The following is a 144179-nucleotide window of genomic DNA, read 5'->3' as shown; positions in this document are numbered from 1 at the left end:
AAACAGACGTCTAAACACAGAACCGTGAGATAATAATGATAACATAATAAATTAAAAATTCTTGTCTTAAACACAGCCTAAGATTTTGCCTACCTAGAGATTAATGTTTTATATAGGCAGACAACACAAAAATAATCGGTATTGTACTGCAACAATACAATGTGCACAGCAATGCTGCAACATGGAAACAACGTAATGACACAATAAAATGATTTCAGTATCACATCAAACTGGAGAACTTTATGGTGTTAGGACAGTTTGACGAACAGTGATTCCCACAGGCTCACGTCACCTACCTCACCATCAAGTGGCCGCTTTTATAAGTTGCTGCTGTTGTTAAGTAGGTTAGAATTTATTCCTGTATACTAATGACCACTTTTCTTCTCCAAAAACATTAGTCTAAATCATGACAGTTAAGGAATAATATTAAGTAAAAGGCATGTTTGATGATGCTTGCAGTTAGATTTGCTAGTTTGACAATTTTGCCTGGAGGCAAAATCGGAGGAGAAGCTCATTCTCTGATATGTTATCTTATACTGCTTATGTCAGATTTCTGTTGAATTTTGTGAGGCATCTAAGTGCTCATGTAAAACAACAGGACACCCATATTCAAATGTTCACAGTTCTTTGTAATTTTTGGTTTTAAGGCTACAGCCACAACACCACACAGCATATACAGTACAGGCCAAAAGTTTGGACACACCTTCTCATTCAATGCGTTTTCTTTATTTTCATGACTATTTACACTGTAGATTCTCACTGAAGGAATCAAAACTATGAATGAACACATGTGGAGTTATGTACTTAACAAAAAAAGGTGAAATAACTGAAAACATGTTTTATATTCTAGTTTCTTCAAAATAGTCACCCTTTGCTCTGATTACTGCTTTGCACACTCTTGGCATTCTCTCGATGAGCTTCAAGAGGTAGTCACCTGAAATGGTTTTCACTTCACAGGTGTGCTTTATCAGGGTTAATTAGTGGAATTTCTTGCTTTATCAATGGGGTTGGGACCATCAGTTGTGTTGTGCAGAAGTCAGGTTACTACACAGCCGACAGCCCTATTGGACAACTGTTAAAATTCATATTATGGCAAGAACCAATCAGCTAACTAAAGAAAAACGAGTGGCCATGATTACTTTAAGAAATGAAGGTCAGTCAGTCCGGAAAATTGCAAAAACTTTAATTGTGTCCCCAAGTGGAGTCGCAAAAACCATCAAGCACTACAGCGAAACTGGCACACATGAGGACCGACCCAGGAAAGGAAGACCAAGAGTCACCTCTGCTTCTGAGGAGTCACCAGCCTCAGAAATGGCAAGTTAACAGCAGCTCAGATCAGAGACCAGATAAATGCCACACAGAGTTCTAGCAGCAGACCCATCTCTAGAACAACTGTTAAGAGGAGACTGCGCCAATCAGGCCTTCATGGTCAAATAGCTGCTAGGAAACCACTGCTAAGGAGAGGCAACAAGCAGAAGAGATTTGTTTGAGCTAAGAAACACAAGGAATGGACATTAGACCAGTGGAAATCTGTGCTTTGGTCTGATGAGTCCAAATTTGAGATCTTTGGTTCCAACCGCCGTGTCTTGTGAGATGCAGAAAAGGTGAACGGATGGATTCCACATGCCTGGTTCCCACTGTGAAGCATGGAGGAGGAGGTGTGATGGTGTGGGGGTGTTTTGCTGGTGACACTGTTGGGGATTTATTCAAAATTGAAGGCACACTGAACCAGCATGGCTACCACAGCATCCTGCAGCGACATGCCATCCCATCCAGTTTGCGTTTAGTTGGACCATCATTTATTTTTCAACAGGACAATGAGCCCAAACACACCTCCAGGCTGTGTAAGGGCTATTTGACCAAGAAGGAGAGTGATGGAGTGCTGCGCCAGATGACCTGGCCTCCACAGTCACCGGACCTGAACCCAATCCAGATGGTTTGGGGTGAGCTGGACTGCAGAGTGAAGGCAAAGGGGCCAACAAGTGCTAAACACCTCTGGGAACTCCTTCAAGACTGTTGGAAAGGGTGGCTATTTTGAAGAAACTAGAATATAAAACATGTTTTCAGTTATTTCACCTTTTTTTGTTAAGTACATAACTCCACATGTGTTTTTTCCTTCAGTTAGAATCTACAATGTAAATAGTCATGAAAATAAAGAAAACGCATTGAATGAGAAGGTGTGTCCAAACTTTTGGCCTGCACTGTATGTACTGTTCTCATGCAAATAACCATAACTGACATTTTATTCTGTTCTAACCAGTAGACCAGGAAAAATATGGTAATGGCTGCTTCATTCAGATTCGGTGGAGGAAGCATACCAGTGTAAAAACCACATTCCCTTTTCGTAATGTATAAGAAGCTAAGATAGCATAACCCTGTATGTCTACATTATTTACACTCACACATTATTGACTCATTAGTGTCATTACTGTGAAACCATACAACCAACATGTTGTGGTACATTTCAGCATCTGTGTGCAATCCTCCATTGTATCTCAATAATGGTACCAGACATGGTAGAGAGGAAATTTGTGATGCAAATATATCTGCAGATTGGCACAAACAGCTGTGGGCAGGAATGTTGTCTATGTGCATTAGCCATAGCTCCATAATGAAGATGATGTAATAGCATGACATTGTAGAGGATACAGGAGGTACTATATAAGTCCCAGTGAGGGGCACGCGTTGGTAGCAATGGCTCAAATTACTTCAGATTATGCTTCTCCATCAGCACAAGGCTGGGCCATGACTCGTCTGCGTCTATCCTCCTTCAAGGTGAGGACATTTTGGCAAGCCCTCACTTCTTTATGGGGAAGGTTTAGGGTTTAGGAACTGGATTAGAATTAGTCTTAGGTTACACTAAGGGTTAATTGGGCATATAGTGGTGAGGGTTAAGGTTAGGGTTAGGGAGTAGGGAATAAATGGAACATCCTTGCAAGTATACAGCCAGACAAACGTGGGTGAATTAAGGCACACTGTCAACAGAGAAAAAGATTGGACAAAGCCAAGCCCCACCCACCATACTCAGCTGTCAGTCATGCCGGCAGCTGAGCACTTGATGAAGCAGCCGTTGCATAACCAGATGATCCTGCGGTGACATCTCGCTTTTGGCCTCAGCGACCACAGCAGCAGCAGCTTCTGAAGGGAAAATCAAATCAATGAGGCATTGACTCTGTCAGCGCGCGATGGAAACCTAATTAAAGGCCCTCCAGGCACAGCTGGTCATTTTATGCAGCCAAGCACCCGGGCTCTTAAATCAAGCCAGTATTATATGTTATTGCTTTACTCCCTGCTGCTATGGGAGGGCGCTTTGTGGGGCTAAGCTGAGGGGGATAGTGTCAAAACTCAATATGGTAGACTCTCGTGGGTATGCACCCATTGTTTACCAGCTGGAGTGAGGGGTGCAACACTGGAACCAAGGTTTGTTTGGCAATGCATGTCTAACTGTAAAATAGATTTTTGACATAAAGCAATGCAGCTTACATGGTGTATTGATTCTCATCTAAAAGTGAGTCTAGCCTGAACTGCTTTGCCTATTCAACATGTAACATTTTAAAGAGCAGAACCAGTGTTTGCAGGACTGCAATACAAAAAGCACATCACAGCAGATGATTTCCTTGCATCAGCATAAATATGTGCTTGATACATGTGACAGTGTGCAGTAATACATGATGTTGCCCCCTTGCATGGTAAGAGCAAAATAACATTACAGCAGCAGCAGGATGTTGATTAGTCACCCATGCATGCACATGGAAGTACACTTGCGCATACACGCATTATGTATCTCTCTCTCAAACACTCACACACCGCATACACACACACACACACACACAATTACCCGCTCCCCATACATTATTAGGTGGCACCTAATTCATTGAACCTGTTGCCCTGCTATAGTGATTCCACATTAGATTATGCAGACAGGGGGAAAAGGTTTATTTACAGTTTGACATCTATGTGAAATACTGAAGGCCTATGATTTAGCACGGTTACCTCTGTACATTAAGTGCAACACAAGGTAGGCACTATGAGAAAGACTAACCATAAACAAACATCTCTTCTCTGTGGCTGATATTGATGGGGCTAGAGGGCACTGGTTTGGGTTGGCACTGCTAGCATAGGAGAAGGGGTGGAGGTGGGGGGACTGACCAATTGCCTGGCAAGATGTGCCATGGGACATTGTCCCGACGGGAGGCGATCAATGCTCACATCCTGTGAACCCTGCATGCAACAACACGGGATAGCACTCACCGCCACACAGACAGCCACATCGCACACAGAGATAGACAGAACACACAGAAACAGTGACAGAGGGAGGGAGAGGGATGGGGATTGGCTTTTGGGACTGGCACAAAGGGACTGCAACCTCCAAACATCTCCATGGGGTAGTCAAACAAAGCTGGTGACTTTCTGGGATGCTTTGTCACTGTAAACATGCTTAACTGCATCAGGAGGCAAAGAGAAAACCTGCACTACTGATATGTAAGTGTTGTGTTTCAGATCTGTAAGCTGCTAAAATGGCTAATTTATTGGACTGAGTTAGTTGTTGTTACATCATGTGCTTAAAAGCACGACAATGGAAAAAAAACACCTGAAATAACTCTATAATAGCGGCTAATCTAAAATAGCTATCTCAGATGATGTGCATAGTAATGGTAAATATTGAATTTCAGTTATTGTATACAACTACCTACTATACTTTGTTCTGAAAAGACAGCAATACCTTTTTTATTCAAAGGTGGTGCTCCTCCAACAGCAGAAATGACATGTGCATGTGTGATTGCAAGCCTTTGTCTATTACAAAGCACTCTGCTGTCTGATTTTATGTTCCTATCAGGTGAATGCTTACAACTTAGCAAATTATGTGTTGTGGATATGAGTGGAATAAAAGCAGAAGTAATAAGTGTATTCATGTGTTTTGCCTATGTTTTACACAGCCTGAGGACATGTGGCAGTGAAGCGGTGAGCAGCAGACCATGGGTGACTGGAACCTGCTGGGCAGCATCCTAGAAGAGGTCCACATTCATTCCACCATTGTGGGCAAAATCTGGCTTACCATACTCTTCATCTTCCGCATGCTGATCCTGGGAGCGGCTGCCGAGGATGTATGGGAGGACGAGCAGGCAGAGTTCGTCTGCAACACTGACCAGCCGGGCTGCAAGGCAGTCTGCTATGACCGTGCCTTCCCTATCTCCCTTATTCGCTTCTGGGTCTTGCAGATCATCTTTGTATCTGCACCCTCACTGGTCTACATGGGCCATGCCCTCTACCGCATCCGAACCCTCGAGAAGGAGCGCCACAGGAGACGGGCCCATCTGAAAGAGGAACTGGGCGAGGCCGAGGTTACGCTGGATGACCATAAGCGCATAGAGAGAGAGCTGAAGAGGCTGGATGAGCAGAAGAAGGTGAAAAAGGCTCCACTGAGAGGCTCTCTACTGAGAACCTACATCATTCATATCCTCATACGCTCAGTGGTGGAGGTATGCTTCATCCTGGGCCAGTATATCCTCTATGGCATCCGACTGGAGCCACTCTTTAAATGTGAGAGGCTACCTTGTCCCAATAGTGTTGACTGTTACATCTCCAGGCCCACAGAGAAGACCATCTTCATGGTCTTCATGATTGTCATTGCTGGTGTCTCACTTTTCCTCAACATTCTGGAAATATCCCACCTGGGCATCAGGAAAATCAAACAGACAATATATGGGGAAAAGTATATAGATGATGACAGTTTGATTTATAAGCCCAAGAGGAGGCCATCCTTACAACATCTTTGTGTGATGAGCAATGTGTCACCTCACAATGGGCCATTGACTCAAACCATCTTCAAGATTATTCCAGAGGCAGAAATGAAACCTCCTCAACACAATGTTGGGCTCAAAGCCAGCCAGGAGGTGCCAAGGCACAACAGCTTGGCTTATCAAAATCAGACTGACTGCATGTACCCCCAACCTAGGATGCCCCCACAGCCATCCAGGAATGGCCAGAGCTGTGCCACTGAAGTCCCCCAAACCCATGAAGATTCACTCACCCACACAACAGTGACAGACCATCACCATCCAGCCTGGGGCTCAGCTCTGTCCAATGTGGAAGAAGGTGCAATGAGCCAGGCTCATTATGAGGATGGCCATCAAGGAGAACACACTCAGCCTTGCCATATGGAAGCCCTGGTGCCAAGTAGCATAATGAGGCCTAGCATTGTCCGGGACCTGGAGGAGGAGGAGCGAAGGGACTCAATGGGGAGTGAATTCCTGTTTTCCAATCCCAGAAAGACCAGCTTCATGATCAGGCCACCATCTGAGACCATGTCCATCATCAGTGGCTCTACAAGCCAATCCGTACACACCTCAGAAGAGTCCGATGAGCTGGGCTCACTGCAGGGAGACATGCCGATGATGCCACCTGCTGGGGGTCGAAGAATGTCAATGGCAAGTAAAGATGTTTGTTTTCATTTGTCAGATCTGCATTTAGAACTTGTGCTGGACCTCAATCATAGACATGTGAGGCAAGGAAAGGTGTGTCTTGACAGTCAACTGTCACCTGCCTCCTATCTGGGCCTACAAGCCAAATATGCCTCAGTGTTTTGGTGCTGGCCAAATCATTCCACAATGTAGAGAAGTGAAAAAAGAAACTGTAGTTAGCTTCAACTCAAACAGGCCATAGAAACGATAAGGAAAAAGGGGGAGATGTAAAACAAATCAAGAAAGAAAACACAGCAGATAAAGCATGGGAGGGAAGGGAGAGAGAGAGAGTGAGGGAGACGATCTCTGCTGATCTGGACAACACCCAACAGGGACAAGTTGGCAGCTTTAACGGTGCCCTGTCCATTCAATGTTCTCAGTGGGAGAAATTAGGAGATATCACATTGCTGATGGAGTTGTTTTAGATAATATCCCATGGTTTTGACTCAAAGCCAAGCAAAAGAATGGCAATTTGAAAACCAAATAAGGGAAACACTGAGTAGAAAGCTATATGTAAGAGGTAATTTGCTGCAATACCTTGAGAAAACAGTTAGTAACAAAAATCACTTGATATTGCACAAACTAATATTACAGATAAAAGGAAATGAGATTAGACAGATATTAGAAACCACCTCTCTAAAACATCTTCAATTACAGGACATTCAGTCCTGCAATTTTAGAGGTTCTCTATTCATTGTCATTTATTTACTAATGGTTCATTAAGTCAAAAAAGATCATTTGTTGTGTTACCTCACCAACAAATGCATTATACACAAACCCATAATAACATGGATACAATCTCCATAATGGCTAGTGCTACAAAAAATATTTAAACCATTATATAATAATTTAACAATTCCATAGTCATAAATGAGAAAGCCAACAATTTCTTTGAATCAAAGAAATGAAAAGTGTGAAAACAGATGCTATACAGATACTGTGCATGTATTCTCACAACAGTAAAATAATCTAAGTTCAAGCTTTTGTTCTGTTTTTTTTTTTTTTTCTTTTTTTTTTTTCCTCAGAGTATGTTCCTGGATATATCTTCTATCATGAAAAAGTGAAGAGGCTAACATCATGGCCAAGTGCTCTCTACGGCCAAGCTGGGTTTGAAACAGAGGAGAAACTGTATCATTGATCCAGCCGCAAACATTGATCCACTGGCCAAGTCACTTGGGGCCAAAACCAGCCACGAAGAGAGACTTACTGCCAGACCCCGACATGTTTTGGATTCCAAGCACCTTAAAACGCCCATGACGTTACAAAAAAAAGTTGAATTGAAAAGAAATAAACAAAATAATAAAGGGAACCACTGAGATTTTATGTGGGTACAACTGATCCCTTATTGAAAACGTGGACATTTTTCTGTGTGTACACTGAATGTGAAAGATTGAGCAGAATCAAGAATCAAGCATGGATTGTGAAGTGAAATCCTTAAAGGATCTTTACGCTTCAATAACATGGACTTTGGTAACCTTAAAAATATGAAACGTTTTTCTAAGTCAAAGACTTGTATAGTAACTGTGTATTTGTAGTAATTTATATGCAGAGTCATTTCGTGAAATTGTATTATTTATATTATATTCAAATTAAATGTTTCTTAACAAAATAGCAACTGTTCTGTCGCCAGATATGTAATCAAACCCACCCACTCACAAGAGAACTGTCTCATGCTTTTTGCTTTATTTCTGAACAGAAATTGCCTAGACAAAATGTTGTTTTTCTTTCAAAACTTTTGCATATCAAATAAACAAAGCACGACATGTTGCACAATATTTACAGAAAAAAATACAAGTAATTTGAACTTTCAAAGATAAAAAACAAAAATAAAAAATGCTGAATCTGCATAACAGTCGTGTTGCAGGTACTCAAAAAAGGACACGTAAAAAATGGCTCACCAAAATCTACAAATACAATGATATAACCACTGTAAAAAGTTAGAAACAACACCACGTAAACTGTCTATACGTCTGTCATACAGTCCTTACCCATATGAAGAGGTATGCTGAATTGTCCAGGTAGATAAGTGTTAAGAGTCCACTGTGTTCAACTGAGGCCTGACAAACCTCGGCAATCATGACCTGGGATTCAACCAAAGCTGCACTGGATTTCACCTGCTGGACACCAGAAGCGGCTGCCATTCACTCAAACTGGAAATAGAAACTGGAATTCAATAACTGGAACGAGTGGTTCCTCCAGTCTTCCACTATTTCAGTAGTAAATGAAGGCATTTGATTCCAAAATGGGATACATTCATTTTGGGAAGAAAAGAAAAATGCCCAAATTTAAACAATAGATGGAACTGCTGAATTCATCCAAAGGAGCTGCCTTAATTAATTCTGTGTTCCACAGCTGGTGAAAAGTAAGAAATTCCATCTTCCTAATAGGACATATGAAATGTTAAAGGGATACTTCATCCATTTTGAAAAATGTGATATTATTGCACTTCCCCCCTTGCTGTTATGTAGGACAGCAGTGGTGCTACTCAATCAGTATTAGACACTCAAAGAGGATTTAACATCAAGTTTCACTTGCTGGAACTAAAGTGAGCACATAATTACAAGGTGCACATGGACAATAGTTTTGCTTGAACTTCACTAAAAGTGGTTACTTTTAAGAATGTTAGCTAGGGGGATGTCCACCTCAATCCAGCACACAGTAACAATGAGAGGAAGATAGCACCACTACTGTCCTACAGAACAGCAGGGGGAGAAGTGAAATAATATGTGTATATATATATATACATACACACACACACATATATGTAGTTTTGTTTGGCCCTCCTTTGTACATGATCACATCACAACCCACTGCTGTAAACACTACAGAATGCTCAAAATACATGTGATTTTCAGCAGTGTATGATTTTAACTGTACCGAAAACATCTAAAACTTGAGATAAACAGTTAAATATAAATTTGAAATGCTGCACTTACAGTTCTTAAATAACTAACTAGCAGCAAATATAACTGATATAACACCTGTTATATGGGGAACAATATTTTGAGTATTATATTTATTTATATGTTTCAATTTTGAGCATTGAGCTTTATGAGTTTGATCACTGGAATGCACAGGGATTTGTGAATTTTTGACTTTCCCAAATCTCTGGTACAGAGCTCAGGTAAAGTGTGTCTTCCAATTAATATTCTAAAAGAGGTAACCTGCACACTACCAGACATCAAAAGACAAAATTCCTTCATAGTATTTATTAACCTATGTTCTGCTTCAGAAAAAGTGCACAAGTGCAAAAAGCGCAAACACCAGCAGAGAAATGTTTCATCATTTCATCCTTATCAAGGCCTTGAAACCTTTTGTACACTTTTTTGTGAAGCGGAGCATGGACGACATGAATACCATGAAAGAGTTTTGTTTATCTTTTTGATGTTTATTATTGCAGGGTCTCTCCTTACTCTAGCTCTACATTTAAAATGTATGTGTGACTTAATATTATCTTTTATAAGAAGTAATCCTGAGGGCATTTCTCAAAATGTGAATATCTCATTTTGGAATGAATTCTTCAAGTGAAACAGTTTTTATCAGTTTCACCATTGATCAGGAAAGGACGCTTGGTGAATAGTGAAATAACGACACTGATCTGAAACGGTACTGCTGTCTCTCCTTCTCCAGAATGAAGCTTGATTTCAGACGGACACAGCACATTGTCAGAAGGGGCCGCCTCCGTTTTGTGGAGTCTCTGTCGAGCTTTTTGCTGTTTGGACGCTGCAGTGTAGTTTTGATTGAATAGTTTGGCCTCTGAAACCTCTAAGGCAAGAATTGTAGCTGCACATGTCAGATGCTTATATTTGTCACAAATTAACCTACACTTTTTAATTTATGTTACAAAAAGAACTTCATCAGCTTTTCTATTCAACTTAATTCTCAGGTATTAATAGCTTTACAAAACAAAAAGAACAGGTAACACATAAAATTGTAAACATATTCACACCCTTTAAGTTTAAATCTTCACATAACTTATCGTAAGCATTTTTGTGACTCATAACATAATCAAAGATCTAATCTTTTATCAAATTGCCAATAATAATAATAATAATATATAAAAAAAATACAACCATTAACAAACACATAAATGATGCTAAGAGAGGATAGTGGCCTAAATTTTACATCTATGCACCTTCCCCTAAATCCCACCAACCCCCACAAGAGTTAAAATAAATAAATTAACATGTTCACATTAATGAGTTGACGTCTATTCAAATCAGCTGATCAGTGTTCTTCAGTGTTACTCTGAGCATTCAGTACATTCGGTGGAGATTTGTCATTGGTATACGATACTGTGATAAGAATCAGGGTTTGAATGAGCTCACTGAAATGGAATGGATTTTTCTCAAAATTCGAACTAATTTTCGGTCTCTTACCCAACTTCCACAACAGCAAGTGCAATGAACTTGTGGCCACTGCAACTTATTTAATTTGCTGTGCTGTGGCCTCCCTTAACACTGGGTGAGATGACAGACAAAGAAGCCAAAACGCTGCCAAGATTACAATGCCCTTCACTGAAATTCATAGTGCATCAAAGTGGGTAGCAACACAGCAGATGGCAACACTCACCCCTGCCACGTGCCACACCATCGACTTTTCAACAGCAGATGAATTTGGCATCTCCCTCAATCAATAATGCACCAATGTGAGTTTGTTTAGAACAGTGAACTTCTGATCATACCCCATTAGCTATACTGAACTGCAAGTGAAAATCTAAAAACCCACTGTTTGCTTTCACAAATTTACATATGATGTATGAAATTGCAATTTTAGGTGTCTTACACCTACATACTGAATACTTTTAGTAGGGCTATTTGGCTTATATACAATACAACAACGGTGGAGCAAAATACATAGTTAAGTACGAACACTAAATTCTTACTATGTAAAAGACAATAAATAATTGGATCAAAAAAAGAGCACTTTTGATTTAAGTTACTGTTTAAGTAGTTTTGACACCATTTCTTAGGACCTTATTGTCTTGAGATTTAAGTGCCAATGTCAATGCATTTGCTTATATTCAACACCTTACCTCGCCTCCTGGAGGTGCTGGGCAGTGCCACAATGTTTAAATCTTAATTCTTCTCTAATTACACAATATTCATTGGCGTATCCCTCTTTCTCTTAGCACAGATGTGAAAAAGGCAGTAGAGGAATGTGTTGAAATGACCGTCTGAAAAGTGAAGCTTGACAAAGGAAACTTTGCATAATGAGAGCCCATTTGACCATTTCTTCTAATGTACAATTTTACAAATACATACCTTTGGTAACATTTTACTTTCAAGTCCTGTGTCCCTCAACAATTACTGGATTACTTGAAATGTCCATTATCTAATATGACAAAGGGATTTGATACTGTATACAGTATGTATTAAACTATGTATGGAGTCCAAAGGTCAACTAATCATCTACTACGGATCAAAAGTGTTTACTAAGTACTTATAAAGGAACGACAGGACTGTAAAGTAAAGTGCATGTACATGTTAACAGGGATATTACTGAACATTCTGAGGAATTCCTGAGTTTATCCTCCCATGATGCGCCACAGAGGGAGGGAAGCAGAGAAGAGAAAGAGACAGGAAGAGACAGAGAAAGAGAAATAGAAAAAGAGAGAAAAAGCTGCCAGTGCTATTGTTATTGTTACCAGTCCAAAAATACCTTTTGAACAGTATTGCTGATAAGACAACTCTTGTGTCATCCATTACAAAAAACGACTACAAATTGACTTTAAATATCAAGGTAAAGACAAATATGGGAGACAAAACAACTTTTTGTTTCTTTACCACCAGCCTCTAATTACAGTCATTTCTCTTTTGCTCCTCCGTTGTGCATTTTTCACTCATTTCCTGACAGAAATCCACCGTTACAGTGGGGCTACATACATCCACACTGGATCCATGCTCCAAGGGGCACTCTGGGTTCTCCTGCCCCACACTGGACACCTCTATCCCCTGTTGCCTGTCTTCCTGTCTCCCCTGTCCAGACACCACATCAGAGGGACACGGCGCCTCGCTTTGCAGTGTAACGGGTGACCCTGGCCGGGCTGAGCCCTCTTCAGAGGAAGGTGATGGAGGGTTGGAGGTGAGGTCGATGCTGGTGGAGACGAGACCCAGCTGGCTGCCCTGCACCTCCCTGCAAACCTCCTGGGAGAGGAAGGACAGGTTCTGCCACAGCTCACCCATACAAATCTTTAGCTGGTTGCGCTCACTCAGCAACTTCTCCTTTTCGCACACCTAGAACAGAGAAAATCATCAGACTACTGCAGTGGAAACACACTGAGTAGGCACTTTGTTGGATATACAGACAGGTGACAAAGGAAAAACCAACAAGATGTCTTAGTAAGACGTTGGGCCACGAGCCGCCAGGACAGCTTCAACACACATTCTTTCAAAAGATCCTGCACATAGAGAGGGATATTATTGTAGGACTGCAGTTAATTAATTAATTAATCATTAAAAAGACAAATGCATATTTGAGGAGAATTGAATGGCAACTGGTCTACAGAGATGTGGAAATAAAAGTTGTCATCAGAGCAGCCATCCTGTGTGGCATCCACCAAGAGAACACTACATGCCTTAATGCTGGACCCCAACAGAGAGGGGGTCCCCTGGCTCTGTTATGCTGTGGGGTGCATTTTCCACTTGGAAGGCTCACTGCAAATCAGTTAGGTTACTGAGAGTGATCACCTTTATCCTCTGATGAAACATTTCTATTTTGATGTGAATGGTCTCTTCCTGGATGACAATGCCTCAGACTACAGTAGGGCTCACTGAACAGTTAGATGTAGTGGTTTTGTTAGGCCTGGGCATCTGGGACCAGAGCCCCAGATGTTTTAATGCCAGGCCCAAGTGTTGCTTTTGTTTGGAAAAAAGTAGCATTCTAATGTAGAAGAGTAAAACTTCTTACTCTTCTTACTCTAAGACGTTGGTGCTTTGGTGAGAGGGGGATGTAATAAAGCAGTACACAAAAGAGCATTTTGTGTGTGACCGCTGACATAATGAAAAACACCAAATGAGGGAATATCTTTTGGAAGAATAGTGTTCCATCTGTCCAGTAGAGTTTAAGAGAATCTATGCCAAGGCACACTGAAGATGTTCTGGTAGCTCATGGTGGTCAAATACCTTACTAAACCACTGTGTGTTGCTTTTATCTTTACTTTGTCGCCTGTCTATACCTACCCATTTAACGCAAACAGCTCACTTTGCCAGACAATGAAGCACATAGCAGTGTCAGAGTGACTGTAACTGTGCTTTCACACTGCGAGCAACATGGCCAGCTACTTTGGACATTCACTACTTTCCTATAGCGCTAGAAGACCAGGGAAACTCAATCAACAAACTTGCCGGCTGAGAACATTTGACCACAGCTGAACTTTTCATGGTCAATGGTTATCTGAGAAGTGAGATTTTCTCACTTTATTGTGTCTCTACTGATGTGATTTCATTCCATGACCAATAGCTCTCCCTGGCAAATGCAAAATGAAAAGTTGATTATAGCCATTTAAAGGCTCACAGTCCTTTCAGCTTCTATTTCAAAGACCACGAGAAAAAGCATGTCAAAAACAGTTGTCAGAGTCAGCAGTAAATTTTTCAAATTTATGAATAAAGCTACCTGATAAATAACACTTGCTACCTGGTGAACTCATCAGAACAATGAACTGTTATGAAAGATCAAAATACAGTTACCCAGCAACCAATTTTCTAGCAATTAATGAAGCCATAAGATTCCGGGAGTCAAAGGGTATTCAGTAATCTATTGACCTCTGGCGACAAGTAGGAATTGCACCATTGACAGAACATAAGTCCCTTCATACAAGTCTCTAGTACAGTGGGCTTTGAAACCCAGAAATCACAGAAGATGAATAAGTCATTACTGAGTCATTGGTACTGATTAATATTCCTACCAATCCCTGAAGATAAACAATGTGCTACTATTTTATGCTATGGGATTGTAAAACCTTAACTATTTCCACTTTTATTTTAAATAGTGGTGCACCTTGGTTGTCTGGTATTACTTAAAAAACAATAAAATGTTCCACTCAAAATCATTCACTGCATTTGTAAACAAAACAGGACTGTCTGACAACAGATTGTTCCCTTTCAACATTACTGCTACAACATTACTGCTACAAGTAAGCATATTGCCTTCAACCCTAGTCTGTACACCAAAACACAGAGTTGTGGCTTGACAAGGGTCAACTCAGTCAAAAAGCTGGAAATATTGTGTCTGATCCTGTTCAACCCCTCTTTAAAGAGTTCATCAAACTGCCCTCAGGAAATGCTATTGAGCTGCTGCAGTAGCCAAGAACATTTACAAAGCTCTTTCATACTGAATGCAATAACTCGTCAACTGCAAAACAACATTCACACTGGCAGCATGTCCGCTACTGCTGTCTGTACTCTGGATGTTGTGTTTTTTTATGATTTGTCAGTATACTGTGGTTTACTGTGATGTGTTTTTAACCAACTTGTGAAAATTTCCACATCCATGGACAATTAGAGATTATCTTATCTAATGTTATCTAATCTTATTGTATCTTATCATATCATATCTTATCGTATCTTATCTTAATATATCTTATCTTAACTAAGTGTATCTTGTTAGTCCAAGCCCAAGGAGGCTCTTAGCTCTGGGCTAAGTGAGTGTTCCCACTCACACATTCTAAAGTGGGCTAGCACCAACCTTAGCTTTGGGCCAGCTGACCCAAAGCCTCACCAACTCTTTTATCCTTACCCCCCAAATTATCCAAAACATGGCAACTGTAGCCAGTATGAATCAGGGCCAGTAAGAATGATGTAATTTGGCTGGATGTATGTAGAATGTAAACAGTGATCATGTGTAACATTTTGTGGAGCGGATGTTAGCCTAGGGCTTTGGGTCACGAGTGTGAATCATTAGCCCAGGCAAACAAAAATGTTTGTGTCATCATATTATATGTAAGCCCTGGGCTATCCTTAGCCTCAGGGCTTGAAGAGTAAGTATGTCATCATAGAGAACAAGAAGTGGTGACTTCACCTGCCAACCAAGACCAGGCACCCTACTTTTCATCATTAGAGGTCAGCCTCATACAGATTTCAGTATGAGTTTAGTCGCTCTGCAGAGTGAAAATACAGTAAAAGTCTGGTCTACAGTCTAACCAAAGACTACAGAATACTATATATATTATCAGTGATTTCACTAATTTGTTCCTCCTTTCTAGCTGAAGGACTTCTCATCAGTGAAATGAACTGTTGTAGTGGTTGGTGTGTGTGAGTGTATGTAGTTGTTAATGTGGTCGTACCAGTTTGCGGATCTCAGATTCCAGGTTCTGGATGCAGTCAAGCTTCCTCTTCCGGCAGCGCTGGGCGGCGATGCGGTTTTTGCTGCGGCGGCGGATGTCATGGATGAACTCCAGCTGCTCTGAGGTCAGCTTATGCATCTTGATTAGGATCTGGAAGTCGTTGCGTGGCAGGTTGGTGATTTGGTCCACAGGGAAGGGAAGCTTGACCTGGGGGACCACCAGATTTTACTTCAGTTTAAGATAATAATTGTTCATTTCATTGTACTTTGTACATCAAGCAAATTCCTTTGACTTTATTCTAATTTTGATTATGTAGTGTCAAGTGGTAACAGAGCAGAATAAACCAAAAACAAACCATAACGACAAAAATTAAACAAAAGATGGTAGTCTTATAGTAAAAATCTCTACAAACTGAAATTGAATCAACATTGCATCAGATTAATCACTTGCAATTATAAAAAGAACAAACAATATTTAGTAACATGGCAGGCCATTTTAACATGCAATTGTTAAAATTACTAAAGATTAGCCACTGGGACTAGGGCCACAAGGACTATTCACTAATTTGGCTATTACTGATCATTTTTCTGTTTACAAGAAGCTATTTAGTATACTAGTACTTAGTTTATTTTAACTGTTTCAATTTGTAGTAGTTAAAACATTCCAAGATATCTTGAAGTGTCTATTGCCATAGATCAGTGGTTCTCAACTGGTGCATCACTGTCCAAAAGTGGCCTGTAGGGTGATGCTAAGTGGACTTTGGACATGTGGATCCACATATATAATATAAAACATTACTAATTATTATTTAAAGGAAAGTAAAGGAAAACTATAACAATACATTACAATGAAATATTTGAAATATTGTGAGGTGTAGATGATGGGCTGATTTGGCATCTATGTAATTATATTTTTATACATTGTTGTAGTACTCAACTCTAGGTCTATTGCATTACAAAACCAATAAAGATATTGTTGAAAAAATAAAATAAAATAAAATATTTAAAACATATGAAATTTATACAGCGTTTGAATGTGTATTCTCTTTGTTTAGATGAAAGTCTGCACTTTCTGTGCAGCCAAATAAATTCTTTCTTGAAAAACATTTAAGAGAATTTCATTTAGCTTTCAGGCAGTTAACCAGACATTAAAGAATTGTGGATTAGTGCATTTCTCATTTTGCAAAATCAAATCAAATTCCTCTTAAACTGGACCGTGCATGGACTAAATGATGAAGAACAAATGTAGATCCTTAGGCTAAACCAGTTGAGAATCACTGCTGTAGATATGTAATGAATTATTTAAAAAATAACTAATGACTATTTTTAGTTACTTGTAAAATTACATTAGCAACTGGAGTAATAGTGACTAGTCGTTCAAAAAACAAACAAAAAACAACAAAAACAAAAACAAACAAACAAAAATATGAGTGAATGAATTTTTGGTGACTCGTGTGTTTTAAACTGTAGTTAAAATAGCTTGCCATCATTCCACAATAATCACAGGTTGTCTGCTGGAGGGCAATGTGATATAGCATCCAGTAGGTGTCGCTACACAGCAGCTTTTCAACCCGAGCAGCTTTGACACAAAGAAGCAACAGAGAGACCTCTTTGTTTCAGATACAGTAGCACAGCACAATGAGGCTGGGAGTCGACTCGTTTAGCAGGCTAATTGCAGTGCTGAAGGTGTGAAGTTTCTCAGCCATTTCAATAAACCACAAAATCAACCACATCAACAAAATTCCCTAAATTGTTTTTTTTTTTTTTTGTTGTTGTTGTTTTTTTTTTTTCCTGGTCATTTGCAAGCAACTTTCTTCCTTTATAATGTTTGAGTATATTTCGCGGTACTTTTTATGATTATTATTTTATAGTATTTACACTATGTACTAAGGTGTCTGATGTTTCTCAACCATTTCAATAAATTGCCTTCATATTCACTATTTATTATGCTACTTATTTATTAATTTATTGTTTGTGCATTTGTTGTATGTATTTATTTGTGTATATATTTGTTTGCTTATTGAGTTGTGTATTTATCTCGTATTAACAAATTCATTCATAAATTCATTCGTTTGACTGTTGAACTGTAGCTGTAACCCAACTGGAACAGCTAATAGCCACAGGGGTGTGCACTCATTTCTATAAGCTCTGTTGTCTATTCTGTGCTCAGAACACACAGGCCATTGCTGTACATGGCATGCCACAGCAGTCCATGCGGCTATCTTCACAGCAGTGGCAGCACTCAGCACAGAGCGGTCAGTGTACAACGATGAGATCACTGACTTCTCTGAACGACAACAGAGGAACGGGAAAGGAGAGGAGGTGGTGGTGGTGATCTGTTTAGGTCCTCTCTCTCCACTATAGACATCTATATATAGCTCCATGACTCCCACTAGTCACATAATAAGGTTGGAATGACGGAGTGAGCCTTGGACAGTCATAAATCTGCTGCCCAATCTCTCTCTCTCTTTCTCTCCCTCTCTCTCTCCCTCTAGTGTGCTGGTTTCCATTTTTAACAGTGTAGGTCATGTTTGCCTGTTGTTGGCTGTGGAGCAGCAGAGCGTGGTAGTGCTGGTGCAGTTGAAAAGCTACCTTCAAGACTTCAACTTAGACTACCCAGAAAAAGTCGTTCATATATTTACAAAATCACTAAGAGGTATGAGATCCTCATGAAATTTGTTGCATAACTTGAAATAAAATGCAAGGAATACTGACTGTGTTTCTCATGGCGACACTCACAAGTGCCTCCCACAGTCCAAACCAAATAATCCCCTCTGCCTTCATCACAGTGGTAACTCCTTGAAACCCAGAAGCCTGTAGGCAAATTTTATTTCACCCTCTCAACAAAATTCACATTTAAATATAATTTTTATTTATTTAATTGATTGAATTGAATATGCAGTTTCAGTATCATAAATAGTTTTCTCATGCAGGTTTATCTTTTCTTGTCTTTTTTACATGTTTCGGTTGTCTCAGTAGCTTTACGCCAAAGTCATGATAAATTTCTTGTTTTTGTATATTTGGGTAATTTTGTGACAATTTTATGGTATTTTTTATGGTAACTCTTTTTTAAAGTTCAAATTTAAATACATAATGTTTTTCAAAGAAATCAAGTGAATTTGCTCAGGTTTCAAAGGTTAACAGTGTTACTCAGTCTGAACCTAAACACACATTTTATTTTCATTTTTTCACAGAGAAAGTAGAAGTGACTTGTGTAACTGACAGGAATGACTAAAAAAACAATGATTAATAAATGAAAGCAGGTAAAAATAAATAATAATGGCAGGGTGATTCAGTGGACAGCGAGATGTTTGAGGGTCTGTTCTGGCCTGGTAAGTTTGAACATTCCACCTTGAATGTTGAATCTTTGAATACCAATAAGCAGCTAAGGAAAACAAATGACAAAAGCATTGTTGCCATGGTTAAATGAAATTATAAAAAAGTTCTAAAATGCTAAAATCATTATCCAAAGTTTGATTTAGCTTAAGAACCACCAATCTCAAAATGTAGTTAAACTACTTGTGATGTGGTGGGCCTGGTGGACTGGCCTGATTGGAGGGGCCAGAACGGGGGGGTAGGATGGGGGGGGTGCAGCAGATGGTAGAGGGGACGTGGACAGGACACCTTCCACCTGGCTACAGGGCACCCAAGGGTGCGTGTGTCCGCTCTATGGGTGAGACAACTGGGTCAAGGCAAAGAACTGGGACAGACCACACACAAACACATGCACACACACACACACACACACGCACACACACGCACGCACGCACACACACACACACACACACACACACACACACCAGACGAATATACAGTGTGGACTGGTACACATGCACATAAGGACTAAATGGTTTATGCACACAATTAACAGAGCTGTGTTATGACCGTGTGCTGGTGTGTCTCAGCCTGGAGTTTTTTTTCAGAGGGGCTTCACTGAGCTGCCTTTTCTATTTAACATTCATCATCTATCATGAAAACAACTGGCTAAGTAGCAGGACATTTATTTTAAGTTCTGTGGTTTCTTGATAAGGTAAATCGTGCCATTTTCCAAAATAAGACTGTCTGATCTAGGTTTTGTTGAAAGTGGATTTCATTCCTTGGTGAGAATGCAAAAGAGCAGGCCTTGCTAAATGCATGGTAGCACTAATATTTATTAAGCAGTTATACTGAGCCATTAGATTTTATTTTATTTTCATTGCTACATTTTCAGATGGCTTTTCAAAACTTCAAGAGCCATCTGCCACTTTAAAGCCACTTCAAAACTTGGTTACCATCAGCTGTAGCCAAATGCCATTCTTAGCTGTCTTGGCTTTGGAGTAATGGAAGACTTTTTTGCCAACACAAACAGTGTGTAAGTAGCGGTAAGATGGTGTTCATTTTTCTGTTTCAAGTTTTCTACCAAGTCTTGGTAGGGTCCCCAAGTTTGGTTATGGAAACAAAAAACATCATATCCCCACACTGGAGAAACTGAGATCATCAACATTATTATTACTTTTTTAAACCAGATGATTTGTGAAGCTCATGTTGCCACAAACCAAGTTCCAGCTTAGGGTATAACAATTTTTACACAAATTTGAGGTATTCACAAAGAAATCACATCAGACTGTAGCAAACACCAGCAACAAAACAAACAACACACGGAACATTTAGAAAAGTGACATGCCGACACAACAAAAATAGCTTTTACTGGGACAAGGGCCTGTCTTACGTGTTAAAAATGCATAAAATTCCCATTTTGCAGAATTACAAGAATGGATAGCAAGCACAGTCTACTTTTAGAGTGCACAAATCCCACTTTATTAAGAAAAAAAACTGACATGTTTCAACTCAGTGTCTTGGTAAAGGTTTTCATGTATAACGTGATTTAAGAACAAGATTGTGGTTACTATCCACTCGTGGGAGCTGCTGTTTTTGTACAAAGAAGGAATGTTTATGGATAGCAGATGGAACATATTGTGTACTCATGCAGTGTAGGTGGATGTATGAACATACAACATTTACAAATTTACAGTTTCATAAGAAACATACTGAGTCTGTTGTTCCCACCCTTTGAAGATGGGTTCCCAAGGTACATGGCTAGGGGTGTTAATAATAGCGGATAATAATAATAATAATAGCAGAACGCCTAATAATGTATTCACTTCCGCAACACATCCCACTACTTACTCATTAACACTGACTCATCCACAGGCCAGAAACCACAACAACTCAAATTCAGTGCAGTTAATATCCTGTGTGTGTGTGTGTGTGTGTGTGTGTGTGTGTGTGTGTGTGTAAATGCAAGCTCCAGATATGGAATGTGCTTAGGCATCACCATAGCAACCATGTAGCTCTCTTGACTACACAGTGTGTGTGTGTGTGTGTGTGTGTGTGTGTGTGTGATTTTTCCAAGGAAACAAAACTAATAATAGTTTCACCTTTAAATCACAGACAGAATGTAATTTTATAAATGGTACTCATTCATACATTCAGTTCACAATCTGTTACTTAGGCACCTACTCACATGAAAAAATTATCTTAAAAGTATGGGTTATAAGGCTTATATGTGGACAGCTATTGCTTAGAAATTTGTTATGTCTCTTAGGAAAAAATTCATTGGAAAAAAAGAGGCCTGGCACTGCCATGTCTTCAAACCATATTCTTCACACTGAGCAATGCATCCTTTGACCACTGGCTGGATTGTAAATTAAGAAACAAAGCATCATCATCTATCCCAATCCAATTATTTCACAATAAGTTGGGCAAGAGGCTCTCAAAAAGTAAAGCTTTTTAAAAGTTTTATAAAATTTATTTTTTGAAAATTTCAACTTATCTTCAGGTAGGAATGGTATCAATAACTTTGTCATTCATAAGCACCAATGACAAAGAAAAGGCTTGGATGTCATTAGAAAAAATATTTCTATAGAAAGTGCAAAAACATAACGGAATCATGGAATCATGAGTATTTGAATACTAGCCACATTTATCACTGTTGGACATAGTTAACTCCATTTTCTAGGTATTTAACCGTTGGGTCACTGGGCCATTAGTCATAGGCTATTTAGGTTTTACAATAAAATATAACACAGATATTAGACATATTAGACATATTACACAGGCTAATCCTGATTATAGCCTAAAGTCACAAAGCCCAGGTCTATGGCAGACTTGGTCTAAAAGTAGAAATGTAAAGATGACCTGTGGCTAAGTTCACTATGGTGCACTCTGATACCAGGAACATAGGTAAACATAGGTAATAGTATAATAAAGTACCATACTGACCTCAGGACCAGAGACTCTGGAGACCCCGCTCTCACTGTCCCCCTCTGAGAAAGAGCCTGATTCATCACTGGAGTTGGCACCATTGGCACCAAATCCCCGTTCACACTTGATCTTGCTGCAACCCTGAGAGAAGATAGCCTCTCCACCACTGGGGTTCCTCTGCTCTCCTACCCCGGCCAGGCAGCGGGCTAGTCCAGAGATGGAGCCCGAGCACGGTGATGAGGAGAAGTCAAACTGGGGCAGGCTGGAAGGAGAACTGCCGCTGCCTGCATCCTCAACATAGGAGAATGAGGAGCAGGAGCTGGAAGTCCTGGTTCGGGGCTCCACAGAGGGAGGAGGGGAACGGGCTGATATCTTGACAGGGCAGCTGGTGGTGGGGCGTGATCGGCCAGAGGAAGCAGTTTCCATCTTTAACAAAGTTGAGACAGAAGAGGAAAGAGGACTAGGAGAAACATTCTGGCCAGAGGGAAGGGAGAACCCTTGAGGGGGCTCTGGTGAGTCCTTTTCTACAATTTTCCGATCCATATAGGAGTGAGACAATGTTCCTTGTCGTTCTCCAGCTGCTGAAGAAAAGATGACACTGCGTCGGTCTAACTCTACCTCCTGTTTAGAAATGCCATCAGAGGATGTGGCTTTGGATTCTGGCCCATCCATGGGCCTGCCAAGGCCAGTTAGTGTTGCTGGTAATACTTCTGCCATGCCAGTTTTGAGGTCCCCTTGGCAGTAGCCCTGAGATCCCCCTCTGTCCCTCTCTCTTTCTCTGACCAGTTCCCTGTAGTGGTTGAGGGACAGTCTGTTGGTAAGTAGCTGCTGGATGGTAGTGCTGGGCACTCCACTCAGATCCAAGCCACCTCTCTGGAGGTAGGAGCGCAGGCAGGAGGAAGGTGAGCCTCGGCTAGGGGAGTGTTCAGCTGCTACTGGGACCCCTTCTACTTCCAGCTCCATCTCCAAGACCTCCTCAGCACACAACTCAGGGTTGCAGCCATCTCTGCCATCCCCTTCCTCCTCAAACCCCAAGGGCTCCTCCTTGATTCTGGAAGGGGTAAGAAGAGTTTGGGGAGCAGCACTGCTATCTGGGAGAAGTAGGCTTGGGGGGCTGATTGAGGTATGGTTGGCTGAAATTACATCATCATTGCCATGATGGTTTTCACCATTGTGCTTGTTGTTGCAGGCCTGATACTGATACTTCCTGTATTTGGGGCAACGGGGAAGGTCAGCAGGAGGTGGTGCAGTGCTGGCTACATGATTAATCTGATGTCTGGTCTCTGCAGAACCATCCAATGATATTTCCCTAGGCATCTCAGATAAGACCTCATCCTCAACAGTGATGTCATCGTTGTATGCCACCTTGCCATTGCTGGCGTGTTGGCTATCATTCTGCAGCTGGGCCTGAAGGAAACGAAAGCAGGAGTCCTCCAGGTTGTGAACGCCCAGGAAGTCAGCACACAGGATGACTTCATGGATGTTCTCCTGGCTCAACACCAGCTTGGCTGTGTAAGCGAACTGCAGCAGAGGGGCAAAACCTTTAGCCGTTACCTGTGGAAGAAAGTAGAGAACAATATGTCACCAAGTATGAGTGAGATGAACAAATGCATTTATGATACAAAGGCTGGTTCATCTGTATTGGCCTAACTCCATCCATTTTTTTTTTTTTTTTAATTTTTTTTTTTTTTTCGCTGCTTATCCAGGTCAGGACAGTGGTGTCAGGGCACAAACAGAACAGCCCAAACATATCTATCTAGTAACTTCTCTCAATTTCTCCTGAGGAATCCTAATACACTTTCAATTATACTGGGAAATAGGCGCCTCCAAGGTCACTAGTTTCAAAAAATTAACACATAACACAATTGCAAACAGCTTGTTTCAAGAATAGTCTTAAAACAGGCTGATTAGCATTGGAAACAAGTGAAACTTTCTCACCTGAATGACACTTAGTTTAACATAAGTAACTCCCAACTCAGAGGTGGCAAACCACCGTTTAACTACAGAGCATGATAGCATCAGAGTTTGCTTCACACTGTAAACTATCCCAATGCATGCTGTAGGTCACAGCTTGATGAAATAAACAGGAGCACATCATCTGCAAAATGCAGATACACATCCATATAAAGTCACCATACTGGACACTCTCCTAACACCAACTGCACTTTGAAACTCTGCACTCTGGCTACAGAGGGACTGAATGGTCCGCAACAGTGACCCTCGCACCCTATATTCCTGCAGCATCAGGTGTCCTGTGGGGGACAGAACACCTTAGGGGACACGGTCATAAGCCTAACCAAAGTCCACCAAACACATCCAGAATGGATGGGCAAACTCAAGACACCTCTAGTATCTATTCTAGGGTAAAGAGTCTTTACAGGACAGGACAGGTTGCTTCTCCTGAATCTAAGGTTACAGATCTAATGAAATGACTAAAAAGTTGATCATCAACTGCTGGCCGAAGGAACTGTGGTACTAAGTACACATGTGAACCACAGTACCTTATGTTTGAACAAGGTGTTCATTACGGACAATCTGTGCTTGGCACAGAAGTCTACTAACAAGGACCACTCAGATTCAGATCGGGTAGGCCTCCAAATCACCCCTCTCTAAGTTTACACATCACTGCCAATATGAGAACTGAAGTCTTTTAGTAGAGCATCACCAGATAGCATCTGCTCCAGGACATTTTCAAGTGTCTCTAGGAAGGCTGGGTACTCTGAACTGCTGAATTTGAATTAATTGTCACCTATATAATGCATTCTCTATTCACTGAAGATATTTTTAAACTCATGCATTCACTAAAGCACTTAAAAATAATAATAATATAGTTTACAGATGCAGAACAGTAATGTGATTTACAGTGGCTTGGGTAGTGAAAACATGTTGCATATTAAAGCCAAACTATCAGTGGAAGTCCAGGTGAATATCCCTGTTTAAGATGTGAGATGAAAATGGATGAGTGAAGCTGAATTTTATCCCTCTTGCAACAAATGGGTCATTTTCATAGTCAATCATTTTGCCACCTTTATTCTCTCTCTCCTCTATCTTCCCACCATATCTGCATCTTCTGTCTTTGCCTTTTGCTCATTTCCATCTTCTATCCCACCTAACACCCCTCCTCCCGTCTTCTTTCTTCTTGTAGCTTGCATGGCTGGTTTGTGTGTTCATACAGTATGTGTGTCTGTGGAATGGGTTGAATGTTTAGAGTGCTGAGTGGTGTGCATGTGTGTTGCTGTGTTTGTACCTTGTGTGTGTGCATATGTGCACATAAAAGTGTCTGTGTGTAAGTCTATTTTCAGCTAGCATCAGCAGCTGCCTCCTGCGCAGGAGTATCTTTCTGTGCACAGATAGAAGTCAGGCAAAGCTCTTCTATCACTTCCCACTCCTACCAACCTTTTTAATGAGAACCAGCAGAGAAAGATAGAGTGATGGCCGAGAGAGTAGAGCAGAATCAGGAAAGCGAGTATGTTTGGTCATTAAAAAACACTTTTGAATCAAGCCCAAAATATTGTGAACTAATGAGAAAATGCCAGAACTGCAATTGAAAATAAGACCTTAATATCAGTACAGTTCAGCTGAAATTACAAGTTTCAGGTAGCCTACTGCTCAATAAATGAGATGTAGAAATTGGCAAATGTGTAGAAAGTCATTCAATGTGTCCTGATTTTAATTATTCAGACATGGTGGATATAAGTATTTCTTCAAGGCAGATGCGTGGAATATTTCCATTATTTTCAGGAGAGTTAAAAAATTAAAATCCAACTACCGACTAATTATTAAAATGATCATTGTTGAACGTAATCAACATAAGTCTAGATACAGAGAGTGGAGTAATAATTTAGCTTTATAAGCAACAGCACTGGTGTGCATGTACAGTTTGAGGCCCTGAAGACTTTACTGCAAGGATTGCAAATTCTATCGCAAATATGGTCCTGATTTTTCTTACACCATTAACAGGAAACAAGCTTTCCTCCATATCTGCTGCACTGACACTGATATGGTTGAAAAAGATCAATCTACACCTATGCTTTCATGGCAATTTAGTAGAGCAGTACAGGACTGTGGGTCTCCCCTTGGAGAAAAAGAAAAAAAAAGACAGAAAAAAGGCCCCCAGCTTGTTTCAATTTCTGGATGTCAGTGGGATTATGTAGCTGCAATCTGATGCTATAGACATTCAAAAATATAGGTAAGCTAGCCTAATATTGCTGTCTGGCATACTTTCAAACTGCACACAAATACATAATAAGGGTTGACCTCAAAGGCATTTATTAGGCTGTCTGACTCTAGTTACATAGAAAAAACTAATATGACACTGAATGATCGTTCTAACCAAATAGCAGATATTTAGACTATTTTACACCACGGTATGCTGTTGATAGCCCACCTCTCACTTTGAATACCTCTGCTAAAGAGAACATCATCATATAATAAACTCACTGATAACATGAAAAGGAATACAGTGAAACCCTAATTTTAAAAGATTGGCATTTTCAAAACTTCTTGGATTAGCAAAATGAAACGGCAATGTTCTAAAATCCTAAAAATAAACTGTCGGTAAGAAGCACCAAAACATGCCACCATTTTTTCCCCATAGTCAATGGTGCTTCTTTGACATGTCAAACAAAGGTAGCAGTTTTGTGTGGGAGCCAAAACGTGGGGAATCAAGAAGAACATAATCTGTGCCAACTATATCATAAAGCCCAGATGGAGCTACAGTAAATTAAGAGGAGAGTGAGGTTGGGAGAACGAGTGAAGGGATTGCAGAAAATAAAGCCATGCTTTACAGTCATTAGGGTATGGAAGTGGATTCATAAAGTGGTGGAGGCGTTGCAAATGATTACTGTATAAGGTAGAGTCAAAGAGACATATTAATCAATATGACAGATCTAGGGCATTATATGGTAATGCCAGCCACTGGGATCAGGAGCTGTTGGCTGATCTGTTCCAGTGGCGGATGGAAATGGCACAAACTAAAAGAAGGCAACAGCGTTAATATTCATGCCCAACGTGCTTTCAGGAATCCTGCAAACAGTTGATAAACAAGTCATTTTCTGTGACAACCCCGTTCTCTCCCTCCATGCACCTTTCCTTTCCTTCCTCAGGGAAAGTCAAGTGAGCGTCACACTCCTCTCCAGCATTGCCCTGTTTCACATTCATCCAGCTCCACACAATCTCACTGGGAACAGCCCAGTACAACCACCGTCTCCTAGAGCTGGAGAGAGGAGCTCCCCTGGAGCAGCTGGATGCTTTGCTGAAGAAAAGCATCAAACTGCTCATAGCTTGTTGAGAAAGGAGAATGCTACCAGGGCTGAACAATGTGTTAAAAAATACTGCAAGTAATTTTATAGATATTGCAATTGCGATATGATTCACTATTTTAGTAGGAATAATCCATTTTGCATTATAATTTTCATTTTCCCAAAAAAGCCATTAAAGTGATGATAGTGTGATTTTTGCGGCGGTCTGTACCAAACTAATGTGTTTTCTTGCATCTGGAAAATGCAATTTGTAGGCCATAATACTTTATTTACAACAATGTTTTGTCACACACTTTACCTTCATCAAAAAAAAAAAAAAAAAAAAAAAAAATGCAGCTCCTGCAATCTGGATATTGCACTTGGCCATATTGCAGTTTCGATAACATCTTGATTAATTGTTCAGCCCCAAATGTTACTCATTCATGTACGCATTGATTCATTCATTTCTCTACTACCAGTTTTCCTACAGTCCCGTGGATCTGACTCTGTGACCTTTTAGTCACAAGCCCTTGACATACTCTCTGTTACTAATTCAGACATTCAGTTTACAAACACACAAACAAGAGAGGAGACTGTCGGCAACATCCACCCTGCTCAATTCTCCTTCAGCAAGAGAGTGACTCTTTGCTAGCTGCAGGGCTGTTCCTCTATAGCTGACACTGACCTCTGACCCCTTTCTGGAGCAAGCCAAGAAAAAATAACTCCTCCCTACAAGGCTGAACAGAGGATCTCAACTTATTCATGTAGAAACTCTTTCATTTCAATTACAATTTGGCTTTTAGCATTTGGTGACTTGTCTGGTTGAAATTGCAGCTGAAATGAGCTGTTGATTACAACTTACACAATTACAACTGGATTGTTTGCAAATAAATAAAGCATTAACAACTTGAAGTAGCTGATATTTGCCAACATTATGGAGAAAGATCAATATTCAAATATTCATTCTAGGGATGCACCGATCCGACTTTTTCATTTCTGATGCCAATACCGACACTGGGGCCTTACATATCAGTCAATACCAGATACCTATCTGATATCATTGTTGATTTAAGAAGCTACAAACCTCAACCTCAGCGGCGGCTCCCTTTAATCTGTTCAGCTGCTGGAATTCCTCGTGCTCCTTCGCGTGGTGTTTCTGGAGGTGCTTGATTAAATTTGTGGTATTATATCTGGCAGTGCTACCACCACCCCTGGCAACATTCATTTTACGTATTGCAAACTGCCCTTGAGCTAGTTGGCGTGCTAAGGGTGAAATACTTCCATATCGCACACCCTTTCGTTCGCTCCATGTTGCTTGTACTCAACTCAATCAACTCTCGCGGCATGCTGCACACGTGCTGCACACATGCCATATGACATATCCCGTGTCGCAAAGATTTAAAGGAGAAGGATCCAGGTAAAATGTTGATATCGACACCGATATCTGATGCAAATATCGGATTAGTGCATCCCTAATTCATTCTCTAGCTTATTACTGCACATGAATTGATCAATCACAGCACTCTGGAGTCTGACTGTTGCCATGGACAGTTACTTCAAACTGCTTTGATTTATCACTGCACACACAAGATCTGCTCCATTTACTACTAATCCATAAAGCTAGCCAACACCTGTTGGGATGTTATCACATGGATAACGCATGGAAAACCAGAAGTAAACAACAAGGACAGCAAGGTAAAATAGAACGTGTAGTAGGCTAGTTGAAGTGCATTTATGCGTCTAGCTATCCAGGTCAATGTTATGGACGCAAATAGAATCTATGGACTATTTGTTTCAAAATTAATATTTTGTGTAGAGTAGTAGTCAGAGTGTAATAAAACCATTGGTCATTAACACTAAAAATGTGTGTATTCAAATGTTTATTATTAACCAGCAGCTAGATTACCACACTGCTGTTTCAAGCTTTGGGGTTAGCTAAGGGGTACAATTAACTTAGGTATAATAACTTATAATTTGTTCTATTATTTACTTGTGTGTGTGTGTGTGTGTGTGAGTTCTGCCCTGTCACCTTGTCTGGCAGGCTGATGATGGGCTCTGGCTCGCCTGGTGACCCAGTATGACCCAGCAGGGCTTGCAGAAAGTAGCGGCTGCTGGCGGCGAGGACGGCCCGGTGGGCGCGCACCTCCCGACCCTCCACCAATACTGTCACGTCACACAGGATGCCCCGCTGCCGCTGCTCCTCCAGGGTCAACAGCACGTTGGCACAGTGCACTTTGGATTCGTACACGTACACGGGCGCTGCCGCCTCGCTGGCCCGCTCCTCACCTGCAGACATCCCTCCCTCTAGCACCCTGTGTGGAGGACAGGAAGGGCATCGTGTTAGGCTTATTAGCTCGCATGAGAACACACAGGCCTTCTATCTGTTGTTCAAGTGCCTCCGTATAGCAGGGAGGCAAATATACTGTAAGATTTTCACAAGGTCCTTGTTACCTAAAAAGGAAAATTCCTTGAATTTCCACACGTAAATTTTGCATTATATGACATAATTTTACATTTTGTCTTGTGTTATGTTTAAATTGCTTTACAGGAGCAAATTCCTTGTGAGTGCAAACATACTTGAGGCAGTAAAGTAATTATGATTCAAGAAAAAAAAAAACTCTAAGACAAAAAAACAAAGTAAGATAAGGTGTGTTGTTTGTAAGATTGGGGTAATTTATACAGTAATCCCTCATCTGAGAAATGACTTTGATGATCAATATTAGGTTGCTTTTAAGGAGCTAAATGTATGTGGGTTACAGTTTTTCCTCTCAGTGAAAGGAGACCCAGCATTTAGGAAGTTTCAAATGTGGCTGTCAGCAGAATTTGACAGGAAGCCCACAGGTTCTTTACAGGTTCTTTCAAGTTAATTTGCACTGCGTCTTCCTATACCTTTAGTGGTGTGTGGATAACTATGATAGATGGAAGGATACATGTGTTCAGCAGTTACACTTCCACCATCTGACTTTTCCTGAAACAAATCAACCTTGTGTTTACATGTGTGTTGTCTAAAAATATACTTGAAGCTCTCATTGTCACTGAATGCTGGATACTGCCTGTATACTCCAAATGCTAAACGTTAGCCTCCTGTCATTAAAGTGGACTTCCCCCCAGCTACAATTCTTAAAAATAACCACCTTAATCTACTCACATTATTAAATAAAGTCCAAGTTTGATGAAATGCTGCAGAATTTTTTTTTTTTTTTTTTTTTTTACAGTTGAAAGATATATGCAACATGCGATAGGGAGGAAAAGAAGAATAGTTTAATGTTGCTACATCAAAGAATAAAACAAATGATAGCAAACTCAAGCAATCTACTTTCATCTCTGTTGTGGCTGCTGAGTGCAGAACATGCTGGATCTGTCCAGATGTTGATAACTGTAAAAATACAGGTTTAAACAGTAAATTGAACATAACTATTATCCATGTTCACTTGGTAGTCATATGTGCATCTTATTTTTTTTCATAATATTAGCTGGGGGGAAGTCCAGCTCAATGGCAGGAGGCTAACAGTTAGCATCTGGAGCATCCAGCCAGTATCCAGTACTCAGTAACAATGAGAGGAAGAGAGCACCACTACTGTCCTACAGAACAGCTGGGGGGAAGGGAAACAAATTTTGGTAACACTTTACAATAAGAGTACAACAATTAACGTTAGTTAATGCCGTAATAAACATTAAGTAACAGGTAATAAACATTAAGTAACAGTTAACTAACCGTTGCAATCATATATTAATGCTGTTCATGCTAAGGTATTAATTTATATGTTATTTAAGGGTTATTGTAGATATTATTAACATTACTAAATGCCATAATAATCATTAACTAACAGTTAATTAACCATAATGACCTTAACTAACGTTAACTAATGTTAATTGTTGTACTCTTATTGTAGTGTTACCCACTACAATAAGAGTACAACCCAAATTTCATATCAAATTTTCAAAATAGGTGAACTATCCCTTTAAATTCAATTCCAGACAGCACTGAGCAAATGTCTTGAATTTGCTTAGGGACAGGTCTGCAGACAGACTGTTTGTTCATAGTAGCTAATGGACATTTGAATGTAAAGCTATAGTCTCTTAGGCAAGGAATCTAAAGAAAGCCCAGCAGTCTTGCACACTGATTCCAGGCTGCTCCATCCAGAGGCTTTTCATTGTGTTTCGTTTCAATGCTGTAGCACATAAAGCCCCAACACAGACAGCTGAGCATGCAGTCTGTCTCATCAGCCCTGGGCTCTGTATATGTGTGTGTGTGAGTGTGCATGTGTGCGTGCATGTTCACCAGGCGTAGAGGGGGCTGATTTCTGCTGATTCATGGCTTTTGAATAGGCAGAGCCCAGCACTGGGGGTTTGCTGCAGTAGTAAGCTGGCTTTTATCCCTCTAGCCCATGGGCCAATCATCCCAGCATTGTAAATCATGTCCTGCTTCCCCTCAGGAGCACTTAAGACTGAGACCCAACTCCAAACACTTCTTCATGGTATTCACAAATTATTCACTACCACTATGTGATTCTGTTCATATTTTTTGTGCTTCTCCGGTTACTACAAGTGAAAACAGAAACGAAGGGTTCACAAAAAGACCATGGGCCAGACCAGAGTTTGGTACCACTTAAGGTAATGAAGTGTAGTTGAAATTTTTGAAAGGGCATATGTCTTTAGATGATATTTTGGTATGATAACCTCTGGTAAGTGGTAGCTTTTTAAGAGTTTTCTGCTTATGAAGTTAACCACCCATGCTGTTTTAGAATTCATTTCTATTGTGTCAAGTCATCAACTGCAATCTTGAATGAGATGAATTTATTCTTATGTTTATATATTTTTTCTTTGTTTATTTAACAAGTTGAGTGGATTAACATGTCATTTTTAAGAATGATAGCTCGGGGGAAGTCCACCTCAAAAGCAGGAGGCTCACAGTTGGCATTTGGAGCATCCAGCCAATATCCAGCACTCAGTAACAATGAGAGGAAGATGGCATTACTTGTGTTCTACATAACAGAATGGGGGAAAGTGAAATAATATATTTTTTTTCAAAATGGGTGGACTATCCCTTTCAAAATCACTAAGGGTGGGCAAGATATTCCTACTTTAAACTGCATTGTAAGCAGAAACCAATTCACTGATTACAGTTAACTGGCCAGTCTTTTAATCTGGTAGCACAGTTACTGGGTTTAAATGAGCAGAGATGTGTGGTATATGGGTAGCTGCCTCGTCAATAACGCATTTTCTAGACTATATTATTGTATTAAAAATGCTGAAATTGTATTGGAAGTTAAAAAAACAAAACAAAACACAATACCCATCTTTAAATCAGCCATGCTTTTGACACTTGGAGTGATGCCGCTCATTGTTTTGCTCTTTTACCCCTCGACCAACACTAGGTGAATGTCTCAGAAATAGTTGGGGGCCGTTGCCAGTGGTTTCATCATCTTGTCTGCTGCGTGCTTATGGGGGGTGGGGGATGACATGTTTCACCAGTAGACTAGACTGACAGGCAGCTTACTGACATATCCATAATCTACAAACTGTAAAATTACCACCCGGGAAAGCAGAAGAGCGGGAAAGGAGAAACCAAATTATCCTGATTTTGGTCAGAAGATGCATGCATTATATCTGGGTCAGAATAACTTGTTTATCTCATGCTCTCTCATACACAAGATGCCTGGCTTACTCCCACATTAAACTGGTCACTGTGGCAGTGTGTGCTTTTACCATCAAATTCACACTCCAAGTTCATTCAATTCAACAAATGTCTGAAATGTCGGACACAGTTTTACACTTACATTTTAACCAACACTTCCTCTCAGGGCAATTTTACAATGAGTGACCAGTTTGATGACCCAACTGTTAGATACCACCATTTTTTTTTTTTTCAAACTTTATCAATCTAAGGAAAGCTGATGCATAGCTTCATACTCATGTTCCACACATTCCAGTTCAACCTTCTGCTCTTGGCACTGGAGCAAGTTAAGGTTCAGTGCCTTGCTGAAGGGCACAAAGGCAAAAAAAAAAAAAAAAAATCCTTTAAAATTACTCACTAGAAATAGCCTCATAAGATTAAATGGATAGTTTGCCCATTTTGGAAAAAAATGATATTATTTCACTTCCTCCCACTTTGTGTCCTGACATTGAAGTGGACTTCCCCCCTCAGCTAACTTTATGAAAAATAACTGCAAAATAATATCCAAATTTTCAAAATGGGTGAACTAACCCCCTGAAGTTTTGCATGTTTCCTGTATTTCTGTCTGTCAAATAGGATGTTGCTACTTGTCCCCTTACAGAGTGAGCACTGGGTGATTTTCGGGGTTGACTTTTGAAGTTACCACTGGTCCTGTGGAACTGTTTTTGATAGCTGCACCAGGAAAGCAATACAAAGTGCCTCTAAAGTGAAGTAATTAAGAAGACTTTGATCAGAATCAATCATGATTGAAAAAGTTGGGAGTTAGGCTGCATAATGTTACACAGCATGACAAGGAGTGCTGCCTTCCACCCTGCACAACGCCTGGTCTCAAAATCAGCTTCAACAGGCAAAACCAAAGTTGAACAGAGCAGCAAGCGTTTCCTCACGTCCAAGTGCCACTGCCAGGAATCCCCACAATGCAGCTCTCCGTGGCCGCTCAGCACTTTCTCTTTGTCAGCTAGTTGTTCTGTTAGCCTACATTCAACCCAGCGGCAGCATCAATCAAATACACACATCTAAGGCCACTGAAACCCTTGAGACGACCAGAGACAACGAGCCCAGGTGGCCATGGGCACACCCGCTGCGTGCACATTCACATGTGCTCACACACACACACACACACACACACACACACACATACACACACACACACAAACACACACACATACACAGAGTGCAGCCCAGCAGGCCGAGTAGCTGCATCCAGGAGTAAATTATTCATCACAGGAGCAGCAGAGCCTGAGACCAGTAAGGGATCTTCCCTCCGAGCTGCTGCTACACACAGATATTAATTAACAAACACTAATAATTCACTACTCCCCTCTCAGTGTGTGTATGTGTGTGTGTGTATGGTCCTGACTACTGCTATGCCCTACTTCCCTCCACCCCTCAGCCTTCTCACTTGCCCTGATTATGTCTTATTTTCAATGCATGTTGTCTGTGGGGTATAGGGGGTAGTGTGTGTGCATGTGTGTGTGGGCCTACATATATGCAAATGTTATGTATGTATTTGTGAGAGAAATAGTGGTGGGTTTACACAAACCATCTGAGAAAAACATTTATTTACTAATCTTTCTCCTTAAATCAAATGTTGCCCATCTTTAGGCCCATTTCTTTATGAAGAAAACAGATACTAAAAAAATGTTCTACAAATATTGCTAATCCTCCAGTCAAACAGAACACGCAAGATAATTGCTGAGTGTAATGCAAATTTCATGGAAGGAGGAACAGAGAGATGGATGCCACTTTGTTCCAGGCTTCATCAGCTGAGATGTTCAGACACAGTCCTGATACAGTAAAATGACAAGCAATCAGCCACTAGCAGGACTCTAGCCAGGTGCCTGTAAATTTCTCCAGCTTCTAAAAGCGAGCTTTCCTAAAGGTGGTACTAGTGCTGCTGCTGCCAAGCCAGGCACTAAAAGATTCAATTGGAATACAGTAGAATAAAAAAATAAAATGTTGATGCATTTTCAACTAAAGGGATAGTTCACTCATTTAAAAAAAGGATTTACAAAAATGATATTTCACTTTCACTGAGTTTGTTTTCTTTACTGAATACATGCACATATGTTAGAGGGCAAAATTAAACTTTCTCCAGAGTACTAAAAAGATAGCTGCTGATTAATATCATAGCTGGCTTCTTCTTTTCCTGCACCTCCCTCTAACATACAGTACGTTTCACGAACCTTTCAGGCACTTGTCAGCCACTGTAACTAAAGACCAACACAGAGCTTAGACCACATAAAAAAATTGTTCTACTGTTGATAATTTTTACACCATTTTGGGCAGCTACACATAATCAAACTCAAACTGTGTTTATTTAACAGTTTGAGTGGATTAAGGCTGTTATTTCTAAGAATGTTAGCTGGGGGGAAGTCCACCTCAATGGCAGGAGGCTAACAGTTAGCATTTGGAGCATCCAGCCAGTATCCAGCACTCAGTAACATTGAGAAGAAGATAGTACCACTACTGTCCTACAGAACAGCTGGGGCGGAAGTGAAATAATATCAAATTTTTCAAAATGCGCAGACCATCCCTTTAATTTACAGTGTCATCAAGACACACACAAAAAAACACTAATCTAATATTGTGGGCACAATAGAAAGAGCAAACCAAAACCACTAATTAGGATGATGAGAACTATAGAAAGCTATCACCAAAACCCTTATTTACAATGTCTGCATAATAGAAAGATGTCACTCAAAATCATGCATCATTATGGCTAAGCTGTCACCCTGAAGCTTTCTCCTGCTTGTTTATTGCAACATCAGTTCTTGCTGATGTTGCAATAGTTGCTTATTGCTTACAACTGATCACACTTGCACAAAGCAACATTTCACCTTGTCTTCTGTCTGAATGCACAGAAACTTCCTTGGACATGGTTCACAGCTTAAACGCAGCTAGTGACAGCGCTCAGTCTTGGGTGCATTACCACGGTCCTCCCTTGGGAGTTCCTGAGGTCCGGAAATATGCCCATGACATCAGCATCTCCCGCTCGACAATAAGCCTTTGTTGAGAGAGCGGCTCTGGGGAAGCTCTCGCTTCCACTGCGGTCATTGAGATCCTGATAAATGTCCTCTGAGGTCATTGCTAACGGTGTTTGTTCAACCCCCAGCCTCCTTCAACCCTGTATAAGTCATCTTGGCATTGTCAAGTGAAATTGGATTTAGTGCAAATGAGACCCCTCCATCCCTCAGGCATGTAGCCAGCTCTCCAGACAGAGTAATCGTATGTCGGGGGGTCACCGGAGATGTGTGTGAAGGGCAAGTGGCTCGGTATAGGAGTGTATACTGCTGGGTGAAGAATTATGACGAGCAAATGGACTGTTAGAGGTTGGAAGATGTAGCATGGCTCTTTAGGAATTAATGGACATTATGGTGGACAGACATTTATGGGGTGGTTTGAGTGGAGAGGAACAAGGGAGATTTCTGTGTGTGTGAGAGAGAGAGTGAGTGACTGTGCGTGCGTGCGTGCGTGCGTGTGTGTGTGTGTGTGTGACAGCGGATTAAGTTACAATCTATAGATGCAGAATAGCTGACATAGGTACTCTGCCTTGCATGCCTTCTCACTCTCCATCAATACCTGTGTTCACCTTTCATCCACACACACACACACACACACACACACACACACACACAGTGTTGAAGACTCCATTTGGGTAGAGAAACGCTAAAGCAGAGCACTTGCCACTCGAATCTGATTCCATCACACTTTTGTAACCCTGAGAAAGGCATTTTCAGCACCGGAATATTCAGTGGAAGCTGAGTGAAATATTGTTGTTTTTTTGTGATAGTAACTGTGTTATTATTTTATTGTGGTCATATTGTAGTTATTTCTTATTCATACAGTTTTAATTAAAATACAGTTAACAAATTTAAGTGTTTTAGTTTTCAATTTAGTCAATGCTGTTTTCATTCAATTTTAGCCATTTTTGTGTTGTTATTTCAGGGCATGTTCTGTTTTCCTTACTGATGCTCTATAGGGCTCTATAGGGCAAGTGCATCGAGGGTGTGTCTCAGTCCACTTTTGCAGCGGAAGAAAGGGAGGTCCTGTCAGGCACATGATTCAAAAGGATTGTACTTAGTCTCTTAATTAATCATGGGTGTGTTTTGGGTGTAACATGCAATGAACCAATTGGAGGAGTAAGCTTCCATAAGGAAGGAAAGGGCATATCCGAGGTATCATAGCTTCACATAAACAGCTTAATCTGAGGGGGAAAAAAATGAACAAGGGTGTAGAGAGTGGTCGGGTTAGTCCATACAGGTAAAGGTAGCCACTGCCACAGGGACTACAGGGTTTCCCAACTGCCTCCTGCGGGCCAGTTTAGCTAATCTGACAGCAAGCTCAGTCTTACTTGGCAACCCTTGTTGGCAGGTAGCAGCGGCTCTGAGTATTTTTGGACACTCAAGGGCACTAAGCAAACAAGTAGATGGAGCTCCTGTGAATCATGTCTTCCCACAGAGCTTCAACACAGAGCCCAGGGTGACTCACAGACACACACACACATACACTGAAGAGACTAAAATGAGTAGACAGGCTGCTGGATTACAACACAGCAGACCAGACTAAAAACAAAACAAAACAAAACAAACAAACAAACAAACAAACAAACAAAACCATTTGATGTGTGTGCACTGTCAATGCTTGTTGCATTCATTCATGGTCAAACACAAAGGCCTACAGGCTAATGGATGCAACTGCTGGGACTGTTATGCTGAAAATACAGCAGAATGACTCACTCAAAGATGGATGGGCAATATTGTGTTAACTGGTTTAAAGGGATACTTCACCCACAATGCATAATTTTTGTATCAAGCGCTCACTGTGTCTTGCCTTCAGTCCTCAAAGAAAAATGCTTTACTTGCAAGCTGGCACAGTTGTATTCCAAAAATGCTGGCCATCTCTGATCTTGTGGAAAAAACTGGGGGCATAATTTTCCAAAAATGCTACCAAAAGTTTGGTGTGCGAAACTCAGACTTGTCATGCAGTATAATCTGCATCTCTGATATTCAGTGGTATGCTCAGTACTCCCAAAACATACATATTTTCGCTCAAATCTTGCTGGAAAGACCATTTCTACAAAATCCTCTCATGGATGGACACATCCAAGCTGCTTCACTGGAGTCTGAAGGCAGCACACAGGACAGTTCATACCACAAAAATTATGCATACTGCATGCTACGTTCATTTCAGGCAGCAAATTGTACTTGGCTTTTGGGGGTAATTAAGCCTCTCCAATATAAACTGACTCCTTATTTAAATGTCAATTCAGGTACAGACATTTTCATAATATTGCCTTGGTAGAGACAAAATAGGTTGTTTATTTTTGCGTTCCAATTCTGTGAATGACATTTTCATTCTATTTCTCTGCAGTCTGCTGAACCTGAGCTATATTTGAGAATATTCAAAGAAGAATAGAAAGAATATCTAAAGAGAGCCTTTAAATTCTGGCAGCTTCTGGCAGCTAAATTGTGACGGATTTCTCTTGAGAGCAGCTGCACTGTAGAGTAACAGTGGTGACCGCTGTCATAAAAAAGAGAACTCCACTACTGGGTGTTACTCAGAGCCAGTCAACTGTACATGCTATAAACAACCACTCTTTCCACTTCCCTATCCACATGAAAATAATAAGCTTAAATTACCCATCAGCAAATCCAATCAAATGATGACTGTCAGTAATCACTGCCATGTTTCAGCACTTAAAAACTGGGAGAGAGAGTAAAATTCTGTGTTGACATACAGTGCGAGGCCAAATGTGTCACATCAAAACAGTGCAACAAATGAATAATTATTGAGAGTGTGCAAAAGCTTTCGGTTGCAAAATGACTCATAAAGGCAGAAATGTTCAGCCGAGGATTATTTCATCTCCTTCACGAGGCAACACAGTGTAGGCGTGAAAATGAAAGTACACGTGGGCTGCTCCACGCCTCCAAAGTTTCCATAGAGGAAAACTGACATAATTAACATCGGCCTTATGAAATACAGTGAATTCTTCCAATGTTTTAGCTGTTTTGTACTGTGGGAAACCCAAACAAAAAACATATTGTTAATGAAATTAAACATCAATGAATTGATACCAGTGAAACATGCAACATGGAGGTGCAAAACAGCAAAAAAAAAAAAAAAAAAAAAAACGCGCTTTGGTGACTCAGATGTTGACCACATCCCTTGAGTGACTCATGGCTGTCCTGAATACAGGTTTCCCAGATTCCTCTCAGTTTATAAAGGTCGCAGTGGCATCCTATCCCTCTCCTCACATCTCCACTCTCCTCGCAGGGAGCACCACGATGACATCACTGACCTTATTAACCTAGCAACTATTGAGGAGCCTGTCCCCAACACTGCTCAGGTGTTTAGGTTGATGGGTTTGATTTCACCTGTCCTGACAGTTACAGAAGGTGGGAAGGAGGATTTTCACTCCCCAGGGAGTTACTCCTGGTCACCAGTGTTTCCTGACACCTCTGTCACCTCCTTTCAGCTGGGAGGCTGGGCTGACATCACTGAGCCCTGGGGCTCTGGGAAACGCAAACTGGATCAGGTTTGTTGGGTTTCAGGGAAAGCGGAGGTTTTACAGTGTGAGCGCTGAGCTCAGGTTGGGAATGCTGTAAGAATTCAAATTTGTTAAACTGGGAAGCGGGCCAAACCAAAGAGAAACAGGGAAATGGTATCAAAATATTAAAGACAGATGCCTCTGGCTTCTAATAAAACCCCTCAGTGTTTACAGCTGGGTATAAATTTGAATTACAAAGTTGTTCTTTGTCTAACACAAGTTTTTGATACTTTTTTTTTTTTTAATCAAAGGTTCTACAGTTACAATTGTTTTTGTTTTTTTTTTCCCCAATGCTTGTTCACATATTAAAAAACCTTGCATTTCCTATACCAAACAACAAATACAACTGAGTTAAATGCATTTAAGTAATCCAGAGGAAAGAAAAGACAAAAAAAGCCATGGATAAGTACATAGAAGAAAGCCACAGACGCTGTATGGCTGAACCAGTTGGCTACAGCTGACTCTGTTCCATTTTGTTAAATAGCAGAAAGTCTATTCCACAGGCATCTAACATATTTATAACAGGCTGCCATACTTTCATAGCCTGTCATAATATCATGCAGAATATACATCACTTTCTCTAAGGGCAGTATTTTCAATACTTCTAACATCACAGGCACAGCCTTTGATATTTAAGAAGTTTTCCTTACACTGAAAAATTCCATTAAACTTTGCATTGTTGATGTTTTCTCTGTCCTCTATACCGTAACTTAATAAAGAGAAGGAGTGATAGCTCAAAATTATGACCAATATCAACTAGCCTATTTCATCTTCCACATTTCTCCAAATTCTCTGTATCATCAGGCATTTCCAGAACATTTGTACATATACCTTTGTACCTATATTACACTTTGGAAACTGTGGCAAGTTTAGACCAGTTTTACGCCTTGAAAGAGGTGTCCAGTGCAATCTATGTAATAGCCTATTTTTAATTGTGTCTCTCTGTCAATATTGCAACTAATAGCAATTAAAGGAATTCAGTTACAACAGGTGTCAGGAAATCATTCTAAAATGTCATTACACCATGAAAAGGAAAAAAAAATAATGGGAAATATATATCCTGCAGATAGAATCTGGCCTTTTGTCTCCCTTTCTCTCACACATGGATCAAATGTGCATCAGTTATACAATGCCCTCATAAATAGGCTGCCAATTACTGTCATTACTCACTACCCTGTGACTAGATGCCCAGAGAGGCACATATCAGTCTCTGTACAGTTTGGTAAGTGCTAATTGGACATGATGAGGCTAATTAGCAGGAGCCCCAAAGACCCTCAACAGCAACCAGTTGGTGTCAAATAAGAATGACTAGATAACACACTGCTTGATGAAATTAACACATCTGCTCTAAGAAATAACTGAAGTTTCCCCTTTAAAAATCAAGCTTGATAATGTGGTGGAAAAGACAACACATAAGCAGTTCTAGTGTATCAAACAAAACCATGGAACAAACAGCCACATACATAAATTATTTGTACAAATACATTTCCAACCCTACATTAAAAAAGTGTTTTTTCTTTGTTCAGATTCTATATCATTCTATAATAGTACAAGAGCAGACAACCTGAGAAAGGCAAAGATAATGTTGCAAAATGCAGCAAGCTTGGAGAGTTTCAACCAAACAAGGAACGAGGCTCATTGTTTTGTGGCATTACTGAGCTAAATCAAGAATTCAATTTCAATTGAACACCTGAAATAAATTCAAAAACCACTGCTCTGTCACAGTGAGCGGAGAGTCTACATGCATCGGCAAAGTTTTGTTGTAAAAAGAGAAATTCTGTCTTAAAAACCTCCAGTGGTTCTTTTCACATTAGGAGATTTAAAGTGTGCCGCATCATTGCGAAGCATGACAAAGTGCTTGTTTACCACCTCTAGTGCTGTAATCCTTCACAGAGGTCTTCAGAGCACACAAACCCTAATCCCATCACATCAAAGCCAGAGCCATGTCTTCTCTCAGCAGCAGACATGGAGATGAATGTGAGGGCATGGTAATCTGTTAAGACAGGTGGAACCTCCACAATATCAAAAAGCCTCAGCAGCTTCATCTGTACTGTTATATCAGCCAAAAACCAGCTTCCACAGCCACGCTCAGGACAAGGGAACACCTACGAATATGGGAATATCAAGTATCTAATAAGGAGTATGGCCACTCTTTGCCTTCAGAGGAACTTCAGTCCCTCTTGTCCTGCTGTCATACTGCGTCCTGAATAGTGTGTCCTGGATATCACAGCTTTCTTGAAGAAGGCAAGGCTCCCGCTCTTTGAAGGAGCAAATCTACTTAGAGTTTGACTTTGTCCGCTAGTCATGAAACCAGCCATCTATATGGGGGCATTACCATCTTGGAACATGGGAACATAATGAGTGTTTTGACCCTAGGGTGCTCTTGGTCTTGTAAAATGAACTCATATTCCTTGGCTGTTAAACCACCATGCACATCAGTCAGACCTAAAGACGACGGTGCTATATTGTTAGATCCACCACCACACTGGCAACAGACATTGCAGGAAGTGATATATGACCAAATGTCTTATTATTTTCATTTGTATCCACTGATTTGTTCTTATTTTGTTGGTACCCATTGATTTGTAGAATTCAACAGTGTTTTCTAATTTTTGCTTTTCTTGGTGGAGAAAATTTTACGTGTGGTTGAGAGCACTCTCATTTTTTTCAATTTCAGAGTATTTTATAATTCTATTTAGAGTGATTATAAGGATTATATTATTACAATAATAATATTTGAATGTAGGTGTTTGAGTTCACTGAAATAGCAGCACAAAAGCCTACAGACTGTGAGAGATATTAAAAAAATGTTAATAAATTTTAATAAATTACATCTCTGTCGGTGTTGGGGCTTCAGAAACTGTCCTTTCCTGTAGTTGTTAGTTGTTGATATAGATTAATTTCAGCAACTAAGTTAGCAGAAGAGGGTTTTTTTTTTATGGCTAACGTTTGATGAATCTGCACTTGACTTCTCTATTTTTTTTCTCTAAACAGAAAAAAATAAGAGAATATATAAGATAAATGAAAAAATAATATCCGTGCATGTAACCTGAAGGCTCTTTTTGACTTTTTCCAAACATAAACCTTCCTGGATAGGGTCAAAAAACACATCCGACCAGACCAGATTAGTTTTCTCTTTTAGCGCCTAGTGTTTGTATACTGTAATATACAAATAACTGCAATTAGTATGTTATTCACATACTAAAAAAAACAAGTTCTGGTACCTGTTTCTTGAGGAAATCGATTTTCTTTGTTCTTGTTATTTTCCTATTTGAATTGGAAAATTAGATGTGGGCAGGTAGCATCTGCAGGAAATGTCCACATAGTAACTTTAGACCAGGAAGAAACAATGTGATAGTGCACAAATAACTAATTAAACAGGAGGGGAAATGGGTACTGGGACCTGTTTTTTAAACTATCATAATCTAGTTTTTTTGTGTTCATCTATAAAAGTGATATTTTGGGAGCTATTTTGCTACTGAAGTGAATGGAAAGATAGAAATCCAGTACTGTGGATTAGCAGCCCAGGGGAGCACTGAGCAACAAATGAAGACATCACACCCAGGGAACTATATGACACCAAAGGTACATTTTACTTTAATGATGCACCTACTGAACTGACACTGTAACTGTAATCGAATTCAAAGTTGAAGGACATGCAGTGATTTTGAATGTTTGTCTCATTTCCATTTTAGATTACAATGTACCATTTTGAAAATCATTCAGGGTACTCTTGGGGTAAGATTTTACAACATTTAATCAAAATCCCTCCATTTTTAAATCTGATTTTTTGGTTGAAACAGCCACCTTATAATGTTTTGCTTCTGCAGCTAACAAAGTCATCACCATTCATAAACCATGAAAGTGATAAATGGCTGTGGAAAGCAAAAATTTCCTTAGGCACTACTGGAGATCATTTTACTCCGCCCAAATTTTCTAGTCATCAAAACACAACAGTGCTGCTGCTTTTAGGGAAACTAATGTGGACGACTTTATCACAGTGATAGAATACTGGTGTGAAGAAAGTTTGATGTCTCTGAAAGTTCATTTCCATATTGTAGTGGAATGAATGGAAATCAATGGCTGGAGAAAAAGTAGTAAAAATGACATAGTTCTAAAATATGACATATATATGATACGTTTTGTAGATCTTGCAATCAACAAGCAGAATCAGTGGTTAAATTAAGTGGTTTTGTTATACCCTGTATATGTGCACAACATGCTTGTTAATACATTATTACAACAATGACTTTCTATGGCAATTCATTTACGTATTCTTTTTTGGAATAACATTATATTGTGCATTGTCTATAATGCCACTGAAATTTCTCTTATCGCTATTCTGTAATCGATCACTAAGTGCATGAGTCTGATGCATGTACAATAACGTGACGAAAGCCCAGCTGTAGATTGTTCCCCAGCAAAGCCAACAGCTGCTCCTCAGTTGTGTGTTCACAGAGCCATGGCCACTGTTTATTTTTGTTCACTTGATTGGGTCCTTTTCCCACTTGATAAGCCCTCAAAGCACATGATGTCACATCACTGGGGCCCCTCCTCAACTGTCCAACTCGTCTCCTCCTCCTTTTCCTGGTCCTCTGCTCTCTCCTGGCACTGACCTCGACAACCTGGACCAGTGAAAAACAATTCATACATCTCGAGTGGCCGCATTGCCAGGCCAGACGCTTTATCTACACGTCAACAGATATGGGGGTGAAGTAACATGGAGGGATTCATCTTCCAGCATTAGGATGCAGATGGGATCAACCTCGGCCCCCAACCCTTCCCCCTCCCCAGGTTCACTGGGTTCACTTGGTGAATGGGTGACAGTGTTGAGCACAGAGCTGAACACATTCCAAGAATAGCCCTCATTCCCTAGAGCTGACCTTCTGACCGGCTTCCTTCCTGCCGCTCTGCTAGGAGGATCCCCTGTCGATTAAGGCTGCGGCTTATCAATGAACTTAGCATTGTTTTACATGTGATCTGACAAGTGATTTATTAAGAATAAAAACAGTTCTTTGTTCAACTTGTTTGCACTGTTCTTCCAGGAGCTTAATCTTTAAGAGTGTCTGCACCTTTAAATAGTTCAGTTTCTCTTCAATTTTGAGGCGGCAATGAGGTCTCCATCTTTGGCAAGCATGTGACTGCTGTGGTGATTAGCCTATACTAACTAGTTACTTAAGACATCAGGTGTTAGAACAGCAAATATAAGTTATTACCTGGCTGCACTGTTAAATTAGCACAAAACAGGTATTCCATGATTTTCATCTATTTACCAATTTTTATACTGATTTTGTGTACTTGTACTTGTCTGTTTATTCTTATACATTTGTCTATTTGATTCAATTGTGACTTTCATTGGGTCTCACTATGATTTGGTGTGCCTTGTAATTTTTCTTATTTGTGAAACATAGTATTATCATGAATATTATTATTATTATTATTGTTGTTGTTATCATTATTATTATAATTATAATTATTATTATCATTGTGATTATTAGTATTACTTTTTGTCTGGCAAAGGGACTTTTTCACTCCGCCAAATTTCAAGTCATCAAACCACAACGATGCTGCTGCTTTTCTGAAAACTAATGTGGACAACTTTATTATGGTGATGGAATATTGGTGTGAAGAAAGTTTACTGGATAACAGGACGGGAAAATGATATTGATTTTCCAAAATAGGACTTTGGTAAAAATGACCTCAAATGGGAAGTTTATACATTGTGTAGATATTATGCTAAATATGCAAAAATCACCAGGCCTATGATGTGCTGCAGCTCCTTCATCATTATTCACACAGGGAAAATGAGCTAGTCATGAAGGAGCCCATGTATCTGTCATGCTTCTCAGAGCAGGAGGCCAGCTTCCCTCAGCACACCTCTTCATTTAGGTCATTCTCATTCCGAATCAATACTCTCCTCCAGAAATCCCTGATAAACTCCAATTGGAGATGCAGTGCACTCTGAGGTAGGCACAGCCGTAATAAACAACAGATTTAGCTTTAGCTTAGCCCACCCTCCCATGGAATGTGTGGATTAAGAGCCCCCACTCCCCTCCGAAACAACAAAGACCACAGTGGGCCATCATTTCACCATCTGCCCCCCCTGTCAGCACCAATCACCGCCAGCCATGCCAGATGGGTTGCCAGATCTGTGGCAAGGTTATCCACCAGACAAACCCAGCAAAAATGCCAACAGACACCACCGTGGGCAATAATATTTTGGTTGTAAATGGGTGGTTTCTGCTACATGGTGAAAAGACTTGAGTATGTTATTTTGCTTGTTGACCTGTATGAATTTTTGGAAAATTGTGTTTGACAGACTGTGCGAATGTTTTAATTCACTATCATCATCATTTGAGAGTCCACACCAAGGATGAAGTAATTGTATTCTGGCCAGCTTGTCACTTCAGCATGAATTTTCAATCTGTCTCCCAGTCCAAACAATACTTGTAAAATCTGCTACGAGCCACAAATAAAAGATGGCAGCCTGGCGCCTGATGAAGTGCTTTCATGTCAGGAACAGCATCTCTTGCACTGGGATTAGAAGACACTTTTCCGCCATGACACATTTGCTGTCGGTGACACATTTCATTGTTGCAAGGTGCAAACAGATGGATCCATGAAATATTGAATGAACAATAGGATGAAAAAGGCCACTGTGCTTTCCTTACAGCAAGACGTTGATTTCCAACCCTTGAAAGTTTTTGGAAATGTGTTTGCATGTTCATACACTGTCACAATAAGAAAATATCCGCAAAGGAAGGCCTGGTCCAGATTTGTGTAAAAGCACAAGAACTGGTCTACTCGTACAGTTTGGTTTTCAGAATTGGAGCTGCTGTAAGAGTGGTACTGAATGGTATAAACAGGGAGCTCCTGTGTATCTGGTGAACTGACCAAGATACTCATCACCACTGAAGCTTTGAACAGTTTATGTTTCAAACCACAAAACGGGTATTGTACTTTTTAGTCAGCTGAGAACTAAGCCCTTTTACTTCTTAAGACAATCAGGCCTACAGGAAAAGAACAATTTTCTTATTTTGCACTGCTTTGTACAATCTACTTATATACTGAAGGTGTAGACCTAATTTTTTCAATCCAGTGGCTGGGAACAAAATGTCTGCCATAAATTCTGAGTGTGGCAAGTCCACTTCTGAAAATGTTCACCGTATCAGCATGTTCATTCATTTATTCGGATCCCTATTAGCTGCTCCCAAGCAACTGTTCTTCCTGGACCATGTATGGTAGTTTTACACTGATTCAAGCTGTTTGGCTTGGACGAGTGGTGCTCTGGCCTTGTCATAACACTAAAGGTTTTAGATATCGTCTAGGATTTTGGATACTGTAATATCGGGACATGAGTGTTGTCTTTTACTGGCTTTAATAGGCTGCATTATAGTAAAGGGATGCAAGCACTAATATTTATCCCTTTACTATCATCACAATATCAATATTGAGGTATTCAGTCAAAGATATTGTATATTTTATTTTGTTCATATAGCCCAGCCCTACAAGAAAAAAGCCCTGTTCACACATACATGTTACATGAAATGAATATACAGTTAGTCACTACAATCACTGGTGCCGATGAGTCAACCGTTTCAGGTCAAGAATTTACCATTCATCACATTTGCACTGAAAATGCTTTCCTTTATAGATTGGACTAGAGCCTCCATTTTTGTATCAGGAATGAGAAAGCAATTATGCAAGAAAAAGAAAAAAATGTACCAAAAAACATCATAGTGGAAATTACTGAGACTTCAGTTCACAAAGGATTAGCCTTATCAGGGGATTTCTGTCTTCACCAAAATATAGGAGGTAATTTGTGCTGGAATTGTCATTTTACAAATTAGACGCGTAAAACTCACATGGGATTAAAATCACAGACGATTATAAATCACTCAACGTCCCCTGGTAATATTAGTCCTGCATGAATAGGGTTGAAGACAAGAGTTGGAGAACGGGATGCAAATCCCTGTTTTACACCAAACCATCCTCCATGGCAATGACAGACAGACTGTCAGAATAAATAAAGGTGAGGCAGAAGGTGAGACAAACGGAGGGAGGGAGCGCTGAGAGAGAAACCGTACAAAGTAGAGAAGATGCATGAATAAAATGGAGGGTGTGGAAGGTAGACAGAGGAGAGAGAGAGAGAGAGAGAGAGAGAGAGAGAGAGAGAGAGAGAGAGAGAGAGAGATCCATCAGACATTCACTGTTCGGTTTCCTCTGTCTGCCCTGGAGCGCTGCTCTGCCTCCTGGGACAGTCTGTCCTCATCACCTTCACACACACGCACACACAGCTTCACACACAAAGATTGCCCTTGCTCAGTCGCTCACACCTGCACATATGTACACACAAACAGCCATGGTTACACACGCATATTCAAACACACACGCACACTCAACACTCTCTCCTGTAGAGTGTGAATTATGTATGGGCTTTACATACTAGAAAGGGTGTGTTTCAAACAGCCTCTCAGACACGCAGGAGAGAATAACCTAGCAGGGAGAAAATAAGTGGCTTCTGTGGTAAAACCAGACTGTCCCTGCCTTTTTCTGTAAAATGCACACACTAGTATTAGCTCAGCATCATACAGAAATATTGACTGTTGATTCTTTTGATCCTTTTACTTTTCAAAAAGCATGGAGGATGGCGATGCACAACAGCAGCATCAGACTGATCCAGTGTCAGCCTGATATGTTGCCCCTAGATTACTGGCTCTTTCCCAGTAGTGTCATTTCCGTCTTTTTGTACGAGTGTCATTATATGTGGACTAATACTGAGCACCCCACATTTGCTTGTTTTAGGTTCATTGACAATCATGTTTCAAAATGATACACATACCACCATCAGTGTTTCTGCACTACACTTCCTAAAAATGACCTAGCAATCAACCAGTGTGTCCAGTGCGGTGACATCTTTTTCCTCTGATTTTCTCTTGACAGAGTTTGAGTTTCTGTAGGTGGCGCTCTTGGTCTGTTCAGCCATGGTGGTAATCACTGATGATGCTAACTGCCACATTGCTCCTCTGTTTCTATTCCAAACAAACTATACGCTTAAAACTCATCACTTCTTCTGTGTGAGAAAGCGCTATCAGACATCAGGTGTTGAGAACAGCAACTGTAAAAGCTTGCATCAACGGGGTTGAGACTAGATCTGTATATTAGCTGTAAATCCAGCGGCAATGTAAATGTTTTTTTTTGTTTCCCTCTGTTGACACTACTGCTCTATCCCCGATCAGGTCTCTGGTTTAATCCATTCCCATCAGCAGGGCTAAATGTGGACAATTCCAAAGTATTTGGAGTGGATGTTAAAGGACCATCCCAGTGTTTCTGCATGTTTAGCCTAATATCTACAAACCTTTAATCCAGCCATTGATTTCAAATCATTACACTACGATATGAAATGAACTTTCAGAGACTTCAAACTTTCAGTATTCCATCACTGTAATAAAGTCTTCCACATTAGTTTTCCTAAAAGCAGCAGCACTGTTGTGTTTTGACTTGAAATTCGGTCAATATTATGAATAGCAACAACTTTGTTAGCCACAGAAGCAGAACATTATAAGGTGGGTGTTCCAAAAAAAAAAAAAAAAAAAAATCAAATTTGATTAAATGTTGTGAAATCTTAATTTGCAAAATGGTTTGTTGCAGTGTAAAATGTGGCCACACATTCAGAATCACAAGCCTTGCAGAAATGTCTCAGAAGAGGAAATCACCAAGACAAATCCAGTGTCTCTGGTTATTTTTTTTTTCTAAGGCAAAGACAGAGAGCAAAGTTACAGAAAGGCCTGCTGACAGAGATGTTTCATAAATCATGAACTCTGTCCTGTGCTTGCTCTTGACATGCCTTCACTGTGCTCCCATGTCTGCCCGCTGGCATGCATTTGTGTGTATGTATGGGATGTGTTTACCCAGGTTGCCATCTGGCTCTCACACACAGTAGTAAGCAGTGGTGGCAGGGCAACTGACAAGGCGAGGAACATCCTGAAATACCACTATGAATGGGATATGACTCATATTCTCTCTCTCTCTCTCTCTCTCTCTCTCTCTCTCTCCCTCTCTCTGTCTTTCTCTCTCCCTCTGACACACACACACACACACACAGACAGACAAACACACACATATATAAGCTATATATGTACATAGTATGAGTAGGCATATAAGGAGGAACACATGCATGCACGTCTGTACAAAGGCATATGAATGCACACACACAAACATGCATATGGGAGTGTAGGCTATGTGTATAGACAGAAGTAACAGTGACACATACACACTATACACATCTCCCCAAGGAGTATGTTCTCACATGATGGAGCAAAGATAAAAACAGACTGGGGGTACAATCAGTACTAGTTTGCCTGCCTTTAACAGAAAAACAGCAGTATCACCAAGAGTAGTAAGTTATCCAGCAGCTAAGAGGCCATGACCGCTGCTGCATCATTTTCCCACTGGATGACGCCCTCTGGTCATCCCATCTGCTTTTTACACCACTGTTTGGGTTTGCATGTCGATTAAGCATTACAGGTAGTCTTGCAAGGCCAGCTGATCTCACAAGATCAAATTAGTTTGATTTGTGAAACCGGTTTGGCCACTCTTTTAGCGTTTAGCATGCAAAAAACAAATGGTCGGACCAATCAGCACCTTTGGCGAACTACAGGTGTGGTTTAGGTGATAATGACACAGGAAGCTACAGTCAGTAAACATGCTGGTACATGGAATCATGTACCAGCATGCTAACAAGCTAGCAGTTTGTTTACCAATACACTGCTCATTTTCATTTTAACAGTTGCTGCAGTGTTCTGCTGCATTGTGTTCATCTGATTGGACAGTTAGCTAATGACTGACAGATAGCTGATACAATCACCTGCTATGTATTTTTTGTAAATGCTCATTGCTGCGGCTCCTTTGCCGAACAGTTTGAATCTGACAGAGCCCCGACTGTGTTTTGTGTAGTGAACAACAACATAAATATGATTGTGCCAAGCTAAGCTAAAGGCACCTTTGAGATACACAATTGACAATGAGAAACAAGGCCTTTTTATAAGGATTTAAAGAAATTTAGTTTAACAGGTTTTTAGGTAGTTGGCATGTTAGGCCAGCAAGGCTGTTAAGGATATTTGACATTTCTGCCGGTGGGTGGCACTAAAGTAATGGGATCATCAAAACCAAGAGGAATCCTTCTTTGGAGAGCATGGATGCATTCACCAAATACAGGAATTCCCTAAATTCATTTAGTAATAACCTGTGTGAAAAATTTTAGATTTTGGCTTGAAGAAAGGTGACAGTGACACCAAAACTGATAAGGTTCACGAATGTGCTCTGCAAATTACATGGCAATTTCAGCGTGGCGGTCTGTCCATGTTGATTGGACAGACAGACAGACAGACTGACGTGGCTACCCTTGGGACATGAAAACAGCAACTTTTTATTACAATGTGCCTCTTTCATGAACCATGTGTTTGCACAGATTTGTGCTTAAACCTTTTGTGCTGAATGAACAATGAACAAAAATTCATTTTTACATTTATTCCTACTTTGTGAAGAAATTCATGTGTCACAGAACATGTGTCTCAGTCATCAAAAAATAATAGAAAATAACCATAAATAATTATTAGAAAATAAACATATGTATTTAATGCTGCACTAAGTGATGTGTGATCACTAGAGGGTGTTTGAGAGCTCAAACTCTGTAAACAAACAGTTAGTGCTGCCTCCAGGCTCACAATAGATCATTTTTACAAAACTGAAAGTTAAGACAAAAAAATGCATTTTGGGGATGTAAATGAGGGATACATCTCATACAAGTCTCACACAGCTCCTGTTGGATTACTTGGATTGTTTTGTCTCTGAGCTCCAATTTGAAAATGTGCTGAAGGTACAGACTCTCAGCTTCAATGTAAGCTTCTTTGAATGAAATTTTTATGTGGCTGCGGTGCCAACTGCAGCCACAGAGGCACTCACTCTGATCTGCAAGTTGGATACATTTATCTGCAGAATGTGAGGTTTCAGAGACGTTTGGACATTCAAGCTGAAGCAGTGAGAGGTTGTAGGAGGAGGAGGACAGAGGCAGTGATGTTGAATGGTACATGTCCTGTTTCCCTGACGCATTCAAATCCAGAGGGACACATTAAACTTACTACTGATGCCTTGATTCTCTCCCTCACTGAACAGATTGGATGATTCAGTGACGGAGGCTGATTCAAAACAGAGTAACTCAGCCGGCAAGGCCACGGCCGCCGGCTGCCATTGAATTTAAGAACTCCCCACAGCACAACTGGCCATTGTGAAGTTAACCAACAAGTGTTTTCAATCAAGGACCCAGAAGGACATGCAACTTGAGTTGGCAAGTAAAGGGAGTCCTTTTTTTAAAGGCAAATGAATGTGTAAAAGAAGTTACATGATTCCCAAAATGGATTATCTGTGCATAACATCCAAGTCTGTGTGAGTGAGAGGCAGCAGTTCTGCTGGGACTGAACTGAAAGGTAAGCTAACTGAATCACCAGTCTCCTTCACTGAACCAGTCCTGGCCAGTGAATGTGAGAATGAAGGCTTTTTACACTGAGGCTCCGCTTAGTGTCTTTAGTTCGGCTGTTTGCTAACTGACTGACTTGGTGTTCAGGAGCAACGCAGCTCTCATACAGGACCGCTGAACAAACTAGTGATCGAATCGGTGACCGAATCACTTTGGTGAATGGACCAAAATGAACTGAATCATGCAAGTGAATAATTATTCCCCCTGTGGTGAAAGCAGAAATCAATGACACTTTATCATCAATAAATCATCATCAGAAATATAAATAAGTCACAATAGATTAAAATTGTCCTGTTCTCACTTCTAGCTGGAAAACAGAGTGTACTGGAATTTCCATTTTAGAATGTGACATTAGAATGAGAATGCTGGTGGCCTACAATCACCCAACCTAACGTATGCTAAAGGGATAGCATCTCACCTACTACCGGTGAACAAAGTGAATATTAAACTGTCAGCACAGAGCACTGGAGACAACAATGTACCAGGGACACTTGGATGATTTGGGTATCAAAGGGCTAACTTGACCAGTGAGGCAAAAACCTCCCAAAAACTCCTTGTATTCTTTTCAGGCACTTAAGCTGGTTCCTATTTGTTCAAGCACTGCATATTACATACTGTGGCGGTGAGAAACTAAGAGTGAAAACCTGTTCTTTTCACTGACTGAACGCCTCCATGCAGACCACAGAAAACACATTTCACACTTCTCACAGGATGCAAACCACCAACCTTCCTTCCATTCAGGTCTGCTTGTCAGACACACACACAGCAACACAGAAATGGCCTACGCGAGAATGCACCCACGCAAAACACAATACATGCATCTGCACGTTCTCCCTCTAACCCACACACCATCATTTCATTTCACCCATTTAAAACAATCAAATATAATCAATATAAATAAATGCCTATTCAACAACAGATCAGAACTGGAAAGTACTACAACTATATCTGTGTACAGAATTGACCAATAAATTTACTTCCATGACTCCCATGACTGAAATTAGTGGGCGATATAAACTCAACAAACCACCCATCAAATTACTATAAGGACTGTCACAGCAGATAAAACAGAGAAGTTTTCATTCATACTGTACTTACATGGATCTATCTATTGTTATCAGTCTTACAATGATGAACACTAGGAATGTCAGTGTTTTTCTGTTCCTCATTCCTTAATATCTCTACTTAAAAGTAATTGAAATTTTTGGTTATTGGATTAAACTGTTTTGATGTCATACCTGAACACTGACAAATTGTGGCGAGACAGAAGACAATGATAAAATAATCCCTCAGACATTTCCTGCATTCTGACAGTTTCTACTGAAATAAACTGCAGTGAAATTTTGAGGACTCCCTGGAAGGCCCTCAAGGACGCCTGAGGGTCCCCAGACCTCACTTTGAAAGCCGGTTGCCCTAGACAAGCACCCTGACATCAGTAATGTTTACACTAAATCAGCAAAAATAGTTCAACACTCTTTGCTGAAGATAGGAGTGTGCGGCAGGGGAGAGATGGTAAATATTTCATTGGCCTCAGTCACCTCTCATCTCCCCCATTTAACTCAGCTGTATTTAAACCCTGACAGACACAGAGAGAGAGAGAGAGAGAGTGCTCATCTCATTACAACCCAGTGCTGGAAATGTTCTGCTGTGTTGCTGTTTCTCCATCAGCAGAGGAGAGGGCAGCCTTACAGGAAAACCTGGTGGATGAGAGCACAACAAAGCCCTGCCCGCCTCACAAGGCACTTCCACAATGGCTTGAACCAGTCCTCCAAATATGCCAAATCACACAACTTGCTCTAATTTGTTAAAAATACAAAGTCAAATTCAAATCCGTAATTAATTTTGATAATGATAGCACCGTTAAATACAAAAGTTGATCTGAATGTGTCAACACAGGTGCTACTTTCTCTTCCGCATACTGGATAAAAAACATAAAAAAAAAAAAAAATGATAAGCCAGTAGGGATTCGGGTTCTGGAAATGGGATCCAGTGGCACAGCTAATATTGACAGATGAATGCTGCTGTGGAAAGTGATTTCTGTGCTAATTTCGTCTTCTTGGAAACCACGTTTTGTTATTAATATAGGTATTCATTATCAATAGTTAATTCAACGCATTCTTGCGTTATTGTGAGGTCCGGTAGTTTTGGACTGGCCCGACTGCGCGGTGGCCGAGGGCGGGAATAAGGGGCCGTGGAGGCTGGATCCTTTGTCCCCGTGCGGAGCCTTCCTCCCCCAGCATGACAGCGGCTGGAGCCCGACGGTGGCAGCCTTTTTTTTATTACGTTCAAAGCGCATCGTCTCTCGGCGTTTGCAGCGAAGCCTGCTCGTATGTCTTGAGGAATTTATCGTCGTGTTATATGCACTTCATTAATGACAAGTTGACTCACGTCTAGCCGGACAACTTCCTTGTACAATCAATGGACGGGTTGTGGTTTTGACATAAGAGCAAAAACACGCGGGGTCTCCCTTCACTGCAAAGCAACAACACTACTTCCAAGAGGCTGCACTTTCATTGTCAAGAAATGCTTTTACAACGTCGCTTACCCGTTAGAAACGCCGGTGACAGAAATACACCCCATACAAAAAAGACAAAAGGAATGATTTATTTTCTTCTCCTGGCGTCAAATTAAAGACACGTTTTCGAAGTGAAAACACATTTTGGCTTAACAGCGAACACGCCGCTGACCAAAACATTATTCCTCCAAACCGGCCTGACAACCACGTTATGCAAAGCCCGCAGACACATGCGAGTGAAACACAATTAGAGCATCGTTGTGACTTCACCTAAATGAACGCCTCGCCAGGAGGGATAAACACACAAACAAGCGAGGGAAGCCAGGGAGAAGACGCAGGCTGACAACGGAGCGGGGCTCGTGTATTCAAGCAGAGTAAGGCTCGACCGTTGCTCATTATCCTTTCAACGCTTCGGACCGACCTACCCGTTTTTCCTGCTCGTCCGCGGTCAATTCCTCACAAACAGGGTCGAGTCCACATGGTGCTTTTCCCCGGCAGCCCCTCCGAGAGCTGGAACAGCAGCTTTCACTGGAGCGTAAGCATCAGTCAGTTGTGTGGCAGACAGGACTTGTCTCTGTTAGGATGAAACGCCTTTTCTCCTCCAGGAGCTGCATTGTTGACATTGGCTTCCTGACGTCATGCTGGCCCTCATTCACAACAACGGCCAAGCCCCCGTGCCTGTACGCTGGCGCCGGAGCGGAGGCGTACGCGGCCTTGGTGAATAGGACGTGAGGGACGCTGTGGTTCCAGAGCGAGCACGCTTACCGACTGCCGTCAGCCTCTGGCTCACTTCACATAGGTTTCCTTTATCCTCTGTAGCGCCACAGAAACATTTCTGTTCTGTTCGTTAAGGTTAACCCCTTGGAAACTGAGCCAATTCAATTCATTTCTTTCAAAAAAGATGGAAAAAAGGCGATTAGCTAATAAGAAAGGACAAAAAGGCCCGAACACTAGTTAAAAAGCTGAAAAACTGCCAAAAATACAAAACAAAACATAAAATTAATGGGAATTGCTGGAAATTTTCAGAAAATCAATTAAATATGATGATGATGATGATAATAATAATAATGATGATAAAAAATAAAACTATTTAAACTATCTACAATTACTCCTTTGATCAGTGATATTCTGGAAAATAATTACTCATACTTAATTTTGTACCGTGACAATTTTTAGTGTTTTAATTTCTAGTAAAGTTAATCCTTTCAAATAATAATAATAATAATAATAATAATAATAATAATAATAATAATAATAATGAATGGTTTTTTTTTTTTGTGGAAGACAAATTAACAAGAAGTACCTTTAGATCAGAAAGAAACTACTCAACGTTACAAGAAAATGACAAAAAAGCGACCCCCTCCCTCCAAAAAAAAAAAAAAAAAAAAAAAAACGGAATGAAAAAAATATGAAAAATAAAAAGAAAGGGTACACTTTGTTCAGCAGGTTAAGTAAACCCTTAAACTAAACAAAGCCCTACTGTTCATGGGGTCCTGGGTTTCAAAGGGTTAAAGTGTGCCTCTAATACTGAATTAATAGTCACGTTATTGTACTTTATGGTAAATTGATTTCTTATGGTACCACGGTAATATTCTTATAATATTCCTTCAGGCCTTTGATAGAGTGTCGGTGGTGACCTTGTACTTAATGGTAGATTATTTCCCATGGCACTGGAATATTACTTCATCTATCTCTGTGGTAATCAGTAGTGCCATTATAGTGACCCTATTGTACTTTATGGTTTAATTTATTTATTAACTATTACTCCAATGATAGTCTTCTTTATGTGCTATTTGTATCACATCCCTGTAGGATTATATATATAAGGAATGAATGTTATAGGGACAAGACTGTAGATGCAGCACACCTAAAATTGACTGTTCCAGTCACACTTTTCAAAATCCTTGCAATGTCATCTTTTACACCTACGTAGCAAATGTTCCCCCCACTGACAGAATAGTCTGAAGCACAGGGTTTTATTTTTCCACCGCTGAAGAATAAAACATCTCATCCTTTGACAAATCCAGGAGCGATAGAATTGTGGGGATTATCTGACAGAAATACACTGAACACACTGTATAAGCTCAGTGTGACAGTTTTCTGTTGTGTTACAATGAAGGAGAGTGGGCTTTAGGATCTGGTTGCTATAGCCATGTGAGAAAAGAAGAAATGAGGCATTTAATTAGAGGATAATCACTCCAAACTGTCACACAAAGACATAAATATGAGCACGTAGACAATGTGAAAGTGTGAATGGAGAGAGCACTGAAATAGACAAACATGACAACAGGGACTGTATTGCTAATCGCTGTTTGGTTAACATATGCTGTACATGGAGGTTACAGCAAAGCCAGGCCACTGTTAGTCAGGCACAATATGGTTTCTAATATGGAGTGTAATCCTGAGGGAGCTGGCAGAGCTATTACATTTTATCAGGTTGCCACAGACAGGCACTTCTTGGGCCTCATTTTGAGCGTCTGGATTCAGATCAGCCCACATTCTCAATGTCAAGATGTTATAAATAGCCATAACTGATTTGAGCGGCTCCTCTGGCAGCTAAGATCAGCTCAGCGGGGGGATGTGATGTTCTTAGGGATGTATCCGTGAGCACTGTGATAGGGTTATCCAAAATGGGAAAAGAAAAGACAAGCTGCTGGATTGTTACAAAGACTCACTCTGTACTAATAGCAAGACTTCTGGTCCGGCATCACTGATCTGACATATAAATATATCATTATAATTCTTATAAACCCAGTTTTCGTCTAGTTTTTAAACATATGTTTTCGTTCATTTTCTGGTAACCTTTTCCCCCTACTAATTTTCAGATAACGTTTTGTTGATTTTCTGGTTTGTTTTCCCCTTCCTCTAATTTTCTTGTAATTTTTGTTTGCTTATTTTTCATTAATTTTCGGGTCTTTTTTTTTTTTTTTTTTACTAAATTGTTCATCACCTTTTTCCCCCATGTTTTTGAAAGAAATCAGTCAATCATCATTTTAGCCAGTTTCATTACTTGAGCCACCAACACTACTTGGTTACGGTTAAGGAATGGTTAGGTTTAGGCATAAAAACCACCTGGTTAAGTTAACGTAACGTAACATATGTTAACGTTTACAACAAACACACATTCACTTTGGACTCAAACTCAGATCACCTGGGTGAAGAGTTGGTTGTTTGGCCTGTCTGCCACCGCTCATGCCTCCTCGCTTGAGCTTCAGACTAAGAGATTCCAAATGTTCTTGTGATCAGTGGCGTGCACGTGGTGGTGTCATATCTGTAATTACAGAATTCAAATAGGCAAGTACACCCCCACCCCCGCCCCTGCTGTGTATTTGGTCACAGCAGAGTTGCAATTCATGAGGTTTTTTTGCGCCTGTATTTTCACATAGCCCTAGACCTAGGGGAGAGTGGGGTAATTTGTGCCAAGGGGCAAGTAGTGCCACCCCTGTTATCTAGAAAACCATAGAAGAAGTTGGTCATGTGACCACATATTTTTGAAGAGGCATCCAATTCACTCATCCTGCAAAGAAGGGAGACACATGGTTTGAGAGGTAAGCACATTTCAGTTCAAAAAACATTTTTTTGCCCTCCAAAGTAAAATTTCTATGATCAAGGTTTTTTGATTGCTGTGTTTGAACAATTATAGAAAACTTTGAAAACAGTTCACACAGGTTTTAGTACTTTAGTAAGCTACACCATGAGTCTATACAGTTAGCATGATGTTAGCTCAAAACAGCTGGGGGATGCATTCTTTTCAAAATGGTGGGCTTGGGGTAATTTGTGCCAAAGGGCCTGGGGTAAGTTGTGCCAGTGGCCCAACTTGTGATTATATACTATATATTACTTTATTGTATTTTATTGTTATTGTACATTGTCTCTAAAAGTATTCAGATTCAGATGAAGATGATTTGCAGGTGCTCATTTTGGAATTTTTATTTTGTTCTGGGTATGTGTTCATGTGGCGCTAGGCCTTGTTATAGAAAAGTGGCCAGTGATCTTGTTAAAATAATAAATAAATGCTAAATAAATAATTTTGTATTGAATTTGTTTTGCTTTTATATAGCATTATCATTTGTGAGATTAAAATGATCTGTTTTACTTCAATTATCAATGGCACAATTTACCCCAGTGTATTGTCTCTAATGGCACAATTTACCCCGCACCGGGGGCAAGTTGTGCCACAAAACCACTTTTTTAAATAAGCTATATTTCTCAAACAGTTTATATAAGATCCAAAGTGATTGTTCCCAGGGATGCACAACATCCTAAATTATATGTGCATATTTTAGTTGGAGGCATTACTGTAATCCCCTCGCTTTAAAGGCACTTTAAGTAAAAATTGGCACTATTTACCCCACTCTCCCCTATAGGTCGGAGCGCCACTGTTATTCTATCTAGCTTGATTTTGCTTTCAAAAGGCACCAGATTGATGGATTTAAATGTACAATTTTCAGAAATGTTCTCCCGGGGGAGCATGCCCCCGGATCCCCGTAGGGAGAGTGCCCTTTTTTTAATTTTCGCCCCTGCCCTTCAAAAATCTAAGACTAAAGAAAACAAACTGTGGATGAGATGAAATCACCAAGTCGATCATGAATTCTTACTTCAACAATGTGTGCAAGAGGAGTATGGGTCAAACTGCGCAAAGTGTTCAGGAAACTGACATAATATTATGTTAATATTTAACGTAACATTTTAGTACAAGTGGACTAACGCCTACATGGAGACATCATGACCTCAGTCTTAGGAGGCCTTTTCCAAAGATGAGTCACAAAACTGATCAGAGCTGTGAACATCCCTTTAAAGGAATTCACTGACGTTCTGGCAAACAGCTCAACTAAATGTTATATGATAAAGAACTACTAGTAGTTTCACCTTTATGAGTCTATTATTTATTACTCACTGCAGTGTATATGCAAACATGCTTCATAATGTGGCAAATGCAGTCGGAATTGAACATAATCCAGTAAGGAAATGAGCCCAGTATAGGCCAAGCTGCTGGCAGTTATGGTTGTTTTAGCACTGAAATGTGTTAGCTTTCAAAATCACCCCCTTTCTGTCCAAATGGGTTGATTTCATTTTATTACAAGGAAGCAGCATTTATATTTATACAAATCTGGATATTTGGCCTATGGTTAGAACATCAAAATCCATGATCTCTGTTGCCTTGCTTACAGATATTATACTGATGATGATGATGTTTATTAAAGCATTTGTAAAGAAATCAAAAATGATTGTCATACCAATTTAACTGTTTTATATTCATCTTAAAGTAGGCATAGTGTGAACAGCTGGAAGTGAAGCAATATAAAAAAATAAATAAATAAATTAAAAAAAAAAAAAAAAAAAAAAAAAAAAAAGATAAAAATGATATCATGGCCAATCCCATTCACATTTTCTTATGAAACTACAGAATTTATGGCATTTTCTTTCTTGGTGTCCAGTTTTGTATGAATTAAATATTACTGAATGTAAACAATCTAAATACCTTTTAACTATGTTTCACTTTGACACAGCTATAAAATAAAACATGGTGAAAAATTTAGACCTCTAAAAAGTTTATTTTTAGCAATGTCAATACATTTTAAAGGGATACTTCATCCATTTTGTCCTTCAACATGTGTACATGTGCTCCAAAAAAAAAAAAAAAAAGATAATATAATTAAACAATCTACGTGGCTGCTGCTCCTCTGGGGTGAAGTGATGCAGGAAGTGCAGAAGTTACTGGATCTTTATAAATGTTGATAACAAGAAGAATACAGTTTTAAACAGGAATTTGAGCCAAACTGTCATCTGTGTGTACTTGGTAATTGTATATTCGTATAATCGTGTATTTTAGTTTCTGAAAGAGACACTTTTAAGTGCTGTTAAACCTTTTTTGAGTGGGTTAAGGTGGTTATTTTTCAGAATATTAGCTGGGGGGAAGTCCAGCTCAATGGCAGGAGGCTAACAGTTAGCATTTGGAGCATCCAGCCCTCAGTAAAAATGAGAGCAAGATAGCACCACTACTGTCCTACAGAACAGCTAGGAGGAAGTAAAATAATATCAAACTTTCTGAAGTTGGTGAACTAGCCCTTTAAGCTCTTAAATTTATCTAAATTAAGAGTTTTTCTTGGCCAGTGGATACCCAGCAAAGAAGTCAGCATGTGTCCTCAACACTGACAGAACAGAAATGGAAATCTAGACTTGAGTTTAGCACACCGTGATAACGAAAAAAAAGAAAAGAAAACAATATGTTGACAAAGGAAGCGCAGATAATAAGCGAAGCCACGCAGGCTGTGCTGAAACCCTGCCATCCACTCCACTGATTTCCTCAATCCTCCTCTTTGTGTCTGCCCTCCCTCCTCTAAAGGGCAGCTTAACAGCGACACAGTGCTGAGTGACAGACAGGTGGTGGTGTTTATGTGGTGGCATCACTTGAGTGCAGTGGTGGGCGGGCAGATGAGTTCAAATTCAGTGCAAACCAAGCATTCACGCAGTTTGTGTGTGTGTGTTAAATCAAATTAGCACAGAGCATATCAAGCCGCTGTGGAAAAAGACAGTCACATTCATAAGATCTCATGAAAACAACTGTATTGCTATGGAAACTGCAGACTTGCGCGTAAGTGAATATAATCCTGTGCTTAAAAGCTGACAAACACCTCCAGAAGAGATGAATGGAACAATAATAACTTGCTGCAGCTGACGACAGCTGTTTTCAGGAGAAAGCGCTTCACTGAAACATCTCACTTGTTCTTTTGTTCCCCTGTTTGCCGATAAATTAAAGTAATACTCTCGTCTCATCCTCACGTAAATTTGTCCTGCTAAATGGCTTGTTTTAGGACCGAGGATTAACTGAGCATGAAATTAGAAAGGTTAATAATATATATTTCTGTTAAAATCCAGATGCTAATTTGCAATTATTTGGAATAGCTGTCTGTACCCATCTGCACCACTGCTGCCTCTCTGGCTTCTTAAATACTTTCTATTTCTGACATTTACTTTTTCCATGGACAAGAAGAAGATTTGGGCTGCTGCCAAGTGTGATTTACACCAATAGTTTTCTGCCCTCTATGGTCTATGCCGCTGTTTCTCAAATGGGGGTATGTGGAGGAACTCCAGGGGGTACATGAGATTTAAAAAATATATATATTTTAAAAAACAGCATCCATGCAAGGTTCCTTAGAAATCATTATTTAGGCTAATAAATACTCATTAAAATATGAATGGAAGTTCATAAACAGAATTTTATATTCAGCATTCAATTTCATCATCCCGAAAAAACCCCACCAAAAATGCTTTGCGCTGGTTAGGGGGTACATGGCTGAAAAAAATATTTCACAGGGGGTACATCACTGAAAAAAGTTTGAGAACCACTGGTCTACGCCATATCTTTCAATATGAAAAATATCACAGCAACAATTATCAAAATATGCAATATGATGGGAAATAGGAAAACCGCAGCAAATACGCTGTCACATGTATATCGGGACATGCTTTTCCAAATCATTTTCCAAACTTTTCCAGTGTTCAGTTCTATTGATTTCATTTTCAAATGGCTGGTGCTACCATGGCTCAGTATACTGGCAAAGTTGGTTAAAAGGCACTTAAAACAAAACTGAACTTTGGTAGAGTGTTGGGTTGTATACTTACTTGGGTAATGCATGAGTCTTCTTATGAGTTATAAAAAACAGTACTGGTAGCTTTTTTATTATTATTATTATTATTATTATTTTAAGAAAATTAAAAGGCTTTTTTCTTGTTATTTGCCTATTTAAATTGGAAAGTAAATCAGGCAGGTAGCATCTCTTCTTTAACATGGTAACCTTGCCACCAGGAATAAACAAGCTGATTGTACAATCACAAATAATTGTATTTACATGAAAAAAAATGGGTACCTGGACTTGTTTTTTTTTATATTGCCATAATCTGCTTTGTTCCTTAGTTTATATGCTAAAAGTGTGTGTTTTGGGACCTTTTTTCCTGCACTAGAGAAGTGAATGGAGATATGTAAAAGTGGCGCTGTGTATTAGCAGCCAACCGTTTTTCAATAAACCATTTTGATTTTTTATGTTCACCGAGGAACAGTTTCAACACCTGTAAAGGGCCCCTTTAACTCTGGAATTAGTTGGATGACCCCTTTAACTGCATATGCACAGAATTTGCTGGAATGCCAGGAATGACGGTGAGCTCACCAGACATGGCCCAGACAAGCCGGTCATACGAGTGGGAGGTTTAGCTGTCATCCTGCAGACAAAGGTCTCTCTCTGTGGGACAGGGTGGGCTGCAGAGCCTTGTCATCACTGGGCTGCAGCTCTGCTCGACAGGACAAACCTGCAAGAGCAGCATCAACAGCAGCAAGCCACGCCGTCCACGCCAGGAGCTCCGTGCATGCCGGGAGGAGTTGTTTCAGCTGTGCACACAAGGCCTTGGTGTAAGGATTATGAAATCAGGGTATCTGTAGGTTATCAGAAAGCCAGATTATGATTCTTCAATGCAAGTAATAGAAATAAATTTAGGAACAAAATTAGCTAAATAAAGCTGTCAGAACCAGCCAATATCTGATTAAACATTTGCAATGAACAGCAACTATAAAAAAGCAGGATAAAAAAAAATGAGAAAAACAAAAATATAAAATATTAAAAAAAAGGTCTCTGACTTAAGAATGAAGTCCAACTATTAAAGCAATATTGAATTGTGTTAAAGTGTTGGGTTGTGTAGTTCCCTGTGCATTGTTATGAGTCCACATGATGATGAAATATGCTCATTACTTGTTCTGTGTTCCCCTGGGCTGCTAATCCACAATACTGAACTACTTTACACATCAAAACAGCTCCCAATACATCACTTTAAGCACAAACTTTTTGCACACAACCCATTTTTTGAGCAAATTAAATGGTTCTCTTGTTGTTATTTTCCTATTTGAACTGGAAAGTAGATTTGGCAGGTAATATCTGCAGCTAATTTACACACAGCAGCTCTGGTCCAGGAGGAAATGACCTGGTAATACCACACAAAACAAACCAGTGCTCTTACAAGGCTAATTCACCCAATTTGAAAACAATGTAGGACAGTAGTGGCTCTATCTTCCTCTCATTGTTACTGAGTGCTGGATACTGGCTGGATGCTCCAAATGCTAACTGTTAGCCTCCTGCCATTGAGGTGGACTTCCCCACGACTAATATTCTGAAAAATAACCACCTTCATATCAATTTTTTCAAAACTGGTGAACTATCCCCTCAAACATTTTTCCACTCATTGTGCTTTGTTAGTGAACAGCAGGGTTTTCTGATTTAGACATTTTGGTGATATGGTGACAGTCGTCTCAGCAGAACAAGCTCCTGGAGCTACTCAGAACCTCACCAGCATTAAAATCTCTTTGGCTGTGGATGATCAATGAACATCAGGTCTTCTTAAACTTTACAGTGGAAGAAACAGCACTCAAGACTTACAAATGAATTACCAGAACAAGCATTAAAAAAAAAAAAAAAAAAAAAAATCATAAGAGATGTAACTGCTGTCTGTTTTTATTTAAACCTCACAGAAAAATTTCTGTGATTTTTCATCATGGGCCGCAGTCAAAATAACTGAATTCTGAAAAATTAACAGATGAAAATAGTAATCATTTCAATGAACCATACATGAGAAATCCTAAGGCAACTGGTGAACAAAAACAGAGAATCAACAGTCCCATACCAGACAATCCCCACTGTGAAAGTAGAACAAAGTTTTTTTTTCCCCCGTTGAAAAATAAAGGTGCAAACACGATATTATGAACAATGTACATTGTATCTGCTGCATTTTCACAGCCCAATATTAAGTGCAGTGAATGGTGTTAATTGAGGACATGTTATGCATGTTATGACATTTCTATGTTAAAGGTAGCAACAAAATAAAATAAAAGTCCCATAAGCTTATGATTTCATGGGCCTTACCCTTTCAAACAAACACTTGCATCTATGCTTTTCTTTTTGGCAGAAAGGCAACATGTCTCTCAAGGAAATCTCCTTTGGTGAAACTCATCTCAGTAAAATGCATTCATCTTTTTAAACGATTAAGCCTATAATAATGTTTGTGCCTTTTTTTCTTTTTCATAAAACAATAAAATGCATGATTAAAACTGAAGGATATAAAAATAATTTGCAAGTCACAATTACACGTACACCTCTCTGCCTCTTTAAAAAGGTCAAGTCATTTTAACAACTGTTCAGACTAATCCCATCCACAAGACACAACAGCAGGGCTTCAGGATACGATGAGTAACAAAAACCAACAGAGTGCAGCACTGACCTCCATCACAGACTAGCCCAGGAGAAGTCGCTTTGGTCCTGATAGTGTGCAATCTAATCACAATCCAGATTACAGTCCTGCTTCACTAATGTGCAACATTAGTTGAATTTCATATGTAATTTTATGAATGTTCGATACTGGCTTCCTATATCCTGCAAACAGTAATCGTATGTATGTCACTGCCTCCAGAGGGTGTATATAACTGTGGATACGTCGACATACATCAGTACAGTTCAAAGAAAAGAATCAGTCTGACTGGCATCAGTAGACTGCAACAGTCAGAGTCAAACAGCTGAAAACATTCAACAGCACCAAACAGTCCAAAGTGTCTTAAGTAGATCCCAGTCCACCTGGGTCTGTGGATGTGGAATTATTTCACCTGTTGAGCAGACAACAGCTGAGACCCATCTGAATTGGACATCTTTCCACAGTAATTTTGATGTCAATCATTTACTTGACTGCAATTTTAGATGCTGAAATTTCTGCCCAAATCAAAACTGTTAAATTGTAACCAGTGCCAAAGCATGCAACACGAACAGACACTTCCTGTTGGTACTGAGTAATTTAGCTGCTGTTCCTCAGTTGAACTTGTGAATCATATAACCACATAGTCCGTCTGGCAGCGGATCAGTCCATCGGCTGTGAAGACCAGCCAGGGCTGGGCAACTGGATTAATACATTGGGGACTGGCAATGTGTGTGACAATCACTGCCTCACTGCAGGATGTCCACTTTGTCCCAGTGCTGGTGTCCTAGCTGTGGTGCTGGTGCTGACTCATGATGAGGCCCAGGTTGCTCCTGAGGTCTTGGCAGTAGGTGGACAGGCTGCTGTTGTCCTCCAGCAGCTTGCTGTGCTCCTGGACGAGCCGGGACGACATCTGTTGCTCCCTCTGGTCCTGCTCCAGCTCACACATTAGGTCCTTCCTGAACACACAGGCAGGGAGAAAAGTCTTGGTTACCCCCAGAGCATCATCAAGCCCACTGGTTTCATTTACACTAACGGGAAATTGACAAAGGCCATTGCGTCTCCTTAAAGAGATAGCTTACCCTTTTTGAAAAATTGGATATTATTTAATTTCCCACCCAGCTGTTCTATAGGACAGTAGTGGTGCTAGCCCTTTAACCCAGATCCTATAACCCCTCCAAAGTGATACAATTTGAAATCTAGAGGAATTACTAATAATTAAAATCAAACACCATCCTCTACTGTAATGTTTTTCAAATGTTATTTGTTCTAGATGATTAAAGCTGCACCAGATAATAATTCTATGCAACAATCTAGGCCTTTTATCAGTCTACATCACAAAGTGTGGCCACAGTAATTGAGATACGATAGATTCTCATTATTTGACCAAATTAATACTGCACCAAGATAAAATAAAATCCAAATTTCAAAAGGAAGAAAGGAGATAGTTTAGATTTGGGATCAAATCAGGTGATGAGGTGTGCTGAAGAGATATCATGATGCATCTTCTACTGGTTACTGGAAGGCCAGATTACATTTTAAACCTGCTTGAAAGAACATAGACCTCGGTTTTTCTTGGTTATTTTCCCCCTCAGCAGAGATCTATGACACCGGCGTGAAATAACTCCAGCTATCTGTTCCCTTTGGTTTCAATCAGGGAAGCTGATACACCATTGATGATGCAGCCAGCCATTTCAGTGCAGCTGAAGAACTGATTAAGATTTGACAAGACTGAAGGCTTTCAAAAGGTAAAACTGAACTTTGTGACTATGGGTAGACCTTGATGGACTTATTCCAAAAGATGCACAAGACAGTCACAACGCAGACACATGACAGAACAACCATACATACAAAAAGTGCGGATTGACTTACCTCCTCTGGACAAGAATAGCAATCTCACTCTGGACTTTCAGGTATTCTTGAGCCATTCTGCAGTGTTGCTCAAACACAGACATGGACTCTTTAGAGTTTGGACAAGGGGCCAGAGGCTGAAAACATAAAAACAAACCAGCAATTAATACACCATTGCAAAATACCTGGGTTCAGAAAGCCTACAGGTCTCAGAGACCTGTTAAGATCTTTTCCATGCTGCCTGGAATTTAGTTTAAAGGGAGGGTAAACTAAAATGTGTAATTAAAATGTTGTTGATGTCATCATAGGGTGTAGAAAACATCATGAAACTGCAAGAATCTGAAGTCCATTCTATGTATTTCAATTTCAACAAGCCTACAATTACACAGTCAAAAAATTACATGTAAATTAATGTGTATGGTGTATTTAAATAGGTTTTTAAGACCCTCTATGTAGAGTAAGATTTGGTCCGACTTTAAAAGACACACAGATACCTTGAATGTAATTAAAGCTATATGGAGTTTTAAAACAAGGTATCCACTGTTTCAAGTTATTAGCTGTCTTAGGTAAACAATGAGCAACGAACATTATTTGATGTCTTTTCAAAACTGTATCTATGGCATTTTGGAATAAAACCTGAGTTCAGAATTTGTGTACAACTTTGACCTACTACTTTGACCTCCCTTGATTACACCACACACTGATATGAAATCAGGCTTAACTGTCATGACCGTTGTCTTCCATGCACAGACCCACATGCATTCTTGCCTTGCAATTCCAACAACACTACCACATTTCTCAATAAAGGCACAAATGTAAAACTACCACCAAGGCAAAGATAACACAGGGCAAAAACACACTTTCAGCTTACCTGTAACTGGTGATCCAGTTTCAGGTAGGCCATGGGAATGGAGCTGTCCGAGCCATTGACAGCTGAGGACAAACACACACAAACACACACACACACACTTCAAACTGGTTGCTCAAGGCATAGTATCAACATGAACCAGCGTATGAGAGTACTCAGTAATACAATTACATGGTGTTCTGCTGCAAGAGGAAGTGGCAGACTCACATCCCCTCCACTGTCAAAGAATACAGCAGCAACTGGAAAACAAGCTGTCCATCTGTCCCCACAGATGGACACACTGGTTCGTTGCACTGTAGCCCCCTTTAGTGGTGCACTGCAGGCTCTGCGAAATGATGACTGATGACAGCCTGCTGCATTAAACCTGTGCTTTTCACAGTGAGGTCTGGGGACCCCCTGGCTCCTTGATGGTCTACAAGGGGGTCCTCAAGCAAACTGAGTAATTGTTTAATTTCACTATAATGGTTTTCTGGCAAATTTTCTGTGTTTTTTTTTAACTAATGTTTACTTAAGTATTTTACTAATGATACTGTAATTTTTCTTTTCTTTTCTTTCTTTTTTTTTTTTTTTTGGTAATTTGCTAATTGCTTTCTCCCTAATTCCCTACATTGCCACAACACAAAAACATGTAGGAGTGATTATTTTAAGATAATGTTTTAATCTCATTGCTTTGGCATTACTTGACATCTACAACACCAAAACAATTCCACAATTAACACAAACAAAATATGTTTTCATATCAGAGTTTCATATCTCTTGTATAATGTAAAATAAATCAAAACAGTACTGACAGAATTAGCATTTTTAATGAGGGCAATGTTTAGAGTGACATTTAAGCACATTTAAGGTAGCAAGGAATGTTTTGGTTGTTTTTTAATGGAAAAAACTTAATTAATGATCGGATTATTTTTTAGGGGCTTGATAAATGGCTGGAGGGCAACTTTAAAACATAACAAACACTCAGTAAAGTGCATGCCTCTACCAACACAATGAAATTGTCAAGATTCGTCAGTTCCACATGTTAGATATTCACCAAAACTTAGACACACTCACAGTCACATCCCCCGTTGGCCGGTCATTGTGAGAAGATAATCTGTCCTTCCTTGCTACATGACCAACCTTTCAATAAAGGTTCCTGTAAATCTGTAAACTTTTTGAGCTATGCTGCTAACAAACAGACAGACAAACAGATGGAAATATAACCCCCGTCCAACTCCAATCGTGGAGGTAAAATCCTCCTCAAGAGGTTTCCTACCTGGGGGACTCACGGTCATCTTACGCTCTGACTGGCCAGTGCTGGTGCAATGGGCGGGGCTTTGGGACCGTCCCGGGTAACTATCCATACTGGATGCTCTGTACAAACATGTTCGCAATGTTGCTGTCTGAGGAAACATGCAAAACAACAGTTACAATAACTCTTGGATGACCCAACAATGCAGCTACACCAAATGCAGTCCTGACAGTCCAGTGCGACCCATTTCACACCCAGCAGCTAATGAGGTCAAGTGTCAGTGGAGTGGTCAACATACCATGTAATACACAGGAAATCTGAAAATGCATTTTGACGTTAAGCTGTATAAAAAGAGACAGTATCTTGTAACCCTGCTGCCCCTGGTATCAAGAATACGCCATTACATTACCTTTGAGGGTTTGAAGTGGAGTGGCAATTTGGCCTCGGTGCTCTTCAGGGTTTCCTCTCTGCCTGGTGAGTTGCTTCTCTGTTCCATGTTGTTGTCACTCCTGTTACCGCTGATGGTGTCAGTAAATGACCCTGCTGTGGACAAAGACGGACACCTGAAGTCTTTCTCAGGCTGTAACACTGATACACTGGCATTTCCTGCTGTACTAGATGGCCAAGATGGGCTGGAGGCAAGTGTTCAGCTCAGTTTATAAAATCACAAAAGATTCCAATTTGCAGCTATTGCAAATCAAAGTGTTTCACAGGACACTGCCCACAAAGAAAATGTTATATGAGGTATTAGAGAATCCTACTGTCGTTAAGTTTGTGGAAAAGGTGCAGAGGAATTAGTACACATGACTTTGGATGTGACCAATAGTGGCATCCTTCTGGTTGTAGGCCAAAAAGTGGCTAGAGATAGTATTTCAAAAGTTGGTGATATCAATTGTCATATTTTGAACCTATTAAGGAAGTTCTTTATATTCAGAAGCCAAATACAATTAGTGCTAACATTGGATTAGTTTAAATCATTGATGAAACATGATGATTAATTGGAGAAAACAGTAGCTGAAGATAATCTGTTGAGAAGCCCAGACAGAAATGGATGAACCATGTTTTAGAACAACGTGCTTGTTAGACCAGCACAGCTGTAGGCCAAGATAAACTAGCTACCTTTTGTTCAAGCAACAGAATGCTATTTGTCTTGTTATTGTTTTATGTGCTTGTTTGTCAGTTTTGTTTTGCTAATTATGTATGTGCTTACCTAGTATTTGCATTATTTTTTAATGGTGTTATACTGTGATATTATTTAATTCACTGTCTAATTATTTATTGCTATTTATTGTTATGCTTTTTATATGTAGCGGATTTGGTTAATGGATATTGTCTTTCTTGTGTTATCACATGGTGCATGTTTAATAAGAAAAAAAACAAGGATGGACTGCCATCTGCTGGCCTAAAGCTGCATTGTAAGCAAACTGGGACATAACATCATGTAAGTCAAATGGCACTGGCACATTCTTACAAAGTAAGCTAGTATTAATGATAAAACATAAGCAAGCTGATTGGCTGTATGAGAAAGTCAGACAAGTACCTCAAATTACACCTTTCAATGTGCAGTGCATGAAATTCACTTTTAACTGACTTGTCAAAAACACTGAAGCAACTGAAGTACATCTATGAAATGTTGAACTACAGCAGTGCATGGAAAACCAACATTATTTGTTAACAAAAGCTATACAAGCTGAGATCATCACTGAATAGATAAAGAATCATACATTAGTTTTGAATAGCATTTTGTTTGGTACAAACCTGTCTGCTGACACAAAATCACAGTTAAAATTCTTCTATAAATAATGCAACTGAGTGACTGACTGTCCATGAGACCAAAATGTCTCTTTGCAGTTTAACAGAAGCTATAATTAGGCGCCGGTTTAGCTGAAGATGTTGCACTGACCTGTGCTTGCGGCTGATGAAGAGCCACTTCTGTTGGCAGAGGACTGACGTGACAGCTGGAGTGGTTCATCCGATCCTGGGAAGTACTGCGGGAAAAATTTAAATTTAAAGTATCACACAATAAAAATGATTCTCAAAAATATATATATTAAAAGGTGCAACATATAGCATTTTAGCCTCATCATTGCCATGTTCATTTTTGACACTAGTATCATTGCTGTAAAGAAATACGACCTCAACCATACAGCCTCAGCCAGCCCCTACACTGCATTTGACAGAGTGAGCCACCTGGGGCCAGTAGCAGCAGCTGAGTGATACAGCAGAGTGATCCAGAGAGTGTAGAAGTTACCACATCTTTCCAGATGTTGATAACAGGAACAGTAGTTGCATGTGAAGTCCACTTTAATGGTAGGAGGCCAAAAGTTAGCATTTGGAGCATCTAGCAAGTAGAAAATTTAACATACATACTTCCTTGCACTACTGTACATACTGTAACTGTACCGGACTTATTATCCACTACTTATTATCCACTACTTCCTTGCACTACTGTCAATACCTCTCTGCACTCATGTACATACTGCAATCATCAAGATCTGTGTAAATCATATAATCTAATATGATAATAATATAAATCTTAGTGGTGTCAAATTATCGCGTTAATTAATATTAATTAATTACAGTCATATTTAGCGCGTTATGTTTTTTAATCGAGTTAATCTAATTTTTAATCTCTAACTTTACTTTTTATAAAATCGGTTTGTAGGCGTTGGGCTTCCTGTGCTTAAGTTGTTGGGGGTGGAAAACAATGGTCAGTGACACCCTGAAGTGGTCTTTTTTTTCTTCTTCTTTTTTTTTTCTTTTAAAACAGGTCAATCAGCTGTCGGTCCGGTCCGGCTGGCCTCACCAGTCTGATCTTTTTTTTTTTTTTTAAGTCAGAGAGACAGGCCAGGCCAATTGGTTTGTTTTGATTAACACCCGCCCCAACAGTCCGAGTCCATTGTAAACAGGCAGCATGTTGAGGAGGGGGTGTCGCGACTCGTGTGTGTGTGTGTCTGACTGTGGAGGAGAGGAGAGGAGAGGAGGTGGAAGAAAAGGTTGCGTGATCGAAGTTAATACATTACCGTATTCATCCGAATATAAGACGATATTTTTTCCATTGAAAATGCCCTGAAAAACGCCCTCGTCTAATATTGGGGGTCTAAGCAAATACACATGTATTGTGCATATGTAAACCAGTAGGTAGGCTCGCCTGATGCCGCGATTACCGGCGAATGGCCGCATTGCGCAGTCATTGCAGCCGCGTATGAACAAAAATTGATGTGGCAGGTAGGCTATGTGTGCGCCGCTCACCTGTCAGATCCGGCAGACCAGACCCGGTGCCGCGGCCGGCCCGCCTGATGCCGACCAGTGGCTTTTTTATTCAAACAAGATTTTGTCCATATAATTTTTTTTTTTTTCCAAAAAAGGGTCTTGAAAAAGAGGGGTCGTCCCCCCGACCCGCATCGGACTGATCTGCTACAATAATGTAATGAATTTAAAGGGAAATACCTCAAGTTGAGGGCTTTTCTCAGCAATTTTAGGTGAGATTAAAAAAGAGATTAATTAGATCAATTAATTACAGATCATAATTAATTAATCTCTCAATTTTTTTAATCTCTTGACACCACTAATAAATCTCAACTGTATATTTTTCAACCTGTTTATTCTGTACATACCTGTAGCATTATATTATTCATTTCATACCTGCACTTTACAGCAACAGTTATTTATTAATTTGCACTATGTATATATATATATGTATAATATGTTTATCATATAATGTGTATATACTGTACATTTGTATTTAATACACTGCTAAGCACTTCTGGTTGGATGCTAACTGCATTTCGTTGCTCTGTACTTGTGACATGTGCAATGACAATAAAGTTGAATCTAATCTAAACATGGGCATAGAAGCAATTAGGGTAGGTACTTATGGTGGTGACGGTGAAAAAAATTCTTTATTATTTATGATAATGATATGATTTTGTAGCCCTATTATTTATGTAAGCTGAAGATGTTTATATAATGCTGGATGTAGCCATGACCTGGGTTTATTGGCCCGCTGATCTATTGTTGTGGCCAGCACTCAGTAACAGGGAGTACTGGATACTGGCTGTTCTGTGATATTCTCTACCATCCTATATAACAGCTAGCTATATAATAGGGGAGAAGTGAAATAATCCTTTTTTTTTCCAAAATGGGTGGACTATCCCTTTAATTCTACATTGGGCTTAAAGCGCTGTTCTTCCTGAGCAAACAGAGCTAAAACCTTTGCGGTTCAGGCAGCAGAAGATGGTGCAGTGAGTGAAACACTGATGAAGAAATATCTCCCACCAGCACATGAAAACAGGTGCAAGTGTGTTGGCTTTGTGTTATTCTACTGTGATATTCTCTATTTTACCATCACTGCAGTCATTTCACCTCGAAAAGCATGCTGCACTAGCCTGATTCCGGACCCGTGAATCACACTTTGTTTTTAAAAAGTTTTGATTGATTGAAGCTGTGCCACCAGATAGCACATTAGCTAAAGTGAAAATGGATGATAAAATACCCCCTTGATTAACGAATTTATTTTACACAGACGGCATGTCTTTCCAACATCACCCAACAGTGTCATTTTAACTTCGCTCCCCTCAACTCCCCGACAAAACCAGTATGTTGACATGGCTACGCATCAGTGTTGACTTTAAAATGATTTTAGACAAAGGCAGACACATCGGTCTCTAGTGATTTGAACGAGTTGACAGTTCAGTCTTGATATCAGGCAAATACTGCACAGCAACACTGACAAACCAACAAATACAGCTGTGTCATTGCTGGACTAGTCTGAATGTTCCCAACCCATGGGTCCATGTACCTTCATGAGACTGCTCATGGTGTTCTTCACCTCCTCCATGGACGGTCTCTGGCAGGGCTCTTTGTCCCAGCAGCGGGTCATCAGGACCTCTATGGGCTCTGGGAGATCTTTGATCAGAGGCGGCCGAGTGCCTGCAACACACAGCCGGCTGGTCAGTCTGTGGACCGGAACGCTAAACTGGGACAGAGCTGTGCTGAGGACAACACTCCTAAAAGATGCAGTGTTACAGGAGAGCAAACAGCAGGGCAAGACAAAAATGGTTTATGCGAGTGCTTCCATACCCAGTCTGACAAGACCAAAGTTATAGCAATATCTTCTCAAAGTTCATATGCTTATGATATTGTGATTTTTACCATGATAATGTCCATATTGTTGAACCCAGTTTGAATGTATAATTCACTAAGGTCATCCACTGGTATCAAGGTCATTCAGAAATTTAACACAACAAATTTCAAATGTAGACTAATTTTTTAAAAATGAATTCTGTTTTTTTTTTTTTTTTTTTGCATATTTATAACCTTATGACTTTATAGAGATTGAGCAAGATACTGTGTTTTCTCTCTAAGTGGTGTCAAAATGTTTTTTTTTTTTTTTTTTTTCGCTTTCCATGTTCCTAATACAACATAAAATTAATAATTAGCACTAGTTAGTTACATAACATCTGTAGGGATTTGCCTTTTCCATAATTTCCCATTACCTACAAGTCAGGCCAGTTCCATTAAGTGCTCTCATATTTTCTTCTGTCTTAAGCTGTGTCCCAATTCAGGGTCTGCATCCTTCGAAGTCCGGGTTCCCTGAAGTCCGCGGCATTCGGAGGACCTGGACTTCGGACGAAGCGTCCTCCCCGTCAACCAAATGGGACGGTCTAGCCTTCGGAATATTTCCTGGTCGGGTAACCGCCGTTCCATTGACAACAAACTCCGGAGACAGAAACATAACGTTTCTTTCTGTCAGACAAGACAGGAATGGAGGGGTTTTGGTTTAAAATACACTACTCACAAAAAGTTAGGGATATTCGGCTTTCGGGTGAAATTTCAGGATGAACCTATAATGCATTATAACCTTTACAGATGAACTTAATGTGACCTTCTGTAAACTTTTGAATGCACATTGTAACGGTACGACTGCGTTTTTGGGGTGCCAGTTAGGTCAGCGCCTAACAATACTTGATCAGGGTGTGAGTCAGTATTTTTTTTCTTTGTTCAGGTCGTCCCCGTACATAAGGTCCAAAAAAATGAGGAAAAGAAATAAAACCCCTTTTTTGAACCCATAAAAGAACAGAACCCAAAGCCAAACAATCCAAACAACACAACAACACCACCAGGAATTTTCAATTCAAATCAAAATATATTGCGGCAAAACACAGGCAAAAAATCAACCAATAAACCAGCACAGCAAAGGCAGCAGCACACAGAAAAAAAACCAACAAAGAAATCAACCGCCAGTCCAATCCAGAAAAACAACAATCCAGTCCACAATTTCCAATCCCCCCAACCAAAAATCCTCACACAGTCTCTTTCTGTAAATCAGTTCAACTCATTCCCAATTTCAAAAAAATAAATAAATAAATTCAGCTCAGTTCAGTTCAGTTCAGTTCGTTACAAACAAAAAATAATGAAAGAGAAAAAGGCAACAGAAATAAACCCCCGGATTCACCGGAGTTACCTCCCAGCCCAGTCCAGTCCAGTCCAGTCCAGTCAGTCCCGTCCGTGCGTAACGTCAGTCCCGTCCGTGTGTTTCTCCCTCTGTACATCCGCTGGTAATAGACGTGTGTAGCGATCCGCCAGCTTCCAGGGATTCTGTTCCACCCGGGTCTTTTCTCACGACGGACACTCCGGAAACATACGCGGACTTTCGCGAGGAGAAAAAAAACTGGAGACGCAAGAAACGCTGCTCAGTATTTCGGCAGGACGGCCTCACCTCTTCCTCCGTTATACTGTGAGTCGCCCATTTTGAATTTCCCCCGGCTTTTAAAACGGGAAGGACGGCCGCCATTGGCTCATTAATGGAGGTGTGTTCATGACAGCGGGGCTCGTGAATGAAGGTGGGGCTCATGAATGGAGGTGGGTGTGTGTGTGTGTGTGTGTGTGTGTGTGTGTGTGTGCCTTCCGTTAATGACAGCGGGGAGTGTGAATCATCTTCGGTAGTGATAGTTATTATGATAACCTATCGCTACATTCCCCCCCCCTTGGGAAAACTAACCTGCGGGGTGTTTTTTTTTTTTTTTTTTTTTTTTTTTAGGGGTCGGTGAAACCAAGGAAATCTTCATCCTCACTCTCCTCCTGGAAAATTCTCAGCACACGGTTTCTCTGCTGTTGACTGATATCTTGCTGTGAATTTTTCATGACAGTTGCTGAAGTGTTTGAGTTGGTGGCAGTAGATGGAAATCCTTTGAATTCCTCATCATCACTCTCCTCCTCAAACAGGTCCAAGAGGCGCTGACGTTCTTGCTGCTCTACTTCTTCAGCAGTGGGATAGCAGGGTTTTAGTCGAGATATGTGAACTGTTTTGAGGTCCTCACCCGTGTCTTCCAGCACAACTTCATAATTGACTGGGCCTTTTTTCTGGACGACTCTGTACGGTCCTTGCCATTTTGGGGCCAGCTTGGCAGCAAAAGACTTGTCTGCTCTAGAAAGTGGGTGAGCACGCAACCACACTCGAGCTTTTTCCTCAAACTCCATCTCTCGTCTGTTTTTGTCATAGTTTCTCTTTTGTCTGATTCGTGCTTTGTGCAAGTTTTTTTCTACAAATCCCTGCATCTCACTCAGCTGAGCAATTTTTGGGTAGGACAAAGAATCTGGTGGTGGTAATCGTGGCAGCAACATTGCCTCCAAGGGTCCCCGTAGAGGTCTCAGCAGGTTCAGTTCAGCTGGGGTCACTCCAGTAGACTCGTTGACAGCTGAGTTGAGGGCAAACCGGAATTCAGGTAAGTGTTTATCCCATTGTTTGTGGTTATTTCCTACGTAGGAAGCTATCATGGTCTTGAGAGTCCTGTTTATTCTTTCAGTGAGATTGGTTTGTGGATGGTAGGCTGTGGTCATTTTATGTTTAAGGTTCCATTCTCTGCAGGTCTGTTCAAAAAGGCTGGCAACAAACTGGGGTCCTTGGTCAGAGAGGAGGTAGTCGGGAACCCCCCAACGTGTTAAGATGTCCTGGACAAGAATTTTTGTCACTGACTCTGCTGTTGCTTTCCTCAGGGGAAAGAGCTCGACCCACCGGGAGAAGTAGTCCACAAACACGAGGAGGTATATGTTCCTGTTTGAACTCCTGGGGAACGGGCCCATCAGGTCGACACCAACCATCTCCCATGGGTTCTGAACAATGGTTTGCTGGAGTTTTCCGGCCATTTTCCGGCTTTCAGGCTTGTAAGCTTGACATACTGTACAGTTTCTGACATGCTGTTTGACTGCCAGACTCAGACCAGGCCAGTACACCAAAGAACACATCCTTTTATAGGTTTTATATCGTCCGAGATGACCAGCAAGGGGGTCTTCGTGGAACCTTTGCAGGAGTTGATGACGGCAGGGCTCAGGAATGTACAGCTGGTAGATGGTTTTATGGGTCAGTGTTAATACTCTGTAGACCATATCCTCCAAGATAGTGAATTTGGTGGATGCATTCACCGCCACGTCCCCTTTTTGCAGGATCGACTGGTAGAGCTCCTGGATATGAGGATCATGCTGCTGAGCCTTCCAGATGACATCATCTGAGAGTGGTAGGTCTTTTATTGTGACAGGCGGGGGGTTGACCAGCAGGGTTGCACAGACCGGTTGGGAGAGGTCAGCCACTTCGCCGGGGGTTCTGGAAAGGGCGTCTGGAACAGTGTTGTATTTCCCTTTCCTATACTCCACAGCAAAAGTGAACTCCTGTAGACGGAGGGCCCACCGAATCAGTCTGGTGTTCGGTTTTTGGGTTTTGAAAACCCAGACGAGTGAAGAGTGGTCTGTCACCACCGTGAAGAATCGTCCTTCGAGGTAATATCTCCACTTTTCCACCGCCCACACAACAGCCAAACACTCCAGTTCAGTGGTGGAGTAATTTCTTTCTGCGTTATTCAGGCTCCTACTGGCGAAGGCCAACACTTCCTCAGTCCCCAATCCCGTTTGCTGCACAAGCACGGCACCGAGGCCAACTTCGCTGGCATCGGTATATACCACAAAAGGTAAATTGAGGTTTGGGTGACCCAGTACAGGAGTTGTCATTAGACGTTGTTTGAGGATTTCAAAGGCATTTTGGCATTCTGTGGTCCACTTGAACTTGGTATTCTTCCTCTTCATGGCATTTAGGGGCTCTGCTATTTGAGAGAAATTTGGCACAAATCTGTGGTACCATCCTGCCATACCAAGGAACCTCTGCAGAGATTTTAAGTTTTTAGGCACTGGATATTCTTCCACTGCCTTGGTCTTCTCAGGGTCCACCTGAACTCCAGCAGCAGAAACCACATGCCCCAGGAACTTGAGGGATTCCCGGAAGAAGTGACTCTTGCTCATGTTGACGGTGAGGTTCACTTGCCTGAGTTTGTCGAGCACTGCCTGAATATCCTGAAAATGTTGCTGGATGTTGTATGAATAAATGATTATATCATCCAGGTACACAAAGCAGATCCTTCCTCTGAGCTCTCCGAGTGCCAACTCCATAAGGCGCTGAAAGGTTGCTGGGGCATTTTTCAACCCGAAAGGCATGACCTTGAATTGATACAACCCAAAAGCACAGACAAAGGCAGTTTTCTCTCTGCTCTCAGCATCCATGCTGACCTGCCAATATCCGGAGTTGAGATCCAGGGTGGTGAAAATCTTGGCCCCGCCCAGAGAATCCAGGATCTCCTGTATTGTCGGGAGTGGATATGCATCATCCATTGTCACTGAGTTCAGTTTCCGGAAGTCAACACAGAACCTGGGGTCCACACCTGTCTTTTTGGGAATCAGGACAACTGGAGCTGCCCAAGCGGAAGATGATGGCTCAATGATGTCATCACACAACATTTTGTCGATCAGCCTCTTCATTGCCTCAAGTTTTACTGGGGACACACGGTAGGGTTTTTGTCTGATCGGTACCTCTTGTGTCACAAAAATCTTGTGCTGAAGGAGGCTAGTATGACCCAACTTTGTGGTGCAGACATCCATATTGTGCTGAAGTTGTACCAACAACTGTGATTTCCCATCCTGATCCAGGTGAACATCCTGTATTGCTTGTCCGAACAGTTCAGAGAGAGTGTCAGTGTCAGTTGACGGTGGAGAGAGGCCAGAGGGAGCCACAGCAGAGAAGAATGCACAGTATTGGGTTAGTTCTTGTTCATTTGAGCTGTCAGTCAAGAAATGAAATTGTTCCTGTTCATTTGCTTTGAACCAATAAGTGTTATTGGCAATATCCAATTTCATGCCACTCTGAAAGAGGAAATCCAGTCCAAGCACACAGGGAAAGGCCAAGGTGTTTGAGTGAAGCACAGCAGTAGATTGAGTCCAGGTTTTGCCATGAAGTGAGTAATTCACCATACACTCGCCTAATGGTTGTTTAGGTTCTCCATCTGCCAAGTATATGGGGCCCTTAGTCCAGGGGTTCATATTGTATCTCCAAGTGTCCTTAATTGCTGTCCATAGATCCTGATTCAGCAGAGTGAAGGATGAGCCAGTGTCCACAATGGCCCTTCCTGTCCAGGGTCCCATTGCCAATGGTACCACCAACTGGAGTGGTGAACGGTTTGAAGACAGTTGGAGTGGAGGTGAAACAGCAGAAGCAGGTGAAGCAGCAGAAGCAGAGTTATGGTGACTTAAAGTCAGAGGATTGTCAGACTTTATGGTGTGCAGACTTGATTGCGTCATGGTGTTAACAGTAGGATGTGTCCGAGGTCCAGAGAAATGGTGATTCCCCTTTCCTTTCTTTCCATTATCAGCATATTGGCACGAAGATGGAGCATGGGCTCCCTTGCAACGCCAGCAGAACAAACCCGGAGATTTGGAGGGAGCCGTGGGGGTTGGTTGAGGGGGAATTGTTACATCACCAGGTGGGGTGGGCTTGGAGGAATTATCCTGACGGGTTTGTGGTCGGTTCAGAGATTGCCGTCTTTGCTCATAGATGCGTTGGTTATCCCTGTCTTTCTCCAGCTGTTGGCCCAGCCGGACCAACCCATCCACAGTGTGTACCCCACTGCTCCGGAGCTGGCTGGCTAATTTTGGATTGCTGTTCTTGAGAATGAGTTTAATGACTTCCTCCTCTCTGATGTCAGCCTTCCAACGCCGACACAAAGACCTGTACATGTAAGCAAAATCCCTGAAGTTCTCCCCTTCACCTTGAACTCGAGTGCGAACCCTCTCGGCTAATTCATCTTCATAATCCTCTGAGAGGAATGCTGCAGTAAATTTTGTTGCAAAATCTGCCCAATTGGTGGTCTCCCGGCGCACAACATCCCACCAGTCTCTGGCTGTTCCATGCAACACATTTCTGAGAGTAGCAATGAGCTCCTCATCTGAAAGCGGGTTAAGTGCAAGAAAATCTTGGCATTTTTCCAAATACAGTAATGGATCTGAGGTATCCTCACGTTGTCCAAATGTGGGGAATTGGAGATTAATGGGTGTCTTTCCAGTACCTCTCCCCCTCATGTCTCCTTGCATGCTGACAGTTGGTACCTCGATGTTAGGGTGTAATATGGACTGAAGGTTGGGATGCGGTAGCTGTCCAGCCGCCACAGGAGAGCTTGTACGTGGAGTGGTTTGAGCAGCAGTGTCGACTAGCGAAGCAGTGTGTGAAGGTAAGGATTGATGTTTTATTGCCATGACTTCTGTGTTCATAGTGTCCAGATTATGTAGACATGTCGACAGCTTAACTTCAATATCTCCCACACTTTGCACCATAGGGGACAAAACAGAGCTAATATCCCGCACCACTTCAGCCTGTTGTTGTTTCAGCTTCCAATTCAGGGTGGCTGTGAACTGCGTTCTGAGGTAATCTAGTTGTTTAGTCATTTCCTCTTGCATTTTGCGTTGCGTTTGTTCACACAGCGTAGCCATGGTGTGAGTGAGTTTGCCTTCAATTGCTGTTATTTGTTCTGTATATTGTTTTTGTTCCTCTTTCAGTTGCTGAAAGCTACTTCCAACCATTTTCTCCGCATTAAATTGTGAGACACGCAACCCTTCTACTGCCTGCGACAAATCCCTCAAGGTTGAGTCCTCCGTGGGTGGGCGCAGAGGGGGGGTTAGTGTCTGACTGGGTCCTGGTTCCATATTCTCAAAGAAATCCAAATCCAAGAGAGAGTAATTTTGAGCTTGTTCACTTTTTTCCGGTGATAGACCCTCCAGTGGATGCATTTGGGTTGACTGAGCCACAGTATTGGGAATGTCCAGCAGGGGGCCAGAAGGAGAAGAAGCCATATTGCATGTGAATTATTTCCAGTGTTTCCTTTCCTTGAGTTTGAATAAACGTGTTATTTTTCTCCAGAGTACTTTTGAGAGATCTCCGTTTATTTGCAGGGTAATTGTTTGGAATTGCACACAATGTTTCAGCTTTTAGGTTTTTGTCCTTTTAGAATGTTTTTGCAGGTCCCATCTGGGGTGCCATTTTTTTATGTAACGGTACGACTGCGTTTTTGGGGTGCCAGTTAGGTCAGCGCCTAACAATACTTGATCAGGGTGTGAGTCAGTATTTTTTTTCTTTGTTCAGGTCGTCCCCGTACATAAGGTCCAAAAAAATGAGGAAAAGAAATAAAACCCCTTTTTTGAACCCATAAAAGAACAGAACCCAAAGCCAAACAATCCAAACAACACAACAACACCACCAGGAATTTTCAATTCAAATCAAAATATATTGCGGCAAAACACAGGCAAAAAATCAACCAATAAACCAGCACAGCAAAGGCAGCAGCACACAGAAAAAAAACCAACAAAGAAATCAACCGCCAGTCCAATCCAGAAAAACAACAATCCAGTCCACAATTTCCAATCCCCCAACCAAAAATCCTCACACAGTCTCTTTCTGTAAATCAGTTCAACTCATTCCCAATTTCAAAAAAATAAATAAATAAATTCAGCTCAGTTCAGTTCAGTTCAGTTCGTTACAAACAAAAAATAATGAAAGAGAAAAAGGCAACAGAAATAAACCCCCGGATTCACCGGAGTTACCTCCCAGCCCAGTCCAGTCCAGTCCAGTCCAGTCAGTCCCGTCCGTGCGTAACGTCAGTCCCGTCCGTGTGTTTCTCCCTCTGTACATCCGCTGGTAATAGACGTGTGTAGCGATCCGCCAGCTTCCAGGGATTCTGTTCCACCCGGGTCTTTTCTCACGACGGACACTCCGGAAACATACGCGGACTTTCGCGAGGAGAAAAAAAACTGGAGACGCAAGAAACGCTGCTCAGTATTTCGGCAGGACGGCCTCACCTCTTCCTCCGTTATACTGTGAGTCGCCCATTTTGAATTTCCCCCGGCTTTTAAAACGGGAAGGACGGCCGCCATTGGCTCATTAATGGAGGTGTGTTCATGACAGCGGGGCTCGTGAATGAAGGTGGGGCTCATGAATGGAGGTGGGTGTGTGTGTGTGTGTGTGTGTGTGTGCCTTCCGTTAATGACAGCGGGGAGTGTGAATCATCTTCGGTAGTGATAGTTATTATGATAACCTATCGCTACAACATGTCCAGCTGTTCAGTGTTTCAGTACCTTTTGCACAAGTTGCTGTTCTCTAACAAGGAGCTTAACGGCAAAATTCACAACAGGTGTTTGAACCATGAATCGACCAATAAATTTCCTGGTTCAATTAGAATTGGTATTTAAACAGTCCTCCTCATCATGCTGTTCACATTTTGACATCATGAGACCAAGACGACACCTAACAATTGATCAGCAGCACCTCGCCATTGCGAGGCTTCAAACAGGATGTTCTCAGACGGAAGTGGCCACTGAGCTTAGAGTGTCACAGAGTGTCATCAGCAGGTTGCAACAGAGATACAGAGAGACTGGAAGAGTCACAGAAAGGCATAGAAGTGGACGTCCTTTGGCCACATCCCACACTGCTGGACGAGGGACCAGTGGGCCTCAGTGCTGTTCTCTGATGAAAGCCAATTCATGTTGAACAGAAATGATGGCCGCCAACGATGTTGGAGACGTCAAGGAGAGCACTATGCATCAGCCACTGTTGTCACCAGATGAGCCTTTGGTGGTGGTGGTGTTACTGTGTGGGCAGGTGTGTCTAGTCAGTACAGAACTGCCCTACACTTTGTGAATGGTACAGTGACAAGCCCATACTACCTGAATAACATCATTAATCCAGTCATTGTGCCCCTGCATGAACAACACAGGCCTAATTTCATCTTCATGGACGACAATGCTCCAGCTCATCGAGGTCGCATCATTAGGGAACGGCTGCTGGAGACTGGGGTACGTCAAATGGAGTGGCCTGCACTTTCTCCAGACCTGAATCCCATAGAAAACCTATGGGATCAGCTGAGTCGCCGTGTAGAGGCTCGGAGCTCTGTACCCCAGAACCTCAATGTCCTGAGGGCCGCCCTTCAAGAAGAGTGGGATGCCATGCCTCAGCAGACAATAAGTCGACTTGTGAACAGCATGAGACGTCGTTGTCAAGCTGTAATTGATGCTCAAGGGCACATGACAAGTTATTAAGACAGTGACATTTTTTGTTGTGGTATATCCACCACTGTTGTTGGCTTTTGTTTCAAGAAATTGTTTGAGATGAGGAAATCACCAGTGTATGCTTCAACTTCAATGCCCTACTTTCATGATATAATATCACTATAGCGTGAACTTTTTACATTTTCCGTAAATTTCACCCGAAAGCCAAATATCCCTAACTTTTTGTGAGTAGTGTATATGGCGTTGGATGTTCAAATGAGTAAAAACCGAATATTTTATAATAGCGTAATCTAAATTTAGATGCCGCCGTAGCCATTTCAGTTAATTTTTTTAGACTGAGCAGCAGCACGCAAAGCATCTTGGGATACGGCAGCCCGAGAAGGATAGTCGCGGTGCATCCTCCGAATCGGCTACCAACAGCTGAAAAGGAGGACGCATTTGAAGTGCGAATTTGAAGGATCCTTCGACTTTGGATGAATTGGGACAGGCCTTCGCGCAGTGTTGTGACGTAACTGGCCTTCAAATGCGGACTTTGAAGGATGCAGACCCTGAATTGGGACACAGCTTTAGTTTCATTCATTTCTTCTTTCCATTTTCTGTTCCTCTAGACACCCATTTATTACATTCCCTAGCATTCCATGACCTCACATTTCTGAATGTCAGATCTCTAAATTCCAACACTCAGTGGGAACCCTTTAGTTTTAAGTTAAAAAAAGATAAGAAATAAGAAACAGATCTGGGTTTTGAGGGTGCCGACCTCTGTGGACGGCCCACATGATGCAGAACGCTGAGCCCCCGATCTCGTCGAAGGGTTTCTTGCGGGTGATGACCTCCCAGAGGATGATGCCCCAGCTGAACACGTCACACTTCTCACTGTAGTTACTGCCTGTGGAAACCACATACGTCATCGGTCAACTTCCCACTCTGAAAAAACATTTTAAGCTACATTTCTTTGACCATTTTATGCAAATGTAACTCCAGTTCATTTCAGTTTGATGCAACTGTAGTCACCGGTACTAAGAAGATTCTTTACATTTAGTTGAGGCAGAAAAGTGTATTTTGGATGGAAATGCGAGACACATTTTCTGTCACAAGGCTCCTGTTGGATCACTTGGATTACTTTCTCTGTCTCTGAGCTCAACTTGAAAATGTGGTGAAACTGCCAGACATTCAGCGAAAACGTTTGAATAGGCTTTTTTCTGTTGCTGCACTGGTGATTTATGAGCCTCTCACCCAACTGATGTGAAATCTAGATAAGTTTATCTGCAGAATGACTCAGCCATTCACATACTGTACTTTGACCACTCTGTTTAAAATACTCCGATATATGTCAAGATTACAAAGAAAAAGGTTGAGACAAATCCTAAAAAACAAATATTAATCATGTTTATGACCCATATCATATAATTAGTACAACTGTAACTCTGTGTTTTTGAGCTACTGAGTGAGAAGTGGAGGCCTCGTTCACGACTCACCTTCAAACACCTCTGGTGCCATCCAGGCTGCACTGCCCTTAGTGTTGGTCATATGAGTCTGGATGTCACAAGCTGTTCCAAAGTCACAGATCTTCAGCACTGTGCCACCCGACACAAGCAACAGACTGAAGCATCAGTGATGTGGTGGCAAACAGAGAGAGGATAAACTATGACTATCATCCAGAGAAAACATATCACATGATCAAAAATCAACTGTATCTTAAACTTCAATTTCCCCCCCTCCCTCAAAGATCCTATCTTCATCAGTCTGATATCACAAATCACCACACATAAAATACATTTCAGGAGTAAAGATTTATGTCCACATGAAAAGGTGGTCAGACCAACTCTGGTTAATTAAAAATACAGAATTTTGCAAGAGATAGGGCTTCTTTCCAAGAGCTTTAAGGTCATCTATTTTTTTCTTTTAAATTAAACCCATTAGTGAAAGAGAAGTAGGGGTTGGAATTTTTCTGTAAGGAATGATGGAAGGCAGGCATTTTTGCATCTTTTGCAGCTTAATCCCTCATTACCTTCAAAATGTCAAGTTCATGTTACAATTATATCACTGAAAATAATGTCTGTAGAGATATAACGATCAAATTGTGTACCCTCAACTCTCTAAACATGAGGTTCAGTAGAAAGCAGCGTACTTGGGTGGCTTGAGGTCCCGGTGTATGAGGGCCTTGGGCTTCATGGCATGCAGATAGGCCACACCTTTGGCACACTGCAGACACCAGCTCATGGCGTGGGATGCTGTGTAGTGGGGCAGCGGCTCAGCACCATGCAGGACTGGGTGTGAGAGACACATCGGGAAGTGTGGGACACAAAGACACATTGCCAGCTATGATTCCAGCCACCTTTTAATGACATTTTAAGCAAACCTTCGAAATCTTGCCAAAATTATAACATGTCTCAAACATAATTTCCACAATAAATCAGCTTCCTGTCAGCGAGACAGAAAAAAAAAAATCACGTCTACCAAAAAGAAAAGATCATGATTGGCCAACTAATCCTTCATTGTCAGGTTATGCTGCCAGATCTCATTCATTTTGTCCAAATCTGTTTTTTTTTTTGTTTTTTGTTTTTTTTTGGAGCCTCGAGTGTGCCATGTGAATAATCACATACAGGTTCAGTGGTTAATTATTATCCACTAATTAAATGAGCATTGAATCATGCGATTACTAAATCTATGTTGTTATTCTGTTTTTAAAGGATGAATAAGTTTATGATTCACTTACTCTATTTCATTATTCTGTCTTTAAAGCATGAACAAATTCATGACAGGGAGAAGGAGGAATGCAAAATATAAAGCCAGGACACAAAAGAAACCCAAGATGGAAAATGAAAGCAAGATGGAATGGCATAACAAAACATTAAATTAAAAGGAGCTTTTAAACATTGTGGAAAATCCATCTAGTAAATGAAATTGCATGGAAACAGTTGCTAGACAATACAAAACAACGCTGATAAAACCTTGACATTTTGACATCAGTGCAATACAGAGATGTGGAAAAAAAATTATTGATATGTATAGGTCTATACAGTATGGTCCTGTCTAATTAATGTAATAACCTGCCTTACCATTGTATAGAGATCCATCCTCTGCATACTCCATGACCAGACAGACCTGGAACACAAACCATGATACTGTGCATTAAAAACACATCCTGACCTGTTTGCTTTATCCAACTGACCATGCAGCAGTATACATCTTAAAACATCCTCAAACAAAACAGTGTTGACCTGAACAGGCCTCAGGTCTCAGGTAAAACTCAGGTCTAGTGTAACCAGACATCAGGCAAAGGGAGTTTTGTCTGAGGGACTCTGATGTGAGGACGTTCTGTCTGATGTCCAGCTATACTACACCTTGACGAGACTTGATGAAGGTTTTCCTGAGACCTGAAGCATGATGCCATCTTAGGTCGGAGGATGTCCTACAATGTACACCGTTCCATGCTAAAGAGGCGTAGGTCAGCTCTAACGCCATCCAAATTCATCCATTCTTACTCTTCACCCATCCAAGATGCTAAGCATACAGTAAATAACCATATCACATGACGAAGCCACCTCTTTAATCATGATGTTCCACAATAGATTATTTCCACTTGAGGGAAGTAAGGACCTTTAGAGTCAACAGACGAAAAACACAGAAAGAGCATGCAAGCACTGCAAGGGGCTTTTGTGATGCAGTGTTGTCATGTACTTCCTGTGGACTTCAGTTTCTGCTTTCCTACATTTTCCAGAGAGCTTTTTGATAACTCCCCAGAGAAGCAACGTCATCGAAAAGCACCACAAGTCAATCTTTGCATCACGAGAGAAGCGCACTGATATGTGAGAACACAAGAGATATCAGCTCCAACATTACCGGGCCTGTCTGTCCACTTACTGGATTGTCACATGAGCCGTAGAGCTTAACAATGTTGGGGTGGTTAACCCGGGACAGCTGGCGGAGCTGCGAGAGACAAAAATAAAACAGATGGAAAAGTTATTCCTGCACAAACAAATCATGACAAGGCACACGATGCACTTTTGCACATCATTCATATCATTATATATTTACATACTCGCTTCTTCCATTTTCACATATCCCTCATTGTAACATTCTGCATATATTAATAATTAATAATTAATAATTGTTCTATTGTTTCATTCATACTATATGTACTGCATTTTGTTACATTTGTATCTTGATAACATTATTTTTCTTTAGAATTACTCTACCCCTACCAGTGTAAATAATACATGAAATTAATTTTGCTGTTGCATGGCTGCCCTATGTACAGTAAACATCTGCCGACTGCTCTGTTGTAAGGTTATGGTCATACATGTATGACCATAACCTTACGCCAATAACCTCTTTGTTGGAGGTTACTGGACCACAGACATTCTTGAGTCCTGATATTAATTGAAATTAATTAGAGCCTAAAAATAATAATACACAATGATAATGATTACATGCAGGACACACACAGATTCAACTTGGTTCAACTGGTTGACGGGGTGTTAAGCAGTGATGATGAAATGGCAATTATGTAACATGTTGAAATATTGAATGTATTGTTTTCAGACCCTTGCCAACTGAATGAATGAAATATTTACACACACATACATGCACACATACATATATACATATAAACATACATACACACACACAAACACACCCACACACTGATTTGAGATATTATAAACTATTTTTAAGACAATAGGTGCAGCATGTGGTCTGCATTACGTCATGAGGCTGACCTCCAAGTCTGCTAAACATGCTAATAAACATGACTGCAAAGAGTGACGGCAGTACCTCGACAAAGAAAGCATTCTTTTCATTCTCACTCTCAATAGTCTTGACTGCTACGTCCTTGCCTTTCCATTTGGCCTTGAACACAACTCCAAATGTGCCTCTGCCAACAACCTGGAGAAAGGAAAACAATATCTCAATGCAAATGAATATTTCAGCAGCGTAATAAATGACCACAAAATACCATAGGCCTTTAGGGTTATGATTTTCCCCCCAGATTTGACATAAAAGGATAGGAAACTAAAAGATGTAATTTCTCATTAAAATGGGTTTTATTATCATCATTGGGTGTAAAAACCATGAGACTGTGAGAATTTAAGCCCTTTCTATGCAGAGAGAGGGATGCAAAGTCACTTTCAGATGAAGGAATAGAGCGATCCAATCAGAGCACTTTTATTCTTCCTGCCCCCCGTTTGATTGACTCCTCGGCTGTGCCTGTTATCCTCCACTATGCTCACCAGACAATAGTCAGGAAAAATACCTCTTAGCTATTAAATCCACCATTTTACCCAGGATTATTTTACCAAGCTGATGTTCGATCAGATGAGGAAAAGGCTGGCAAAGAACTTTCAGCTGGTAGACGGAGCTGGGGCCTGTTTAACTAGCCAGACATGGTCAGGCATGGATTTTCTCACAGCAACTCCTCTACTGCTATTCTCCAAAGTGAAAAAAATTTTAGCAAGTGAGCTATCAGCAACGTTAGCTGGTAAAACATTAGGTAACATGTTGTTGCAGTGCTCATAAGAGCTCTGGCTCTTTCACTTCCAAAAAGCGGGTGTTGCCCCATTGCTGGACAGCTGGTTGATCTTACCAGGGTCCAGACAATATTGTTACCCTACAAGACGAATTAGGGTAGGGTTAGGACTGTGTGATATGACCTAATTCTCATATCCCTATGTAGGTAATTTCATATCCTGATAACAATATATATTGCAATATAGCATATTTTCTCTAAGTTAAATGAATGAATAGGTTATATAAAAATTACCACATGGAAAGGCCTCTTTCTTATTACATTTTGAATTAAATAGGCTACTTGACAAATATTTCTCTCCTTTTACTTGTAACCTTTGCAAGTTTTCAATTCAACAGTAAACAAAACATAAATTCTGTAAAACAGAAGCGCAATGATGGCAGGAGTCTATCGCCGATCTGTACATGCTTCCTGCTGCTGGCACAATTTTTTCCCAGGCAACAACAGTGCTGTGAATGTGCCATACGGAGGGACACTTCAGTCAGTTACCAAGACCATTCAGTTTTCTGTCAAAACACTGCCACAGCTACACTGCAGGTATGTTTGGCTCCTGCAGAGGCTGCCACAGGGGCTTCCTGCTCCTCTCCAGAACTGTACCTGCACATAGGGCAATGCAACACCACGTAGGTAGACTTTTTTGCACGATTCAGTGATTTGTGCTGGTTGATGAAAACAACATGATGCTGGTTTTCATGTCTCGTCAACCAGCTGGAACTGAGGAGGTTTGCGTGTCTGTTGTGATGCTGCAGCTCAGCCCAAATTCCACAGACTGCAAGGTGTCACTGAATTCATGGCGAGAACTAAATCAAAATATTACTTTGGAGTGAGTTTCAGTGAATGAAGCCATAAGTTCTCCTGTTTTTATATCTGAGCTTCATTAGCACAGAGTTAAAGAGCCCATGAAATGGACTCTTACTTTCTTGATTTGCTCTAGTTCCTGCAGCAGGATATTTGGGTGGGCCATGGTGCAGGAAAGGCTCATTCACAAGTGCAAACAAACAGGATCTCAGTTTGCAGGAGAGACACAATTTTATATGAATGGATGAGGTGGATGAGAGAGGATGTTTAGAGATTTGTGAAGGTTTCATTGGCTGAAATTCTAATTTACATGCACTAGTGCAGGATGATGTCACCGTTTAAGAACCTGTTTTACAGGAAGTAGAAGTCATATGAGCTCCTTTCATGAGGACTTTAATAAAATGGCACTGCTGTCTAATATTTTCGTGATAGGTGAAGTACGACACTGAACAAACGCTCACACCGCATCGACCATTACACCATAGCTGCTGCTACACTATATCTATCTATCTATCTATCTATCTAGGGGGGTGGCCTTTTTTATTTTTCCACCCCTGGCCCCAGAAAGGTCTATGCACAGCACTGATCTCAACATATGCTCCATACAGAAATAAAAAGCGAAACTGCTGCCTGGAATGGCAATAAAAACCAGGCTGAGCACAGTGGAGAGTTACCACAGTGAATTTACTGGTTGGTTTTGGTCACAAGCACAAACAGCCCCACTCCCCTGTGGGCTACACAATGGAGCCCTTCCTCACTTGATGAACATTTCTTCACGCCTTCAGCAGCAAATCAGAAAGCCATCTTCCATCCTGTCAGTGTCCCCAGTGTTTCAGATGTGGGCTACTTTAACAACACCTCACTGTATCGCACACTGACACTGACTGGCTTCACTTCCTCTCATACCTGGAGACTTGACTCTACATTTAAATGGAGACAACACAGAGTTGTGTTTGAACTAGCTGCTGCGGTGCCTATAGCGTGTCAGTGTGTTTTGAAGGTGCGGATATGCAAGGAAACGCCGCGGCACGGCAGGCTGCTGTGCGCCGCTGGCACTTTACCACTTCAACTTGGATGTCTTCATGCCGGATGGCTTCAAACGGACAGGCGGCCGGAGTCTCCAGCATGGCAGCGGCCGCTGATGTTCCCCCGCACTCCGCGCTGCGACCACGGCCGACACCTCGGTGCTGTTCAAACCCCACGGTTCTCTGAGCACAACGACACGACGCTGCCTGTCTTTGTTGTGACTTCTCGCCAAGCCTTCGCAATGGTTTCTGTTTGCTGCCGTGAATCCAGGAAGTGGGCAGCAGGCTGCTCCTCTCAGTTCGCCTCCTCGAACTGTTAAAAAACAACACATCTGGGGGCTGGACCGCTGGCGAACGTCCCGGTCACGCCGGCAGGAAAAATCAGCTCAAAACAACATTTATACATGAGTGAAGCTCCGGCCACGGAAAACATATGACAGGACAGAAGTAAGTGTCCCTACGAGTCGTAATTTTTTCATGTCCTCCAGTGAAAAAGTGCGGTTTGATAGGAGTAGGAGGGATGCGTGTTCTTGAATGCAGCTCGGTTGTGTTGAGTATGTTGTGTACGCCGGTGTTCCGGATCTACTCGCTTGTGATGGCTTATTAGGGCCATTGTTGGGTGGAAATAAACAAACAAACAAACAAATAAATAAATAAATAAGTATATAGGTGTATAGGTGTAAATATATACACCTATGTACACAGATGTATATGTATATATATACACATCTATATATATAGATGTGTGTATATATATATATATATATATATATGTGTGTATTTGTGTGTGTGTGTGTGTGTGTGTGTGTGTGTGTGTGTGTGTGTGTGTGTGTGTGCCCCTGACACCATCTCTCTTCTTGCTTAGAGGGCTGGGGTTTAAATTGGAACAAAAAATGATATTAATGATACAGTTTGATATACAGTTTGTGTTGTGTAGTGTAGTATACATACATACATACATATATATATATATATATATATATCTTGACACTGCTGGGCTGGTACTGCATCTAATAACACACCAGTTAAAAATCGAAATCTATCATACATAGGCCTAAAATTATATCAGTTAATTTTTTTTCATTTGGTATTGACAAAACTACAGTGATTTACATGTATCCTTCCTTATAGGATAGTGTGAGTCCTAAATATAATTCTTGAGTGTAATGTTAAATTAATAGATATAAACTGGAAGATAACTTACAAATTCACACAATTTTCTGCCAACATTTTTCTCTGGCCTCATTCTTCTCTGGTCTTATTTGCAGCCACAGTAATAATTTTTTGCACTCCTTGTAGCTCTCCATATTGACAGTTTGTTCCTCCTGAGTGAAGTAGGTGGCACACGATTGGTCCGTTTTGCGCACAGGAAGAGTCACACGATGCACCAAATCCCCCTTTTTAATATGAACGCGCTCAGAGAAGAGAGCTGGGCTTCACAAACCCAGCTGATAACCACCGTGGTGATACCAGTTATGTTGACTTGGGGCTTTCGATTTTGTCGAGCCAGCTCACACAGAGAAAGTCTGTTTCTGTGGAGCTGGCTTTGGAGTACAGCCCTCTGGTGATTTTAGCCCAGAATCACAACATTATCATCAGCATCCGGTCTTTGAAGAGCCTAAAGCTATCAAAATCTAGTCCCTTCTGCAAGTGGTTTTAGCCAAATTTGTGTTCATGCCAGTTGAATTTGTGTCCATATGCATGCAAAGGCAAATTCATGTTCATGGATACAAATTGTGTTCATATGCATAAAAAAACGGATGAATGTGTCAATTAAATTTTGAGACAACTGCACAAACTCCTGTGAGACAGAGCTGCTGCACCAAACCACTAAAGGTCACATCATACAAATATACAGTAGTCTCACCTCATAATCATTCATCTCTAGGCATCCACGAATGCTACATAACTTACTTGCACTGAAGAAGACCAGAGTCTACTACGCACTAAAGGGCCTACCACAAGCCACACCATTCACAACAACACCAGCAACTGAAAATCCCAACACACAGCACAGGTCACAGAAACGCCCTTCAGTATTATCCCAGGCACAAGGTAAAAAGATTAAAAGAAAACCCTCATTTATGTTAAGACTCCAGCTTGTGGGCCGAAACATAAAGTGGAGACTAACATCAGAGTTTACAAAAATTGTGCATTTTATTTCAGTGAATAAATAGCAAGTTAAAATCTAGGGGCAGGTTGCAAAAGCAAAGCACAAAAGATCAGGACCAACTGGCCATAAGGAAATTCAGCAGGTGAGGTTAGTTAATTAAAAGGTGCATAAACTCCAGCAACAGAAATATTCCCAAATCAACCACAAACACATAACTTTTACTTGAATTTATTCAACAAAAAACATTACCTTCAGTTAAAAGCATGGAAAGTAAGAACTGACAAATGGCAGGTCCAGAGAACTGCATAGTGCTGGCAGGGATCTGCACTCTACTGAGTACCATCTGTCTGGTTTGAAGCAGTTATGTTTTTATTCATTTTGACTGCTATACAATCACAGCTGTGGAGCAGAACAAAGTATACAATTTGCAAGCATTACCATTACATTACAACAGTGTGCAAATTAAAATTAGTAAACTAGTAAGCTCTCCTCTCCTGTCCAAGAAATGGATGACTGTAGAAATACTAAGGAATGTATTGTATGTTAATGGATAATTAGCTAGAATAGCGTTTCTTGCAATAGAGTTTCTTGATGGCCAAACCCTAACTCTGTTCTATAAACTCCAAACTAGGAGGAAGACTAGATCTACTTTAGTCTTTCTCAACCTTCGGTGGTGGTGGACCACTACTGGTCTGTAAATATCAGTGAAATACAGACCTACCACCAATTAATCTAATGGTCTGTGGACACACATAGTAGGCCTTTGTGTTCCATGTTGCACATTAATCTATGCTATAGCGTCAATTCTTTTTTGGCATTTTTGCCTTTATTTAATGGTTGACAGTGGAGAGAGACGGCGCAGATTGGAAGGAAGAGCGTCTTGATGTGGACGGAATTCAAACCTACAAGATTGCAGCTATGATTTGCATTGTAGCCATTTGGGACCCCATGATCCCAGTCTTGGTGTCCATGTAATCTTACAAATGAGCACACCCTCAGCCATAGAAATAGTGAAATAATCTGCTGTGGTGTATGGTTGGAATGCAAACCAGCAGACTCTGCTGTCCATGGTTTCCCATGTTCTCCTTGGGCTTGCAGGTCAGTGTTACAAATGCTCCCAAAACTCCTAATTCACGTTGGTTCTCTTTCTTTTGTATTCCCTTAAATCTCTATGTGTAAAAGGTGCATTCATCAACAGACATCTCCACATCTCTATAAGATGTGAAAGACAGCCATGAACAGTAGCTGTTGCTGTCCACTGCCCGTACTGTTAATAGTTTAGTTTAGTGACTGGTCTCTCTCGGCTGTTGTAGGCCAAGTTCTGTTTCTGGTGTTTCCGTCGGTTCTGTTTCATCTTTGACAGATCTTTATCAAACACCTCTCCGGACCGCAAAGCAGACACCAAGTCATCAAATTCCCCGCCTTCCTCTTCTCCTCCTCCTTTTGCTTTGGCTTTGGACTTCTGCTCTCTGTCTCGCTTCAGCTGGAGGGACAGAGAGGGAGGCAGGTGAGTGCAGGTATGAGAGGAGATGATTATGTTCACACTGTGAGCAACATGATCGGCAATGAAATGCCTTAATTTGTGAGTGAGCAGGGAAACTGAGCTGATATGTAGGCAGAAAAAAAACCTGTTTGGCCATGGCTTAGTTCTCAAAGTCATCAGCTGTCAGCGGTTTCAGATTCCCACACTTCCTTGTCTCTCTACTGACATGAATATGTTGCATGAACAAAATGGTTCTTGCAGAAGAGTAGCATCTGTAGTTGGCATCATTGGTAAGCGCTGATGTAATGTTATTGAGTTCTGGTAATTTTTGATTTCTGGTACCTGATTTGCACTTAAACATGGCTAGCTAGCCATATTAGCTCATCAAAACAATGTAATATTGTGAAAGGAAATATCAAATGACCAAAAATACATATTATATACACATACAGAGCTTATATATCTTGGTGAAAAGTTTATAGCTGCAGATAACTAGTGTTGCTTTACATTTGTGACTGTATTGAATTAGTATGTGAACTAGAGTGTGGAGACCCAAGCCATGTCTGTTGGAACCCGTCAGAACATGACGGGTCAGGCTGGGTTCCAACAAAAATTTGGAAATTATGTTTGGGTTCGATCATGATGATGTTGAAGCCAACACGTACACTATTTCAGGTGGTAAATGTATCTAGCAATGGATGACAAGCAGAATCTTGGACTTGGGTTGGGTTCAGACACACAAAAAAATATGCCTTACAGGTTCAGGTTGGGCTTGATTACTATGCTGTCAGGCTTGGGTCAGGTTCCGACAAAAAAAAAAAAAAAAAAAAAAATGCAGCCTGATCCACATTCATGAGTGATTTAATTTTCTGTTTTTGCCATGATCATTACATTGTATTACAATAAATTACATTATCATTACCTGTTTTTGTTCCTACATCCCAACCTGTTAGTCTGGACACTCAATAGTAGGCTTGTCACAGTATTAGGTGTTACTAGCATATGATCCTAACACAAGTGTTAACTTCTCCACACTGTCAATACCATTACTTTGCAGTGAAAGGCACATTTTGCTGATTTTCTGGCCAAACTCCATCATGCTACTGTGTCAGCTGGCAGGTATATATGAAAAACACATATACAATTGTGAGAACCATGCAGACTCAACCATTGAAGTGCTGATTCCATATATATTTTGTCAGTTGAGCCTTAAAGGGTCCTCACTTCAACTGACCCTCAGCAATCTTGCCTAGTGCACCTTCAAGCCATTTTTGCCGTGTTTAACCACAATATGGCAGATATCTGGTGAGCATATGTACCTTAATTCTTTCAGATAGGTCTGTATATATGCTTTGTGTTTATCTATTGTGATCACGTGCTGCATTATATTTTCAAACCTGTGCCTCCATGAGGGCTCGTCTTTCCTCCTCCTCCTTGCGCCTCTTCATGTTCTCATTGTCCTGTTTTGCCTCCGAGAAGGCCGTGAGGAAAGCATCAAAGATCCCAAAGAACTCATCAGGCTGCAGCTTAGACGAATCCTCTCCAAAGTATCTTAGTGCCTGTCGAAACTGATGGGGCACAAGAATGAATTTCTTTTTGGAATTTGAAATTACTTTGTGAACTGAGAAACAGCCTACAGTTTGAGACATGCCTGCCACGTTTGTCATCTCTAGCCCAACAGTTTCTGACATCCAGATACTTTTAATACACAACAATAACAATAAAAATAATAATAAATATAGGCGTAAGCAGCAATTCCTTGGATTTAAGCAGTGGAGGAAATGATATTTTATTAAGTCAGCTACTGCAACATACCGTACCAATGTTGGACTCTTCATGAGACAGGTCACCCAATTGCTGTCATCATTAAATCTTTCCTTCAACACTTTGTCAGATTTTACTCCACTGGTTGGTCATTGGTTGTAAAACTTTGACACAATGGTAATAGAAAAAAAAGCCCCACCAAGAGAGTATAAATCGAGTGACAGACAAAATGAGATGGCAATTAGTAAGAGCTTTAGCTTATTAAACCCTACTTCGTTGGTAGCAACAGTAATATGTTTAAAACTTCTGTTTCACTTGACCCATAGTACTGAACCTTTCCAAAGTCAGTAAATGGAGCAGCTATAGAGTTTCCAATCCAAGGGCTGCCTTCTGACAATTAGTTACATATTGCATTTATCCATTTGTAATTTACTAAAATACAAAATTTGCCTTTTTGTGGGAAATATAAGTAGAGAAATGGTGTAAAATCGGAGTATTCATAAATATGGCCCAACAAGTACAGTTATGATCTTGACTTCATCTCAGTCTTGGCTCCAGTCACAACCCCCTCTTGGTTTAAATGATTTTGACATCATAACAGACAGCAAGGTGAGTCTGAAATGGATTCCACCTTACATATCCATTTGATGTTTTTTGGAACAGTGCTCTAGAGTTTCAGTTGTTAGTAAAGGCCATTAGGATTATTTCTTGAAAGATTTAGCACCTGTTTGGTTTAGGGTTAAAATGTGTTCCACTGAAAACAAAGAAATGGAGCTAGAGCCCCATAAATCTCAGTTTGAATTTCAGCAGTTATAGATGGACAAAAAGGGATGGAGATTAAATTAATGGGGATAATGCAGCTTTGTCTGATCCACTCACCAGTTCTTTTGCTTCGTTGAGTGACTCTTCTAATTCAGAGAAGCTGAAGGAGGCCATGGTGATAAACTGGCTGACCACAGAGACAAACTTATCACCAGGAGCCTGAGAGGTTCGACCCTTCTGGTACTGCAACTCCTGTTAGGGAGGGATTGACATTTACACAGACACATAATTAGATTGACATAAAGATATGCAGATTTTCAATGTTTTCTATAACAGTTGGTCTGTCCATCTGTCCATTCAACACTTCTCCAAAGTAGCACAGTGTCAGGTTCATGTGTACTCCCTTTTACACCACAATCAGGCAAATTTTTTTTTTTTTTTTTTTTTTTTTTTTAGCATGTTTATGTTCATCAGAGGATGAACCCTTTTAATTTTGGTAACCCCATGACCTTTCCTCTAGCACCTCCTTTAGACCAAAATGTAAACTTTGCACACACATCTCTAAAGCCTTGTTAAGGTTGCCAGCCAAAACCAATTTTGGCATATCCAAATTGTATCCAGATTAATTTGAGAAAGTCTAAACATCAAAAAACATTATTTTTTCAATATTTTTTCAATAGAAGACCATCATTTAATCTGATTTGTTTTAAGATCAAATTTTACTTACTGTTTCGTCAACTTTCAATTAAAAAAAATGCAATATTGTAATTAAGATACATGCAGACAATATTAACAGTATTGACATTGTCATTGGCATTCATAGCAGTCTACTGAGATCTCTCACCGCCTCAACATTCTTCAGTCCGGATCTCAGATTCCCAATGTCCTTCTCCAGCTCTGCCATACTAGAGAGAGAGAAAAATAGCATGGGGCATTAGAGGAGATGGAGGAAAGGAGTGGCGACAGTAACATGACAGTCATTTCAACCATTCATGTCATTTCACAAATTTTATTATTGTAATTGCAGTGACAGGAAGAGCTCTAGGCTCAGTCATCGGTTGTTTAGACATAATTATGAGTTAGGTTAATAAATCAATAAGTCAGCTAAGATCTCTGAGAGCACCGTGTGTGTGTGTGTGTGTGTGTGTGTGTTTGCGTGCGTATGTGTGCTTACTTGACTTTAGCTGCCTCTGGAACATTCTGTAGCTCTTCACTTAAAAGTGCCACCTTCGGATACTTCTGTTCTAATATGGTGATCAGGTAGTGGAGCAGGGTAATGTTTCTGCATACACACATATACATGTACTGTAAACATTTGAAAATAAATAACTGACAACAGCATCATACAAACATTCCAAACTCATTAATAGTCCATAACAAAATGACATTTATGTAAATTGACTGGGTCTAAATGTTCCTGATGCTAATGTGCATCTCTATGCTGATGATATATACCGGTGTGCTTCCACCAGCACTTTTAACTTTTAACTTTGTTCAGTCACAATTTCATCAGCTGAAACTGGTTTTAAATACAGATAAATCTAAACTCGGAAAGCTAAGCTCGAAGCTAAAGGTTTACTTCAGGAGGAAACAGTGTTTTTATTTTTTAGACAAAAACAACCTAGTGAATGCTACGTTTTTATCTTTACTTAATTATGGCGACTTATTATACATGAATTCACCATCTTATTGTCGTCATTCTCTTGATTCTATGTATCATGACAGACTGAGATGTGTTGCAAACTGTAAAGTAATACAGTAGTAGTGTCTATTGTGTATCATAAAATTGTTTGCTGCTGTCTTGTCCTGGACTTCCTTGAAAAAGAAATTTTGATTTTCAAGTGACTCCTTTGTTAGATAAATAATAAATAAAATAAAATAAAATAGATAATATTACAGGTTTGAATATAATATAATCTAATATAATATTAGGTGCATACCACTCACTTTGGGATACATGTGTGAACAGAATTCTCTTTAATTAAACCAACACCTGACAATAGCAATAAGTCTACATGCTGTATGCTACTGCTGGCCATGATAGTTTAATCATTTTGTGTGTGCCCATGGTCCTCATTTCTGGTGCTATCACACATTTCAACCAGAATAATCTGCAATGTACTCAGAGATTAAATCAAGGAATACTGCCCCATAAATCCTTTCTGTAACTCAAACTAACTAGATGCAATAATCTTACTTGTCAATGCTAGACTTGGTGTCAGGTATTTTGTTGAGGCTTGAGATTTTAAATCCAAAGGCATTTCCTCGCTGTCCTTTGTTCATGTAGTTCCCAAAGGCGAGAACCACTTCCAACAGCTGACGCAGTGTATCACACTGGAAAACTTGGTGGGATGCAAGAGACAGAGCTGAAACCAGAGAGAGAGGAGGGGTGGTTTGTGGTTTGTTTCTGTAATATGGACTCATGTATCCTTTACACTGGCATGGATCTTGAGCAATAAATCCACTGGAGGGCAACTCAGAGTTCAAAGCTAATGACAACAACAAACATGGTGACACATCACCACAGGAGGATAGAGAATTCTTTCCTCTAATATTATCAGTTTTTAAAATCTCTTCTTCGTGTCTCGCTCATACACGCCCAAGGGTTCACTTAAATAGAGCATTAACAGCTTCACTATTCAAAGTAATCGCGTGTGTCGTTATTCATATCAGACATGTATTAGATCTGCAGATGTTTGTGTGGGTCATATTCATGGCAACGTATAAGGGCTGAGGTCCCGTCCAGTTGGAGCCTTTTGTCTCCTCACTGCCTGCTACCCTAGCAGACTTGACATATGATGCAAAGAACTACAGTCAATGTCACTGTATGAAAGACTGAAGTCCGCAAGGCCTGAGTCGACTGTTTTTCAGTGAGATAGTTGGATAGTTCAGTGAGATAGTTGGAGTTCAGTGAGATAGTTGGAGTTGATGATAGCACCTTTAAAGGATACTGAAACTACAGCTCTACCTTCGATCTTGGGTTTGATGTCCGCCACTCTCTCAGCAAACTTCTTTTTGAAGTACAGAGACTGGAGTCTTTGTTGATAGTGGTTGATTCTGGAGATAGAGAATAAACAGCAAGAATGATCAAAACAGCTGTTTTTCACAATGTCCGTTGGTCTGTCAGTCTGTCAGCAGTTAGTAGGGATAGAGCTAGAGAGGAAAATCTCCAAATCTGTTTGGTGGATGGCAATTTGCCATGTTGCCTGGCAATTTGGGTAACCCCACGACCACATGAAAAGGTGCCACCAGCAGGGCTTGTTGGGCATCTGCATTTAAAATAACGCACTGCTAGACATTGGAGAGGCTGACTAGATGCCAACAATTCACTAGTTAGGCTTGGTTTAAACTGGGAGCAGGTGGGGTTGATCAGAATCTGCCTGATTTATTGTTGATTAAAAACCTGATCACAAACAAACAGCATCTTTTAATACTCTTCTCTTTTATACTCATAGTACAGTATTATTATAAGTAGCAGGTAAACCTTCAACCTCAGCCTCACTATAGTGGAGGTAGAATGATAATTTGTCATCCTTCTACTTTTCCTTCTTGTTTCTCATTTTTATTGAAATTTAAGCAGTGTTGAATATGCTGTTTTGTGTGTTTGATCATTCTATACAAAATTCTTAGTTATTAATACACCGTACCGTACAGTGTATATTTTAGGATATCCTCAGACTTCAGCTTCAGTTCACAGACATCTGACAAAACAGCATCATTTCTCAGACTAAAAGGCTTTGGGGCTTGAGGAAAGACTTTGTCCAAAAAAAAAAAAAAAAAAAAAAAGAAAAAGAAATTGTACTCTTTCATCAAAAGTGCAGATATTTACTTTTTTTTTCAGACGATGCTCACAAAATAGGGTTTCTGCTCCAGACACTCTGACATAATGATAGAATTCCATATTGAAAGAAAGAATACTTGTGTTTGAATTGCTTGTTGCTTCAGATACAACCTGGCCTCCTTGGCTGTGTGTTCTTGGCTGTACTCTACCTGCTCATGTCGTATAGAAAGCGGTCTGCCCTGGCCATGCGCTCCAGCTCATGCTTGTGCTCCTCCAACAAATCAATGTCACTTTTCTCAGGAACAAACTTCAGCAGCTACACACACACACACACACACATATATAAACAATACACATACACACACAAACACACATAATTACTCTGGACTAGTATGAATTACAAGTTTGAAAAAAGCTTTTGAAAAGATCAGTGTAAAACCTTTTTGGAAATACAGATGCATATTACTGTTGACAGTGTCAAAAGCCATGTAACAGAAACTGTTTTCAGCTATTGTTTTGATTGACAAAGGTAAATGAATAAATAGTTTTTTTAGTATAAGATTAATTATTTAACTTTTCTGTACTTTTTTTTTTATCATAATGTGTTGTTTGAAAAAAAAAACATTGCACAGCATTGCTCAGCTTTGATACATGTTAGGTGTTTACTGTTGTCAAAGCAAACTAATAGCTTGGATATTTGCAATAAGCTAATACACTGTTTATTATACGCAGCAAAAAACAAGCATACTGATGAGAAAAAAATCTTTTTGAGTCTTGCACTGTGCATAAAGAAAAACTGACAAAAGATAACTAACAAAAAATTATATATATATATATATATATATATATATATATATATATATATATATATATATCATAACATTCAGTATTTTTATTATTTTTTTTTTTTCATTTTTTTTTTGAGCATGAACCAGGTGTTGTTTATTAGAGTGTGGATACCCAAACCGAGCCAGTTGGGAACCGTCAGGACAAAAATTTAGAAATTATGTTTTGGTTCACGTTGGGTTTGGTCACATCGGCATTATTTTAGTGAAACTCTGGTGTAAAATAAATAAAAATGATGGATCTGCTATCTGTTCTTTGCAACTTCCAGTATAGTAGTGGAGTTTACGTGACGACTCTGAAGGCAACACGTGGGCTATTTCAGGCAGTAAATGTAACTGATGTGAGTGATGGAGGACAAGCAAAATCTCGGGCTCGAGTCAGGTTCAGACACAAAAAAATAATTTTTGTCAAGTTTGGGTTGGGCTGGAATCAGGTTCAGACAAATAAATCCGGCCCGATCTACACTCTAGTGTGTCTATCATCCAGTATGTCTTGAGGTGTGTTTTGTTACCTGCTCCAGCATGTCTTTAGGTAAGTCTTCCTGTTCATCCATGGTCAAAATGGCATGACGGATCTCCTCATTGGTCAGCTTCAACCTGGAATACAGTCATCAAGGGTTTGGGAGTAATGCAACACAAGATATGGGAATATGGTAATTATGTAATCGTTGAAAAAAGCCCACTTAAACAGATTACAGTGCCTTTGAATAAATGTGAAATTCCATGCTGGGTTCCTCAGAAGCATGTTTGATGATAACAACGATAAGTTATGATGCTAACAGATTGAAACCTCACCATGCACATGTTGGCAGATTGTAATCTGATTGCATTTTTAGAGTTAACTATGCCACCCTGACTCAAAGAGATGTACATAACAATTGTGACATCAATTTAAAGCAGAAGAGTTAGTTCGTCTGAATTAATATAACTGTCCCAGATTGAGTCTTGTGACTTTTTGCCCAGCTGCCAATTCCCCCTTACACTCAAACACTTGACACCTGGCATCTGAGAACTGTATCATGAGTTATGTAGGTAGCCAAGGAGAATTAAGGGCTGTAATGTCACATTATAGATAATACTGACCGTGAGAGTACAATGTTACAGTTCTGTGCTCGGCGACCATCGATAACTGACAGCTCCTTGACCTTCTTAGCGACACTGTGGTCATCCTCATTGTCTTTCTGTTGATGCACATGAAAGAGTTAGAATAGAGTAGAACAGCATGACGACTACAAATTGTTGATGTTTAGGTCTGACATTTTTCAATATCATCTGCAATCAAAACGTTTGTTATGTTATTATATATTCCAACCAGTACCTGAGATTATGTGTCATGTATTGTAGCCACTTGTTTTAGTTTTAGTTGACACTGTACAGTATATTTTTCTATCTGTAAGAATATGTAGCAACCAAGAAAAGACAACACAAACAAAACCAATATGTAGCAAACAAGTGAAAACACAGTGATTATTTCATGGATTGGGAAAAAGTTTCACAAATCTGACACTTGCTTTTAGATAATCTTGAAGCTCTCTAAACTTATGTAGGACCAGCAGAACTACAGCATTTTTGATGGTTTCTTATGGCTTCCCTAGGGGAATATTAGTGAAATTGCCCCTTTCCCTATTTTTCCCAAACAAAAAAAAAGATTTTACAAATGTCATGAGACTTGTTTGAATATAGCCTATTAATATTATTGTAGTCCAGGTTTGACCAGTCTAACTACAGCAGTTTTTTATTCAGATCTAGGTCTGAGTCTAGGACTTACATGGTTAAGTCTTTTCAAGCCCAGGTGCAACAGCTCTGTGGGACTGTTGTATTTGCCAGCCAGCCATGATGTCAAACACAGGTGGCTGCATGCACCAAGGCAGTCTGATGTAGCCTTCAGTGCCGACTTCAATGCTGATAGTTATAGTGCTTTTCCAACTATCTGGACGTAGAACTTGGATTATCATTTTGCAAGTGATTTTGTCTGAATGCCGATGCTTTTGATTTTATGACATTTGAATGGGTGTCTGACCATAAAACATGGCCATGGCTTGTCTAAGTTAACACCGGGAGTGGCTGGGCCCAGAGCTGGATGTGGCTGTATTTATTTTTCATGATGATCGTCTCTGGAGTAGGCCTTTATGGCAGGATTTTGTTTTCTTTTTTGACATTTGAGATTATCAGATGTTGTACTGTTGGCATTTTAAATCCTCAGTAGGAAGAGGAGTGTGTTTGTGTGTCCACATAAAGCCTGTGTGTGTGTATATACTGTATTACTTGAGGTTTCTGATAAGCGGAGAAGGTCCTCTGGAAGTCCTCTAGATCAAGAACTTTAAACACCTTGAGATCATCAACTTCTTTCCATATAGTTCCGTCTATCTTGTTCTGAAACACACAAAAACATGGAAACAACAGAGTTTCAGTCAGATAGAACATTCAAGAACCAAACCCAGACTGACAGAATTGTAAGGTTCTGTCTCTTTTTGGCCCCTATTAAAACTATAAATTCTATTTGTCCTAGGATTTTGGTGTCTTGTATTCAGAGACAATTGGAGTTTAGGCCTTGTTAACTATGAAAATAGATCTTACTAAGTTTCACCAGCTGGAATGGCAAAACTTTGATCCTTCATATCTCAGGACTATCTGGTTACCCGATGATTCCTGTTTCTAAACTCCCATGTAAACAAGAAACCCGGTTTCCATAATCAGGCTAAAGACTTAAGAAAAACCTGGTTAACACAGTTAGATTTCTGTTAGAGAAAACTGCTTACTGGGCCATGTACCCTTACTCCCTTACTCAGATTTCTAAACTAAATTGTAAACAGCTAATAGCTAGCTGTTACCACTTTAGATGCTACAGGTTCCACTTGTATTGATTGTTTCATAGGCCTTTTAAATGCATCAAGTATATTTTCTACACATCTGTTGCTTTGTTTTACTTTCCATACAATAAATACTCAAACACAATAATGCCATCTCTGGCATTAATGGTGAGTCCTTTATCAGTATATAACCATTAGTATATGTATAATATATGTCAAATTAGAGGTGAAGATACAGCGTGGTAGTAGTAATGGTAGCAGTAGTAATAGTGGTGGTGATAACAGCAGTAATACCTCTGGCAGTTTGCTCCAGTTGAATGATTTCAGTGGGTTCGATGGCTGGGGAATATCCTTCTTCTTGGCAGGTGCCAGCAGAGCCCCAGGAAGAGGGGGGGCAAAGGGAGCCATACCCGGTGGAAGTGGTGGGCCTCCTGGGGGTGGTGGAGGAGGAGGTGGAGGAGGGACAGGTGGAATGAGGCCAGGAGCTGATGGAGGAGGAGGAGGAGGAACTGAACCCCCAGAGGCAGCAGGAACAACAGGCGGCCCACCTGGAACACCGCCACTCTAGCAGCAGAACACAGCAAGAAATAACTTTGCTGTACAGATGGATTCATGAGATTGTCATTGGCCAGGACACAAACAGGCAGGTCTATTTATACAACATCTAGAAACTGAAAAAATCCATCTTTGATAACCAGCTGAATCACTTTATAGATAGCTCCCCTGTGGCAAATCAAACTTAATTAAAACAGACCTTTTTTACATCAGTCATTTTGACCAGAACAGCAGAGTAAACACAGGTGTTACTAATGATATTAATTTCAAGATCTGCTACTTATTTAGGTGTAACAGAGCTAGACTTACACTTAAATGGAGTGGAACCTTAACTAATATCATTAGTAACACCTGTGTTTACCTGGATTTTTCATGACAACATGTCAAAAAGGGTTATTGTTGATTCTTGAAGATATTTACACTAGTGAACTGAACAAAGATATAAACTATTCAGTTTTGGCCACAAGATGTTACTGTGGCTCAGATTGTCAGCATGAGACTGTTATTAGCCTGCACCTCTTAATTCACTCAGACCCAAATTAGAATGTTAGCTGGGGGGAAGTCCACCTCAGTGGCAGGAGGCTAACAGTTAGCATGTGGAGCATCCAGCCAGTATCCAGCACTCAGTAACAATGAGAGGAAGATAGCAGCACTACTGTCCTACAGAACAGATGGGTAGGGTATTGTTGAATAATATCACATTTTATTATTATTATTATTATTATTTTTTTTTTTTTTAAAAAAAAGGTGAACTATCCCTTTAATCTCACTTGCAGGGCTAGTCTTGCTATGCAATATTTAACTGTGTTGCATAGTGCAGAGTATATTAGTCATGTATGGGAACATGATTAATAAAGAAGAATGTCAAAACTATGGGTGTGTGTGTGTTGCCAGTTGATGTCTGCGTCATTGTGTGATAGTATTTGTGTGTTTTCGCACATACAGAGCTGAGTTGTTGCAGCCGTGCTGCCAGCTCTGCCAGCTGCAGTTTAGCTTGCTTGTGTTCGTTGCCCTCTCGCTCTAGTTTGTCTTTCATTTTGTTCAGCATCGCCATCATGTCTTCTTTCTCCTGAGTCTTAGCTTCACACTCTCTCTCTTTCTTTTCAAAGCGCTGCTGTAAGTCGTGATGCTCTGTAGGGGAGAGTTAGGGGCACACGAATACAACATTTACATACAAACATTTCTTGGAGGCAGAAATAATGTCATTGGTTAAGTAAAGCCTCAGTGGATGGAGGCAGATGAAGCACAGTGATTTTAGATGCAGATTAGCTTAACAGCACTGAACTGCTTACCTAGCTCTGGGCTAGTATGGCTTGTGTGAGGTGAACTTTTAATTTTTTTAATTTTTTAATTTTTTAATTTTTAAATGTGCATATTTACTTATTTATTTATTTATTTATTAGTCAACAGGAAGAATGTGGGGCCTCATAATATTAACTCCCTCCTCTCTTAACTCTTGCCATTTTCATTGGACTTCAGTCTAATGTTACTAAACCGAAGGGGGCCCCCTGAGGACTGACTGAACCAATGAGATTATTCCTGCTTCTAGAGCAGCTCCGCCTCCTCTACAGAGCCGTGGGCTAAAGTGTTGATTCAAACAAGCATTAATTTGTGCATGTGTCTGTGTGTTGTGGTTGTGCGGCTGCATGGGTGTACCTTTTCTCATTTTATCAGCCTGTTCTTTCCATTGTTTGACTTCATTCTCCTTGACCAGCCTATGGGATCACACACACACACACACACACACACACATACAGATGTCAGTTCCATGACTCAGAATTGGCTGATTGAAGAAATGTACATCAGTTTTTCAGCTGAGTGAAGAGAGGCTGAGTAAAATCAGTGTTGACTGTGTGTACTGGTTGGATCTTTCCTGAAGCTGATAACCGGAAACATACAAATTTGAGCAAAACTATCATCTGTGTGCAATCGGGTGCGTTTGAGTGGATTAAGGCAGTTATTTTTAAGAGTGTTAGCTGGGGGGAAGTCCACCTCAATGGCAGGAGGCTCTAGAAACTTACATGCGGACCACATTTTTGACGTTGAAGTTCTCTAGTGGTGCGATGTCAGGGTTTTCACCTTTATCGTTCTGGAGAACAAGCTGCTGAACTATCCGGTCCAATAATACCCAGTACTGAAGTGTGTTACCAGTGCGCTTATCTGGAGAAAGACAGAAAGCGAGAGAATGAGAGAGAGAGAGAGAGACAGGGTCATCAAGAGTCTTTCATCATCAGGTAAGACAGCTGCTGTGTGACAGACTGGAGAAATCAGGTGGCACGGTGGTGTCTTTATTTGAATCACTCGTAGCATTAGTTGTTCCACATTCTGTCTTTGCATTTGTTGCCTGGGTCCAGACCGAGGGTGTCACAAGTTTTTATATATTGTTGGGGACATAATTTGGCCAAGCTTCTGGGGTAATTTAAGGTAGTTATGTTCTCATGTTCACAGTATTTTTTAATAGGAAGAGCACCACTATTGTCCTACATAGCAGCTAGGAGGGAGTGAAATAATATCACATTTTTCAAAATGAGTGAAATATCCCTTTAAGACTGGGGCCTATATCATATGTTATGGAATCTCAGACCACTAAAGTCATTTCAACTGAAAGTTTATGTGGCAAGCTGACACACAGACAGATAAAGAGCAGGACTCACAGGGCATCATCAGGCAGTGCTGCAGCAGAGACAGGAAGTGAGGCTGAGCTTCAGTGTGGCTCAGATTGTTCTTGATCAGCTCAAACATCTGACTGGCACTTTTAGTCTCTATGTGGACCTAGGAAAACAGAACAAAAACACAGATATTACTAAGATTATAACATACCTGCCTAGTAAACTATGTATACACAACAGGAAATATGATTTTTTTTTTTTAATTGAAATGTTTTTATCATCATAACTGAGTGGAAAAGCATGCAGACAGAGGCTTATCAGCTGTTTCCTTCTGAGACAAACCGGCTGTTTTGCTGGGGATTAAAAGCTACTCTCAGAGTGATCTAGTCAGAGCTCCACCTCAGATTTTACTACTCCTGCTCCCGTTTGATTGACTCTTCTGCACGTCTTACCCTCCACCAGGTTAGTAGGAACAGAAACAGCTCCTTAACACAGCTGCCGATTTTATGTTTTTCCTGGATATGAATCCAGGAATACTGATATGGAGCTTTTGCTAGCAACGGTGTCAGTCATGGACTTTCTCACATCAACTCTACTTGTACCTGCGATGTGAATTATGGCTCTTATGGCTCCGTTCCTTTCAAAAGCCACAATGATATTTTGTGATATGCAAATATTGCACTCCACTTAATCATTGCCTTTCTTGCTGAAAGGCATCCAGATGCTGCTGTGTTTTTGAGTTTGACCCATTTTCTTTCTTTCTTTCTTTCTTTCTTTTTTTTGAAAAATTCAAACACATCATCTACCTCTGAGTCTGACTGCACTATCCTACCCAGAATCCAGTAATACCCACCCCTAGTCTGCCTCTGCTTGGCTAGTGCTCGTTGCCACTTGTTGGCTCCGTTTGTTTAGGCTGGTTAAGGATACAGTTTTGATTAGCCAATCAGAGGCAGAGTAGGTGTGTGTCTTCCCAGCAGGCTTTGGGACTTTTTCTTCACTTCACATAAAGGGAAGTAGATAAGGCAGGCAATGTCTGGGCACAGTGATAAAAAAAAAGTACAGCTTCTACTCGGTTCCCATTATTTGTACCAAAGAGCTGTTCAAAAGAATCAGATTGTTTGTGAAGGTATATCATGAACTATGACAAGCCTCCTATTTGTCAGCACTATTAATTTGTCAAACCAAATTATTGATATATAGGGTCCTCAGGGCAAAATCACTTCACATGTGCGGTCCACATGTGAAGTGTGTGCTTCATCAAAGTCAATTTGGGGATATGGAACATGAAAATGAAACCAACAAAGAAAACCCCTGCTCTAGGCAACATGAAGTGTTGTGTCTGTTTCAAAGTGTCAACTTCCTTGTGATTGACCAAATACATTTGGAGATATGCCATTCTGGACCAAACTGCTGACCAACTGACCAGCCAACCAATGTGGTGACGTATGGGCCCCGGCTTCCCAGTGTGCCAAACAACTCTGAGTTAGGGTATTCATAGAGTCCTGAGGTTGTAGCTGTAGAGGCCGTCACTGTGCTGAAGCATTTGGACAGTATAAAGGTGTGTGTCAAAGTGACTCACAGCGTCAAAGCGTTTGGACAGCACAAGTTCATCTTCATTCCTCAACATTTCGAAGAAGTCCAGATGTCTGAAACACAACATCAAATGATCAAACAGAACAGTCCAACCAAAAAATCTGTTTCCAATCAACCTCTGTCACTCTGCTAATACAAAACCAACAGATCACCTGTTCCTCAGTGTAATGAAAACTTCAAACTCAGTGAAGAGTAGACTGACATGCTGATAGGACAGCAAACGTAAAGAACTTTCCTATCACTTCATACAATCATGCACTTTTGACAGGGTAGTCTACCAAATATTTTAATAAAGAGGAGTTCCACACACTGACTGGAATTGCATGTTTCCTACTAACATTTGCAAATTTCCTGTTGGAAGTAAAAACTGATTATTCAAGAACCCTGAATGTTAACTGTCTTGTTACATATTCATCTTAGGTTAAGTGGTAACACTTTACAATAAGAGTATAACAATTAACGTTAGTTAATGCTGTAATAAACATTAAGTAACAGGTAATAAACATTAAGTAACAGTTAACTAACCGTTAACTAATGTGTCTAAGAATCATGTACTAATGCTGCTCATGCTAAGGTATTAATTTATATGTTATTATAGGGTTATTGTAGATAATATTAACATTAGTAAATGCCATAATAATCATTAACTAACAGTTAATTAACCATTACAACATTAACTAACGTTAACTAACGTTAATTGTTGTACTCTTATTGTAAAGTGTTACCGGTTAAGCTGTGCATCAGCAATATCAGTAGTCGTGACAGCACTGGTATTGGTCATCTTTGTACACATAGCTTAGAAACTTATAAACTTTGCTTATGAACACAGCAGACTGTAAAGCACTTAGAAATGAGAACAAAACTATTAATTGTCTTGACCATAGCTTCATGTTTTACAGAAATTATGTCAAAATATGACAATTAATATGACTGATATACTGATGGTTAAAAAGGCCTTTCAGTTTGGAGTCATAACACACCTGTCTAGGGTTATGTTTTCATGGGAGCGTAGTTTGTCCATGACTGGTTGGATGCCCAACATCAGGAACTCGTAACGCAGATGGATACGGAACTCTAGACTGTCCTGAAAACACACACACACACACACACACACACACACACTCTTGGTTTGCAGCTGGTTTTGGACCTGCTTGCACCTCTAAATAAAGACAGACAGAAAGACTAACAGACTTTCAGAGAGACAGATCCATAGGTATTCACCTCTCCTGCTCCCTGGCTCAGCACAGCATTAATAAAGGACATGATGGCAGTCTTCAGGTTGACTTCATCTCTGTAACGACCAGTGGATCGATCCAACTCTGTCAGCAGAGTCTACACACACACACACACACACACACACACACACACACAAATGAGATTTTGTGCATTTTAAATTTTTTTTAGTCTGGATATCGTCATTGAAAAAAATGATCTCTCTCTTTGCCTTTTGCGTTCTTTCTTCTGTTCTCCATGATATACTGGCCACAATATCTAATGATATCTAATGGTTGAGGTGTAAGATTCCAAAGCAAATGAATGCCAATGATGAAGAAACAGATAAAGATGTCAGAAGTTTATTTGTCAACCAAGGATGCATCAGTAGGAGGCCCCATGACTCATTGCCAGAACAGTTCAGTACAGCCCATAATAAAGCAGGTTAGTCTGTAGTGGAGTATGTAGTATAGCTGCCTCCAGTCTATAGCAGTGGCCAACTGCTTTCTAGAGACTGTCCAAAAACCTAACCTTTGTCCAACTCTGCCATGTTTTCACCCTATTCCATTTGTCTGCTTGTTTGTTTGTTTGGTAGCAGGACATCAGGACACTGATAGAAAGGCTGGTCATTGGGGGAAAGGAAAACTGTTGGCCATGGGACAAGGAAGAACTGATTAACTTTAGCCAAATGGGATGTGGCAGTGGGCATGGCCTCTCAGAAAAAAGGCAAGTCACAAAAACTCATGCAACTTTGTGGAAAGGTTGGTCATGATAATTGACCAAAATGAGGCATGGCAGTGGGTGTGGTTAACTTTTGTTGAACATCAAACATGTGGGACTTAGTGTTGGCTGAGGTAGGCACTTTACTGAGTGCTCTCTCATTTCTAACTGTGGTGGCAGGAAAATGTAAAGTCAGCATAGGGCATCCAGTGGCATTTGCCATGTGAAGAAAATTCCATCAAATAGAGATTAAACCTCAAAGCTAGTGTTACATCAGAAAAAGTCCTTCTGGTACTTGTTAAATGACATCAACTTTACAGATTTGTTTTAATAACTATCCAAGCAATTTCCCCTTGTTACTCATCAGAATCTGATTTACTGAGAGGGGATACTCTAGAGCCACAACAGAATTTTGATGGGGATAGCGTACGGATGAACATTCAGTATGCGTCATGCAAGCTTCATCACCAGCAGATTCACCACAATTTTGTGTAGTTCCCAAAAAATTGCTGCTTGCTGTGTTTAAAGATTCCTTCATATGTTTTGGCAGTGCCCTCCTGTGGCTACTTTTTGGAAGGACGTTACCACAAAATTATCCGACCTCATCTCTCACCCAAGACCTTGACAACGCGCTCTCACACAGTCCACCTCAGATTGTTCAAGATGTTCAATGTGCTCATGCACCTGAGAGAGTCCATATTTGTGGAATTTGTCTGCAAGAGTTGACTTGCAGTCATTGGATTTTATATTCAAATGAATACCTGCTGCAGGGTACTGACTGAGCTAACTTGTCATTAACGGCACCCATTGGTTCCAGTCAAACCTGGCAACCGGGAAACCTGGTAAGGATAAGTATTTTTTGTTTAACTGAACAACCTGTGTTTTCCCAAAACAAGCAACAATTCCGATAATGGTAAGGCTTCACAATAACATTGATCTAACCAGCACTAAATTCACCACCTCTCTTCCTTTGGAAACAGTTCTACAAAACACAGACACATATGGGCACACAGAACCACACCTGAAAGCGTGTCCTCTCTGATGCAAACCTCTGGTAGTGCAGCATGGATTCTAGGATTTTCTTATGGCCTCCAGGCACCAAACAAACTGCACCAAGGATCTCCAACACTGCAACCTAGACATGGAGAGAAGCATCAGCTAAAGCCAAGAGAGAGAAAGGGCTTCATTATTTCACCTTATCATCAATGCTAAACCAGCATACCTTGGTTTTTATGTTTTCAGTCGCAAGACTTTGTGCAATAATATTGATGCTTTCACTGTGTGCCAGAACATGAGCTCTGCCTTGGGAGTTGTTCATCAGAGCTTTGATGCAGCCAATCAGTGAGGTGTGGATCTGAGACTCGGTTGTCTCATAGTCCATTGACTTGAGGAAGTTCAGGATACACGTCAGGCCATCAAGGTCAATGAATCGAGTCACAAACCTGTGTTGGCAAGCAGTCAGGTTAAAGTCAAATAGTTTTCCTGCTATCAATAGTCAGAAAGATCTGATAACTTCTGCACTTCCTGTATCACCCCATACAGCAATCCGTCTCTGCCACAAAGATTAAAGCAATCTGTCTCTGTGGCAGAGATGGATTGCTTTAATTTGCTATCGTTTGATTTCTTCATTGAACACATTCTGCTAAACATCATCATACTTTGTTTTAACTGTATTTATACAAGAATTTGAGTGGCTTAAGGCAGTTATTTTTTCATAATATTAGCTCGGGGGGAAGTCCACCTCAGTGGCAGGAGCCTAACAGTTAGCATTTGGAGCATCCAGCCAGTATCCAGCACTCAGTAACAATGAGAGCAAGATAGCACCACTACTGTCCTACAGAACAGCTGAGAGGAAGTGAAATAAAGTCAGCTTTTTCAGAATGGGTAAAGTATCTCTTTGAGTTAAAGCAGACATTTTTCTAAACTTCTATTCAGTCTTGAAACCAAACTTACCAGCCAAACAACTGGTTTCTTTTAATGCTAATGCATGGTACACAAGGAAAATAAAGTAGTAATTTACTGATTTTGATGTACAGTTTGAGGATGAACAAGCAAGACACTGTTGGCCCACCTGCATGACTCTAGTCATCTGGGTGCCACTGCATGGCAACAAGGAGTGAACATTTATTCATGATAGGCTGTCTGTGGTACACAATGTGTGGATAAATATTCTTTAGAACACACCTGAGTTATGCAAAAAATGCAATAAAACCATATTGGCACTGATATAAGTAACTATGTACAATGTACAATACTAGGGTTTGTCTGTGTTCTAGTGGACCCAAAAAACTTCAGGAAATGTTTAGGAAAATAACTTCTTCCTATTAAATCACCTGTGGTGTGTGTGTGTGTGTGTGTGTGTGTGTGTGTGTGTGTGTGTGTGTGTGTGTGCGCGCGCGCGCGCGCGTGTGTGCGCGTGCGTGTGTGTGTAGGATGTGGATGTGACTTCTACCTCATGGGCTGGGTCCTTAATGCTGTCTTCAGGCTCTCTGTGATTTTTGTCCTTTCTTCCTCCCCCTCCTCCTCAAGTGCGAGCAGCGTCTTCCTCTGGGAGAGAGTGAAAACAGAAATGCATTACAGCAATTCAAAATTATACAACACGTAGATCCAACCGAGCAATCTGATTGGTCAATCAGACGTTTAGAATGTGCTCAAATGAGTAATTGAGCAAGGCTAGCCGTGCTCAACTGAAAAAAACCTCATCACTGAAAATATTACTACGCCCAGCAATATTATTGCCCGAGTCTGTGTGGTTTCCATGCCAACACGAAATGTTTCACTGAAACCCGCATCAAAAGCCGCTGTCAACTTTGTTAGTCTGCATAATGGACCATTTTGTTGTTAATTTTGATTTATTTGGCGAGCTAAGTTTGGATAAATGGCTCAACGAGAAGGGCAAGACAGAAGAGAAAAGCCGAGATAGGCGAGAGTGACGAGTGGAGAGAGCTGGATCAGCTGGAGAGGTCAGGAAATGAAGCCGGTACGGCCCGGTCAACGTCTTCTGCCATCAAATGGGAAAAAACACCGGGCAAACAGGTGATTTCTCAGCTGTAAGAAGAGCTAAACGAGATCCTCCATGAATTTTAATTTCTATAATAAAGGGCCCTATCTTGCGCCAGACTCTTGCACCTCCCGTTATCCGCAAAACACCTGCGCTACCCGCTATATTATGCATAGGCATGTTTTGGGCGTTACGCCAGTTAAACCAATCAGTGTGCCAGGTGCCATTGCCTTTAAGGGCAGGCTTCGCTATCCTAAATCCTAAATCCTAAACCCGCGATGGAGAGAGGGAGGTAGATTTTCTCAGGGCTTCTACTGAGGCTAAAGCAAGTTGGCTTTATATACATATTATATATTATATTATAGGCGAGTTAATTCGGGAGGTGGAGCCACATGTGTCCAAGTGGACGTGTCACAAGGTTGTACTGATTGAGTAAAATCCCCTGGTCACACCACACACACACAAGAGGCAGAGGTGGAACTATGTGTAAACTAATTTATTGACAAGGTAGATTGGGCAAATAAAATATTAAAAATAAAAATATAGCACAGCTGCTGGCTTATGATAAAACAATAAAACGTGCTGGCGTAAGTGTCCAATTAAAACAGTCTTTCCTCTAAACAGTCTATATGAGTCAGTCCGTTCAGGCGGCGTCCCGGTATCAGTCCGACCGTTTGCGTGGCGAGGCTCCGTCGGGGCGCGCATTGAAGCCGCCTGGGCGCGCTCGTAACAGCCCAAACTTAAGGGATAGCGGATAGCGGGTGGTCAGGACCACCCGCTATCCGCTTTCCCTAAAGTGTGTGAGCAAGATAGCAAATTTAGGGATAGTGCATGAAACACGCCCACGGACACACCCCCAGGCGCAAATGACGGAGTCGGAATAACGGATAGCGGGTAGCGTGGGCGCAAGATACTGTTTAGGGATAGTGGAAGTTCCTAAATCCGCAATTTGCGGGTAGCGGGTGGCACAAGATAGGGCCCAAAGTGCCTTAGCGGAGTAACGGAACTCGGCGCAAGCGCCTCATTCCTGGCCGCATCACTGTCTTGACAATTATAACGGTCAAGCACACCCTCTCCTGTAATAATGCTTAAAAAAAAAAAAAAAAAAAAAACCTCATCACTGAAAATATACTCCGCCTACATCTTATTGCCCGAGTCTGTGTGGTTTCCATGGCAACACGAAATGTTTCACCAAAACCCGCATCAAAAGCTGCTGTCAACTTTGTTTGCCAGCATAATGGACCGTTTTGTTGTCAATTTTGATTTATTTGGCGACCTACGTTTGGATAAATGGCTGAACGAGGAAGACAAGACAGAAGAGAAAAAGGAGAGATACGTGAGAGTGATGAGTGAAGAGCTGGATCAGCTGGAGAGGTCAGGAAATGAAGCCGGTAAGGCCGGGTCAATGTCTTGGGCCGTCAAATGTCTACAAGACTACCTGAAAAACACCTGGCAAACAGCTGATTTCTCAGCTGTAAGGAAAGAAGAGCTGAACAAGATCCTCCGTGAATTTTATTAGCTTTAATTTCCATGATACAGAGAATGAATGCCTCAGCAGATTCAGCACCACGGACAGTACCTGCTGAGGCCGATTCAGTACCACGGACAGTACCTGTAGGATTTTCCACGGAGATGTGCAACTATAACTTTGTTCTTGTTATTGATGTGTTAATGTTATCAGTTATTAACCAGCTTATTAATCATTATTTATTTGTTTATTATTTATAAGTTGCCTGGGCCATTGATTTGATTAATTTGTAAATTTGTTTGCATCTGTACATTTAAATGAACATTTAGATAGATAGATAGATAGATATACTTTATTGATCCCAACCAGGGAAATTCTGGTAAATTTAATAAATCAACACATCTGTGAAAACTGTCATCTTTATTTCAGAGGTAAATTGATAACAGCCTGAAAAGGTGATTAGCAAAAGCCCCCGAAAGGTGGGGTTGAAATTATATAACTGTTCAGCCTTAATGTGACTGCTTATTTTTGTTACTTTTTCTGCTTAGCCACATTAATCGGAGCTGACGTTAAATTGGAGTGACACCCCCCCAGCTGAAATAGAGCATCTGCCGGTGAGTTTATGAAAAGAAAGATGTTTTTTTTTTCTGGTGCCGACACTGGAAAGCAGTAGCCTATTCTTAAATATAACTGTTCATTTCAGTTGGTTGTAGATAAAGATCAGCTGTGCTGGTGAGTCATTGTCACAGCACCTGTTAGATTAAAAATGACTGAGAAGTCGGCAGATGTGTAACTATCAGTCCATGAAAAAAATATTTTTTTTTCAGCGGATATTCTAGTTACAACATGATTGAGCTAGGAAAGCATTTTTGTGTTGCTATGTGTGGTATTTATTCAGTTTTGGGGAATCATGATGTCTGAAAAACATGATAAGCCCAAGTTGGCTGGCTGACAAGGACTAGTTAACATCAGATCTCATGTATTTCCACTGAAACGGAGAGAATACTAGCAAAAAAAAACTTTGATATTTTGAGAGCGAAATGCCCACAGTATGAATATATTTTGATTATATGTTTTATTTTGTTGGTAATAGTTGTATAATCACATTATTACATGAGAGGGTGTGCTTGACCGTTATTATTGTCGCGACAGTGATGCGGCCAGGAACGAGGTGCTTGCACCGAGTTCCGTTACACCCTCTCTTATAATAATGCTTAACTCCAAACTATTGTGAACTACAGTATATGTAATGTCTGTAAAATGATCAATTTACTTATCAAATAGCCTATCTTCTAAAAATCTAACATCTAAAAATTGCATGTCATTTTAATGAAAGAAACCAGATAATAAGGCAAAAAGCCACCATGAAATCATCACACACAGCAGGACTGTATGGGAGCTGCAGAGGTTACTCACAACAGCCATGGAGTTGAGCTGATCAATATAGTAGTCTGGCCAGCTGGTCGCTCCTCTATTTTCCTCTGTCTCCTGCAGTAAACATACACACATACAGAGTTCGGATGGATGAACATACAAATTACAAACTGTGTTCATGGTACAATAGAGTGATAGTATCTAGCCAGCATTATCTCAAAAGTTTCAAAAGTGAGAAATCGAGCACCTATAGCAGACGTAAAACTCAACGCTCAGTCTCTTCAGGTGATATGTAGCTACACACAGAAAAATAAAGGCACTAACTCGAACCAAAAATTGTTATTCAGAGTGATACCTTTAAGCAAGAGATTGCACAAAGAACCATTAGTGTAGATGGTTCCCGAAGGTGCCTCAAAGAACCATCAAAAAATGGTTCCTTTAGGCACCATAAATGGGTCTTTAGAGAAGTTTAGTAAAAATAGGTACTTTAAATTTTCTAATAACAACACATTCTTACCATTTTCTTGCTGCAGTATATCTGCCACTTTTTCTCTGCCGGCAAAGCGAACATGGCATTCCTGTGTTCCTCAGTAAGGTCCAGTTCATCCTGAGAGGAGATGATAACAAAGGAAAAGATAGGAGCAGAGAAAGTTACCTTAGCAAAATCTGGTGCAATAAGGACTCGACAACAATTCAACAGAGCAATACAACTGTAGACTTTTAATATATGCTCAGCTTCTTATTTCTATATTTATTGTTGTAATGGTTTGTAGGGTTAATGTACAGTATGTATTTAGACTTGATGAACATACGTTTTTACAAATTTCTAACATATTTTTACATTTCTTATGTCTTTTTCTTTTTCTTATAATTGAATTCTTCTCTTGAGTGTGTGAGCGACTGCAACTGACCCACATTTCCCCTCGTGAATCAACAAAGTATTTCTGATGCACCAGGTGCTCAAACAGCAGAAATCTGTGAGCTGACTTCAAAGTGCTGTGTATTGGGTTTGATCCGCAGAAAGACCAGCCACTGCTTCTGTTTGGGTATGCTGACATGTTTAATGTGGGAGGCCTACTCCAAATTTTTGTGGCTTGTTTGCCTTCACCCTTTCAAACGGGTGCATTGTTTTGGTAATCTGGTATTTCATATTGCCCATGAAGCTGTTCCGGAATTATAATTACTATATTCCACAGACAATATGGTTCCAGCATATTTGAAATTAGGTTGCATTTCTGATGTCTCTGTGGTGCCATGAGGTAATGCGATAAAATGACAGTGGCTACAATCCAAACCAAAATACAGCCTAACCTCAAACATACTGAATTTGTCGTCAAAGCAAAACTGAACTTTGGCAGAGTGTTGTGTTGTCTAGTTCTCTGGGTGTGATATGAGTCCACATGGTGGTGAAATCTCCTCATTAGCTGCTCTGTGCTCTCCTGGGCTGCTATTTACAATACTGTATTTCTATCTCTCCATTCACTTCCATAGCGTGGCAAAATACATCACTAAATAACATTTTCAGCACATAAATGAACATGAATAAAGAGATTATGCCAATATACAAAAACCATCACCTATTTGAATTGGAAAGTAGACCCGGCAGGTAGCGTCTGCAGAAAACTTAATCATAGTAGCCTTGTGCCAGGAAGAAACAATGTGATAGAACTTTGACAAATGAAAACTATAATTACATGGAAAAAGTGGGTAACAGGACTTATTATTTTTATTGGCATAATCCGCTTTGTTAACATTTTGTTTATGTGCTAAATGTGTTATTTTGGGAGGTTTTCTGCATTACAGAAGTGAATGGAAAGAGAGGAATCCAGTATGTGGATCAGCGGTCCAGGGGAGCACAGAACAATTAATGAGATACAACAACAGCGGCTGGGACGCTCTTACAGCATATCAGTCTGTGGTGTGCCATACATTCCAGAATTTTTGTGATGAAGGGTTTTAAATTACTTTTCTGGTGCAGCCACTTTCCCCAGCCTGCCAAGCCTGCCAACCGTTTCTCCAGCTGAGAAAAATGCAACTTGTCTTGTGGCTGCATTGCATTCCTGTGTATTGAGACTATACTCTGCAGGGGAAACTGACCTCTTCTGTGGTGGAGATCTCCCTGTTTAGTTATTGTACATTAATGCAAAGCACTTTGATTGCAATGTACAGACACTAAATCTTGATGTTTACTATTGATGTTACCTCTAAAAACTGTCTTAGCCAAACTGCTGGTGTACAAACAATGCGTTCGCTTATGTCAGTTCACATTTGGAACAAACACGTGCACTCACCACTAGCTCAGTAAACATGGCGTCCAGCTCCTCAGCAGGAGGCATGGGCATGGTGGGCTCTAGTGCAGCCACAGTAGTAATGTTATCATGGCAGTAGGTGATCTCTGGTTGGTCACGTCCTTTGAAACAGCAGGGGAATAGCGACGATAGGCCACGCCCCTTGCGCATCTTGACCCGAGGAGCCATGGTTACAGCCGGGACTTTGCCAGTTATCTACTAGAGAGAGAGGCAGAAGGAATGGAGCAATGAAATGGGACTGGCGTGACGGGTGGTGTTCACATATATTGCATTTTTACATTACATAAATTGTTCTTTATTTGAGGCCTTGCATTTCAGTCCTGACATGAAATCACCACAAGCAGTGCTTTATTGTATTTCAGGCTCAGAGGGATTTCCACAGTCTGCTATGAAGTGTTCTGTCACTGCAATCATCAGTAATATTAGCAGTAATACAAGTACAGCAATTGGTCTTGTAATATTTCAAATAAAACGACAAATGAATAAGACATGACTACAAATAATTTAAAGAATTTCAATTAGCGATTTGTCTTTTTATAAATGAAAGCGGATAAAGAGAGCATAGGTTTATCAATTAAAACATTATCATGACAACATCATGTACTGAGCGCACATACACACACCCTTCTAAGCACACCTTTTGAGGATATACCTTTTAAACATGTATACATACACACAGATACATTACACTTAAAAACCTGAGTATGCATACATATTGGGCTCTGAATCAGCATAGGAGCTGGATACACACCCACTGACCAAAGCTGCACGCAAATATCACACGGACAAGCAGACACACATCCATGTGCTTATGCTCACAATCTCACGCACACACATGCACTCACACACAGACACGCACACACACACATACTTGCAGGTGGGTGTGACTGCAAAGCCACACCTGGAACTGCTGCTCCTACAGATGAGTCATGAGGTGTGGCATAAGAGCACGAGTGCAGCTCAGATGAAGCCAGTGTTATTTAAGCCAAGCTCAAATGCATTATCACAACAGCAGCTTGATTTGTTGCCATGTCACCCTTAATAACAGCTTCATGTATGTAGGAGGTGAGAGCTGATGGTGTCAGAAACATGTAATCACAAGCAGTAAGTTGAGGTTTTCTACTACTGGACTTCCCCCCAGCTGAGGAACATAGTGCCGCAATCAGCTAGAATAAGTGAAGTAAAGCTATGTGAAACATGTAGAATAAAGCAGAGCAGAGGAAGAGAAGCTAGATACAGCATTACTTTTCAGACATTTTTAGAACTCTGGAGAAAGTGGTTATTTTTTCCTCCAACATGTGTACATGTGTTATATGAAGAAAGCCAGTAACAACAAGCAAAATCAGTCTCCTTGTGTCTCTGGGGCGGCTGCTGCTCCTCTGCCATGGACTGATACAGGAAGTACAGAAGTTACAGAACTTGATTCAGAGATATTCAGGAACTACTTGTTCACTGTTTACTAAATCTCATTTCCTCCTTCAGGATTTTGTGGTACACGTGATGGATCTCTGTATGGAATGTTTTCTGGGTCTTTTTGGTATGCTCTGGCACGCTTTGCTTTTTTTTTTGGTGAAGTTTTATTTTCTAATCTGGATGCATCAGCTGGAGATGTCAGTGTGTGATGTTGGTGTTAGAGTGCGGATTGGGAGCATAGTGACCATGCCCAGCTTGAACCCGAAAGGCATTCTTTTTTTGTGTCTGAACCTGACCTGTGCCCCGGATTTTGCTTGTCCTCCATCACTAGCTTACATTTACCACCTGCGTTAGCCTACGTGTTGCCTTCAGTGTCGACATGTAAACTCCAGTACTATACAGGAAGTTGCCCAGAAAAGACAGTAGGTTCGCCATTTATCTTACACTAGAGTTTCACTAAAATAGCACCGTTGTGATCAAACCTGACCCGAACCCAAACATGATTCCTGAATTTTTGTCTGAACTTGGCCCGGCCTGTGGGGTCCCGATGCATCCTGAACTGAAGTAACTACAGTTCTATGGCTGCACAGAGGCATCTCACTGTCTCATTGAAATGTCAGTTCAGAAAAATGTTGGACCTTATTTGTGCAAATTAAGTTTCTGTACATTACTCAAGCAAAATGATAAAAAGAAGAAAAACTGTAAATACTAAAAAAAAAACAAACAAACTGTAAAACTGTAAATATCAGTACAGCAGGATATGACAAAAGAGTGCCTGTGCCATCTGACTCCTGACTCAGCTGACAAGCAGTGCAGAGAGACAGGATAGTTATGTGAAGCATGCTGACTTGACAGACAGGCTCGGCATACACACATCAAGTTTCACTGGGCTTTGAGGAGCTCTTTTGGCAGTCACGTTATATTAAACAAGGGGGGTCAGTCTCGGCAGGGGCTGAATCCTCACAAGTTTCAGCTTTAAAATGTGGCAAGCACTATGGTCGGGAGTGTTAGTGTAGGGGCTCTGTTGGACAGTGAATGTGTCCTGTGTGCTGGGCTATTTTTGTAGTCACTGGGTGTGGCCAGGGTTGAGCCATCTGACCAAAATTGCCATTACAATGAAATGAAACAGTAATTATACAGATATTTCAACACAGAGTATGTTAAATCATTGAGTGGCCTGGCCCATAGGGCTGGTAGCCTACTGCTGTCAGGATTCTTCAGTAGTCGTCACTTGTTGTTGTCAGTAATGTGTGTACCTGTCCACAGCTAATCAGCCTAATATTTTTTGTGCACAGTTATGACTGTATGATCATGAACCTCACCTGGTTACGGGGATTCAGAATCTTTGAAAAAAGCTTGTTTTCGCTACCACTGTTCACTCTCTAGCTCACTCGACAACTGCTGTTCTCTCTCTCTCACTCTCTTTCTCTCTCTCTCTCTCTCTCTCTCTCTCTGTGTGTGTGTGTGTGTGTGTGTGTGTGTGTGTGCGCACGGCTAATCTCACATGCTACTATGCCTATCAGCCTAATATTTTTTATGCATAGTTACGTGGGTGCCAGACTGGTTACCTCTACTATTTTCCCTGCACACAGAGAAAATCCGCTCTGTGCCCAAACTCCAGTTTACCCGCCACCTCAGTGGGGCTGATTTCAGATAATCTGGCATACTATTGGGCCCATCAGCCTAATATTTTTTGTGCACAGTTATGACTGTATGCTCAAGGACCCCTCATGGTTCCAGTGATAGAAGACCTTTGAAAAAACTGTTTTATAATGTAACTGAGTGCTAACTCAGAAAATGGCTCTGCTATGGCACCACTCGGGTTCAGATCAGGCGCCCCAAGTCCCCACCCATGTGACATTGTACCCGGCCCCTACTACTCCGCTCGTAGGGGCTGAGCCCACCTGCAAGAGGAGTAGTAGTAGTAGTACATACTTTAGCACATACTTTATAGTGGATTTCCATTTATGACATACACCCAGTGGCCACTTTATTAGGTCCACCTGTCCAATATAATACAATATAATCTCTCAGTATAATATAGTCCAGTACAAGACCTCTGCAAACTACAACCTCAGTGATGAATACAGAATTAAATTCACACAATCTCCACAATGCCAACAACAATTAGACATTCTATGGCAGAGCTGGTGCACTGAAATACATTAGCTTGGACAGGTGGACATAATAAAGTAGACACTGAGTGTATATACCCATTTTAAATGCCTATGAACCCCTATGAAACATATTTGAATTTGGCACATTTTCACATATGGGCATAACTGATAGCTAACATTCTATGTATTACAAATACACGTGGCCTTACCAATTTTTTGAGTCACATCACTGTTGAGCAGATGGGGGTGAATTCATATGATCTTGTAAGGGCAATACAAGACAACTAATGAGGACAACACATTGTTACAACCACATACGTTACACATACAGTAAGTGGGTTAAAAATATATCACTGTATCCAGAGGGTGACATATATGCTTGGTTCATATACAACTACATATGACACACATATGACATCATTTGTCTAATGTAGGGGCATATAGTGTATGTGTTCACACAACTGATTTCCATATAGAAAGATATGTGATAGCAGTGTTTGTGGCCTGAACTAAGCTTCACAACTCCCAGATTAAACTGGCAGCAAGTGTTTGCACAAATCCAGAGCACATTCCTCACCATGTGTCATGGCTTTATGCCCTCACTGTTCAGTTTACCTCATTCACTGTGTCCATGGCCAGGCTTGCCTTGTATTTACTCTTAAATACTGATATGAGCAGCATGTGGGTATGCCAAAAATTTAGGTGTGTTTAAACTCGACTAAAACTCTGCTATTTAGCTATTTTGCTATTGCCTTCCTAAAAATATATATATATGGCATTACATTACAGTAAAATTAAAAGACATGTCAAAAACATATTTGTGAATTAACAGCTTAAAGGGCAGGACGTGTAGAAGTTACTGGATCTTTATGGATGTTGATAAAACAAATTTGAGCAACCATCCATCAGCCATGCACTCAGAAATCATATGTGCATTTTAGTCTTTGAAAGCGACAGTTTCCCATCAGATGTGCATTTCTGTTTCTGAAAGAGATGGTTTTAAATGATGTTAAACCTTCTTTGAGTGGATTGAGGCAATTATTTTCCAGAATGTTAGCTGGGGGGAAGTCCACCTCAATGGCAGGACGCTAACAGTTAGCATTTGGAGCACTCAGCACTCAGTAACAATGAGAGGAAGATAGCACCACTACTGTCATATAGGGAGTAAGTGAAATAATATACTTTTTTTTTTTCAAAATGGGAGAACTATCCCTTTAAAGAAAAGAAATCTCCTTAAATGTCGATGTACCCACTATTTTACAATGTATTTTCAGTGGGTGGGCTCCAGTGTTATGGAAACATTTCGACACATGTGACACAAAGTGAGCTGTCAGTGACATCAAAGCCAAAGTACAACATTTCTGCTGGACATCAATACTAATCAGCTCCACATGTGTGTGTACGTGGTGTGTGTATAGATTATTAGAGCATATAATTCATTGTGATGGCCAGCTGAACAAGCTACCCTGAGTTTCCAGAGGATGATCAATACTTTATTGATCCCTGCACGGAAATTGTGCATCCTCTTGTCCCCTTTCAAAGTGATTGAGAGCTCAGGGTCAGCTTTACAGCACAACAGCCCTGCAGTTCAAGAATGCTTGACTCTGATTGGCTGAAGGGGTATCCAAAAACAATATATCACTGATGCATATAGATCTAGTTTTTGCAGTTATGGAGTTTTTCCTGTCGAAGGAATTGACTCAAGAATGTTGACTTTCTCTTCAGCTAATAATGGCACTTAGCCATTATTTCTGAGGGAGATGTCAGCGTCCTGTGTAATTCATGCACATTTTTTTTTACTAGTAAAAACACCAACTGAGGATATCTGGAGTGACAGAACAGAAATTCTAACTCAAAATATTCGTAATGCATTTTTACTTGTCATTAGTCTACATATCCATACAGCAATTTTGACAAAAGGAAAATAAATTGCCATTTTGCAATTTATTTTCAGTCTACGCACTTGCAGTTCAATAATATTGACCAACTAATTTTAAAACTAACAGATTTTTCCTACTTTTTGGTCACTTGTGCTTAAAAATTATGTGCTCATAAAACTATAAAGTGAGTTTAGTTGTCATACAAATGTCACAAGTATGTTTTTTGCTTGGGATGTCAACAGCAGTGAACACAAGCCAAATGTACAGAGCCATAATTCTCATATCACCATGGTAACCAACAAGGGATGCAGTGGTAAAACAAACATACATACCATGCAAGACTGTCACTATACACCCACACTCACTAAGTAAAACTGCAAATTTCAGTGCAGCTTCTCCACCCATCCAATTATTTATTTGTGTTTTTTATGTGGAAAGTGGTTGATAACATGTGACATGTGGTTTCAATCAATTCAAAGCATCTGCACAATTTTTTTAAACCATTAAACCATTTATATCAACAAATGATAGTACTTATTCTCTTCAAATTATCCTTAGGTTCGTTGAATTTGTCAGCCCTCTTACGAAAGGCGTTTGTATGTTTTCAAATTCTGCTGCAAGTGACAAAAAAGCAAAAAGTCACAAAGTTGCGATGCCACCATCCTCTCTCAGGACTGAAAGAAGGGGTGTGTAACATCAAGGATTGCTTACCTTCAAGATATCTTGTAATATCCAGTTCTATGTGATACAGTGAGTTGTCATCTTCGGGTCCAACTCTGTGTGTGTGTGTGTGTGTGTGTGTGTCTGTGTTTAGCAGCAGCAGTAGAGTTTAGAATCAGTTCAGCATCTGTTGCGGCAGTCGGTCACACATCAGCTGTCAGGATAGAGGGCATTCCACTTCATTCAACCTCACATCAGGCGCTTTGACCTGCAATCTACTCTGCCCACGGACAAAATCTCCATTTGCACAGTCTCTGATGGAAGGAAATACTTTCAGTTTTCACCTGTTTCTAAACATCCCAGCGAGAGAGTGAAAGACACAAAGAATGGGACAGGGGTGAAAAGTGAAAGTCAGAAATGGTCGTAAAGTAGGTAAAAAAAAGAAAGAGAAAAAAAAAAGAAAAATCAGCCTCTGGTTATTTCAGTTAAGATGAAGTTAAAACTGAAATGCTAATATCCACAAAGAGCCAAAAATGGAGCCCATATCCACAAGCGTTCAGAAGTCCTTGACTGGAGAAGAAAACCAGAGTTGGATTTAGCTAAAAGTCTGATCCTGTTCATTTCCTTAAGCTTCTAGTATCCAGGAACAACCTTGGTCCCATTTAGTCACCCAGTCTCTTGTATTTCTAGCTCTCTCTCATTCCTCTGTCTGTCCTTATTCCCCTCTCATCTGTTCCTGTAGATGATCAACAAAATATTCAAATCTCTCTCTCTGTAAGAGACGAGCTTCCTGTCTCCCGTGTAGCCTCTAAAGTGAACTGGCAAATCAGCTGAGTGTGTACAGTATGTGCAGAGAGATAAAAACACACACTACTGCATTCCTACTGGAGGCAGTCACACCCTTGCTACTCCCTTTGCATTGTGTGTGTGCATGTGTGTGTGTGTACGTGTGTGTGTGTGTGTGTGTGTGTGTGTCTGTGAGAGAGAGAGAGAGAGAGAGAAATGAGGTTCCGTATTCCCACAGATTCCCATCATGTCTAATTGACAAATAAAAACTCAGGTGATAACATAGAAGACCGTGGTGTCCCACAACAGATTTGCATTGGATTTTTTCCATACTCAAAAATTTAACAAAAAATAACCTTTACAAAGATTTACACTGCGTTCACACCATATAGTATACCAAGGATGCACCATTCCACTTTTTTTGTTTGGGTATTGGCCGAGCTCTTTTTTCTTAATTATTATTGTTGCTGTTGTTGACTGTAATATGTGCAAGGTGACATGAGGTTTAAATATATTTGAAACCATTTTATTTGAAGTGTAAGTTAAGTGGCTTCACATTTGCACTGCACAACAGGTGTGGTGTCAGTTGCTATGGCAACTCCTTTAATGTTTTAAGAAACTTGAACAAATTAAATGCACAGCAATGCATTATCAACTACTAGTAGGTAGATTTTGCTCATAATACTGACGACTACAATAGTACTCTCTAATTTGACTGCAGTACCAGCAAAGACCACTGTGGTGCTATACCAGAATCAGCACAATGCATGTGGAAAAACACTACCAAAGAGGAAGAAGAAGAAGCGCTATGTGCTCACTAGTTACAGCCTGGCTAACAGACTGGGGTGGAGGCGGTAGTAGTAGATTATGGAAATATTATAGAGGTACTACAGGCAGCAATGTGTGTGTGTGTGTGTGTGTGTGTGTGTGTGTGTGTGTGTGTGTGTCTGTCACATGTCAGTGAGTGGATTGGTAATGTCAGTCCAATAAATTATGGTATTGGGGCCGATCCCCACGTACATGCATAACTGCCATCTTGTAAACAGTGTTCACATCAACATCCAGTTTGTATTTATACCAAGGAATCTGTATTTTTCTTAAAGTCCCATTTAGGACATAAATAACGTGGAAGTATGTGGAAAATAGCAACTGTGAGTGACATGAATGCGGAATTATGCAAATTTTAGTTCATCACATAAATCTCCACAAACCATTTCACTGTTTCGGACTTTTGACTACACATGAAATTAATATAGGCGGAATACAAATGTTATGGTGCTCCTGGGTTTAAGTGGGTCACTAACTGTCAAATGCTAAAAAAAAATTCATAATCACAGTGGAAAAGTTTGACAGATGTGAGAATGAACAGACCATGTTTCTTCATATATCAAAAAAAAAAAAAAAAAAAAAAAAACTTCAAGTAAACCCATCTAAAAGTAAATCCACGGTTTTACTGTGGTTTGACCTCTGTTTTTCTACAGTATTACTTCCAATTACTCACAGTTACCATATCAGTACAATACAATACAATACAACAATACAACCATACAATATCTTATTAATGGTAGTATTATGGTTAAGAGCATAGGAATCATCAAATCCTCAACCCAAATCCTGAAAACAATCCAAAACGAACTCTAGTCTTAATCCTCACTCTAATCTAAACCGTATCCCACTTAATCCTGAACCCAAATCCTGACTGTAAACTAGGGCCTTATCAAAGTGGAGACTAGTAAAATGTCCTAACCCTGAAGGTCGAAAACTCAAACTGGTTAGAAGTTACAAGAACACACGCAAACATGCACAGACAACGCACACACACACACACACACACACACACACACACACACACACACATACATGTGCATGAACCCAACAGACAAACATATCACTCTATTATGTGGGCAAAGGTTGCTGCAGGAAGGAGAAGTAGTTGTTGACACATTATGGCACAGAGCAAATACCCTGACAGGCTGGTGGTTTCACAGAGGGAGCGAGGGAAATGAGGAGAAAGAGAGAGAGAAGAAGAAATTCCTCTCTCCCTCTGTCACTCATAAGTTTTCCACTTTATCTTCAACTGCCATCTTGCAAAGATCTGGTGGAAGGATGAACTGTCTATTCCCCATCTGCTTTGTCTTCAAAGTTTAGTTTTTGACCAACCTTGCAAAAACGTCTGCACTAACCAGTATGTTTGTCTTTCCACTTCAGGCATAACCTATAGCAAGGACTCTTAACCCTGATATAGGACCCTTTGTTAGTCTTTGGTCGTATCAGCTTTCCAATGTACACCTGCTTTCTATCTTGAATTAAAAAAAAAAAAAAAGAAGAAGAAGCTGTTGACTCTATTAAAGGGTCCTGTGCTGCTCCATAGAGAATTCTCCCCACAAAATCTGTGAGACCTTTGGTGAAAAAACTATGTTGAATTTCACCAAACAGAAACCAAACCAAACAGATGTTCATAAATCTGAACTCATCTACTGTCACTGCACTGACACATGCTACATCTCCAAAGTGCAAATATATTTAAACATAGTTAAAGACAACTATACCCCAGTTTTCCATTGTAATAATGCCAAAGATGGCAGCCATGTCTTTGCTGGTGCTGCCCATCCAAGCAATACACTCGCTGCCAAGTCAAAAATCACCGGTGTCGTCGCGCTTGTTTCAAAATTATAGTCCCTCAATATTTAATGAACTGCTGTGATGTTGTACTAACAACAATAGTCACTTCTGTGTGGAAAACACACAGAAGCCAAAATACTTTTCTGTTACAGCAACACAGTGTAACTGCAACCCAAAACACTGTAGCATAACATACATCAGTCTTATACAGGTTACATGTAACTGTGTTATGTATTTAAATTACAACATACATGTAACTGTAATCTGTTACAGTTACTGAGGAAAAAATAAATTAGTGATTGAATTATTTCAAATCTTGGAGAATACAAATGACATTGCTCCAGGATGTCTTAGCCATAATTGTATTATATGAGGTGTATTTTCACAATTGTAAAATATTGGGTATATTTTCAGCAGCACAGACACTGCTGAAAGATCAGAGCAGTATTCAAGGAATATGATACAACAGGCATCAGTGTGTTGCTATGATGCTCTTATTCTTCTGAAACTACACGTAACATCCTGTCACTTGAAATGTTAAGGTGACACTACTCTCCAGAGAAGATAGGCTACAATGTACTATAGCACTGAATATTTATCATATATAGATGAGAGGATTTTATAGATCCAAGAACCAACTGACAAAAGGGCGGGACTGAGAGAAAAAGCCGCAATTACGAATCTGTCTGCTACCTCAGCACCACAGACAGCACAGATTTATCAACACACAGCACAGTCAGTCTGATGTTTCAGAGCTGTGGTCTGCAACATGCAGATTAATGAAAATTCCACCAGCCAAGGGAACTTTCAGCTCACTGAAAAACATGATAACACCAGATGTGAAATACTGATCTCTGAACTGAAACATTTATTTTCTAAATATTTTTTCTTATTTGCTACTGTATCACACCTGAAAGGCAACAAGGCTAAATGCTCAGAAACTTCTCAAACATCCCTCCTGGCTTAGGCCTCAACTTCATCCCTTCCAGTCTGGACACTGTTCTCTGTCGCTCCACAGAGGCCTCGGATAGGATCAGGACATTTATCTGTAGGATCTGGCTAAGGCTCCCTATAGTTCTGCAAAAACATCAGCCATAAAGTGGCTGAAGGTGCAGAACTCTGCACGCTTTATCTCATGCTTGATCTAAAAAAAAAAAAAAAAAAAAAAAAAAAAAAATCAGAGATTGCAGCAAATTGATGATGATTTCTTTAAACAACACAGAAAAGATTGAACAACCTGAAGAAAGCATTTCTTTTCAAATATATTACCGTCTAAGCTGTTCCTTTCCCATGAGCGGAGGGAGAGGGTGCACACAGGTGGCTCGTGTGCTGCAGGGCTGCAGTATACTGGCCACTGTCCTGCTCATCCTGTCCGGCTGGTTTGAGAAGTGCATGCAGTATGTGGCCTTAGTGCCGGAAGGGTGACTGATGTTGTCTCCCAGCTTTTAGCCCACGGCCTGCAGCTCTCTCTGAGATTTGGGGATGAAGTGGTGTGTTTTCCATTGCAGGTGGAAGACTTCATAAAGTTTAGCTACCGTGGGCTCCTTTTTTTGGGCAGTCAGCCTGGCCAATTCCAATCTAAATGAATGGCACAGTGTAAAAGTAGGTCAGTCAGTAAGCACATGTACATATGTGGTATGGAGTTTAAAAGCCTGAATGATTCTATAATACAGTTTACAGTTAATAATTAGGGGGAAACAGTTATCACTGACGAGAATGACTTAGCAAGAATATCCACGGGGCAACTGTGGCCTAAGGGTGAGATAAGCATACATGCTCAGCATACCACCAGAGGAAAATAAAGGTTAAAAAAGATGAAATTATACCAATTCTTGATTTTAAGTATATTAGATCACATTCAGTGTATTTCTAAACACAGCAACAGTCAAATTTAGCTGTGAGGCATGCATTGGAACTGAATTACATGCTTTCTGAGCAAGACACATTTCTACAATGTCCCATATTCACCACAGCTCCAACCACTCCTAGCTTGTTTATCTATATTCTCCTCTGTCCCAGCTGCTCAAAATCAGTCTTGATGGCTTGTTATACTCCTTGAATGAGACTGATAGCTTGCATTCATCAGAAGTACAACTCTGCATACTTTATTTGCATTATTGTCTTGTTATTGAAAAACACCCTTACAGAGGGCTACTAACTCACTGCATGGCTGTGCTGTAGTTCCTGTTGCCCAACAAGCTTGTTTGTTGGCTTTCCATTTTGAAGAATGTGAATGTAGACCATTTTGCATTCCTTGTTCGATGCGTCCATCTCCCCGTCGATCATCACAGAAAGATAGCAGCTTCCTCTTATTTCCTGCACCAGGTTATTATATTTATGAGTGAGAATCTGTGTGCTACACTGTGTCACACATAATCCAGATGTGACTGATGGGAGGATTGATTTGGAGGCACATGTGTGATCAGTTAATAGTCATTATGACGAGCTATAAGCAGGTTTAGTTGTGTGGAATAGCAGTGTGGAATGACAGCAATGGCAGCTTTGGTGCTGTTGAAGGACCTCACTGTCCTTGTAGTTGCCATGGCCAAAGAAATGAATGAGCAGCAGCAGGTATTTATATGGAAATGAGCTCATTTTGAGTGTGTCTACCTCCATTTATGGCTGATTGTGCATGAGCATGAGACTCGTGCACGTGCCAACAATTACACAAAGACTGAGATTTATAAAATAGAAGCATGCATACACATGGCTTTATAAATCTGACCAAAAGAATGCATATGCCTATCTCTGGCTCTGTGCATGCACACAGTTTTTGTCACAAATCTACACAAAGGTTTATACATGTGGCCCCAAGTGTCTGTCATTTACTCACAATTATTATTTATCTGATAAGGATACAAGGATACAAGGAAGTTTATTGGTCATTATACAACAGGTTGTATAATGAAATTAAAATGTGGTTCCCTCTTGACTGATTAATTGATTGTATAAAAAAAATAAAATGATTAAACATGGAAGAGTGCAGATGGTGCATAATGATAAGGCACCACCTGTAGAGAGCTTGGGGTGCATATTATGAGGGACGAAAAATGACAAAACAATAAATAAATGAATAAATAAATAAATACGCATATAAATATATAAATGCATAAATAATTAAATTAATAAATATTTCTACATTTATTTATTTATTTATTTTTGTTTTTATTCATGCATTTATTTATTTATTTGTGTATTTATACATTTATGCATGTATTTATTTATTTATTTTTACATTTATTTATTTATTTATTTATTTCTACATTTATTTATTCATTTATTTATTTATATATTTATTTTTACATTTATTTATTTATACTTTTATTTATTTCTACATTTATTCATTTATTTATTCCTTCTTTTATTTCTACATTTATTTATTTATTTCTACATTTATTTATTTATTTCTACATTTATTTATTTATTCCTACATTTATTTCTGTATTTCTACATTTCCACATTTATTTATTTCTGTATTTCTGTGTCGTATGTTAATAAGGTGGGCGGTTCTTACATTAGTCTTAAGCACGATTGGTTTGTGGGTGTGATCCTATCCACTGCTACTGCCTGGACTGGCAGTAGCAGTGGATAGCAGTGGACTAGCTAGCCCGTCAACACCGGGAGATTTTTGGGGGGGCTAGCGGGGCTCCAACCGGAGGGAGGGAGGGGTTGTAGTGGAGCGCCGAAAAATCACTGACGATGGCTCTCAAAACACTTTCCATTGCGTTTTACACAGTAGCTAGTAGGGCATTAATGTAAACATCGACCCGTCGAAAGTCGAAGAAACACACACACACCCACACACACCCCCACACACACGGTCGGCGCTCCACTACAGCGGGGCTCCAACCGGAGGGAGGGAGGGGTTGTAGTGGAGCGCCCCCCGGTCGCCCGGTCGGCGCTCGCCCGGTCGGCGCTCCACTACAACCCCTCCCTCCCTCCGGTTGGAGCCCCGCTAGCCCCCCCAAAAATCTCCCGGTGTTGACGGGCTAGCTAGTCCACTGCTATCCACTGCTACTGCCAGTCCAGGCAGTAGCAGTGGATAGGATCACACCCACAAACCAATCGTGCTTAAGACTAATGTAAGAACCGCCCACCTTATTAACATACGACACAGAAATACAGAAATAAATAAATGTGGAAATGTAGAAATACAGAAATAAATGTAGGAATAAATAAATAAATGTAGAAATAAATAAATAAATGTAGAAATAAATAAATAAATGTAGAAATAAAAGAAGGAATAAATAAATGAATAAATGTAGAAATAAATAAAAGTATAAATAAATAAATGTAAAAATAAATATATAAATAAATAAATGAATAAATAAATGTAGAAATAAATAAATAAATAAATAAATAAATGTAAAAATAAATAAATAAATACATGCATAAATGTATAAATACACAAATAAATAAATAAATGCATGAATAAAAACAAAAATAAATAAATAAATAAATGTAGAAATATTTATTAATTTAATTATTTATGCATTTATATATTTATATGCGTATTTATTTATTTATTCATTTATTTATTGTTTTGTCATTTTTCGTCCCTCATAGCATATGGACTGGAATGTCATTTTAAAATAATATTCTCCTCTAAGAAAATCTCTCATCAACTAATCAGCTACAAATGTATTCACAAATTCTATATCACATCAAATCACAGATTCTGAATGAAACTGTTTGACATTTTCATCCTTGTGTCCTTATCCTTGTCTTGTATTATGTTTGTAATTCATATTTATTGGCGTTTTATGGACTAAAAACATGGTAAATAATTGTTCACAAAATACATTAGAAAAATCAAGCTGGAAAAAGGCAGTGCCCTGGGCTTCACAGAGTGGGTAGATGCATGGAAGAGATGCATCTTCCCACACTGTCTTGCTGCAGCGCTCCATGCTAACGTGTCTGAGATGTAGACCTTTCCAGCAATGATTAATGGAAAAGTTTGTCTTAACCAAAACCAGACCAGTCAGGACTATCTGCATAGTTTCTGTATCACTTCAGTATCACTTCAGTGCACACACACACACACACACACACACACACACTAGACTCCCTCATACACACATCATTGATACTGCCTAGAACACACCCTGTGTGCCTTGACGATGTGCTCACACACCCATCACGACTCACACAGTGCACTCATACATGTTTGTGAACACACGCATACACACATTTCTGGGATGGTTGATGCATCAAATGTTACAGTATGTTTTGTGAGAAAGAGATTTATTATGTCTTCAGTGAATAATTTGGCTGTGTAACAACAGTCCAGTAATAGTTCAAAAGAGATATTTGGAATCAAATGACTTATCATTTTATAGCAAGTCAAAGGCTGATCTAAATTTGTTATTAACTGTAACGAACTGTATTTAAAAAAGAAGTAAGAAATGCAATGTGACTCTTTTCTCCATGTGTTTCCAGCATGTGTGATATATTTATTTCTCAAGCACATCTCGTCTTCTCTGTTACAGTTTAAGAATTACATGCTGGACTTAATCCAGTCTCTCAGACAATAGCCATACTAATATAAATGTAATATAATGTCACTTTATACCTATCCAAAGTAAATGCAGTTTCACTAATACCAGAAACAACACATTTCAGTAATATGCATGTCAGGTCCTGCTTCATTCTCTTACTCCTTAAAACCTACAGAACACCACAAGACAGGAGAGGCATCGGACACAAAGTCTGCCAATGACATAGCAAAATTTCTGTCAGTGAGGGAAGATGTAAACCAGTCTAGTGCTATGCCAGATATCCCCACCCAATCATATAACCTCTTAATCAGGACTGAGAGGCTGTCCCCGCCTGGCATTAACATCCGTCGTTCCTGATCCCATCACCAGCTGGCACCTCTAAGATCAGGTGTGAACAGCAGCAGTGTGTCCTTAATGCGTCTTGAGATCCGATCACTCAGGACACATTCAGAGGCCTGGGACACTTTTGTGCACATGGCATTAGAGGTGGAGACATGGTGTCCCAGGACGCACTGAAGGACCACCCACTCCCCTGACGTCCTCTGTCTTCAGCTCTGGTCCAGCCCAACCCCCTGACACTGACCAGACGGTCACTTTTCCAGCAGAAAACCTCTCGTGGCTGACTCTGGCCAGCAGCTGAACTGTCAGCTGATGGATCAAATCAAACTGAGGTGCAGCTCGGCTGGAAAGTAGCTGGTTAATGAAGAAAAACACAAACTGTCTGCCTGCAGGGGGTGCTACAGGGGAGCCAGAAGCAGCTCAGCTCCCCTTAATAAGACATGAGCTCCCCTAAAAACATGATGCAAGACACTTTGGCAGGTCTCTAAAATATGTATTGACAACATGCAGGGTTTTTCTTTTATATAAAATTCAGAGGTGGCAGCCTTTCTTAAATTTCATGCCCCGGCAAGATTAAACACATTATTTCTAACCCATGATGTAGGGTTGTTAAGATACTAAAATTTCAAACTCAATATCGATACCCAGGAAAATATTCGATACTCAATACCATTTTTGATACTGCAGGGATAAAAAAAATGACAAAAATTTAAAAGGCATAAAAAATATTTTTATTAAAATTAAAACTCAAAAATAGCCTTTTCAATCAAAAAATAAAATCACATTTTGTTTTCACTCTGTGCAAATTGCAAAAATAATCCAAATAACAATAATTTTACAGAATTTAACTTATAGTGCAAAAATAACAATTACAATACTTTTAATTGTCTGAGGTAACAACACACAAGAGAAATAATTGGAATTGGAACAATGTTTTGAGGTATTAAACTACAAGTTGACACCAACCAACCAACTTAACAGGCATAAAAAATATTAATATTTATTTATTTATAATTATTAATATTAAAAACTCAAAAATAGCCTTTTCAATCAAAAAATTAAATAAAAAACAAACAATAAAAAAACTCACATTTTGTCACTCTGTGCAAATTACAAAAATAACCCAATTAACAATTTTACAATATTTTAACTTAAGTTACAGACAGACACCAACCAACAAATTAAAATGAACATCACACAATTGAACTGCTGTATTCTCAGCTACATTTTTTAATAGAGTTCAGAAAGTGCACTTTACTTTATGACTGTTGTGTCAGTCTCACTGGCCTGGACTTTCTTCGCTGTTTGAAGATTTTTTTGCAATAAAAAGGAGCATGTCAGTGTGCTGCTCTGTGAGTCTTGCCCTTCTTGGGTTGCAAATGAGCCCTGACGTGCTAAACACACGCTCTGAGGCGCAACTTGAAGCAGCTACACACAGGCATTTCTTGGCAAAGTGGGCAAGAGTAGGTAAGGTGCTCTCATGTGTTTTCCACCATGTCAGGGGGTCCTTCTCAGCTCTCAACTCAGGCATGGTTTCATATAATGTCAACCCATTCCTGAGCCTGCATTCTGGATCATCATCTTTGGTGATGTATCATCTTCATGTTTCTTTTTCTCTCCCTTCAGATCTGTTCTAGATCTCTTTGAAGGCTGTGTAGCCTGGGTTGAAGATGATGTTTGCAAACCTGGGACTCTCTGAGGCTGCAGACTATGTGCATTACCCACAAGATGTTGTTTCACCTCTTCTTTTAATGTGGTAAAAGTGTCCTTGAATCTGGGATCAAGAAAGGTGGCTGTATTCAATGCCAGCTATAGGTGCTTGTCATCACATCTGTGCTTCAGGTCATTTCTGATTTTTTCTTTCAGCTGATGTTCTAGGTGACTGCTTCTCTCCTCCTCAGTTAAAGTGGAAAATATCTTCCAGGTTAAGGGTAGGAGAGAGGACAGAGTAGTGTGCTTTTCTCCACTAAGAGCATCAGTAAAGGAGCTTATTGAGCTAAGTACCTGTTTCAAGAATGGTGATGTCTGAATCTTTTGGCATGAGGTACCACTTTTTCCTGTCATCTGCCAAAACTGCACAGACTGCTTGCTGTTGTTCAAGAAACCTTTCCACCATTTCAAAAGCTGAATCCCAGCATGTTGGCTCATCGTGGATAAGTCTGTGTTCAGGCAGCTGCAAGTCTTTTTGTTTCTTTAGTTGTCGGGTCATCTTCGGTGACCTGGTGAAAGCTGACACTGTTTTTCTCAATCTGCAGAGTCCTCCTGATACACTATCAATAGCCAGACCCTTGGTAACAGCCAAGTGCAAATTGTGCCCAAAACATGGGATCCATGTGTAATGCTATCTGTAGTGATGGCTGCCATGTTAATTATATCCAGTTTCCATGACTCCTGTACAATCTCCTCCAAAGCTTCTTTCAAGCTGTCCCGGGTGTGCTCAGAATGCAGCCCAACACAGCTCAAACACCAGCTCTGCATGTCCCAGGACTCTGTAATAAACTGCAATAGTTACAGCCATGAAAGAGGATGCAGCTCTGCTGGTCCAAAGGTCAGTGGTGCAGGCAAAGTATGGTTTCCCTTGAAGCTGCTGCATGAGTGTTTCTTTTGTTGTGTTGTACAACTCTGGGATTTCCGTGTACATGAAGTGATTTCGTGAAGGAAGAATGTACCTCGGATTTAACTGCCTAAGGAGCTGCTGGAACCCAGGTCTCTCCACTGTATGAATTGGAACCTAATCCTCACAGAGGAACTCGGCCACAGCTTTGTTGAGTTTTTACAGCTTCTGGTGACTTTGCATCATACTTGCGCTCCATGTCAAACAGAAGTGGTAGAGTTGGCTGTGCGGCTTTTTTCTGTTTAGCTGCAGGTTGTGCAATTACAGGGACTACAGATACAAATTAGCCTTGGTTTCAATGAATCTGGTATATTTATAATTAAAACGAAGTACTGAAGTGTTCATTAACATGCGCTGTCCCTCCCAGATAAATACATAAATAAATGAGCAGCAAGCTAAACGTGGCTAGCGCGGCCTAGTAGCATGCCAGCCGCAGCTAATAGATAATCGCAAAACAATCAACATTAATACGGGCCACTGGCCACACTAACATTTGCAATAATAAGTTTAATACATTAAGAAGTTAAATGAAAATGGGAGCTTTACAAACCTGTCTGAATTCATCATAAAGACCGGGGTGTTGGTCCTTAAGATGGTTGGCCAAGTTGGTGATGCTGCTTGACTTGGTTGCCACCGCTTTGAAGCACTGTTTGCACACAGGCTTCTTTAAGTCTTTCAGTTTGCCCTCTTGCCCTCTTTTCCACACAACGCTTTTTCCTTTTTGATTTTCGACCAAGACTCGCTGGTCTGGCCCTCCTGCAGCTGCACTGGCCATTTTTGCAAACAACAAGCCGAGTCGCTGGAGCTCTGCCTACCAGGCCACTGTTTGGCCTGCAGTTCTGCCGTGCGCGTGACGCACTCGTACACTGTAGTATCGATGCTTATCAAATTAATATCATATCCAGATATGGCCTTTTAGTATCGATACTTTTCGGAGTATTGATATTTTTGACAACCCTACCGTGATGTAACTGAGTTACTATAGGAGCACTACAGAAATATTACAGGTGACAGTGTGAATGTGTGCTTGTTTAACCATCCTCTGGGTTTAGTTTTCTTTTCTTTTTTTTTTACCCTCCTTCTCCTAATTTCTGACACACATCAGAGCCATAATTAATTAATTAATTAATAATTAATTAATAATTCAATAATGTGAGCATGAACGTGATCGGGTCAAGCCTGTAACACGTGAAATACGACTTCAGTAATTGACAGCGCATCAAAATGAGGCTGGAGTGAGCAAGAAGAAGAAGAAGAAGAAGAAGAAGAAGATTTATTTATAAAGCACATTTCATACATAAAAGCAGCACAATGTGCTTCACACGTGAGAATACAGAATAAATAAACATACATAAAACAGTTAAACAATTAAACAGACAAGCAGGCAAAACAAAACAAAACAAACAAACACACAAACAAAAAGAAAAGGCAGTACTTTAAAACAACATTGACATTACATTATCAATAATGTCAACAGTGACATTACTGATATGACAGTGAAAATTAAGATCAGCATCAATAGTGACACCAAGATTTCTGGCATGTTCTTTGCTCTCAAGAGAGAAGGAGCTGAGGTGGGCTGTGATTTCCTGTCTCTTTGCTTTTGCACCTATGATGATAGTTTCTGTTTTTTCACTGTTTAGTTGCAGAAAGTTTTGGTTCATCCATGTGTTAATGTCCTTGATGCATTTAACTAGTGTTTCCACAGTGCTCAAATCATCGGGAGACAGGGAGATGTAGAGTTGTGTATCATCTGCGTAATTATGGTATTGTATGTTGTGATTCTTCATGATGTGCCCAAGCGGAAGCATATATAAACTGAACAGAAGTGGACCAAGAATTGAGCCCTGAGGAACCCCACAGGTTAAAGCAACTTTGTCAGACGTGAAATTATTAATGGAGACAAAGAAGTCTCTGTTAAGTAAGTAAGTAGTACGCCAGTTTAGAACAGGACCAGACAGACGCACCCAGTTATGTAGTCTATTTAATAAGATCTCATGACTGACAGTGTCGAATGCGGCACTGAGGTCTGAGCAAGAATGTCTCCTTTTGTTAAATACATGCTGCCTGTTAAATTACATTATTTTTACTTTTTAAATTTATTTTATTTTATTTTATTTTATTTATTTTTTGCCTGGTAGAAGAACTAGCAAAGTAAGAATTTCATTGTACGTTGTAACTGTCTGTTTTACTCTCTCTCTCTGCCTTTCTCTCTCTGTCCCTCTCTCTCTCTCTCTCTCTCTCTCTCTCTCTCACTCTCTCTACCTCTCTCTTTCTCTCTCATCTAAAAATACAACCTGCAAATGTAAATGGTTCATTTGCATACAGAGCGGGAAAGTGAGACCCGATCACAAGTTGGCAGACCAGCAGCATGTGGTGGCCAGGTGTGAACAGATGGACTGAGCGCTGTCCACTAGTGATCAGCAAAGATGCATTTTAATGGCGGGTGGGAACAGCCTCTGAGGTGGAGAAGCACCAGCACAGAACAATCACCCACATCAGAGGACAATAGCTATCTTTAGAACCCCTCAGAGGAGCAGGCTCAGCAGAGTGCTGCTTATGAAACCCTGACTGAAACTTATCATAAATATTACAGCGGGGAAAATAAGTATTGAACATTTTTCTCAGTAAATATATTTCTAATGGGACAATTTACATGAAATTTTGACTGGATGTCGGTAACAACCCAAGTAATCCACACATACAAAGAAATCAAAACAAATAAGTCCATAGGTTAAGTTATGTGTAATAAAGTGGAATGACACAGGGAAAAAGTATTGAACACGCTTACTGAAATTTATTTAATACTTAAAAAAGCCTTTGTTGGTAATGACAGCCTCAGATGCCTCCTGTATGGAGAAACTAGTGGCATGCTTTGCTCAGGTGTGATTTTGGCCCATTCTTCCACACAAGCTGTCTTCCTGATGGAATCCTGAATCCTGAAGGTTCCGTGGGCCTCATCTATGAATCTTCAGTTCTTTCCATAGATTTTCATTTGGATTCAAGTCGGGTGATTGACTGGGCCATTCTAGCAGCTTTATTTTCTTTCTCTGAAACCAACTGAGAGTTCCCTTTGCTGTGTGTTTGGGATCATTTTCTTGCTGAAATGTCCACCTTCGTTTCATCTTCAGCATCCTGGTAGATGGCAGCAGATTCTTATCAGCAGATTCTTGTCTCTTTACATTTCTCCATTCATCCTTCCTTCAATTATATGAAGTCTGCCAGTGCCATATGCTGGAAAACAGCCCCACACCATCATGTTCCCACCTCCAAACTTCACTGTTGGTGTTTTGGGGGTGATGTGCAGTGCCGTTTGTCCTCCAAACATGGTCGCTGCTACGACATCCAAAGAGTTCAATTTTCCTCTCATCTGACCAGACTATATTCTCCCAGGATTTCAGAGGCTTGTCCAAATGTTGTGCAGCAAACTTCAAACAAGCTTCAACTTGCTTTTTCTTCAGCAGTAGAGTCTTGCGCAGTGAGTGTGCATAGAGGCCATAGTGGTTGCGTGCATTGCTTATTGTTTTCTTTGAAACAACTGTACCTACTAATTTCAGGTCTTTCTGAAGCTCTCTGTCAGAAATCTTGCAAGGAAGCACCTGGTCGTGACCGGTTTATGGTGAAATGATGTTCTTTCCATTTCTGGATTTTGGCCCCAACGGTGCTCACTGGAACATCCAGAAGTTTAGAAATATGCTCTGTTTTATTCCTCTTTTGACTTGGTTGTATTCTACTGTCGTGTTGTTGTATTGTTTTTATTGTAGTGATTTTCTCTTGTGATTTTAACTCTTTCTTCGTGTAACTTTGTGTTTTTGCTGCTGACCATCTTGGCCAGGTCTCTCTTGAAAGAGAGATTTTTAATCTCAATGGGACTTACCTGGTTAAATAAAGATTAATAAATAAGTAAATAAATAAATAAATAATGTTTGTAACCAATGCCATCAGTATGCAACAATAAAGTTGTGAAGGTCTTGAGAGAGTTCTTTGCTTTTACCCATCATGAGATGCTTCTTTTGTGACACCTTGGTGATGAGAAACCTTTTCATAGGCCATCAGTTAGGACCAAACCAGCTGATATTAATTTGCACTGATCACTGCACACTGGGATTGCTTTCTAAACACTGACAGATTTCAGCTGGTTTCCTGGCTTTCCATGCCTTTTTGCACCTCCTTTTCTTCCTGTGTTCAATACTTTTTCCCTGTGTCATTCCACTTTATTACACATAACTTAATTTATGGACTGTTCTGACTTCTTTGTATGTGTAGATAACTTGGGATTTTACCGACATCTGGTGAAAATTTCATGTCAATAGCCCCACTGGAAATATATTTCCTGAGAAAAATGTTGACGTGTCCAATGCTTACTTTCTCCACTGTATATAAAACAAATTTAATTCATGCCATTAGTAACACCTGTTTTTATCTGCCATTTCATGTCAAAAATGGCTGCAGGGAATTTTTTTAGTCTATTCCATGCTATTCATCATGACATAGAGTCTCAATGCTGAAATAGTTTTTGAAATGTTGCCATGCTAATCTGGTTGTTCTTCTATGCTTTGTGTTATGTAGTTACCTTCCTGGCTCTACAGCTCGTCCTCTGTGAACAGTGGGTTCACTTCCCAGCCCTGTAGATCTATATATAGAGGAGAACATCCACAGTATTCAGCTGTGTACGTGTGTGTGTATATGGTCCCTCCTCACAGATAAATCCTATAGTAAGCATGAGCCACTGTGGTCACAGTAGCCTGAAGCTAAATGCCCATGCCACCAGTTTACTGGACTTTGTAGGCTGTTCCAAACTGTCCATCTACATTTAAATCTGACAGTTCAAGTGGCCTGCTGGACACTGAAGTGTTAATGATCTGTGCACCAAAAGGAAACAAGATATTATCTTATCCATCACAACATGACAGAACGTCATGAGAATGCCAGGAATACTCCAGCAAAATGATTCAGTCTGCCTCCTTTTCTCACTGTTTGTCTGCCTGTGCTAAGAAGCCAGGTGGCATTCCACAGAATATGTGAGGCACACACACACACACACACACACACCCAGCAACCTGGTGCAGTGTGTTACTGAGCAGCAGCGGAGCATCAGTGTGTTGGGCTTTCATGTCTCATGTTGAACAGAACACTGATGGATCATGTCAGCTAGAAACAAATTCATTGACAAAAATCTGTCACATTGATTGTATTTGATTGTCAGTACCTCCACATTTCTGAGCATGTCAGTTTCTGTTAGCTCATACTTTATACAATCAAAGCAGGGACTATCACGTTTCTAGAGTCCTTTGCAGAGTCATTAGCCTCATGTCCACCTTACATTAAAATGCAATCTCTGAATAAGGACATGTTATCTGAATACTGAGACCTGATGTCATCAAGTAATCTGTGATTTTCATCCAGTACGATCTGCAGTGAGATTACCAGGTTCCTGGCACAGTTCATGGTGTCCTGTGATTGAAACCAAAAGGTTAAGTGCTGTACATGACTCACACAAATCTGATTCAGCCACTCAGTACGACCAGCTTTTCATTGTTTTACATATTTTAATTAATACTCTTTCTGGTAGTCAGAAATTGCATTGACCCAAGTCTCAATGTTGGTAGACCACATCAATAATAAAACAAAAAAAGTAATCAAACATAATCAAATGCAACAGAATCATACAAATATTTGACAATTTAAAGTGCATGAAATTCACTGAGATAAGTGCATAAAGCTTTTAATCGCCGCACAATTTGAATTAGCATGCTACAGCGTGCTGTAGCTCAAATTGGAATCATGAAGAATATTGAATAATGTGGCAGCACACAACTATTTCTGTGTAAATGGAGCAGTTATGACTTTTGAAACGTTAGGAAATCTAAACAAATTATTTAAGAGCTTTGGCCTAAATAGTCATAAACTCAGTGATTCCTGTGTTTGCTGTAGAATGTTTTCTTACAGCAACCTTATTTTCAGTGAAGATGAAAGTGTGTGTGTGTGTGTGTGTGTGTGTGTGAGAGAGAGAGAGAGAGAGAGAGAGAGAGAGAGAGGGAGAGTGCATTGCTGTGCCTGTGAACATACATTCTATTTTGTCATTGGTAATGTGGTTTATGGACTTGTGTTTAATGTCTTAGATAAATCTAATCTTTGGACTCGTGGAGTTTTCTAGTGTATTCACCTGCCCTGTGTTCTGTCTGTGTCCCTTATGTTGCCTGTAACCCTGCAGCCCTGCTCTGTCTAGTGTTTTCACCTGTGAATTTCTGTGTCATGAATATGTGAAATTCATGTCATTCCATATTCATATGAGTTGAAATTGGCCTTGCCAATGGCCTCTGTGAGGCATGAATTCATTTTGCATTTGGCCTGAAAACATCATAACAATTTAAAAATGAAAATAGTATTTAACATTTTATTTTCAATGACCCTCCCCTGCAGTGCAGTGAGCAAAATTCCAATTTTTAATTATGGAAATATGAAACTCATTTGCAATTGCGTGCAAATGCTCTCAAGTTAGGAGAAATTGCAAATGCCAAAAGCATTTGCCTTTTCATGATCTACAGACCTGAAGGCAAGACAAGAAGTGATCGCATTGCTTCTCCCAGAAGAATTACAGCAGAAAAAAAAGTACAGCATCCTCCACGTCATCCTATCAAAATGTTCATCTGGTTACTTCCACCACTGGAAGAGCAAGTCTTTAGATGAAGTAGCAGTAAAACCATTTTGAACATTTTGAATTGGTGGTTAAAGGACCATACCAGTGATTTTCAACATTTGACTTATTTACTACAGTTTACCCACATTTTACATCATAACAAACCATGCTGAATATCAGGCAGGGGTAGTAAATTTGTCATATAATCAAAATCTCTCCATAATAACTGATAATTGGCTGTGGAAAGCAAACGTTTCCCCCGGGACTATTTTCTGGCATAAAGGCCACTAGTGTGGAGGACCTTATTATAGTGAAATGCTGTGAAGAAAGTTAGGTTGTAAATATTTTTGCTGTCACATGTGAGTAATCTGCCAGTTGCCATGATGGTTTGTGACATGGTCATGTGTACAGGCACTGAGTAAAACCTGTTTGTTCAGCTGGCACAGCCGCTAAAAATGAGTTTTTGTTTCTGTGATGATCATGAGGGAATGAAATGACTGCCCAAACTGTAACGATGCCATGCTTGGAGGAAAACTTGGCCCGCACACACCGGCACTGGCATACACTTCTAGTGGGTCATAAGTGATGTTTGGGAGGGATTATTTTAATATGAGTCTATATATTGTTTTTTTGTTTTTTGTTTTTTTTTGTAAGGGAAATCCTTTATTCTTATCCTAAATTCTGCCTTTAACTGTGGATAAAGTTGAAGCTGATGAAAAACAGCAACCTTCACCCTCCACCCCCTCCCTCTCTCCTTTCTGCCACATGCTCCCCCTCTCTCCCACCCCCACCCTCAAAGAGAGAGGGT

At 40.4% G+C, this 144179-nt stretch overlaps 4 protein-coding genes across 5 annotated transcripts; 1 reads left to right on the top strand and 3 right to left on the bottom strand.

The window, feature by feature from the left end:
* The first annotated feature begins 4355 nt into the window (after positions 1-4355).
* Positions 4356-8016, top strand: gja10a (gap junction protein alpha 10 a). The gene is made up of 3 exons (XM_030044993.1): positions 4356-4482; positions 4938-6428; positions 7487-8016. The coding sequence occupies exons 2-3, from the start codon at positions 4977-4979 to the stop codon at positions 7523-7525; spliced, it is 1491 nt and encodes a 496-aa protein (XP_029900853.1). The 5' UTR covers positions 4356-4482; positions 4938-4976; the 3' UTR covers positions 7526-8016.
* A 164-nt stretch (positions 8017-8180) lies between these two features.
* On the bottom strand, positions 8181-55132 carry LOC115354584 (transcription regulator protein BACH2-like). The gene is made up of 5 exons (XM_030044991.1): positions 54929-55132; positions 29256-29538; positions 22005-23540; positions 15745-15951; positions 8181-12697 (listed from the first exon to the last, which is right to left on the bottom strand). The coding sequence occupies exons 2-5, from the start codon at positions 29520-29522 to the stop codon at positions 12257-12259; spliced, it is 2451 nt and encodes an 816-aa protein (XP_029900851.1). The 5' UTR covers positions 29523-29538; positions 54929-55132; the 3' UTR covers positions 8181-12256.
* Positions 55133-63989: 8857 nt separating this feature from the next.
* Positions 63990-90754, bottom strand: LOC115354113 (mitogen-activated protein kinase kinase kinase 7-like). Of its 2 annotated transcripts, none has more exons than XM_030044303.1 (14): positions 90440-90648; positions 87830-87940; positions 86918-86983; positions 86113-86158; positions 85182-85320; positions 84529-84653; positions 83811-83939; positions 73482-73612; positions 70584-70668; positions 69090-69223; positions 68705-68831; positions 67453-67514; positions 66603-66718; positions 63990-65689 (listed from the first exon to the last, which is right to left on the bottom strand). In XM_030044303.1, exons 1-14 carry the CDS (start codon positions 90503-90505, stop codon positions 65518-65520), a joined length of 1509 nt encoding a protein of 502 aa, XP_029900163.1. In that variant the 5' UTR covers positions 90506-90648; the 3' UTR covers positions 63990-65517. The 2 variants fall into 2 exon arrangements, with proteins under 2 accessions (XP_029900163.1, XP_029900164.1); XM_030044304.1 differs by having other exon boundaries at positions 65518-65689; positions 69090-69220; positions 90440-90754.
* Positions 90755-92728: 1974 nt separating this feature from the next.
* LOC115354112 (disheveled-associated activator of morphogenesis 1-like) lies at positions 92729-125673 on the bottom strand. Its single transcript, XM_030044302.1, has 27 exons — positions 125543-125673; positions 124924-125505; positions 118785-119000; positions 117011-117100; positions 116536-116607; positions 113103-113197; positions 111873-112092; positions 111672-111785; positions 109940-110050; positions 109699-109802; positions 108705-108771; positions 107171-107288; positions 106538-106676; positions 106173-106231; positions 105460-105647; positions 104256-104525; positions 103417-103524; positions 102235-102332; positions 101664-101748; positions 100516-100622; positions 99494-99582; positions 98723-98891; positions 97700-97807; positions 97370-97430; positions 96643-96777; positions 95397-95567; positions 92729-93999 (listed from the first exon to the last, which is right to left on the bottom strand). Exons 3-27 carry the CDS (start codon positions 118968-118970, stop codon positions 93787-93789), a joined length of 3177 nt encoding a protein of 1058 aa, XP_029900162.1. The 5' UTR covers positions 118971-119000; positions 124924-125505; positions 125543-125673; the 3' UTR covers positions 92729-93786.
* Between the last annotated feature and the right edge of the window lie 18506 nt (positions 125674-144179).

The sequence above is a fragment of the Myripristis murdjan genome, chromosome 22, assembly GCF_902150065.1.
Source record: "Myripristis murdjan chromosome 22, fMyrMur1.1, whole genome shotgun sequence".
In the NCBI taxonomy this organism is placed as follows: domain Eukaryota; kingdom Metazoa; phylum Chordata; class Actinopteri; order Holocentriformes; family Holocentridae; genus Myripristis; species Myripristis murdjan.
Note: the sequence above shows the minus strand (reverse complement) of the source record. Positions and strands in the feature narration are given on the sequence as shown.

Coding starts and splice junctions, on each gene's coding strand:
- LOC115354113 (XM_030044303.1), bottom strand. CDS start 90,505: ATGCTGGAGACTCCGGCCGCCTGTCCGTTTGAAGCCATCCGGCATGAA. Junction 85,321..86,112: donor GGATGGATCTCTATACAATG/GTAAGGCAGGTT, acceptor TCTCACACCCAG/TCCTGCATGGTGCTGAGCCG. Junction 67,515..68,704: donor GATGACCGTGAGTCCCCCAG/GTAGGAAACCTC, acceptor GTTTGTCCTCAG/CTGTCAATGGCTCGGACAGC.
- gja10a (XM_030044993.1), top strand. CDS start 4,977: ATGGGTGACTGGAACCTGCTGGGCAGCATCCTAGAAGAGGTCCACATT. Junction 6,429..7,486: donor GGGGTCGAAGAATGTCAATG/GCAAGTAAAGAT, acceptor TTTTTTCCTCAG/AGTATGTTCCTGGATATATC.
- LOC115354112 (XM_030044302.1), bottom strand. CDS start 118,970: ATGGCTCCTCGGGTCAAGATGCGCAAGGGGCGTGGCCTATCGTCGCTA. Junction 100,623..101,663: donor CTAAAGACATGCTGGAGCAG/GTAACAAAACAC, acceptor GTGTGTGTGTAG/CTGCTGAAGTTTGTTCCTGA. Junction 96,778..97,369: donor GACTGAAGAATGTTGAGGCG/GTGAGAGATCTC, acceptor CCTCCCTAACAG/GAGTTGCAGTACCAGAAGGG.
- LOC115354584 (XM_030044991.1), bottom strand. CDS start 29,522: ATGTCTGCAGGTGAGGAGCGGGCCAGCGAGGCGGCAGCGCCCGTGTAC. Junction 23,541..29,255: donor TCATCAGCCTGCCAGACAAG/GTGACAGGGCAG, acceptor TTTCTTCCACAG/GTAACGGCTAAAGGTTTTGC. Junction 12,698..15,744: donor AATCTGAGATCCGCAAACTG/GTACGACCACAT, acceptor TCTCTGTTCTAG/GTGTGCGAAAAGGAGAAGTT.